At 49.0% G+C, this 141,800-nt stretch overlaps 4 protein-coding genes and 1 long non-coding RNA gene across 9 annotated transcripts; 4 read left to right on the top strand and 1 right to left on the bottom strand.

Annotated features, from left to right (window-relative positions):
• Positions 1-884: 884 nt before the first annotated feature.
• On the top strand, positions 885-29,382 carry HIF3A (hypoxia inducible factor 3 subunit alpha). Of its 2 annotated transcripts, XM_068529111.1 has the most exons (15): positions 885-910; positions 6,204-6,394; positions 7,526-7,671; positions 9,275-9,359; positions 9,698-9,810; positions 10,316-10,524; positions 11,992-12,098; positions 12,269-12,416; positions 17,359-17,477; positions 18,455-18,645; positions 19,972-20,076; positions 23,972-24,243; positions 25,361-25,478; positions 26,862-26,943; positions 29,285-29,382. In XM_068529111.1, the coding sequence occupies exons 1-15, from the start codon at positions 885-887 to the stop codon at positions 29,380-29,382; spliced, it is 2,010 nt and encodes a 669-aa protein (XP_068385212.1). The 2 variants fall into 2 exon arrangements, with proteins under 2 accessions (XP_068385212.1, XP_068385211.1); XM_068529110.1 differs by lacking the exon at positions 885-910 and having other exon boundaries at positions 6,121-6,394.
• Positions 20,635-32,911, bottom strand: LOC137753774 (uncharacterized). 2 transcript variants are annotated; one of them, XR_011071576.1, is made up of 3 exons: positions 31,569-32,911; positions 23,408-23,626; positions 20,635-20,955 (listed from the first exon to the last, which is right to left on the bottom strand). It is a non-coding gene; the product is annotated as an uncharacterized lncRNA (long non-coding RNA). The 2 variants fall into 2 exon arrangements; XR_011071575.1 differs by having other exon boundaries at positions 26,713-32,911.
• Positions 32,912-34,338: 1,427 nt separating this feature from the next.
• PPP5C (protein phosphatase 5 catalytic subunit) lies at positions 34,339-57,872 on the top strand. Its single transcript, XM_068529112.1, has 13 exons — positions 34,339-34,542; positions 40,635-40,876; positions 47,903-48,050; positions 48,745-48,866; positions 51,693-51,758; positions 52,080-52,178; positions 53,095-53,200; positions 54,600-54,742; positions 54,856-54,943; positions 55,835-55,875; positions 55,973-56,151; positions 57,087-57,168; positions 57,351-57,872. The coding sequence occupies exons 1-13, from the start codon at positions 34,422-34,424 to the stop codon at positions 57,411-57,413; spliced, it is 1,500 nt and encodes a 499-aa protein (XP_068385213.1). The 5' UTR covers positions 34,339-34,421; the 3' UTR covers positions 57,414-57,872.
• A 33,332-nt stretch (positions 57,873-91,204) lies between these two features.
• On the top strand, positions 91,205-94,287 carry PNMA8A (PNMA family member 8A). 3 transcript variants are annotated; one of them, XM_068528138.1, is made up of 3 exons: positions 91,205-91,235; positions 91,520-92,895; positions 93,417-94,287. In XM_068528138.1, exons 2-3 carry the CDS (start codon positions 91,608-91,610, stop codon positions 93,431-93,433), a joined length of 1,305 nt encoding a protein of 434 aa, XP_068384239.1. In that variant the 5' UTR covers positions 91,205-91,235; positions 91,520-91,607; the 3' UTR covers positions 93,434-94,287. The 3 variants fall into 3 exon arrangements, with proteins under 3 accessions (XP_068384239.1, XP_068384240.1, XP_068384237.1); XM_068528139.1 differs by having other exon boundaries at positions 91,520-92,693; XM_068528136.1 differs by lacking the exon at positions 93,417-94,287 and having other exon boundaries at positions 91,520-93,104.
• A 39,417-nt stretch (positions 94,288-133,704) lies between these two features.
• PNMA8C (PNMA family member 8C) lies at positions 133,705-134,317 on the top strand. Its single transcript, XM_068527601.1, is given in 2 exon segments — positions 133,705-133,749; positions 133,751-134,317. Coding segments are annotated over 2 exon segments (612 nt in total).
• The last annotated feature ends 7,483 nt before the right edge of the window (positions 134,318-141,800 follow it).

The raw sequence follows: 141,800 nt of genomic DNA on the forward strand, positions 1-141,800 counted from the left end.
AGTGAGAACCTGAAAAGGGAGTTAGAGAGGCAAGGAGGTGGGGCTGGGGTACAGAGGGTGCCAGACCGGAGGAGTGGGGAGCTGAGGGATTGGGCACGGGATGGAGGGGTGAAGGTGGAAGGAAGGGGCTGGGGACTGAGAGGGAACGATGGGGTACAGAGCGGGGAGGGATTGTAGAACTGGGGTGGGGTCGGGAGTTGGGGGCGGAGAGGAAAAGCGGAGGACTCAGTGGATAGGGAAAGAGAGGAGGCGGAGCTGGGCGACTCAGGAGGCAGGGCTGGGCCACTGGAGGGGGTGGGATTGGAGGTCGGAGGGGCCCACCCGGGGGTAGGAAATGGAGGAGTGAGCCGGGGGTGCGAGTTAGAGGGCGGAGGCTGGAGTGAACTAGGTGGGTTCAGAAGAGTACTGGTGTCGGAACTTGGCGGGAGATACTGGGCCAGAAGGCGCGGCCAGCCGACCTTGCTTGCACCGTGCTGGCGACACTGCTGAGAAGTCCGCGGCAAGGAGTATGGCTGGGGGGGGGTGGTGTATTCCACGGCACCCGCCCCCTCTACACACACACACACACACACACACACACACACACACACACACACACACACACACACACACACACACACACACACACACACACACACACACACACACACACACACACACACACCTCTCTCTCTCTGCCCCCCCCCCGCCCCCCCGGCATTCCAAGTCTTCGTCTCTTGTCCCGCCTCTTTCATGGAAGTGACAGACCGGTCAACCAACCAGAGTCGCGGGCCGGGCGCTGCGCAGCCAACCGCTCGGCGGGGGGAGGAGCTGGGGAGGGGGCTCGCAGGGCAGGGGAGGGGGCTAGGGGCCTCGAAGGGCTCCGGAGCGGCGACTGGCGAGTCATGGCGCTGGGGCTACAGCGCGTAAGGTACTGGGCTTTGGGGGCAGGAATGATAAGAATTGGGGGGGCTCCTCTTCCAGCGACCCCTGAGCCGGGTGAGGAAGGCGCGGGTGCAAGCCTAGGGCCCCTCGGACTCGCAGTTGGAGACACATCCCCGCCGCACCCTCCACCCTAGGGGACTGCAGGGGTGGGGGCATTTCCCCAAGTCCAGGCTGCCACGCCCCTCTAGCCAGGAGCGACATCGGGGTCGTGATCCCAGATTTCCTGCTGTTCCGGGTTCGCTTCCCCTCCTGACTGGGGGTGAAACTCGGGGTCCCCACGGAATTGGGGGTGGTTGCGTTTGAGCAGTTCCCAGGCTTCTGCGGGAGGCATTCTCCCTCCACATACTGACCCTTCTGGCCTCCGAGCCCCCAGAATTGAGGTTGTTCTTTGACACCAGACCCCTAGGGTCCTAGGGGATCTGGGGTACCCCCACATTGAGCCTTCCCAGATATAGGGAGTCCCTTGGAATGGGGAGTCAGCTTCTGAGTTCAAGAGAAGAGAGACCCTCTTTAACTGGACCCTCCCTGACAGTCTCCCAAACCTTGAGTTGCCTAGAAATAGGCAGAGATGGTCACCTTTCAGAAACCACCCTGGGACCCTTCCCAGGGGCCTTCTGGAAGGTAGGGTCACCCTCTTTAAGAACAAGAAAACAGCCTGACCCACTTCCCAAAGTCTAGCCTCTTATCTGACTCCTCCACTCCCACCCACTCCCTGTGACAGTGGGAAGGGGCACCCAAGCCTTATTTGGGGAAGACTCCAGAGAGGGTGCTGTGCCTGGTTCAGTGCAAGCTGTGGGAAGCGCCCCCTGCTGCAGTGCCCAGCTGGGGTCATCCTGGACAGGTGGTGGGTTTCTGTGTTCCCTTCCCAGCAGGTGCAGATCTGCTGGGGCAGCACAGGGAACTCGTGCTCTGGGTCCACTGCCAGGGGGTCCTATCTGCCCATGTTTTCATGGGACCCCGGAAAATATCCCACGCCCTTGGTTTCTCCTGTCCAATCTGAGGCGTCCAGGAAGCCTCACCCCCTTCCCTCCTCCCTGGCTTCGCAGGTCTGATTGGATCCTTCCACACCCCCATGTTTTCACCCCCCCCCACTTATACACCCCCCCCCCAATTCTATTCTAGTCTCTGGCTCTGGGCCTGCCAGGGAACTCTATCCCACCCCTTCTAGGCCAGCCCTGGCCTAGCCCCTCCCAGCACCCCTTCCTGGCTAGGTGGGGGCCCCTCTTGGCTGAGCTGGGGCGCTCCCCCCTCCCCATCCAAGGCCAGCCCTCTCCTGTGGTGTCATCCGAGCCCACGCACCACCCACTCATAACTCGCACCCAGATCCCGGCCACGCTCCATCCCCTCCTGCACCCCTAGGATGGCGCTAGGGCCAAAGAGGGTCAGGGTGATGGTGAGTGGGCCCCCCATACTCCCTTACCCCCTTCCCTTCTTCCATCCTTGCCATCCCACCCCAGGCAAGGATGATTCTTGGGAAGTCCCTGATGGGCACTCGGCCCAGGGTGCCCCTCCAGTCAGAGGGTTCCCAGAGAACATAGGGCTTTGGGTACAGGCACCCCACTGGATTATCATGTCCTTAGGAATGAGCAGAGTCAGGGGTAGAGAGACTCCCACCGACCCCCACCCCAAGTCCCTTCTCAAACCCAAACCCTCTTAGGCCACCTTGGGGCAATGCCAAGAGGAGTCCCTGCATGGATTCAACCTAAGCCCCTGCCCAAATCCTCCACACTTTTTGCAAGACCCCCAGTACCCAGCTGAATATCAGGAGAGAGAGGCCCAGGAGCAGCCTGAATGTGGGGAAGGGTGTCCCCACTTCTCCATGCCTTTGCTCTCGGGTGGCAAGTTCTTCAGGGCAGGGAAGAGGTGGGCTTCTCCCTCTCCTGGTTGGGGGGGTGCACCAAGCCCTAGTCCCCATTCCCAGGCCTTACCCTGGGGCCTCCCAGCCTGGCTCCACCCCCGTTCTCTACTGGAACACAGAGGAAGGGTGGCAGGGTTCCAGCTGCACGTCCCAACCTGGGCACAGTGCCAAGGGGACGGACCAGGGCTGGGCCTGGGGCCAGCTGGGGAGACTGGCCAGCTGGGGAAATCCGGAGGCAGCAGTGGTGGGACAAGGGGAAGGGACTGGGGCCAATGGACAGAAGAGGGGCAGGACAGGGGTCCGTTGGGTGGCACGCCCACCAAGGCATGGCATTTAAGAGCACAGGCCCCCAAATCAGGGTTCAAATTGCAGCTCACCCGCTTCCTGGCTGTGTGGCTTTGTGCCAGCAACTGCTCTCTGAGCCTTAGTTTTGTAGCCTGGAAAATGAGGGTTATCCCTCCCCTCCCCTGCACCCGCTCAAGATGAGAAGCGGTGAGGGGACAGATCTTCGGGGCAGGATACCCGATAGGTGAGCAATAAACTGTGTTCAAGTCAGACAGGGTTCTGGGTAGAAGCAGATACGTGGTCAGACTAACAGAAGCATTGAGCATGGTTGTGCATTGGTGGAGGGCCCTGGGATTACCAGCTCGGTTCCTTGGGTGGGTGATGCAATTGCTCAGAGCCTTGGTTTCTGACTCTGTAAAAGGGAGATCACTTTTCCAGGTTCTTAGGGTTTGTTGAAAGGATTTAATGGGGTCTCTAAGCTCATGAGTGTTTGACCCACCAAAGCTATCATCATTATTAGTATCACTATGATTTAGTCTTCTTCCCAAGGTGTTGTGTAAGTCACGTGTGTACTTGCACACATACACACACCGCACCATGGCGTTACCACTGAAGCCCGAGGGTTTCTCCAGTGCCTACGACGCTCCTAAGCCTTCCATCCCTGATGTGGACAAAGGGGGAATAATAAAAGTTGAACCTTTATATAGTGCCGACCAATTGCCAGGCCCGGTTCTAAGCCCTTGACATATATTAACTCATTTAATCTTCACAACAGCCCCATGAGTTTGTGTTGTTCTTAGGCTCAGGGAGGCTGTGCAACTTGTCCAGAGTCACACAGCTAATAAGTAATGGAGTTGAGATTGGAACCCTGCACCAGAGGAACTAGCCCTGACTCTGTTTAAAGGGAAAGGCCAGAGACCAGGCATCTGTGGAGCAAGTGAGAGGCCATACTTCCTGTCAGAACATCCGGAGAACAGGCTGGGAGCTAGAAGGAGGGTCCCGCTGTAGCCACCAGCTAGCTTCTTCTATGGAGGGAGGAGTCATTTGGCCACAGAGAGGATTATAGAGCCCAGCTGCCCGGGAGGTGGGGGGCCAACCCCACCCTCCAGCCCCGTTCCTGTCCCTGCTCCCTGTTCCCTCTGTCTGGGCCCCCAGCTCAGTGAGGCCCGCCCACCCTCACCCTCTGGGCAGGAAGACAAACAGGGCTGGAACAGAACGGGACAGGAGGACGGAATGTCCCCTGGGCAGAGCAGGACTGGAGGCCCCTGCCCCCCATCAGCCAGGAGGGAGGGGATGAGGGCAACTGCTGGCTCCCTCCACCCAGCTGCCCCCTTCTGTGCCTCCCACCCACTTGCACTGAGGAGTTCTTTCCCATCTGGAGAGTCAGGAGAGTCCGCTCCCCTCCCTCCATCATGCCTGTGGGTGGGGCTGCAGGTCTCCTGCTTGGGGGTGAGGTTGGTGCCCCAGAAGTGGCCTCTGGCTTTTAGGAAAGGGCAGCTTCCCCTCCTAGAGTTTTGCATCCATGGAGGTTGGCGGGGACGTCACAAGAAAGGAATCAGAAGAATAAAGGCTTTGGAACTTCACTGCCTGACTTCAAATCCCAGCTCCACCACTGAATGGCTTTGTGACTTTTGGGGCAAAGGACTTCACTTTTCAGAGCCTCAGTTTCCTCTTTGTGAAATGGAGGTTTAAAGTGCTCTCTGCCTAGGGCTTTCTTAGGATTGAATGAGTACACATAGGCTGAGTCCTTACTTAGTGCAATGCCAGACCCATAAATGCTTAGCAACTTAGAGCTGCTTATTAATGGTTTTATCGATAGTATCAATATAGATAAGATTACATATACTATACTATATGTAACATACTCTATAATTTTTTTCCCCAAAACTATAATTTGGATTCAGACAGACCTGGAGTTTGACTTTTTTAATTTTTTTTTTTTTTTTAGTTTATTTTTATTTATTTATTTTTGGCTGCATCGGGTCTTTGTGGCTGTGCGCGGGCTTTCCCTAGTTGTGGCAAGCGGGGGCTGCTCAGCAGTTGTGGCGCAGGGGCTCAGCCGCTCCACAGCATGTGGGATCCTCCCAGGCCAGGGCTCGAACCCGTGTCCCCGGCACTGGCAGGCAGATTCCTAACCACTGCGCCACCAGGGAAGTCCCTGGAGTCTGACTTTTAAGACAGTGGCAGAAACAGGGAGAAGTACTAAAATCTGGAGATAAACCCAGGGCCATACAACAGAGGAAACTGAAGAGTTCAGGAAGACCAGCGTTCAAACCCTGGCTTCACTCCTTGTGGGCAAGCACTGCACCTCTCTGTGCCTGGGCTTCATCTGTTCAATGGGGAAAATGTTACTACCTTCCTTCTAGGGATGTCTGAGCTAAACGGGTTAATGTAAGTTACACACTTGGCACAGGGTCTGACCTAATAGTAAAAGCTGGATAAGTGGCAGATATTTCTGAAAAAAAATGACACTCATCCTTCTCCTCCCAACCCCACATGCAGAATTCAGGCATTTGAAGTGGATTAAAGGGCAGGGATGAGTGGTTAGCCATTGGCCCTGGGGTTGGTTTGCTGTGTCACCCTGGCAGGGCCCCTGTTGGTGGGTCGTTGGACTTTGAGATCTGTACTCCAAGATTCTGAGGACTCAGCTCAGCTGAGGAGGGGAAAGGGCAGAAGAGGGGGTTCTGGGAGGCTGTAGGGCAGGGGGCCTGGGGGGCTGCAGGCATCTTCTTGCGCCCTCCCTTCCCTGGCTCCTGGCCAGCTCTGCCAGCCCCCTCCCAGCCAGAGGCCTCCCTGTTCCCCAGGCTTCCCAAGCCCCGAGAATAAACAGCAGATAAGTCAGGGAGGGGACAGAGCGGCCCTGGGCACGCCTCGGAGAGGAGTGAAGCACCGGAGGGCGGCATGGGCTGACGCGGGGACAGATAAAACCTGAGGCAAGGAGCGACTCCGCAGCATAATCCACCCAGGCCCAGAGAGCTCCGGCAACTCGCCCGGGCCACACTGCGAGGCCAGCACAGTCGCGGCTCTGCCCTCCCTTTCTGAACCCGAGCCCCATGTGGCAGCAACCCACGTGCTTGTCCCATCCAACTCTTTCCCTTCCCGGGGCGCCGCCAGTGAACGCTGCCCATGCCCGCAGGTCGAGCACGGAGCTGCGCAAGGAGAAGTCCCGGGATGCGGCCCGCAGCCGGCGCAGCCAGGAGACCGAGGTGCTGTACCAGCTGGCGCACACGCTGCCCTTCGCGCGCGGGGTGAGCGCCCACCTGGACAAGGCCTCCATCATGCGCCTCACCATCAGCTACCTGCGCATGCACCAACTCTGCGCCGCAGGTGAGGCCCGCCCCCGGGAATTCCCACCTCAGCAAGACCCCGCTCTCGGAAAGGTACATCCCAGGGAGGCCCCTCCTCCGGGAAGCCTCATCTCCACAAGGCCCCGCCCCCCGATGTCTTCCCGGCGAAGCCCCACCCCTCTGGAATCCACTTAGTGGGAGAGGCCCCGCCCCCTTCAAGTTCTGGGCCAATCGGAACCCAGTTTCTTAGGAATCCCCGCCCCCTTAAAAGTCTATCATTTGTGAGGCCCCGCCCGTTGGAATGCGCCCTTGGGAAGCTCCCTCTCCTTAGAGTTAGAACCCTAGGGAATAGGAGGCCGGCTAACTCCCTAAGGCGTCTGGACCCTTAGGATTTGATCTCCTGGGAGATCTTCTGGGCTAGGCTTCCTTCCCTTATAATCAATATACCCAGGAGGCTTCACTGCCCAATATTTAATTACTTGAGAGAGTCCCGCTTCACCTCCTCAGGTCCCTAGTTCTATTGCTTGTCCCCTTAGTAGCCATCCCCTTGAATTCCCTCCCTGTTAGAATTCTCTGTAGGACGCCTTCACACACACACACACACACACACACACACACACACACACACACACACACACACACACACACCCTTGGAATCCCAGGACCCTGAAAAGCTTTTATTATGGGGAAAGTGGACTCATCCTCTGGCAGGCTCTGCCCATTAGATTAGAATTCTGCCTCCTTAGAATTCTGTTGCTTGGGAGTCCCTGCTTCTTTAGAATCCCGCCGATCTGGAAGGTCCTGCCCCAAGAATTCTGAACCCCTGGGAAGGTTGGCCCCCTTGGAATTCTGACTCCTCCTAGGCCCCGGCTTCTTAGAATTTTGACCCCTGGAAATTTCATCCCCTTAAGATTCTGCCCTCCTTAGAGTTCTATTCCCTTAGGAAACCCCTATCTCCTTAGAATTCTGTACCCCTGGGAGGCTCTGCTCCCTTAGAATTCCAGTCCTTGGTGGTCCTGCCCTCTTCCTTGGACTCCAAGCCACTGGGATGTGCCCCACTCACCTGGAGGTACCTATAAGTTCCTCTGAGTGAAGGAAAGCAGAGGGAGGCTAGCCAGGGTGGGCTTACCGCTGACTAGAGACGCCCCATCCATCCTGGTCCGGACACCAGGGGAGTGGAACCAGGTGGGAGCAGGGGGCGAGCCACTGGATGCCTGCTACCTGAAGGCCCTGGAGGGCTTCGTTATGGTGCTCACCGCCGAGGGAGACATGGCTTACTTGTCAGAGAATGTCAGCAAACACCTGGGCCTCAGTCAGGTAAGAGGAGCTGCCTGCTTTGGGCAGGTGATGCTGGGATACAGAGGTGACCAGAACCACCTTAGCCCTATTTTTACAAGGCCACAGTGCAGAGGGGAGACAAATATGTCACCAGACAGGAAGATTCAGAATGGTCAGGGCTGGGGTGCGGCAGCCTAGGGGGCTGTACAAGCCGGGGGTGGAGGGTGGTACCTGACCCAGCCTGGGTGGGAATTGAGGGCTTCCTGGAGAAGACATCTGAGCTAAAACCTGAAGGGCTTAGCCAGTCAAAGGGTATGGCGAATGGTTGGGACCAGAGAAGACTGGCAATGTACATGGCCAAGGGAACAGAATATGCAAAGACACAGATGTGAGATAAAACAGAGCATTTGGGGGAAATAAAGACGTTGATCCAAGCTAGGTGCAGAGTGCAATGGGAGAAAGTGAGAGAGAAAAGGCTAGAGAGGACATAATTTAGGACCAAAAGAGAAGGTTTATCTCTAGGGCACTGGGGAGCCATGGAAAGATTTTAAGCAGGGGAGCGGTTGTGTCAGAAAGGTGGAATCAGAATTTTATTTTATTTAGAAAGATCCCTCTAGGTACTTCACAGAGATAGAATTAGAGGGAGCAAGACTAGCGACTGGAAAATCCATAAGGAAGTGGATGCAGGGCCCCAAGTGGGAGAAAAGAAGTAGAATTAGGGACCTGGGGATGGGAAGACAAACAAGAGACACTTAGAGAGTAGAACTAATTTCAGCTGATCCTTACAGCAATACCATTCTTCTTCTTAGCTCACATAAATGGGCTCCACAGTTGGCATCCATTCCTTTCCCCTGCCTTGTTATCCCACTCTTGGTACCAATTTCTCCGTTAGTTTGAGCTCTTGGGCTCAGACAGGTGAATGTCTCAAGATCCCAAAGCTAGGAAGTGGCAGAGTTCAGATTCAAATCCAACTACAAGGTCTCACTCCTCCCCGATTCAGCATTAGCTCTGGACTGTGAGCTCTGTGGGTCCCCTTTCATCTGTGTCACCTCCTCCCAGCACCAGGCTCATTTCCTGAATTGAAATAAGGAGTTGGGTCTTCGGCTTGCACAACAAATGGAATTGGAATAGGGTCTCACCTCAGGGCCTTTGCACTTGCTGTTCCCTCTTTCCAGAACACTCTACTCCAGAGAGCCACCTCACTGGCTTTGTTCAGCAATTTGTGTAAATGTCACTTCTTCAAGAAAGTGTCCCTGACTACTGCCTCTAAGATAGCATCCCATCATTTCATCATCTTACCTTGCTTTAGTTTTCTTCATATCACTTAGTATATTGTTTTATGCATGTGTGTTGTTTTGTTTGTTCATTGGCTGTCTCCCGCCACTAGCCAGTAAGCTCTGAGAGGCAGGGATTTTGTCTTCATAGCCACTGCTGTGCCCGTACCATGTAGAAGGGTGCCCAGCAAATTATATGCCGAAGAAAGGAATGAATGAATGAATGAATGAATGAATAAGGAGACCGGGGAAATAATCCAGACTCATGAATTAAGACAGGATGATGAGGATGGGAGGGAGGAGATGGGTCAGAGGCCCTGGTAAAAATGCTTTTCCTCTAAGACACCCCCTGCTTCCCTCCCTCCCAGCTTGAGCTGATCGGACACAGTATCTTTGATTTTATCCATCCCTGTGACCAAGAGGAGCTTCAGGACGCCCTGACCCCCCGGCAGAGTGAGTCCTTGGAGATCTCTGCCCCCAAATTAACAGAAACTGAGGCTCCATCCTTCCTTCAACATATCTCCTCCCCCTCTGAAATACTGGACTGAAAAAAATGGGATGAAGAGGACGTGGCCCTGCCCCAGGGGAATACAGGGACATGGCTCCACCCTGGGGGTCTAAAGGAGCATAGCATACCCCGTGGAGACCCTCTGTGGGTCGGAAGTCTCAATTTGGGGGATGAGGCTGGGGAGAGTTTAGTAACCAGGGTGCTGGAGGGACTGGGCCCTGTCCCAAGCTGCCCGGTGACCTGCTTCTCCCCTCCCCCTCCCCGCTCCCATGGCCCTCCTCAGGCCTGTCCAAAAAGAAGCCGGAGGCCCCCACCGAGCGGTGCTTCTCCTTGCGCATGAAGAGCACCCTCACCAGCCGCGGGCGCACCCTCAACCTCAAGGCGGCCACCTGGAAGGTGGGCAGGGCCTGGCCTGGAGGAGGGCGAGGGAACTTCCGGGGCTGGACCTGAGCGCTAAAGTTCTCACAGTGGCTTGGAGTCCGGGAGTCTCCTGGGCCAGGGATCCAGTGGGGCATTCTCAGGCTGGGTCTAGTGCATCCTTTGGGTACCTAGGAGGTTGGGGATCTGGGGGTCCTTGTATCCTTTCTTAGTCTGGGTCTCTGTGGGTCTGGGGCTGGGGGTCCTCAGCGTCCTGGGCCTGGAGTCTCCATGGGGTTGGAATCTGGGGTCCTCAGAGCTCCCTGAGTCTTAAGAATCTAGAGATTGTCAGAAGCTTCTTAGGTTGGGTCTCTGTGGGGTTGGGGTCTGGGGGTCCTCAGAGCTCCCTGAGCTGGGTCTCTAGAATCCTCAGGGGTTTCTACTTCTCAGCTCCCTGAGGGGAGGGGCCCGCAGGGATATACCTCCCAGCCCCTTGGGTAGCCCTAGGCCCAGGTGTATCATTGCCTCGCTCCCTGCCCACCAGGTACTGCACTGTTCTGGACACATGAGGGCCTACAAACCCCCTGCACAGTCTTCCCCGGCCGGGAGCCCCAACTTGGAGCCCCCCCTGCAATGCCTGGTGCTAATCTGTGAAGCCATCCCCCACCCTGGCAGCTTGGAGCCCCCGTTGGGCCGGGGGGCCTTCCTCAGCCGCCACAGCCTGGACATGAAGTTCACCTACTGTGACGAGAGGTGGGCAGGAGCCAGGGGCCCACCCACCACCTGCCAGCCTGGCTCCTCCTCTTCCTTTCTGCCCAAGTTCATTTACGTCTCCTCTCCTACCCCCCAGCTTCTCTCTCTCCTCTGTTTCTATCTCTCTGACTCCATCTATCTCTGTCTTTGTGTATCTCTCTGTCTCTGAATTGTCTGTGGGTCTTCGTATCTGGGTTCAGACTGCTTGGGTTCAAATGCTGGCTGTGCACCCTTGGCCAAATGACTTCACCTCTCTGTGCCACACTTTCCTCATCCGTCTTATGGGGTGATAGCAGAACCTACTTTGAACAGTTGTTCTGAGCATTCAGTGAGTTGCCTGGTACAAAGCACTCTAGAAGTGCCTATTTTTTTAAATCATTATCATCGTGATTACTTTTTATTTCTATTCATTCTTTTTTATCTTTCTTTTTGTGACTTTCTTTCTTTCTCTTCCCGCCTCCTATTTCTTTCACGTTCTCTTTTGTCTTTCTTTTTTTTTTTTTTTTTTGTAATATTTATTTATTTATCTTTGGGCTGCCTCAGGTCCTAGTTGTGGCACGCGGGATCTTTCATTGCGGTGCGTGGGCTTCTCTCTAGTTGTGGCACGCGGGCTCCAGAGTGCGTGGGCTCTGTAGTTGCGGCATGCAGGCTCTTTAGCTGTGGCACACAGGCTTAGTTGTTCCACGCATGTGGGATCCTAGTTCCCCGACCAGGGATCGAACCTGCGTCCCCTGCATTGGAAGGAGGATTCTTAACCACTGGACCACCAGGGAAGTCCCCTTTTTGGTCTTTCTTTTCATCACTCTTCCCATTTTTACCTTCTCTCTCCTCCCCTATTAGCTTCCTATGGCTGCTGTATCATGTTACCACAAACGTAGTGGCTCAAAACAATACAAATTCTCTATCTCAGTGTTCTGGAGGTGAGAAGTCTGAAATGAGTCTTATGAGGCTGAAATCAAGGGCTATGTTCCTTCTGGAGGCTCCAGGGAAGAATCTGTTTCCTTGCCACGAGAACTTCTGGAGACCTCCTACATTCCTTGGCTCGTGGCCCCTCTCTCTACCTTCACAGCGCATCACTTCAGCCTCTGCCTCCATCATCACATCTAGTCTCACTCTGATCACCTACTCCCCTCCTATAAGGACTCCTGTGATTACACTGGGCCCAACCAGATAATCCAGGATCATCTCGACATCTCAAGATGCTTAACTTCATCACACCTGCAAAGTCCCTTTTGCCATGTAAGGTAGCATATTCACAGGTTCCGGGAAGTAGGACGGAGACATCTTCAGGGGCCATTATTCAACCGGCCACACCCCTTTTTCTATTTCTTACTCTCCCTTTCTCTCTGTTACAACCCTGTCTCTCTCTGTCTTGCTGGCTTCATCCCCGTGTCCCCCTCTCCTTCCTTTCACCCACCCTCCACTTTCGCCAGTTGAACTGACCGGGGTCCACTGCACCCACTTCAGGATTGCGGAGGTTGCTGGCTACAGCCCCGATGACCTGATTGGCTGTTCTGCCTATGAGTACATCCATGCGCTGGACTCAGATGCAGTCGGCCAGAGCATCCATACCTGTACGTGTTCAGGTTCCGTTTCCAGTGCTGCATGGCCCCAGCCAACACCAGCTGCCTGCTTCCCCAAGTCCCAAGGAACCTTCTCTTCCCTGGCCCCTTCATACCCAGCACCCTGCTCCCACGGCCTTCTCTCCCCAGTTGCCCTAACCCCTCACCATGCCCCTCCCCAGTGCTGAGCAAGGGCCAGGCAGTAACGGGGCAGTACCGCTTCCTGGCCCGGAGTGGTGGCTACCTGTGGACCCAGACCCAGGCCACAGTGGTGTCGGGGGGCCGGGGCCCCCAGTCTGAGAGTATCGTCTGCGTCCATTTCCTGATCAGGTAAGCGGGAAGGAGGTGGGGTGACTATGTGTGTGGTTCTCGTCTGGTCTGCATATGTGTGAACAGGGGTGTGTGTGTGTATATGCACAGGTGTGCATGTGTATGGTGCACACGTGTGTGAGAGGGAATGTGCACAGGTACACGTATGTCGAACACGTGTGACTGGCCACACACGTATCTGCATGTAGACACAAATGTGTGTGAGCGTGTAATTTAAACTAAAAGGATTCTATATTCAAGTTAAAGTAAGAAATCTAGCTGAATCTTGGGGGCTTTTTTTGCTTTTTAAAAATTGATGTGTAATTTACATAGAGAAGTTTCATTCTTTTTGGTATACGCTTCTCTGAGTTTCGACAAATGCATGGAATCGTGTAACCCCGACCATAATCAAGCTATAGAGTAGGGAATTCCCTGGCGATCCAGTGGTTATGACTCCGTACCCTCACTGCCAGGGGCCTGGGTTCAATCCCTGGTCAGGGAACTAAGATCCTACAAGCCACGCAGTGTGGCCCCCCAAAAAAGCTATAGAGTAGTTTCATCACCCAAAAAAATTCTTTCACAGTGAACCCCACTCCACACCCCCAGTCATCTCTGTCAACCACTGATCTGTTCTCTGACTCTAGAATTTTGCCTTTTCCAGAATGTCATGTACACGAAATTCTATAGTATGTAGCCTTTGAGCCTGGCTTCTTTCACTTAGCCTAATATATTTTAAATTTATCTATGTTGAGGTGTGTGTCAATACGTTCCTTTCTGATGCTAGGTAATCTTCTATGGTATGAATATGTATGGACCACAGTTTATCCATTCGCCAGTTGGAGGATATTTGGACTGTTGCCTATTTTGGGCAATTATGAAAAAAGCTACTGTAAACATTCTCATCCAGGATTTTGTGAGATCATATGTTTTTGTTTCTCTTGGGCAAACACCTAAGAATGAAACGGATGGGTCATATGGTCAGTGTATGTTTAACTTCCTAAGAAACTGCCAAACTGCTTTCCAGAGTGGCTGTGCCCTCTTGCATTCCCATCAGCAATGCGTGAGGGTTCCAGTTCCTCCACATCTTTGCCAGCATTTGTACTGTCTGTTTTTGTCTTGTTTTGTCTTCATTGGGTGACATTCTAATGGGTGTGTAGTGGTGAATCATAGTCTTTCCCCCGCTTCCATCATGCATCTTAGAAGTTTTTCACCATGACAACATTGTGACGAGGGCAGCAAATTATCACCTAAGACCGAGACTTACAGCTATTCTTTGAAGATTATCTTCCAGGACATGGCATTCATTTCTAAAGCCATAGGCGTTCCCCTGGGTGTTTTTGATCAAGAACAGATTCTATTAGAAAAGAGAGGTTGGGAACAGGAATATTCGTATAAGTTTTCATACACAAGAAAACAAGGCTGATCATCTTTGGAATGTTCTCTCCTTAACACCCTTTCAAATCAGAATCTTTGAATAACTTGTTGCCTTGGGAAGAAGTCTCCTCACTGTCAGAGCTAAGGAGAGGGGACCCACCCCCATCTCTTCCGGCAAGCTCCTTTTACTCATTATGAAGATTTGCCTTTTGATGGCCAGGCCCTGGAATTTCAATCTGGCGAGTTCAGTTTTACTGGCAGAAAATGGGTGAAGAAAGAATAGGTGTTTACTTAGTAACAGTGAGATAAGAAGCATACGGTATGAATCATGCTTAGTGCTGTGTACATACTGTGTGGCGTGCAGCTGCGTGGCTCTTTGTGCGTGCCCAGGTGCTGACACTTTGTAGAATCCACCCCTCCTCTTCCACACCTAAGCCTCCTTCCGTTGCAGTGAGCACCTGCTCCATCAAAATACAACTCACTTGCACGGGGCACGTACAATATTCCAGGCCCTGGGCTTTGTGCTCACAACCACCCCATGAGGTACAGCAATTATTTCGATCCCCATTTCTGAGGAGAGAAAACTGAGGACCAGAGAGGGGAAGTCATTCGCCTGATGTCACACAGCTAGTAAATGTCAGAGCTGGGTTTTGACCCAAGGTTGGTCAGGAGGCTACGCTGATAACTACCAAACCACACAACCTTATTTGCTCAAGCCAGAAACCTAGAAGTCTCTCCTGCATCCTTTTTCTCATCCCCTCCTATCCCCATCCACTCTATCCGCCTCTGGGATAGATCTTGAGTTTGTTTCCCTTCTCTCTGTCTCCATGGCCACCACCATCTCACACCTTATTTATAGCATTAACCTCCTAACTGAGATCTAAAGCTGGTTTGGATTCCACTGATCACACGACTGCCGAGGTCAGGGGGCAGGTTCTGAAATACAAATTGGTTCATGTCTCTCCCCTGCTCAAAGCCCTTCTGTGGTTCTCCAGTATCCAGGAGAGAAAGCCCAAGAACCTTAACATGGCTCATCTGGCCCCGTGTGACCTGACTCCTGCATGCCTCCCCTTATCACTCCAAACTTCAGGACCTTTGCACATGCGGTTTCCTCTGCCAGGATGCTCCTCCCCCTTCCCTCCTCCTCTTTCTCCTGAATGACGCCCCCTCATCCTTCTGGTTTCAGCTCAGACATTACTTACTGAGAGACCCTTTCCTGAACCCCTACAGGAGGTCATATCTCCCCATTTTCCCTCCTGGTCCTGTCCTTTTGCTTCAGAGCAGTTAAAACCATTTGTAATTATTTATTTGTGTGTTTAACCAGGCCTTCTTCCTTGATTGCCCTTTTCAAAATTGCATATCTCCTTCTCCGCCTTTTTTTCCCCTAATACTTACTGTCCTATAAAAGGGTGACATGGGAATTCCCTGGTGGTCCAGTGGTTAGGACTCCAGTGGTTAGGACTCCGCACTTTCACTGCTGAGGGCCTGGGTTTGATCCCAGATCAGGAAAGTAAAATCCCTCAAGCCAGCCCCACAGAAAAAAAAAAAAAAAAAAAGTGTGACATGAGCCACATATGTTATTTTGAATTTTCTAATAGCCATTAAAAAAGTAAAAAGGGGGAAAGTGGGGGGTGAGGGGTGGGGGATGGGATGAATTGGGAGATTGGGATTGACATCTATACACTAATATGTATAAAATAGATAACTAATAAGAACCTGCTGTATAGCACAGGGAACTCTACGTCACTTCGCTGTGCAGTAGAAACTAACACAACATTGTAAAACAACTATACCCGCCCCCCCAAAAAAAGTAAAAAGAAACAGGTGAAATTAGTTTCAATAATACTTTATTAAATACAATAATATATCACATCAATAATACATTGTTAAATCAGTAATACATTATTAATTAATGTAATTAATAATACACTATTCAGTATATTATACATTGTAATATAGGTATATGTGCGTGTATTCTAATACATCCAAAAATGTCATTTCAACATGTAATCAATATTAAAAATTATTAATGAGATATTTTAGATTCTTTTTCATACTCAATTTTTTCAGTCTGGGGTGTATTTTATACTGACAGTACATCTCAATTCCAACCAGCCATGTTTCAAGTGCTTCATTAGTGGAAATATATATTTTGTAACTAGATAGATACATTTACCAACAAATAATATCTTTTATTGAAGGTCTGTCTTTTCCCAATAGCATTTAAGCCCCATGAGAGCAGGAAGTTTTGTCTGTCTTGTGCGCTGCTGAATCTCCAGCGCCTAGAACAGTGTCTGGCACACAGTAGTTGCTCAATAAACAATAATGGCAAATACTTACATAGAGCTCACCCCGTGCCAGGCACGGTTCTATGCATTTGACATACACTAACTCATTTAGGCCTCACAACAACCTGGGGAGGAGGTACTATTATTATTTCCTCTTTACAGAAGAGGAAAATGAGGCCCAGAGAGGTTCAGCCATATGCTCAAGGTCACACAGCTCATAAGTGGCAGAGCTGGAATTTGAACCCAGGCTGCTGGCTGCAGAGCCCTTGCTCTTAACCACTAAGTATTACTGGTTGTGTAGGAAATGTCTGTGGAATGAATGAACGCGTGCATTTCATATGGCATGTATGCATATATGCGAGCCCAAGTGTATAGAGCATGTGTGCATATCTGATGTATATACTTGGGCGTATATGGGAGTTCCTGTTTGTGCCTGTAAGTGCCGAGGGTGCATACACGTGTGACTGTGCGACCTTATGTTTTTCAAGAGGGGTGGGGTGGCTTTGGATCCAGCCTAAATTGGAATGTTTCCAGCTCAGAAGGGGTGGGTGAGGATGGGGAAGGGTCTCAGCTTCTCAAAGAGCTGGTAGAAGGACCACCCACATTCTGACCTGGATATTGTTCTGCAAATGAGATGCAAATGAAGGTCTGGTCCTCCACCCCAGACCCATTCTCCAGAAGCCAATTTGCAGAGAGAACATTTGAGTTGCTTCTGCAGCTACAGACTGCGGAGGGAGGGGGCGGCAGGAAGGCGCGAGGGACATAAGGATGTATTTATAAATTCGTTCCCTTGAATGTGACAAATGCCTATGAATAGAACCTTCATAAATAAAATCTCTTATTCATAAAAATATATCCCCATAAATTCTTCATATTTGGCAACATAAGAATATAGTAAGTACATATTCCTCATCAATACATTTATAAGAATGTATTTATAAGTAAATATCTATAAAGAGAATATTTAGTTCTCATGCCTTTCACTCTCCCTGCTCTCTGCCCCTCATGGCCCCTCAGTCTCTCCTCTCTCTCTCTCTCCCCAGGCTGTGCTAAATGCCAACTCTTTTTTTCTGCCTTTCCTTCCACAGAGGGAGCTTGGGAAGACACACTTCATTTTCTTTTCAATGCTATTATAATAAAAAGCATTCAACAAAATTTAAATCTTTAAAACAAGTCAATGTGGCAAAGTATTTTCTGCACAATGCCCACCAGCCCCCGGATGAGACTGCCCTCCTCTAACGGGACATCATATGTGGGGGCTGCTCCCTGACTCCCACTCCCCTTTCTGCCCTGTACCCCAGCCGGGTGGAAGAGACCGAAGTGGTGCTGTCCCTGGAGCAAACGGAGCGACACTCTCGCAGACACGTTCAGCGGGACACCCCCTCTCAGAAGGATGCCCCTAGTCCTGGTGACAGCCTTGGTATGGGGCAGGGCTGGGGCTGGGAGGGGTTGTGTCCCCAGGATGCTTGGAAGAAAGCCCAAGTGCCTTAATGCCACTTGCTTGGCCCTGTGTGACCTGCTTCCCTCCCCTTCTTACTCTCTGAGCCACACCAGCTTCCTTAGTGCTCTGGGAACAAACCAAACTCTTTCATGCCTCAGGGCCTTTGCACATGTAGTTTCCTCCGCCCAGAACGCCCTTCTCTCTTCCCCCCTCCCTCTTCTCCTCTGTCCCCAGGATGATTGCTTCAGTCTTGTTGCTCTCTGCTCTGAATCCTGCTGTGGCTTCCAATCACCCCCACTTTCCATTTGTTCCGTGCTCCCACTTCACTGTTCTTTGGCTTCCGGTAATCTTGACCCTTCCACGTCTGGCTCCTTGCTACCTCTTCCTTCTCCTCTGCTTAACACCCCACCCCCTCCAATCCTGGATGGATGAGTTTCCCTCCCTGTTTGTTCTTCAGGGCCTCGCCGTCTCCAAACTGGTGCTGGCAACCCGTGCTCCTGGGTGTGGTAATGAGGTCCCCCGTATCCTTTCCTTTTCTGGCTTCGAACTGGCTCGGGGCCACATCTTGACCTCCAGGGACCTTAGAATCTCCTTGAGGATCATGGGCCAGTCTTTTCTCCTAACATGACAGCCCCCCAGGCTGAATGTTACTCTGTGCCACCGGAGAACCGGGTCAGTCACGTGCCATGGTCCAGCCATGTCAATTTTAAATATTAGAACATTTCCCCACCATTGGGCAACTGCTACAGTCTCCAGCCTACTGTGTGCCCTCACCCCATGTCAGCCCCTCCAGGGCAACTGAAGGGACAGCAGGAGTTCTCCAGGACTCAGCAGCACTGTGAACGGGGTCTACGCTGATGACCTAGTCAGCTATGCTCCCGGGGGTTGACAGAGGGCTCTGCCTCTCAGCCCTGGGTGACCATCCTGTGTCCTCCCCATCTTGATGTGTCCAGCAGACACCTCTGGTCCCCGGATCCTAGCCTTCCTGCACCCCCCTGCCCTGAGTGAGGCCGCCCTGGCCGCTGACCCCCGTCGTTTCTGTAGCCCTGACCTCCGTCGCCTCCTGGCACCGATCCTGGATGGGACTTCAGTAGCCGCTACCCCCAGCGCACCCCCAGCCCCACGACGCCCCCGAAGTCCTCTTCCGGTAAGCAGTCCCCTCCACTTCAGCCCTCAGGATCTAGGCTGTTTTGGCCTTTGGCTTGAACCTTGCTATTCTCTGGGCCTCAGTTTCTCCATCTATGTAGTGGAAAGGCTGGGATGAGATGAGTCTGGGGTTCCTTCAAGACCTAGACTCCAGATTCTTCAGCTGTTATCTGGACCAAAACCTAGGATGTTTGGGACTGGCATGGGTGACCCCCTCATTGCTTGTGACCAAGCATCCAGGTTTTCTGAAGTTTGAATTCAGAGAGTCCAGAATGTCTAATGTCTTAAACTGCACAAACCTGGATTCAAATCCTGACTCTGCCATTTATAGCTGTGTTACCCTGGACACGTGGGGCCTCGGTTTCTTAACCTGCAAAATTCAGATAACAGCAAGTAGCCACCTCATTGGTTATTGTGAGGGTTCAACGAAATCATTCATGAGAAGCACTTAGTAAAGGCTTCAAGAGACCATAACGGTTACTGTTTTTACTTAAGGGTCCAGATAGCCTGACCTTTGACTCAGGGGTCCATATTATCTGGTCTTGACTTTCCTTATTCCCACCTTTGTGACCCCCCCCCAAAATATCTTCTCTCCACCGGAGAAATAGACTGTGACATTTGACCTCACCCTTTACCCTTGGGAAGCTGGACTGGGCATTGTTTTCCTCCAGACTCCAAGACATTTAACCCCAGAGGGCCAGAATATCTTGGCCTCAGGCTTTGGTCTTTCGAACCTTTGATGTTTGCTCTGTCAATCTACACCCAGAGGGACTTCCCTGGTAGCGCAGTGGTTAAGAATCCACCTGCCAATGCAGGGGACACTGGTTCAAGCCCTGGTCCAGGAAGATCCCACATGCCACAGAGCAGCTAAGCCTGTGTGCCACAACTACTGAGCCTGTGCTCTAGAGCCCCTGCACCACAACTACTGAGCCCGCGTGCCGCAACTACTGAAGCCCCTGCGCCTAGAGCCCGTGCTCCACAACAAGAGAAGCCACCACAATGAGAAGCCCGCGCACCGCAATGAAGTGTAGCCCCCGCTCGCCGCAACTAGAGAAAGCCCGCATGCAGCAACGAAGACCCAACATAGCCAAAAATAAATAAAATAAGATAAATAAATTTATATATAAAAAAAATTTATGCCCAGGCACTCAGACTTTTGAACACCCAGGTGCAGAAACTCACATTTGCTATTTGACCCCTTTGGTGTCCCAGCTGTCTGACATTTGACCCTCACTTCTACTCCTGAGCTCAAATGTTTAAACTGCCTTACTGCTTAACATCTCCCAGGCTCAAGATTTCCTTAAGTCTCTATTCTCTCTCCCCACAGGCTGATCTCCCTGATGAACTACTTGTGGATGTGGAGAATGCACACAAACTCTTTGCCTCTGGGAAAGACCTTGAGGCAGTGGAGACAGATCTAGATATAGCTCAGGTAAGGGCTGGCATGGAAGGAACAGTCTTTACCTCTGGGTTCTGGGTGACATATCTAAGTTTTAGAGAAGGATGGTGGAATGGTTAAGGGGATGAGTGGATGGATGGATAGATGGGTCATTGAATTCACTAGGTGGATGATGGTAGAGAGATGGATGGATAATGCTTAGGTATTTGGATGGATGGATGGATGGATGATGTATGTTTGGATGGGTAGCTGGATAGATAGACCGTTGTATGGATGATAGATGGATAATGTTTGGATGATTGATGGTCTGGAGAGATAAATGACAGTGGCATGGATGCATTAGCTATATATCACTGTGTAACAAATTACCCCAAAACTCAGTACCTTCAAACAAACATTTATGGGACTTCCCTGGCAGTCCAGTAGTTGAGACTTCGCCTTCCAATGCAGGGGGTGCAGGTTCAATCCCTGGTCAGGGAGCTAAGATCCCACATGCCTCAGGGCCAAAAAACCAAAACATAAAACAGATGCAATATTGCTACATATTCAATAAAGACTTTAAAAATGGTCCACATCAAAAAAAAAAAAAACTTAAAAAAGAAACCCAAACATTTATTGTGTCACACAATTTCTGAGAATCAGGAATCTGGGAGCAGCTTAGCTGGATGGTTTTTTCTGAGTCTCTCATGAGGTTGAAGTCAAGCTCTCAGGCAGGGCCATAGTCATCTGGGGCTAGAGGATTCAATTCCAAACTCACACACATGGTTGTTGGCAGGCCTCAGTCCCGCACTGGCTTTGGCTGGAGGCCTCAGTTCCTCACCATGCAGGCCTGCATAGAGGCTGCCTAAGCATTCTCACAACATGGCAGCTGGCTTCCCCCAAGGCAAGTAATCCAAGAGACAGAGAGTGAACCTAAGACAGAAGATGCAGTCTTTTATAACCTAATCTCAGAAGTGACATACCATCACTTTTGCTGTATTGTATTGGTCCTACAGACCAACCCTGGTACAATGTGGAAGGCAGCCACAAACAAGTGGGAACACCAAAAGGCAAGGACCATTGGGATTTATGTCTCTCCTTCACACAAAACTCACTCACCCCCTCCCAAGTCCCCCAAAGTCTCTTCCCACTACACCATCAACTTTAAGTCCAGAATCTCGTCACCTCAATCAGGTCTAGGTGTGGCAAAGCACCTCAAATACAGTTCCTCTCAATCTGTTGGTCTGTGAACTAAAGAGACAAGTTGTCTGCCACCCACATACCCAACATCCGGTGATGGAACAGGCAGAGAATAACTGTCAAAAACACTCCTATTCAAAAAAAAGGGGGAAAGGAGAGCACACAGGTATCACTGGTCCACAGCAGTTTTGAAATCCAGTTGGGCAAATATCAAAAGTTCCTTGGTCAGAACCCATTCTGACTCAAAAACATCCCAGGAGTTTTTCTCCATGGTTCTTAGCTCCACCCTCTGGGCTCTTGGCAATTCACTCTGAGTCATCCTTCCTTTTTCATAAAAAGGTAACATGTATTTGCAGCTGAGTGGTTTTCATAACCTGCTTCCTGCTTTTAGAACTTTGATGGCCCAAAGGTCTCTTTTCATTTTGTACCATCTTTGTCGCTTTCAGGCCAAGCTGGCAATGCTTCTGTGCATATAAGTCTCTTAAAAAAACAAAAAACAAAAAACTTTGTATGTCTTAAATGAATCTCTTTGGAGTTCACTCCATTAGACAAAAGCCATACCCACAAATCTCTGAGATAAACCCTTCCCTACCTCGGGCTTCTGTTGAGATGGCTGAGTGACAGTGCCCTGAGGTTTAATAGAAGCCCTATTGTTTGATTGAGAAGACCTATGAGGCACATCCTTAAACCCTAGAGTACCTTTTGTCTGACTGAGGATATTCTAGGCACCACCTTTTGTCTTTCTGAGGTCTTAACAAGGAATTTTATAAACGCACCCTGGGCTTAATCTTTAGACCATGCTTTCCCGAGAGTGCCCTTCTTTGCTCAGAAACTATTTCTTAATTTTAGCATCACTTGCCATCTGGGGAATTCCCAGAGTCAGCCAAACCCAAGGGGAGGGGCACAGTCCTCCAGACTGTCAAGTCTGCCCAAGACTTCTGACGTCAGCCACAAGTTTGGGGGTCCCCAGGGCTACCCTCACTTCAGAGCAGCTGCCTACAAATTCAGAGATTCTCATGGGCTCCCTCAGGTTTTATAATTTACTAGAACTAGTCATAAAACTAAGGAAAGCACTGTATTTATGATTACAGTCTTATTATAGCAAAAGAATATTATAGCCAAAGGAAGAAATTCATAGGGTGGAATCTGGGACTGGGAAAGTCCCAAGTTCAAAGCTTTCATGTCCCCAGGGATGGTATTACCCTCCTGGCATTGATGTGTGGAAACATGTCTATGGAATACTGCCAGTCCTAGAAGCTCACCCCAGCTTTGGTCTCCAGAGTTTTTATTGAGGTTTCATTGTGTAGGCATGATCAACTGAGTTATTGCCAATGTAGTTGAATTCCACCTCCATCTCCACTTTCCCCAGCACACTCACACATTTTCCTTGGAGGTCAGGCTGATTTCACGTGGCCCAAAGCCCCAGACCTCAAATCCCATGGTTGGCCTTTCTGGCATGGATAGTCCCCGTCCTGAGTTGTCTTGTCAGAATAAACTATCAGGTGTGGTCCAAGGGGTCCATCACGAGTAGCCAAGACACACCCACCTATCACTTGGGAAATTCCAAGGGTTTAGATGTCACCTCCCAGGAGCCAGGACAAAGGCCGAACCTCTTTTTGGGTAAAATTCTTCAGTACACAGGGAGGTTGAGAATTTTCAAGCCCTTCAAGCCCCAGCTCCTTCCTGTTTAACATTTCTTCCTTTATCTTTTCTCTCCCTTTGCCTTTTACTCCAAGTAAGCAAGAAGAAATCAGGCAGCCCCTTCAACACTTTGGCTGGAAATCTCCTTAGCTGGATCACCCAGCTTACTAGTTACATTTTCTACTTTCCACGAAAGTGCAGGTGACAGTGTTGCTAAACTTTCAGCCACTTCCCAGCAAAAACCTTTCCGCCAGCTTCGGTTAACGTGTTCCTCACTTGCCTTCAAGCCCTCCGTGGCAGGCTCCTCATGGTTCAAATTTTGACCAATGCCTTGTTCAAGGCAATCTAGGCCTCCTCTAACAGGCCCTTCAAAGTCCTTCCAGCCCTTGCTCACTGCCCAGTGCAAAAGCCACTCTCCCATTTTAGGTTTTTGTTACAGCCACACCCCAAACTCCTTATCAAAATCTTATTTGCTATCTATTTCTGGATAACAAATTACTGTAAAACTTCGAAGGTTAATACAAGCGTGTATTACTTCATATACCTTCTGAGGGTCAGGGGTTTGGGAGCCACTTAGCTGGGTGGCTTTTGCTCAGGGTCTCTCATGAGGTTGCAGTCAAGATGTCACGCAGGGTTGCAGTCATCTGAAGGCTTGACTGGGACTAGAAGATCCACTTCCGAGATCCCTCTCTTGGCTGTTGGCAAGAGGTCTGTTTCTTGCCTTGTGGGCCTCTCCAGAGGGCTCCCCTCAAGAGCCAGTGACCTGAGAAAGAGAGAGCACAGCAACAACGGAAGCCACAGTATCGTTACAACCTAATGTTGGAAGTCACACACCATCATCTCCTCAATAACCTATTGTTACCAGGTCAGCCCTAGTCACCATAGTAGGGGACTAAACTAGGGTGTGAAAACCAAGAGGTGAGGATCCTTGGGGGCCATCTTGGCAACTGGCTACCACAGAGTCCTTCTACCCATTTTACAGATGAGGAAACTGAGGCTCAGACTCTTGACCTCAGGCACACAACTCAGAAGTGGTGGAGCTGGGACTCTAGCCCGGGCCCACCCAAGGCCAAGGCTCATGCTCTTAACTCCCTCCTGCCCTCCGCAGGACGTCGATGCTCTGGACTTGGAGATGCTGGCCCCCTACATCTCCATGGATGATGACTTCCAGCTCAACTCCAGTGAGCAGCTACCCAGGGCCTACCACAGACCTCCAGGGGCTGTTCCCCGGCCCCGTGCACGGAGCTTCCACGGCATGTCGCCCCCAACCCCTGAGCCCTCCCTGCTGCCCCGCTGGGGGAGTGACCCCCGGCTGAGCTGTTCCAGCCCCTCCAGAGGGGACCCCTCAGCATCCTCCCCCATGGCTGGGGCTCGGAAGAGGTGAGCCACAGTAGAGGTGGGATGTAAAGAAGCGTAGAGGGAATTCCCTGGCGGTCCAGTGGTTAGGACTCCGTGCTTTGACTGCTGAGGGTGTGGGTTCAATCCCTGGTCGGGGCACTAAGATCCTGTGAGCAGTGGCGTGGCAAAAAAAAAAAAAAAAAGTGTAGAGAAGGTCCCTGAACCCATCTCTCTCCTGCCTCCTACTTCAGCCTCATCCCTTATTATTCCTTCTACTCTGACGTCTGCTCCAGCCAGGCCCTCAGTGTCCCCAGCACATGTCATGTTTGTTTCAAACTTTATGTCTTTGCCTAGGCTGTGCCTTCCTTCTGGAGTGCCCTCCACTGTTCTCATTGTTTATCCAAATCCCACCAGTCAACCACGGCCCTCTCCTTTAGAATATATTTCTATCTGGCCTAGTAACAATTTTTGTCATAGTGAAGAGGACATCGCCACGGTGTCAGAGAAACTGCCTAGAACTAAGTTCCCTAACACCTTTGAATATCTGTTGAAAGCCATGGACCCTTCCCCAGAAGATTTACACACACATATAGACACATGATTTCGCATATAATTTCAGAGGATGCATGTCCCCCTTCCAAAGATGTTACACTACTAATACTCAAGTTTTTGCTCTCCAAATTGTAGGCATGTGCCCATTTAGTCTCCAGGGTGGTCTCGTTACTATCCTTATAAGACTTTCATGGATACATCTCATTATTTTCCAAGGCTTTCAGTATGGAGCTGGATATACAGTGGGTGCCTAATAAAGATTTGTGAAGTGAGAGAGGGAGGAAATTAGTGAATATAGTAGTTGGATGGATGGATGGATGGATGGATGGGGGAGTGGGTGGCTGAGTGGATGGATAGATAGGTGGACGAATGGAAGGATAGACGGATGGTGGTTGTATAGGTGGGTGGGTTGCTGGGTGATGGATCACTGGGTAGATGAATGGGAAGATGGATTTGCAGATGGATGAATGGATGGATTCGTGGCTGTATGAGTAAAGGAATAAATAGGTGCTTGGGGGAGTGAATGAACGCTCATCACCTGCTCACACTGGTGCCCACACCTGCCCAGGTTTGCTGGGTTCTGAGATTCTTGCCTGTCTTCCTCCAGGGCCCTGGCCCAGAGCTCAGAGGACGAGGCAGAGGGGGTGGAGCTGCTGGGAGTGAGACCCCCCAAACGGTCCCCCAGCCCAGAACCCGGAAACTTCCTGCTGCCTCCCCTCAGCCTGGTATGTGTGGGGATTCGTGGGATTCTCTGGCCCTCAGAACCCAGCAGGCTTAAACCTAGTTTTTATAGATGGAAAAACAAGAGAGGCAGGGCCTGGCTGAAGGTCAAATGGACGGTCAGCCATCCAGCTAGGGCTAGGACCTTGATCTGCTGGTTCAGGCAACAGGTATCGAAGGGCTTTGCAAATAGACGTAAGTTGGTGGTAAGTGCTAAGAAGAAAAAATAAGCAGGGTAAGGGGAGAAATGACAAGGGTGAATATCTCTGGGAATCTTCTCTGCTCCCATGGAACACTCCCTCCCAAACCTAGCACAGGTCTTGGCCTTGGATTATTAGTGTAGCTTTAAGAGTACAGACACTAGAGTCAGACTGACTTGGGTTCGAGTCCCAGGTCCGTCACTCAGTAACTGTGAGACCTTGGGTTGGTGACGTCACCACTCTCAGCCTCAGTCTCCTCATCTGGGAAGTAGCAGATAGTTACATTTCATAGGACTGGCCTGAGACGTAATGAAATCAGGCCCTTAGCTGCTCCTTAGTGGGCTATTGATAAATGGGCGTATAAAAGCCAACCAAACAAGAGAGCACCTCGGGCTCCTCACTCTGAACAGGGCTGTTTGAACATGAGAGTATGGTTGTTAATATCAACAGCTCTTATTTATTGAGTGCCTACCACGTGCCAGACGCTGACTGCACAAAGTGCCTTGCATGATTATTCAATCCCTACAGCCACTCTTGAAATATTATCATTATTATTATTATTCACATTTACACACAAGAGGTTAAGCAACTGTATCAGTCAGAGACTGGACAGGAAACAGAGAACATGTTCAATGGGGTGTTGAGGAGAATTTAGTAACAGGACTGTTGGCAAAGGTGTAGGCATCACCCTGGGGCTAGCAACACCATCCCTAGCCTGAAGGCACAGGGCAGGGGGCTGCTCACTGGATCCTGGAGAGAGTAGGGTCCACCTTGTAAGAGCTGAAACCTTCCATGGAGGGACACAGCCAACCCAAGATGACCCAGCAGGGAAGCAGCTAGAAGATCAAATACCCCTTGTCTTCCTCCTCCCACCTGCTGGTATCTCCCATCATGTGAACCTCAAAGGAACACACAGAGCAAGGTTGCATGTTGATGGAGTCAACATGTGACACGCACAGGTCAGCCCGCTGGGGCACCGAAGAAGGGGAGAACAAGGCTCTGGAGGGACCCACGGAGGACGTCTGCGACAGTGACTCACCCAAATTCACAGCCAATAAGCGGCCACTGAACACCACAGTGCCCGTAACCACTGTCCCATCCTGCCTCCTTGGATATGGTGGTGATGATGATGATGGTGATGATGGTGATGATTATGATGATGATGGCGGCTTTGTCTGTGTCCCCTAGAGTTTCCTTCTGACAGGAGGACCAGCCCCAGGGAGCCAGCAGGATCCCAGCACCCACCTCCTAGAACTGAATGAGCCCCTGGGTGAGTAGCAACCTGGGTAGACAGAGAGGCTCTGGGTCCCCATCTCCTGTGGGAGGTGCCTTAGATGGCTGAGAGAGGGTGGGGTGATTCTGAGGCTGGTGGGGGGCTGTCCGTGCCTGGACATGACCTTAGTGGAAACAGGCAGCCCCTCCCTCTTCTCAGGGACACCGTGGGAGGAAAGAGAGGCCCTGAGGGAGGCAGGGGCTGGCCAAAGCTGTCCCTTGAGGTGGAAGCCGAGCCCGGGCCCGAGTCTAGGTCTCCCCAAGCCTGTGTCTGATTGTCCCTTGGTCACTCCCAGCTGTGTGGCTTTGGGAGATAGTTTCTGCTTCTGGAGTCTCGGTTTCCCCCTTCTTGTCAGTGGGGCGCCTATTTTCTGTAAGGAAAAACCCCAGTGAACTTTTTGGCCCACCCAATATAAGAGTTCATACTTTAAGGAGATGTTTTGAGGACTTGTGGAGATGCCACCCAGGAAGAGCTTAGCACGAGACCTGCTTCACAATAAACGCTCAAGAAGTGTCGCCCTTGAGGTGATGCTGGTCCCAGAATACCGCCCCCCGCCCCGCAACCCTGCAGAGTATGAGACAAGCTGCTTTGTCTCTGCTGCTGTCATCACCTTCCAGCACAACTATGAACAGCCATAGCTCCACCTGAAACCTGCAGGCATTGGCCATGAGGGAGCTTTCCAAAGCACGAATCTGACCCTGGCCTCCCTCTGCTCAGAGCTCTTCTATGCCTCCCTAGCGCCCTTCAGAGAAAGATCAAGCCCCTCATCTTGGACTCCAGTCTCTGCGGGGTCTGACTGTTGCCTCGTCTCACACTGCACTCCGCTTCACATCCTCCGTTTCAGCCACAGTCACTAGCCTTTAATTCATTCTTTCCTTCATGTGTGTAGCAAATATTCACTAAACACACAGTAAGTGCCAGGCACTGTCCTAAGAGCTGAAGACAAAACTGGGAACAAAACACACGGATACCCCTGCCCTCACAGAGCTGACATGCTAGTGAGGGAGACAGTCCAGAACAAAGAAACAAATGCAATAACGAGTACACGTGATGAAAAATAGTGCTACTTGGGAAAATAATGTGTGCAGAGGAAAAAGGAGTTCTGCGGTGGGGGGATTTCCATTTTAAACAGTATGATTAGGGGTGGTCTCATGGAGAAGGTGCCATTTGAACAAAGACCTGAAGGAGGTGAGGGAGTGAGTTGTGACAATTTCTGGGGGAAGAGCATCCCAGGCAGAGGGAACAGCGAATGCAAAGGTCCTGAGGTGGGAGTGTATCTGTCTTCTATGGGGAAAAATCGGGCCAGTGTGGCTAAAGCACAGAGAAGAGAGGAGAGAAGCAGATTCCACAGGGCCACTGTGGGGCATTGTGAGGACTTTGAAGTCATCTTGCTTGAGGAGGCTGCCTCAGGGCCTTTGCATATGCTGATCCCTCTGCCTGGAATGCTTTTCCCTCCATTCTTTGTCTAATTACCACATCCTTTAGATCTCAGATCAAATATGACTCCCTCCACAGAGCCGTCCCTCATTTCCCAAGCTATGGTTTGAAACACTCATCACAATCCACATTCACACAGGAGTTTGTAACATTATTTGATTACTGTCTGTCTACTCCTCACAGGGCAGGGGCCTGGCCTGTCTTGGTCATTGTGCTTCACCGTGTGTGCAAGGCTGGGCAGTGGCTGGGCACAGAGCAGGGCCTCAGTACATATTTGTAAATGAAGAGCTAACATTTATCTAGAGCTCATTCCGTGCCAAGCTTTGTGCTAAATCTGTTATGTACATGATCCAACTGACGCCCCTCACTGGAATGTCAGCCCCACGAGGGCAGGAAGTTTCATTTGCCCTGTTCACTACTGTGTCCCCAGTGCCTGGCACCCAGTAGGTGCTCAACAAATATTTTTTGAATGAGTGAATTCTCATGAATGAAGTAGGTCTAAGTATCCCTGTTTCCCAGATGACCACAGCTCACTGGGCGCTGTTCAAAGCACTTTACGTGGATTCACTCATTTACTCCTCACTGACAGCCCTGTGGGTGGCAGGGGAGGTATTGTTGTTAGCCCATTTTACAGGTGAGGTTACTGAGGCACAGAGAGGTAAAGTCACCTGTCCCAGTTCATACAGCAAGTAAATAGCAGAGCCTGGATTCAAACTCAGGTGGCATCTGGCTCCAGGCTTCTTAACATCTGGACACCCGAGATTCAGAGAGCAGCACTTGCCCAAGATTTCATTCCTATTTGAATCCGGGCACGCCTGCCTCACCAGCCATGCTTTTAACTGTCTGAAGACGGGTTGGGGTGATAACTCCCCACTGGTTTACCTTCCATCTTCCCCCACAGGCCTGGGCCCCTCCCTGCTCTCTCTCTACCCGGACGAGGACACCACCCAGCCCAGGAGCCACTTTCAGCCAGCGGCAGGCTTGGCCCAGGCCAACTGAGCCAGGTCCTCTTCCCATCTCCCTTCTACCCCCCCGGCCAAGAAAGGACGTCAATCATACTCCAAGCCGGCAGCCAATGCACAGGATGGAGGTGCCGGGAGAGGGGTTCCCTCTCTCCTCTCGGTGACCCCTGCCCGCCTCAGGCCTACCTCAGTCCCCACCCCTCTGCCCCACCCCCACTGTCTGGGGGTGCTCCGGGGTGGTCTCAGCTCAGTGACCTCTGGGAGGGGGTCCCTGGCCCTCTCCTGCTTCTCTCAGGACTTCCCTTGGGGTTCTCAGTACCGGTTACCTCATCCTTTTCTCCAATTCTCTTGGCTTTATTTTCGGTAATTAGGGGTGGGGGAGTTTGGGGCTCAGATCTGCATTTCTGGGCTTGGGGGAGTATTGATAACCATAAGCACCTTGCTTTCTATCCATCTTTCTTTCATTCTTAATTTTATTTTTGTTGCTTTCATGATAACGTTTTTCATCGCTACAAACTGCCTGGGGTCCATAAGAATGTGGGACTCTGATCTCCCCACCAACTCAGGTGTCAATGGGGACGGGAGGCCTCTGGGCCAGTCCTCACCCCCGGCGACTCCTGATTGCTCAATCCCGACTCCTGATTGCTTAGCCTCCCAACCGGCCACCCAGCTCTGCCCACCCCTCCGCTCTGGACTTCTGCTCGCTCCTGCCTGACCTGGACCCCGACTCCATAGGTGGTCTTCCTATCCCAGGTGTAGCTTCCAGACCATACCACCTCCAACCCTTTCTGGTTCTAGACCACACAGCTTTCGACCTACTCTGGTTCTAGACTGTGCCACTCCCGGCCTTCTCTGGTTCTAGGCTGCAAAACCCCCAACGTGGTCTGGTTTAGACCTTGCATCCTCCAAACCGCTGTGATTCCAGATCTCACCGTCTTCAGCTTTTTCTCGTTCTGGACCTCACAATCTCCAACTCTATCTTTCTACTTCACGCTCTCCAAAGTTGTCTGGTTCTAGGCCTCACAACCTCCAACTCCCTCAGGCCTAGGACCACCAGAATCCTCTGGCTCTAGAACTCACTCTCTGCCTTCCTCTGGTTCTAGAGCTCTCCCCACAGATCTCCCTTGTTCTCAATGGCGCACACTCCCACTCCTGCTGTTTCCAGCTCTTACAACCAGATTTCTTCTGATGTTGGAACCCCACATCCCCAAGCTTGGAATTGGTTCTAGTCTTCCTGATCTGTAATGCATTTTGTTCCAAATCTAGACTTCGTAATGTCTCAATCATTTTGATTCATGATGCCCAGCTCATCCCTTTTCAACTCTACACTTGAGACTTGCTTCTCCCATCAAAAAGAAGTAAAATGGGTTTCATGTCTTGACCTTATAACCAGTACTTTCAGAACCAGACACAATGTTCCAGTTCTCTTTTGCTCTCGACCTCATCATCGCTACCACTGACTGGTCCTGGACTATACAACCTTTACACTTTGCAATTTCCGGGACCCTCTGATTCCAGATCTGATGATCTCCCTTTCTTCTGGTTCTAGTAATGGGCTTCAAATGTCTTCTGATTCCAGACCTCGTCCTATAAACTTCCTTGGTTCTAGACCTCACAATCTCCAATTCCCCCTTATTCCACATCTTATGACTCCAAACTACCGTGCATCTAGAACTCAGCCTTCAAACATCTTCTGATTACAGACTTTGCCTTATAAATTTTTCTGGTTCTAGACCTTACAGCTTTAAATTCCTGATTCTAGACCTTACAACTCCCAAATCCCTCTGGTGCTAGAACTTGGTCTTCAGACTTTTTCAAATTCTAGTCCTTACTCTGTATCTCTGGTTCTATACCTCACAGCGTCCAAGTACCTCTGATTTCAGATCCAAATTCTTCTGGCTCTAGAACTCAGCCTCCAAAGGCTTCTGATTTTAGAATCTGGACCTTGCCTTGTAGATTCCTCTAGGTCTGAATCTTAAGACCTCTGACTCCCTCACTCCAGACCCCGCCCTCCTAACTCTATTCTGGGCTTCCCGCCCAACTCAACTTGCTCTAATTACTACTCTCTGCCTTAAGTCTTCCCAGTCCAGATCCCTACCCTCCAGGTCCTTGAGCTAATGGACTTCATGCTCAAGCCTCTCCATTCTCAGTCTCATATCCCTAAAAGTTCTCTGTCCTAGAACCCCCTCCCTCCCCACCTCAGCCCTCCAGATATGTACTTACTTTTACTTAACCCCAGGTATCTGGGGAACCTGGGGCTCCCTCACAATCCAGGTGACTTCCCCAGCCGCACAGGCACACGCACAGCCCTATCTGCATATCATGGGGTGGGGAGAGAGGCCAGGACTCCTCAGTACTCCACCACCACCTATGTGTCCCCGTCCCCTTCCCCCAACCTTCTTTCGACGATGGTGCTATTCTTGGTCTCCCACAGGAAAAGGCCTCCCTCTCTCAACCCAATTCACCCCCTTTATGGAAGGCACTTCTCACTGTTTTGTAAAGGGATGGCCTGTCCAGATCGGTGCTATGAGGGGAAGGGTCTGACCCCTCCCTCCCTCAGGGGGTGACCTAGGCCCTCTATGGAGGGAACTGTGTGGGCTGGGGGAGGGGAGGGGACTGGACCAGCCATGCTGGCTCTGAAACCCACTGATCTCTAAACCCCCATAAAGATCTCACCTTGGTAGGCACCAGAGCTCTGTGTGTTGACTCATCTGTGGGGTCGCTTCATGGGGTGTGGGTGCACCGGATGACTGGGTGTCCACGTCACTTTGTGATACAGGTCTATGTAACGTTGTGTGTCTGGTGATGTTTTCGTTCTGTGTGGGTCATTGTGACATAATTCTGTGAACCTGTGTATGGGGAGGGTTGTAATTCCTCCTACATGTGTTCGTGTCTGGGTGAAATGATTCAGCCTTATGTGTGTTTCTCATTACTTTGGATTTCTGTGTTCCTGAGTGTAGGAGGCATTGCGATTTTTCTTTTTTTTTTTGGTACCTGTGTGTTGTCTGTGTGGTGGTGTGATTCTGGATGCACGTATGGGGCTGTTTGACAGTATAATTCTGTGTACTGATGTCTGTCTGTGTGACATGATTCTCTGTACTTGAGTGTGTGTGTGTGCGCACGCGCACGTGCAAAAGAGAGATTTTGTGTCTACAGATTCATGTGTGGATGGGTGTGCTGTTCTGTCATGTCACCCTCATAACCCCTCTCCTATGTTCCACAAAGTAATCTTTTCAGAGGAAGAAAACCACTTTTAGGAACTCCCTGGTGGTCCAGTGGTTAGGACTTGGCACTTTCACTGCCATTGCCCGGGTCCAATCCCTGCTTGGGGTGAACTAGGATCCCGCAAGCCACACGGTGTGGCAAAAAATAAATAAATAAATAAAAATTTAAAAAAAGAAAAGAAAGCCACTCTTAAGCCTTCGCACTTGCTGTTCCTTCTGCCTTAAATGCCTTTTTCTCTTCTCCCCTCTCTTCACCTGATTATCTCCTACTCATACGTTAGATCTTGGTTCAGACATCCCCTCCTCCAAGAAGTCTTCCCTGCCTACCTCAGCTGGGTGAGGTCCTCCCACAACCTCCTGAGAGCTGCCCGCCCCCCCGCCCCCACCCCATCAGCTCTAGGTACTCTGTCCCACTTTGAGTACTTATAACGGAGTGGATATAAAAAGTACTTACACTGTGTCAGGTCCTCTGTCACTTTACTTACGTGATCTTATCAAACTCTCCTCTCATCCTATACAATAGACAGTTATTATCCCCATTTTGCAGAGAATGAAACTGAAGTTCAAAGAGGACGATCACTTGCCCGAGGTCACACAGCAGGGAAGGGCTGTGCTGGACTGGAATCCAGGATTCAAATCCATTATGGCATTCTTCCCATACACACCAAAAAAAAAAAAAAAAATCTCAAAAATCTAACCCACAGCGTAGGCTCTGGAGCATACAGGAACAGTAGAGTAGGAATTAAGAGCACAGGAATTAGGTGGGACAGGTTCAAGTTCTGGCTCTGCCACTATCTTATTGTATGACCTTGGGCAAATACGTTGACCTCTGCAAATCTCAGTGTCCTTATCTGAAAAATGGAGATGATACTCGTATTTACCTTCTCGGGTGATTGTTGGATGTGGTAGGGTCAGATTGCCAGGACAAGAAGTTTTGGGGGTGGGATAGCTCGTGCTATCCCCAGGAGGGGAGCCAGAGCGGAGCCTTAAAGGATTTAGTGCTACAGTTCGGTATTGAGTAGCGGCTGTGGGTTTAGGAAGGATAGTCTGGAACGGTGTACAGTGAATGAAGATTGGGGATAGGAGTGGCATCTGGAGATGTTGCCTGAAGCTAAACTATTCAGGGTCTCTTAGGTCATCAGAAAAAGTCTGGGTTTTCTCCTAAGGGCACTGAGGAGCCATGGAAGGCTGGTGACTGGGGGGTGAGGAAGGAGAAAGGAAATGGTGCAACAAACTTCTAACCCTAGCTCAGGGCTAGGGGATCCAGGGCACCTTTAATTAATAACTTAGAAACACTGGCTCTTTCTGGTGTTGGTTTGAGAAACCGCCCATTTTTCAGAGAGGGGTAAGTGAGGCCCTAGAGAGGAAGGGAAGATTTCTTTGTTTAAGGTCACGCAGGTAAAGTGACAGAAGGGCTGGACCCCCGGCTCCGGTTCCGCGTTGGGCATGGTGCTGCCTAGCAGAAAAGCCACACCCACCAGCAGCATTCGCAACCCACCTACCAACGGGAGAAGACGGCAGGGAAATCCCACTTTAAGACCCCGAGAAACTTCTGCAGCTCGGAACACGGAACTTTGGGAGCCGGGGCCACGCCGGGCCTTTTTTGCCCGCGCGCCCCTTTTCGCCTTCCCCATTGGCTCATGGAGGAAGGGCGCCGTCAGGGGGCCCTCTGGTCACCTTCTCCGCGCGCTCTACGGCTAAAGCGCCCTGCGCAGGCGCGCGAAGGGAGCCTTCAGGGCCCGCGCTTTACGACACTTGTGCAGCAGCGGCAGCGGCAACTCGGCACTCCTTCGCGACGATTCGGCCGGGTGCCGCTGGCCGCGGTTGCCAGGGTGGGGGGTCGCTTTGCGGCATGGCGATGGCGGAGGGCGAGCGGACTGAGTGTGCTGAGCCCCCCCGGGATGAGCCCCCGGCTGATGGCGCTCTGAAGCGGGCAGAGGAGCTCAAGACACAGGCCAACGACTACTTCAAAGGTGCGCCCGCCCTGGAGGGAGCGAAGGAGGGTGGAGAGCGGCCCAGGTCATGGGGTGCCGGGCCCGCGCGGAACCATGGCAACGAGGAGCGGCAGCCAGGGCGCGGGGCAGGCGCTACCAAGTGACTGGGCGTGGGGAGGCCGAGGATGGCGCTACCAAGGGGCGACAGAGGGGCCTTCTGAGAGAAGGGATGACACCTAGAAGTGGCGTACGGAGCGGGTGCTAAGTGGGGAGACTGAGGAAGGCGCTTCCAAGTGTGAAACGGGAGGGGGACGGGAATGAGGGCACTACCAAATGTGAGAGACCCCAGAGGTGCCAGCTTATGGTGAGACCTGAAGAGGGCGCTACCAAGTAGTGACATGGGGCGGAGCAGTGATGGCGCTACCAAGTGGAGAGACACCAAGTGGGGGGGAGGGGGGAACTGTCCCAATAGAGCAGGAAATCATGGGAGTGAAGAATAGATCATTAGATGGGAAGACAAGGAAGTAGGAGATTTGGGGTTACACCAGGAGAAGGGAGGTTCTGGGAGTAGAGGTGAGGCAATCCCAAGAATAGTATGACTTGGGATCTTGGGAAAGAAAGATGTGGGGGCACCCATTCATTCATTAATTCATTACGTTTATTGAGCATCTGCTATGTGCTAAGGACCATGCTCGACTTTAGGGATGTAGCAGCAGATGAGACAGATGTAGCCCTGCCCTTATATAGCTTGTAATTTAGCAGAAGAATCAGACATTGAGTAAACACACATAAATAATAAAATATTTAGAAGCTGTGATGAGTCCTTTGGAAAAACCCCAACGGAGTGTGAAGTAGAGAATAAGGATTAGAGGCTAGTACTTTAGAGAGGGCGGTTAAGGAAGATCGTACTGAGGAGAAGGCATTTAAGTTGAGAAGGAGAATTGGGAAGGAGTGGCCCAGGTGGGTGGAGCTGCCTGTGCAAAGGCCCTGAGGTCGGGAATGAAAAGAGACTGGCTGGCTTGGCTGGAACTTTAACGAGTTAATAGGGAAACAGGTACAAGGTAGGCTTAGGACAGGGGCCAGATCACGTAGGGTGTCACAAGTCACTGCATAGACTAGTGTGGATTTGACTCTGCTATCCAAGAGGAGACATTGAGTAGGTAGACGGGCCAGTCTGGAACTCTTTGGAAAGGAATTCGGGCATGATCAGACTATGTGCGGACTGGAACACCCTGGAAATGGGTGAGGTCTCCTCAGAAGAGAAGGGGCCTAGTACGGAACCTCAAGGGATTCTAAGGTTTAGAACAGAAGAGGCTGAGTAGGAGTGGTCAGTGAGGTGGAAGGAAAATCAGGAAAACTGAGAGAAGAGAGTGCTTCTAGAAGGAGGGGCTGTACCTGAGGTCGGATGCTGCCAAAGCGAGCACCGAGCATTGACCGTTGGATTTGCCTCCATACCATGTTGGTGGGAGCCTTGACCAGAGCGGTTTCTAGGGGATGATGGCGATGGTAGCCAGAGGGAAGGGTGCTGAAGAGTGAATGGGAAAGGAGGAAGTGGAGACAGCAAGTGTTGACAAGGGTTTTGAGACTTTTGGTTCTGAGAGGGAGTGGAGAAATGGGGGGGGAGGGTGCCTTTTTTTAAGAATAGAAGAGACTAAGAGTATGGTCCTATAGAGAGAGAGTTGATCCTGCAGGAGAGAGAGGAGAGCTACAGCAGCAGAGCCCTGGAGGAGGGGTGGGGCATGGGAGGAATCCAGAGCATTAGTGGAGAGCTGTCCTCTGGTGGGAGCACGAACAGATTTTAAGAGTGGGAAAGTCAGGTCAGGCCGGAGCAGCGAGAAGGAGGTGGGACTGGTGAGAGGTGAGGCTGGAAGGTAGAGCCCTGGAGGCAGGTCAGGGACATGATCCCGAGGGTGGTAGGAAGCCAAGGAAGGTTTGAAGAGAGGAGCGACACAGTCTGATTAGCGCGTTTGAAGGCGATCCCTCAGCGGCCTTGCAGAGACTGGATCCGAGGGCAAGGCTGGAGACCAGGAAGGAGACTAGAATAGAATGGTGGACAGGTGAGTGGGGAGGGGGGTGCTGCCCACTAGGCTGGAGAGACGGAAATCGACTCAAGAAATGTTTCAGAGGGAGAATGACAGCGGCCGCCTGGAGAGAGGGAGGAGGGAGCCCCAGGCAGGAAGAGCTGGATGACAAAGGCCCAGAGGTGAGCCTGGCACCAAGGAAGTGAGTGGGGCTGGAGTGTAAGAGGCCAGAGGAGTTTACTGTGAGGCTGCAGGCAGGAGCCTGAGCTTTCCACTTGAGGACTCGAGGAGCCGTGGATGGTTCTGAGTGGGGAAGGACTGGATTGGGTTTGTGCTTCAGGAAGACCCCTCTGGAGGGGCAGGAGGGGGCATACGCTGGGAGAGCTGGGAGGAGGCTGGGCAGGAGAGGATGAAGGCCAGACCAGGGCAGAGAGGGGTTCTCGGCTTGGAAGTGAGAGAATAGATTTGAGAGATGTTCTGGAGGCTGACTTGACAGGACAGGGTGACTGCCTGGCTTTGGGGCTTGAGGGATCAGGTGTTCAGGACAGGGTCCAGTCTCCAGCTGGGGGAGGTGTGGAAGGTGGGGCTGTTCCTGCAATGGGGATCAAGAGGGGCAGCAAGTATGGGGGTGATGCTGTGGCGAGGGAAGAATTCTGGGAGACAGTGGGCCATCGGGAAGGGCTCCTTGCCCTCCAGGACTTGGGATCTGAGCTCTTAGGAGGCCTGAGACTGGGCAGGTAGCCAGCGGTCCTGGCATTGAGCTGGAACGGAGGGGAATGCCCCTTCTGGTCCAGGTCCCTTGCTGTTTGGCAGGCAGCTGCAGGCACAGAGCGCCAGTCTCCAGGGCTGGGGGAATAACAATAAAAAGAATAATTACAGCTCGCCTTAACTGAGCCCCCGTGGTGGCCAGGTACACCACCTTGTTTAATCCTCCCCCGAGCACTAGGTGGGAGCGGGCCTGTTTGTTTTATAGAGGAAGCTGAGGCTCTGAGAAGTGAAACCGCTTGCCCAAGGTCAGAGTGTGTGAGCAGCACAGCCCGGATATCCCCCTTCCTCACCACGTGCTTGGCGCCCACGTTCAGAGTCCTTACCCACAGCCTCACCTGGAGCCGTCCTGGCCCCAGTGGGAGAAGAGGGGCCCCAGGGGCTCAACGTGGTGGGAGAAGAGGGGCCCCAGGCCCCCCGCCCCCGCCAGCATGGCTGGATCACTTCTGTGAACTCAGGCCCATTCCAGAGGCCCTGGTGGGGCAGAGCCTGATCCCCAATGTCGTTCAGCTCTCTTCCCCTCTTTCTGGGCCTCATTGACCCCCACCCCCTTCTGTAAAAAGAGAGGGGTTCTATTTGACCCCCCAGGAGGCCTCTGAGTCTAAGAGTTTGTAGACAGGCTTAAGAGCTCCGGCTGCCTGGGTTCAAATCTTGTTTCTTCCTCTTACCTGCTGTGTGACCCCTGGGCAAACCTTAACTTCTCTGTGCCTCAGTTTCCTCCTCTAAAATGGGGCCTCTCTTGAGGATTAAATGCGCTCACATTTGTCGAGCACATAGAGCAGGGCTGGGATCTGGTGCCACTGGGTAGCTGTGTGAAGCACAGGCCCCTCCTGTTTCCTCTGCTCTAGTCTCTTCCTTTCATTTAGTCATTTATTCACTTCTTTTACAAGCCTCTGCTGACCTCTTTCTCTGCTGTGGCCACATTTCATCCAGGAGTTCCTTTAACCCTCACAAGCAACCCATGAGGCAGGGCCGACTGTGGTTCCCGCAGTTCAGATGAGCAAGCTGAGGCTGAGAGAGGGGAGGCTGTCTGCCCAAGGTCTCGTGGTCGGGATCCTCAGAGCCAGATGTCAGGCTCCGAGACACCAGGCTCCCCACCCCATGCCGAACGGCCCGGCAAGAGCGCTGGCTAGTCGGCCTCTGGAGCCCAGCCGGGAGGCTGGAAGGAGCCCTCGAAGGTGTTGGTGTTCCAGGGGGGGTCAGTCAGACTCGGGCTGCCTGGTTTTGCCCTTGCGTGTTTCTGGGAAGTCCTGGGCCTGCCCTCCAGCGCTCACCATCCTGGGGGACACACCCATCGCCTAACGGTGACTACCCAGAGGGGGCAGGGCTGGGATAGGGGAGCCCAGGGGCCGAGGCAGCCGGAGAGGTGCCTGACCCAGCCTGGGTGTCAAGGAAGGCTTCCCAAAGGAGGTGACATCCAGGCCATTTGAAAGATTGCCAGACATTAGCCTGCAGAAGGAATCGCTGTTATATTGTTCCTGGCATCTCCCAGCACCTGGCTTCTTTCTCTAGTGTAGGTGTGTCCTGTCTTTCTCTTTCTTTCATTCCTTCCTTCCTTCATTCAGGAACCATTCATGGAGCCTGGAATCCTCTTCTTCCATTCTTTTCACCTGACTCACTCTTCCTCCTCCTCCAGGTCTCAGCTCCAGCATCCCCTCTGGGTTGCCCCAGCTGTAAACACTCTGGGGGTGGATCTGTGTGTGCTGTGTCATTCCCACCCCCCAGTTGGACTGTGCGCCCCAGGAGGGCAGGGCTGGGGGCTGCTGTGTCCTCAGACAGGGCGAGGGTTCAAAGAAGTAAGACAAACAGGGCCCCTGCCCTTATGGGGCTTAGGTTCAAACTGCGACGATGGATTATAAGCAAACAAAACAAAGGAAAGCCATGGTTTATCAGATGGCTCTGGAGAAAAGAATAGTGGGAGTTAGGGCAGGAATTTTCATTTTAGGCTCAGTGTCTGGAGGACTCTCTGAAACTTTAGACCAGAGTGGGCACGTAAGTTGCCCAAGGACACACAGCTAGTAAGGAGTGGAGCCAGGGATTGGGCCCAGGCTACCTGCCCCTGTGTCTGTGCCTGTCTCTATGCCAGGCTCCCACTGAGAGGCCACCTGGTACGGAGGATGAGAGTGGGAGCATTTGGGTCTTGGCCTGGCTCAGAATTCCTGCCTGCCACTTTGTGTGATGGGGTTTCCCTCTTAGAGCCTCGTCTGGAGAATGGGGCTAATGCAGCTGTCCTCAGGGTTGCCGTGAGGGTTCATTGAGGCGACTCAGGTACCAAGAGCCCCACGTGGCACCTGGCACATCGTGGCCCCCGCAGTTCGGGCACACCTCCTAGCTTTGGTCTCCTGCCTGGTGAATGGCCACACGGGCGGGGCCCAAGACAGCTCTGCAGATACAAACTGAGTGTTTGACCTTGAACAAGACCTCTGTGGCTTGCTGTAAAGTGAGCACCAGGCGGTGCTTATGCCGTGGGGATGTGAGGATTCCACGGGCCGAGATGTAACGTGCAAGGCATGGCCGTAGCTCATTTCAAATAAAATTGACCTTTCCCCTTGGCCAGATGTCACCTCCTGTCACTCCACACTTAGAACATTGATGTCCACACCCAGCTCTGGCTGTGGTCTTTGGGATCTGTCCTGCCAGCCTCCCTGCCCTCATCTCCTGCCCTCCCCCAGCTCACTCCACCCCAGCCACACCACCCCCTTGCTGGTCCTGGAAATAATACTCTGTCACCCCTTCCCCCCCCGCCTCCAGGGCCTTTGCACCTGCTGTTCCTTCTGTTGGGAAAGCTCTTCCTCTGGTCTGGTTTGTCACTTCCTTTGGGTCTCTGCTGAAATGTCCCCTTCCTGAGACCTAAGTAGGTTCCTTTTCCTTTCCCACTTCCTATTCTCCTACTAGAACCCCTCTTCGGGCTTGTTTACTTGCTTTGGGGGGCTGGACAACCAAGGGCCTCAGGGCAGACTCACATTTGCTGGTTCACAGCTCAGGTCTGGCACTCAGTAACATATCCTCTCCAGGCCATGGGGAACGTTCAGTAAGACCCTCCTGAAGTCCTGGAAGAAGTATTGTCCACCTGGGGCCTTGTGGGGGGTGATGGTTGGGTGGATGGGTGTGTGGAAGTGATTTGGGGTCTTAGGGATTTGGGCTTGAGGAGACGAGGCCTGTGCTAGGGTGGGACAAGTCAGGACAGGGAAGGGGGGTGGGCTGAAGAGACGTTTCTGAGCTCAGCTGTGGACCTCAGTTTCCCCATCTGTAAATTGGGGGACTGGGCGAGTACCCAGCCTAGGGGCCTCTTCTGGCTGGGCGGTGGCAGCCTTGCCTCATGCGTCTCCTCCTCCATCTTCACAGCCAAGGACTACGAGAACGCGATCAAGTTCTACAGCCAGGCCATCGAGCTGAGCCCCAGCAATGCCATCTACTATGGCAACCGCAGCCTGGCCTACCTGCGCACTGAGTGCTATGGCTACGCGCTGGCCGACGCCACGCGGGCCATCGAGATGGACAAGAGGTACATCAAGGGCTACTACCGCCGAGCCGCCAGCAACATGGCACTGGGCAAGTTCCGGGCCGCCCTGCGCGACTACGAGACGGTGAGCCGGGCCTTGGGGGGCGAGCCAGCTTGCAGCTTCTGAGCCGGGCGGGGCGGGCTGGGGGAGGACGGCCTCTGGGTGTGCGGCTGGACTAGATGGGGAAGGTCTGCGGAGGCCATTCACACGTTTACTCACCGCTTGCTCATCCAACAGATGCCAGCCGGGCTTGTAGCCCAGCTCTGCCATCGTTGCCTGGTGACCTGGGACAAGTTGCCTGGCCTCTCTGTGCCTTCTCTCCCACATCTGTGAAATGGGAGGACAGTAAGACCTACCTCTCAGGGTTGCTGTGAAGAATAAATGAGCCTCTGCTTTCCAAGTGTTTAGAACAGCCCCTAGCATGTAGTCATGCTAAGGGCTGTTCTGTAATAATTAAGTATTATGATAATTGTTGCTGTTATTGTTGGTGAACAAGAGGCGCACAGCTCTTCTGGTGGAGCTTATAATTCGGAGGAGGGCAAAAAACAAACCCGTCGTTGTGAGGGTACACAGAATCGTTGCAGGTGAGGATATGGGCCTGGGAGAAAATAGACTAGGGTGATATGCTGTAGAGGGACAGCAAACGGGGGGTGTGTTTTAACGAGGTGACAAGGGAGGGGACCCAGAGGACGGCAAGAATTCACCAGTTCACTCGCTCATCTGCCACCCCATCACTGTAAGTGCTCTGATGATAGCGCTAGTGGTAAGGACCCCCAGAGCACACGCCTTCGTGCCAGGCATGCTCTATACGCTTCTCGTCAGCTGGCCGAGTGACTTGCGCGGCAGCCCTGCGAGGTGGGAACTGTGATTACTCCCATCGTACAGATGGGGTGACTGAGGCCCAGATGGCTCAAGTCCCCTGCCACCAGCACGCAGCAGGCGAGCGGCAGAGCTGGGGTCTGAACGCAGGCAGCCCAGCCCTCCGGCCTGCGTCTTTCCCACTCGAGAGAGTCGCTCCTCGAGAGTAGGGGTTTTGTTTATTCTGGTCATTGGCTTGGTGCTTGGCATCCAACAGGGGCTTAGTGTTCGTTGAATGAATGATCATTCTGCCCCCCTCCCCGCAACGCACCCGGCACTCCCTCCTTTCATGTCATTCGTCACGCACTGAGTGGCTTCTGTTGTGTCGGGAGAGGCGACAGGGGAGGCTGAGAGCCACAGGCTGCAGTTGGAGGGAGCCAGGTCAGACGGTTGGGGCTGGCTGCTGGCCCCGAGAGGAGGGCGGCTGTCAGGCCAAGTGCAGGCTCGAGCCAGGCGCTGGGCCGGGGGCACCTGTGTCAGGGTGGGGCAGAGGCCTGGAGGAGGAGACAATTCAGAGACTGAGGGGCGGAATGGAGGAGGGGGCTGGGGTGACCCCCCGGGAGGAGGAGGGAGGAAGGAGCAGCGGAACAGAGCCCTTACAAGCGTGGGCTCCCAGGCCGTTCCCCAGCCAAGCCTCTCCCTTGTCCCTTGGCGTCCTCATTTGGAGAATGGTGACAAGAGGAGTGGCCACCTCCTGGGCGGCTGTTGGGCTCTGGTGAAGTGGTGTGCGTAAAGATCATAGGGCTGGAGGGCTCAGTAATGAGTAACTCGGAAGACAGGTGGGGTTGGATGGGGGCAGGGCTTTCCTGCAGGTCCCCAAATGGGGGGAGGGGCCTGGAGGAGATGGGAGGGGGCAGGAGATGAGAGGAACCCCAAGCACGGGTCTGCGGCACAGCTCTGGCCCAGACTGGGGCCTCGCCCCGCATATTCCATGAGGCTGAGAGGTCACTTGCAGCCGTCTTGTGGACATACTGCTTCTGAGTTTTCTCCCGGGCCTTGAGGATGCCCTGGGGGCTGGGTCACGGCCCATTTCCCTGTGAGGGCTCTGCCAGCAGCCCTGGGGAGCCCCTGCACGAGCCTGAGATCCTTGCCCGCCTGGGCCAGCTGCCTGCCTGCAGGCCGTCCTTTCTGACATGTTTCATCAGACTCTGGGTGCAGGGCAGAGGGGCTGGGCCCTGGGGTGACTCCCCATCCAGAGTCTCTACCTCCAGGGCTATCTTGTGACATGCTGGAGTTTCATGGAGGATGTGCCCAGGCCCCCTCTTAAATCATGGCATTCTTGGAGGCGGAACCAAGATGTGACCTTGGTTAAACAAAGAGCCTGAGGCTCTGTCTCACAGCAGCCTGGGCCCTCAGGTGAAGGACCTTTCTTTTCTCAGCCTCAGTTTCCTCACCTGCCTACTCACTGTGGGCCTAGCTCTGCTGTGAGCTCTTGACGTGCTTTTTACAAGAAGGAAAATGCATTCAATCCACTTTACAAGAAGGAAAAAGAGGTCTAGAGAGAGGAAGTCCCTCCTCCAAGGTCACCCAGCAGCGAAGTGGCAGGGCTGAGACTTGAACCCATAGTCCATGCTTGTAATGGTTAGTGGGCCGCGAAGTCAGTGTAACAGTTGGAGACCAGCACTTTTGTCTTCATCAAGTAGAATAGAGAAGAAGACAGCAGTTCATTGTTTGGAGGAAGTACGTATATATTTGTGAAAGAGTATTTTTCATTGATGTGAATACGGATGTGTATTAGATTTGATAAAATATCTATTTCTTACTGTGAGTCATAGTCTCAAGTTCTGAAGGTCACTCATGCAGGGGCTGGAGGCACCGGCTCCACGGTCAGGACGCCCGGCTATGAGCTGTGTATCTCTGAGAGCTTTGGATCTTCGGCCTCAGTGTCCTCATCTGTAAACGGAAGAGAACAGCAGAGCCTGCCTCAGTGGCCTTGTGAGGATTCGGCAAGAGTAGTACGTTCAGAGTAGGGCCTGCCCCTGCTCAGTACTGGGTGCGCTTTCTCCTGGGGTTGTCTGGGGAAAAGCCTGCGGCCCCCAGGAAGGGCTGTGTGCAGGCACAGGGCCTTGTTAGGGGGCGGGGGGGTGGGGGCATCTCTCTTCTGCTCTCCCTCCAGGGCAGGACCTGATCTCCCCTTTCCATGGGTCCATGTTGAATCCCCCCCACCAACGCCCCTCATCTCCAAGCTCATCCTTTCCGGGGGACTCTGGCTCCAGGATTCCCTGCCCCCTTATTGGGTCCTCTTCTCAGAAGACTCCACCTGTGTTCTTTCCCGTCTGTGGCTGGAACTCAGGTGGTGAGTCACACGGGCCCGGGCCGGATCTGGGGGACTCCTTCTGCACTCCTCACCCTCTCCTGGGATTTTTGGGGTTTGGTTTGTGATATGGTTTGCGTTTGGGTTTCTTCTTACAGCATAGCCCAACACAGTCAGTTAGCAATGCGTTTTGCCTCGCTAGCCTGTACGAACGCCCGTCCCGCTAAGGTATGGACGTATGATAGTAACAGGAACGGTCACAGCTGACACCTGACACGGCACTCTCAGGGGCCGGGTGCACTGGTGACCTTCGTGCTGTGGTAACTCATGTGATCTTCATGACAACCCTACGCAGTGGGGACTCTTACTATCCCTGATTTACAGGTGAGAAGACCGAGGCCCAGAGAGTAGTCACTGCCCCAAGGTCCCGCAGCCAGGAAGGGACAGCCTGGTCCCAGACTTGTTGACATAATCATCGCCCTTAGCTCAGGCAGCGTACTCCGATGGTCTCACTCTGATTTGTTATGGAAGGAATGTTGGTGTGACCTCCTAGATGAGTTCACTGGAGGGTCTCGACCCGTGGGGTGAAAACGCTAGTGTCCTGCTTCCCACTGCCTCCCCCAGACCCCTGGCTTCTTTGGTTGCCCGTGTGCCACGGGCAGGCACGGCCTCTCTCTGGGCTGCATCCCATCACCTCTGCATTGGAAATAATCATAATGGCCCGCCACACATTGTCATTTGTCATGTGGGTCCCCTGAAGTCAGCTTTTGCTCCCAGACTACAGTCCTTCACCTCAGTTCTAAACCCGAGCCGTTGTGAAAAATAGTCTGGTAAGTTTGGGCAACTCATTTGGTGGCAAAATCTGACCTGAACTAATAGGCCGTTGATGGTCTTGTTTGCCCCCATGTAGTGCGACTAGAAGTTTCACTGCAGAAACGGGAGTGTGTGTGGTTACCAGGTGCCACCCGGACTTGCTGGAGGTGTCCTGTAACATACAGCACGCGGGTGCACTGTGTCACCTTTCTCAAATCCGAAGAGTTCCCAATTCCCAAACACGCGCAGCCCCCAGGGCTTCACGTGGGGATCACAAGCCTATGTTATCATTTCATTGATTCGAGTCATTGTTACTGCCTGTGAATACCCCCAGCTGAAAATACCACTTTTTAAAAGCAGCTTTTTATTTTGAGAGCGTTGTAGCTTCACACGCAGCCGTAAGAGGTAATACAGAGATCCCACTCTCCCAGTTTTCCCAGTGACATATCTGGCATCACTATCAGAATCTGGATACTGACACGGATACAACCCAGATCCCACTTGTTAAAGAAAAGTCCAGCATTCAGTTCTGACCCAACAGGCCTTGGGACCCACTAGGCCCCTCCAACCTGGAGCAAACGACCTTCCCCAGGAGCGGGAGCCTGGCAGGGTCACTTCCCTTTCCCAGCCAGGCAGCCAGTTATAGGAGCAGTCGCAGCAGCCCCAGGCCCTGGAACAGGCACTCGCTCGCTGCTGGGCCCTGCGATGGGCCTGATGTTAAATTCTCACAGCCACCCTCCACCTCTCCAACCTCCCTCGCTTTCTAGAAGCTGAGGGAGGCTGGAGAGGTAGGGCTGCCTGCCCTGGAAGGCCTGGATGCAGACCCTGGAGGCCTGGCCCCAGAGCCTGCACTCGTGACCACGACGGTGTGTCCCTGGAGCGCGTGCGGGGCACTGTGGGGACGGTGGCAGCGGTGGGGGGGGAGCACATCCCAGCGTGCCTGGGGGAGCAGGACCTTAAGCAGGGAGAGAACCGAATCCTGTCTTCTCGGGTCAGTGCCCTCACCTCTCTGGGCCTCAGTTTCCTAATCTGTCAAATGGAGATGTGATAACATCACATAGAGCTGCTCTAAGGATACAGTGAGCAAGGTAATCGCTTACAGCGTCAGGCACATGGTGAGTGTTGGAACACTTAGCTGTGTGCTGTCACTGCTGCCGCCCCTTTATTCCCGGGGTCGTCGGTGTCTGCCTGCATCCCGCACCCCAGCCTGTGAGCTCTCTGAGAGCAGGGTGGTGGCTCAGAGGGGATGCTTAGTGGGGCATCCGTCCACTCCGGGCATTCGTTCACAGCTGGGACACGGCCTCAGCCCTGCCCTCATGGCCATGGCAGCCTTCCAGTGGGGAGGCAGACCCGTCTCCAGCAGTGCTCAGGGCTGGGGCGGGCGGGGGGAGCCCAGGGCCCTGTGTGAGCCCAGAGGGGGTGCCTGACCCAGCCTGGGGGAGAGGGGAAAGGGGAGCTGAGACCTGGAGGAGGAGGAGGGGCTAGAAAGTCGCTGGAGGTAGAAATGAGGTGTTCTGGGCCGGGGGCAGCCTGTACAAGGCCTGGAGGTGAGAAGGAGCTGGCGCACTTGGGGACTTGGGAGTTTGGTCTGGCTGGTAGTGCTGGGCAAACAGGGAACGTGGAGGGGTGGGCGGGCCTCTGTGGGCCAGGCCCAGTGGTGGTTTGGACTTCATCCTGGGGTGTGGACTCGTAAGGTCTCCTTGGTGGGGAGGACTCCAGGGAAGGTCTGGTGCTGCCTTTCTCCCAAGCCTGGCACCGCACCCCTACCCCGGGTGGAGCTGCCTGGCAGGGTGCCTTAGCCTGAGCCTGCCCCGAACCAGCTTCCTGCCCCACCGCCTGGCCTGCACACCCATTCTCAGGGGCGTGAGCCACACCGACCCTCAGGGGTTATTAGCAGATGCCTTTTCCCAGGCTTCTGACTCACTCTGCCAGGCTTTCCACCGGGAGGCATCCCTGCCCTTGAGGGCCAGCCCTGGCACCCCCCTTTCTGCCCCCTGGCACAGGAGCTGTGGGAGTCCGCTCCTGGGGAGGCCAACAGAGTGCGCAGGTCAGGCAGGGTCCACTAATAATTACAGGAACAGTTACAGATAACTAAACTGAGGCTCAGAGGGGTGAATTCACTTGCCCAGGGTCACCCAGCAAGTAAGTAGCAGAGCTGGGATCTGAATGCAGCCCTGCCTGCCTCTCAGCTTGGAGGATCAGAGTTTGTAGGAAGCGGGATAGAAGGTAGGGAGAGCGGAGAGGACAGGCTCCTTTTCCTGAGAACTAAGTGTGTCCCAAAGCCGTGTGCCTGCTGCTTCCTCCATACGATCTCGTTTAATGAATGCAGCAGCCCACGAAAGGGGGCCGTGAAGAGCAGCCTGCGCTAATGTGGACTTGACTCCCGCCTGGCACCGCTGCACACACTTCACAAGTGTTCACTTGTTTAGTCCTCCCAGCCCCCTAGGGTAGATGCACTGTCACCTCTACCTTACACAGGAGGAAACTGAGGGAACTCACTTGTCCTGGGTCTCCCCAGCGCCCAAGGTTGAACAAGGGCCACGTCACCACTAGGTGCCCGCTGCTGCCCGCAGAGCCCAGGCTGCATGCCAGGCCCTGTGTATCACCCCCAATAGCCCTGGCAGGTGGAGCCTGTCATCTCCCCCATCTTGCAGATGAGAAAACTTAGGCTCAGCGAGGCCGGGTTATCCAGCAAGTCATTGCCTCTTCAGATGAGTCTGGGCTGTAAATTAGGACTTTGGATCCGGCCCACCCTTTCCTGTCAGTCCCACCCCCCTTGGCATTGACTGTAACGGTATCAGTAAAGTGCACCTCAGCCCGCTCTGATTCCAATGAGGAAGCTGAAGCGGGGCCAGTTTTATTTTGATGATGGTCAGAGCTAAGATTTATTAAGAGCATCTGCGTGGGTTAGCACGTTTACCCACCCGGCAGCCCTGTGTGGGGGGCAGCTCTGTCAGGCCCAGTTTGGGGATGCAGAGGCCGAGGCCTAGAAGTGAGGCGAGCCCAGGCTTGCACCCCTAGTGCACCCGGCGCGGCTGCTCTGCTCAGCAGTCGTGAAGCCCCGGGCCAGGCAGGCCGAGGGCAGCCGCGGCGTCCCCGTCTCCCTATGGCTCCTCTGCCCCGACCCCGGCCTGGCTGTTGATGCCTCTTTCCTTCCCTCCCCTCTCACCCACCCACGCACCCAGGTGGTGAAGGTGAAGCCCCACGACAAGGATGCCAAGATGAAATACCAGGAGTGCAACAAGATCGTGAAGCAGAAGGCCTTCGAGCGGGCCATCGCAGGCGACGAGCACAGGCGCTCCGTCGTGGACTCGCTCGACATCGAGAGCATGAGTGAGTCAGGCCGGGGTGCCCCGCTGTGCCCGGCCCAGAGCGTTCCTCGTCTTTGCCTGAGCCCTCCATTCCCAGTGCATGCTGGGGCGCCGGGGGGATGGGGCTCTGGTGCCTCTGGTGCCTGTCCGCACACGCTGCCTGTTGCTCCTTCGCCTGCGCTTCTGGGGACTCCACAGTCCAGAGCTGGGGCTGGAGGTCCCGGGTTCGGGCGAGCTTCCCTGCTGTACCACCCACCCTGCCCTCCGCAGTTGCACTCACCCATCACGGGCCTCCTGTGTCTGGTTTGTCCGTAGGTCCTCTGGGCGCTCAGCTGAGTCTGTCATTCATTCCACAGATGGTTATTGGGCACCTAGTAGGTGCCACTGTTCTAGGCACTGGGGATACAGCTGAGAACAAAACAGTCCCTGCCCTCCTGGAGCTGGTGTCCTAGTGGGGAGAGAGGATTGACTAGTCAGTTAACAGTGTTAAGTGCCGTCAAGTCAAGTCGGGGCTCTAGAGGGCCTTTGAGCTGACCTGAACGGAAGGAGCGGGCCATGAGAGGACCCGGCCGGGGAGTGGCATCTTCTCTCACTCCATCCCCCTCTCAACCTGTGTGTCCAGTGCCGTGTCTGCCCCGTGCCTGGGAGCCAGGCCCCACTTCCCACCCTCACAGTGGCCATGGCCTCTGACTCTCATCCCCCCATTCACACACCAGCCATCGAGGATGAGTACAGCGGACCCAAGCTTGAGGACGGCAAAGTGACAATCACTTTCATGAAAGAGCTCATGCAGTGGTACAAGGACCAGAAGAAACTGCACCGGAAATGCGCCTACCAGGTAACGCCCCTGTCGAGGGCTGAACGCGCTTGTGACCCCAGGATAGCATCACAGCCGGGCCTGAACCCCATCACAGGGCGCGAGAGGAGAAGGGTGGTACCGGCAGCGAACACTTGCTGAGCCCGTGGTGTGCCGGGCACCCTGCAAATGAATTCTTTATTTCTAGCGTTTCCATTGGGTTATTTTTTTCAATAGCTTTCATCTCTCTTCCCCATATGTTCATGCATGTCATTTACCTTTTCTGCTAGATCCTGTAACACATTTTTTTCATAGTTATTTTAAAGTCTCTGTCTGGATAGTCCACCATCTCTGGGTCTGCTTCTGTTGTGTGCTCTCTGCGTCTTATAATTTTTTTCGTATGCCAGACATTTTGTGTAAAAGAGTAGTAGCGACCGAGACAAAACTTTCCTTCAGGTAACGGCAGGACCTGATTTCTGTCGGGCTGCTATTGTGAGGGTCTGTGTCCACCTCATCTGCAGTTTAGGGGCAGGTCTTATTGGACTTAGTTCACCGCCGGTTTCAGATGTTTTCGGAGTGGAATCAGGACTCTCCCATCAGCAGGGCTTGGGATCTTAGTCCTGGCAAAATCCCAGGGATGTCTTTATGCTGTAAAGTCTCCAGCTTTTGGAACTGGAGGAAAGCGCTCTGATTTTCAGCCCCGCTGCCAAGATGGGGTGGCTGGGGAGTTCTCCGCCCTTAGTCTCACCCCCGCTTTTGTGCCTCAGATGGCCTCTCTCTACCACGCCGCCTTGCGCCTCGCCTTCTGGGTGGCCGTGGGAGAGAATCCGAGGGTGAGGGCGGAGGCCTTCTGCGGCGGGGCCCCTCGGGGCTCTGTAATGCCAGCCCATGCAGGCACAAGGGTTCTGCCGGCTTCCCCTCTTCTCAGCCTTGAAGGGTCTTGCCCTCCTGGCGCGCTGCCAGGAGGAATGCACTCACGGTCCCTTTCTCCCAGGGAAGGGTTGATTAATTTAGGTTTCTTTGTGTCCTTGCTCTCAGATGTTTCAGGGTTTTTTTTGTTTGTTTGTTTTTGTTTTTGTTTTTTGGCTTGTTCTCGTCATTAGGGCAAGAATGACAGTCTTTTACAAACTCTTTACATTCTGACCTGAAGTGGACATCTCCTACTTTTTTTTTTTTTTTTTCAGGCCCTGTGCAGCTTGTGGGATTCTTAATTCCCCGACCAGGGATTGAACCCAGGCCCTGGCAGTGAAAGTGCCAAGTCCTAACCACTGGACCACCAAGGAATTCCCTCCTCTTTTCTTTAACACTCTGTTTTCCCAGCTTTGTATTTAGAACATTGTCAAGCCTACAGAAAAGTCAAAAGAACAGTGCGGTTAACATCATACCCCTTTCACCTAGGTTCACCGTTAACATTTTGACACGTTCACGTCATCTTTCTATGTATATGGGTGTGTATATACACATACACTTTTTTCTTTTTCCTGAACCATTTGAGAGTGAGTTGCATCATAATCTGTATCCCCTAAAAACAGCACGTTCTCCTACGTGACTATGATTTAGTCATCCCACCTTAGTAATTTAGTACCAATACAATAATACTGACTAATGCAAACAGTCCACAGGCTGTCCATAAGATCTGCAGACATTGTCAGATGTACATGACATTGTCAAGGTCATCTTCAATCTGAAAGAACTAATACTCTGTGTTTCTAGACAAATATTTTAATTTTCCCCAGTTTTTACCCCCAGACATTCTTTTTAGCTGTTTTTAAAAAAAAAAAAAAAAAAAAAAAATCCAAAATCTGGGAAATTCCCTGGCAGTCCAGTGGTTAGGACTCTGTGCTTTCACTGCCGAGGACCTGTGTTCAATCCCTGGTTGGGGAGCTAAGAATCCCACAAGCTGTGCGGCGTGGCCAAAAATAATAATAATAAAAAAATGAAATCCAGAATCCATTGAAGGATCAATTACTGCATATGACCTGCCTTTTTAACCTTTTTTTCATCTAGAGCAGTCTCAAGCCTTTTTGGGAGATTTTCGTGACATTGACATTTAGACATTTCCAAGCCAGTTGTTTTATAAAGTGTTCCACATCTGGCTTCATCCTGTGTGTTTCTTCATGATGCTGATTGTTTTTGTTTTTTTTTTAACATCTTTATTGGAGTATAATTGCTTTACAGTGGTGTGTTAGTGTCTGCTTTATAACAAAATGAATCAGCTATACATATATCCCTATATCTCCTCCCTCTTGCATCTCCCTCCCACCCTCCCCATCCCACCCCTCTAAGGTGGTCACAAAGCACGGAGCTGATCTCCCTGTGCTATGCAGCTGCTTCCTACTAGCTATCTATTTTACATTTGGTAGTATATATAAGTCCATGCCACTCTCTCACTTCGTCCCAGCTTACCCTTCCCCCTCCCTGTGTCCTCAGGTCCATTGTCTATGTCTGCATCTTTATTCCTGTCCTGCCCATTGGTTCTTCAGAACCAATTTTTTTTTTTTTAGATTCCATATATATGTGTTAACATACAGTATTTATTTTTCTCTTTCTGACTTACTTGACTCTGTATGACAGTCTCTAGGTCCATCCATGCTGACTGTTTTAAGAGAAACCAAGAATCTAGGTTTTCCCATGAAATAATCCTGATGTTTAAATGCCGCATAGGACACTCGGGTCACAGCTTGGGGGCCGCCTCTGTTCCCGGCCAGCACCCGCGCAGCCAGACCTCCCCTGCCCCTTCCTCTCCTCTCCCTGCCTCTCCCTCACCCTCAGCCCAGCAGCGTCTCCTGGCCAGTACAGTCTCTCTGGGGCTGGGGTGGGCGGCAGGCCCTCCAGCTGGCCCCACTCACAGCCTGCCCTGCCTTCCAGATTCTGGTACAGGTCAAAGAGGTCCTCTCCAAGCTGAGCACACTCGTGGAGACCACGCTCAAAGAGGTGCGCGCTGGGGGCAGTGTGCGGGCGGGCGGGCCGGGGCGGGCGGCTCCCTGGCTGGGGAGGGGCCACGGAGCTCAGAAACTCACAGACCCACCGGGCTTGGTCTGCCTTCTCTCTCCCTGATGTCTGCCCTCCTCCCCTACCCTGTCTCTCTCCTCCTGGCTGTCTCTCTCCTCCCCTCTTCACTTCTGTGCCTTCTGCCTGTGTGTTTTGCATGGTTCTTCTCGGTCTGCTGTGACCTCTCACCCCTTCCCTCCCCCCTGCCCCCTCCCCACATCTCTCTCTGGGCCCCTCCCTCTCCGGTGGCCTCTTTTCTTCCAGACAGAGAAGATTACAGTGTGCGGGGACACCCACGGCCAGTTCTATGACCTCCTCAACATATTTGAGCTCAACGGTTTACCCTCGGACACCAACCCCTATGTATCCTTCCTCGGAAGGGCGGGCCCCTCCCCTGCCCCGCCTCCCGGGTGTGGGGTGCAGGAGGGAGAGGAACCCCTTTCTGGGAGGCAGGCGTGAGCCTGAGAAGGGAGAGGCCTGAGTGCTTGCTCTGGTACTGAGCTGGGGTGGAGCGGCTGGCGGCCTTGCGCTCCGGGCTCTGGGGCAAGGCAGGCCAGGGCCAGTCCCCGCCTGCTGTGTGACCTGGGCAGGTGGCCAGGGTGTCCGAGCCCCAGCTTCTCCCCGGCTTGAAACAGGGCTGGATGTGTGTGGTACAGGAGCATATACGTGGGGCGCCTGGCCCTGCCCACACCTGGCTTCCCTCTTGGCTGTGCCGTTTTCCAGCTATGGCTGTGGCAGGTCACTTCACCTCGCAGTTCCTCGGGTTCCTTGTTTGTAAAATGGGGAGAAGAGATAGTGGTAAAGTGGGCTTCCCTCATCGGGCTACTGAGAGGAATAGTGTGTTAATACCTGTGACGTGCTCAGTGGCCCGCGGTCCATGCTGAATAAGTATTTGCTGATGTTATAATTGCCTGATGAATGGCCACTGGGTGGGGCTACCAGGCCTGTGCAGTGTTGGGTGGGAGGGCCTGTGTCCCATTTGCCCTGTGGCTTTGGGCCTGTATTGGGAGGAGAGCTGAAGCCGGCTGACCACCTGGGGTCTCCCCCTCTGCCATCAGTTTCCCTGAGGAGCAGACGAGATTGGAGACCTTACTACCACCCCGAGGCTCAGAGAGGCCAAGCTGCTGGGCCAGACCCACACAGTGAGGAGAGACTAAAGCCCAGATGCCCCAAGCCCTGCTGGCATTCTCGACCCCAGGGCAGTGCCGAGAGGAGCCGGGGTGTGGAGGGGCTAAGGAGGGAGCACTCCCCCCCACCCTTGTTTTCCTTAGCAGGGCAGATATTTAATGGCGACTTCGTGGACCGTGGCTCCTTCTCTGTAGAAGTGATCCTCACCCTTTTCGGCTTTAAGCTCCTGTACCCTGATCACTTTCACCTACTTCGAGGTGAGCTGGAAGGCAGCAGGGTCTGGGGTCAGTGTGGGGACCTGGGCAGAGCCCTCGCTTTTTCCTCTGTGAGCCTCCCATTTCTTATCTAAGAAGTGGGGATACCAGTTGCAGTTGTGTTTGTTTTGTGTCTTCACTGAGATCATGCTCGGGCCTGCCCTGTAAGGTCGGGCAGGTTGTGCACTGTGCAGCGGCATCACGTTAATGGAGCTCTGTGGGCCCCGGTGAGGACTTGGTCATGGGAAGGCTCTGATCAGAGGAGGGTCAGGAGCTCTCTCTGGTGTTAAGAGGATCCCTTGGGCCTCCGTGTGGGGAACAAGCCAAGGGCTGAGAGTGGGAGCAGGGAGACTGGTGGTGGCTGGACCCGGGTGGGAACAGTGGTTGGATTGGGGCTCACTTTTCAAAGAACCCAGAGTGTTTGCCAGTGGGCTGGATGAGGGTGTGAGAGAAAGAAGGGGTCAAAGGAGGAACTCCAAGGTTTTGACTGGAGCATCTGGAGGCCTGTGGCTGCCACTGACGGACGGGGGGATAGGAAGAGCAGGGTGTGGGCTGGAAGATGGGCAGCTTGGCTCTGGACGTGGCTGTGAGGCTGAGAGGAGATGTCTGGGGGCACCCGGGGGGCTGTAAAGTGTGGGTTCCTCAGCGTACATGTGGTATTGGGCAGAATGAGCTCACCAGGGAGTGAGGGCCGCCGGCGGAGGACCTGCCTGCTGAGAGGTGGGGCGCTGAGCGGGAGATGCAGCCAGGAGAGGACGAGAACCAGGAGGAAGTGAGGGCAGCGGGCTGGGTTGGGGGCTCCTGGGGGCATGAGTGCTGACACCGGGCAGGTTCACAGCCAGGTTCGGGGAGTTCTTGCAGCAGGACCTGGCATGTGGCAGATGCTCAGTGGGGGCCTCGCAGCTTCCTTGTCTCCCCCAAGCCCCAGGAGGGAGGAATGAGGTTGCGGGTGGGAAGATAAGAGAGCACGGCGTGGGGCTGGCCCACAGCAGGCATTCTGCAGGGGGCCTCTTTTTTGTCAATACCTCCCCCTCCTTGGTACTTCCAGCCGGAAACGTACGGCAAGTCCTTCAAGAAGGAGCCCAAGGCTCACCGGGGCAAGGGACACGCTTCTGGTCACTTGGGGTCAGGGCCAGGGCTGAACCCAGGCCTCACCCACTCCGTGATGATCAGTGCAGGCCTGGGCCTTGTGGCCATGTGCCTTCTCGGCCCGTTTGCCCTTCTAGAAAGGGGACTGAAAACTGTGTCTCCACCCTGCCGGGTTTCTGGGAGGGACCAGTGAGCTGCTGTCTGGGTGCCATTGGCTTGCGGCCACCGGCCTGTCCTCCTCGGCCTTGGCCGGGGTCTGAGCCAGAGGGCGCCCAGCGGTGCTGAGGTTTCTCTTTGTCCTGCTGTCGGCCAGGCAACCATGAGACGGACAACATGAACCAGATCTACGGCTTTGAGGGTGAGGTGAAGGCCAAGTACACAGCCCAGATGTACGAGCTCTTCAGCGAGGTGTTCGAGTGGCTCCCGCTGGCCCAGTGTATCAACGGCAAAGTGCTGGTGAGGCAGGCCCGCCCCCGCCGCCGCCGCCGCCGCCATGCGATGCAGCGAGCCAGAGGGTTGGGGTGTGGCTGGCCGCTGCCCTCACGCTGCTGTTCCCTCCTGAACCCCAGATCATGCACGGGGGCTTGTTCAGTGAAGACGGCGTCACCCTGGACGACATCAGGAAGATCGAGCGGAGTCGGCAGCCCCCAGATTCAGGTGCCTGGGGAAGGCTGGGGACAGCGCCTCCCTCCTGGGGCTCGGGGGCTCCAGCCCTGCCCCGGATGGGCTTTGCGCCCTCGGCAAGAGACAGCAAGGCTGAGCCTCAGTTTCCTGACCTGTAACTTGGGTCAGTGCACCTCCCTCGTGAGGCAGTGCTGGCCGGGGAGCATGAGTGCTTGCAGCACACAGCGGTCATTTATTTATTTATTTGTGAGTTCACCGGCTGCCCCTGGAGTGACGTGATGGGGACAGACAGCGGAGTGTTAACCGCACACAGCTGTGGGGAGAGGGTGTGGGTGGAGTGGGGAGGTAGCGGGCCATGGGGGGGCCTCCTGGGGGCACCACGCGAACGCCGACGGGGTGGGAGGAGGAGGTGCCTTCTCGCAGGAGTGCGGCCGGGCAAGCGCGGGGCAAGCGCGGGGCGCGGAGGGGCTGGTGAGGCCAGAGCCTGTCCGGCCTCAGGGCCGGGTGGAGAGCTTGGTCTTTGTTCCTAGGGCAGTGGGAGCCACAGAGGCTTGAGCAGCAGAGGGACCTGGTCAGAACTGCAGTGTTTAAAGCTCCCTCCAGGGACTTCCCTGGCCCCAGGGCGCTCCAGTGGTTGGGACTCCGCCGCTCCTCTGTAGGGGGCTCGGGTTCCATCCCTGGTTGGGGAGCTATGATCCTGCATGCTGTGTGGTGCGGCTAAAAAAACCAAACAAACAAAAAAAACGCTCCCTCCAGCATTGGGGCCCTAACGGGTTGAATGGGGTCTGTTCCCGGGGGGAGGTCAGCGGGGAGGCGGGCAGCGGCTCAGGGTCCTGTCCCACGTGCCCCACGCCCGCTTCCGCGGTGGATGGCCCCTCCCCTGCCCTCCGTCAGGCCCCGACGCTCCCCTCTGCTCCCTTCCAGGTCCCATGTGCGACCTGCTCTGGTCGGACCCGCAGCCGCAGGTCAGTCTGCCCGGGGCCGTGGCCAGCAGGTGCGGGCTGTGGGCAGAGCGGGCGGGCTGGAGGGGCAGCGGGCACCCTGAGCTCCCTGTCTCCCCAGAACGGGCGCTCGGTCAGCAAGCGGGGTGTGAGTTGCCAGTTCGGGCCCGACGTCACCAAGGCCTTCCTGGAGGAGAACAACCTGGACTACATCATCCGTAGCCACGAGGTCAAGGCCGAGGGCTATGAGGTGGCGCACGGCGGCCGCTGCGTCACCGTCTTCTCTGCCCCCAACTACTGGTACGTCCCCGCCTGCCCCACCCATCTGGGCCTGTCTTCTCCGCCCACTGGTGGTTTTCTTTTTTTAACTTTGTGTGATAGAAAATTCCAAGGATACATACGAGTAGATAAAATAGTGTGATGAACGCCCACGTACCTGTCACCCAGGTTCAGCAGTTACCAGCTCTCACCACCCCTACCCCTGCCGTGGGCTATTGTAAAGCAAACCCCAGGCATTCTCTCTTCTACCCGTTGTTGCCCTAGTGTATTTCTGAAAGAAGGAACTCTTCTTTTCTGTATGTAACTGTGATACCACTGTCACACCTTCAAAAGAGGTCACCTGAACCCAGCCAGCGTTCCATTTCCCCACGTCTCTCATCAATGTCTCATTTTAGTCGATTTCTTCCAAGCAGGACCCAAACAAGGGCCACGTTTTCAGTCTCCTGATCTTCGAGTTGCCTGTTCTTCTTGTCCTCCCCCTTGCTGGTTTTTGGTTGAAGAAACCAGAGTCTCTTGTGCTCTGGCCGTTCCATCCCCAGGCGGCCAGACACCACGTTCCTCTGTCCCCTGTGTTTCCTGTTGACTAGAGCCAGGGCATGGTCAGCCTGGAGACCAGGTTTTGGCAAGAGTCCTGCCTCTGTGGGGCTGCCTGTGCCCTCTGCCCACCTGTCAGGAAGGCCCTCTGCCGGCCCTGCTCCCTGGGCCCTCTTCTCCCCGCCCCCGGCTCCCACGTGGCCCTCTCTCCCCCTCATCCCCACTCCTTCTGCCTGGGCCCCCTGGGCCCCTCTTCACCTGGATTCCTCTCTCTTGCCTGGTCAGCCTCTCTGTCCGTCTGTGTCCTTGACTCTGTCCAGGGCTCTTCTCCCTCCCTCTCCCTGCTCCTCCTCCTCCTTGATGCCCCAGGCCCACCCAGCCTCTGATGGACCACACCGGCCCCTCTGCCCTTGTCCCCGCAGCGACCAGATGGGGAACAAAGCTGCCTACATCCACCTCCGGGGCTCTGACCTGCGGCCCCAGTTCCACCAGTTCACAGCAGTGGTGAGTCACCCCCTTGGGTCCCCTGCTCTCCCTGGCCTGGGCCCCGGAGGGAAGAGGCTCTTATGAGTGCATAACGGCTCTCAGGGGTAGGGCTGGTTTCTGCATCTGGTGCTCAGAAGACCCTCCTCCACGCGCCGGCCCATTTCTGTCCGTGTCTAACCTGTGTGCCTCTGGTTTCTCAGCCTCATCCCGACGTCAAGCCCATGGCCTACGCAAGCACGCTGCTGCAGTTAGGGATGATGTGAGGCCCACGTGGCAGGGCCCCTGCTCCCCATCCGACCCCAGGCCCGGCCCAGGGCAACGTTGGACCCCCCTTTTACTTTGTAAAGTTTGTATTTATTCCCCTTTAGGTTTGCAGAGGGGGTGGGAGGCTGGCCAGATGGTCTGCTCCCTGGACAAAGAAGAAGGAGGTGGAGAGGCGGAGGGTGGGGCACCGAGCGGGCATTCTGGAGGGAGGCCAGCACTGCTGGGGGGGCGGGGCCCAGAGGCTTCCCCGCCCCCTTGCTTGCGTGGCCCCTCCCCTGCTAAAGCAATAGGTCCCCGCCATAGGAAGACCCCTGGAAGGAGGGTCATCAGGGAGGCCTCACCTGCACCTCACCCGCTCCTGGAAGCCGCAGGGCGGGGCTAGGCTGGGGCTCACCCCCTTCCTGGCTCTTTTATGTCTGTAATTAAATATGTTAAAATAAAGTCATTATTGTAAGTCAGCTTGTCTCCGATGGTGGAGCCTTGGGAGCTGCTGGGATGGGGGTGACCGCCTCATAAAGTCCCATCCCCTCATCTCGCATCTCCCTGGGGCACCCTGGAGCTGGACAGGCCGGTCTTGGGGCCAGCCAGCCCAGCAGCCCCTTTGCCCATCATAGAGGGCTCCTGAGGGAGAGCTGCCGCCTGGGACAGAGAGCGCCCATCGACGGCTCACGTGCAGCGGGGGAGACCAGGGCAGAGCAAAAGCTGCTCCTTGCCTCTGCCGATCCCCGTCGGCAAGTGTTCACTGAGGCTGCTCACGGCCCAGCGGGGCAGACCCCTCTTGGGCAGGCCGGCCTCGGTCCTTGCATCACACAGCGAAGCAGACGTCTCCACCCGCCATGGAAGCCTGGAGGTATCTTCTACCACTTCCCCTTTTATTCTCCGTCAGAGGTTACTGTTGCATCCCCTTCAGGCTGCTCTCCCTGGCTTGGGCCACTGGAGAGATGTCTGTTTTTAAGTGTGAGCTCTTTTGGATCCACCTTTTCCAGATGACAGCAGATGGAGGGTGGAGTCCGGTGAGTACCTTGACCCCTCAGGTTCCCCCCCCGCCCCCCACCGCCCACCCACCGCCGGGGACAGAAATGAGGCTATCTCAGTCCTGATTCTGTTTGGGCATTCAGAGAGGCCCTGCGGGTAGGTCCTCTTCTCCACGGCAAGTCGGCATTGCAGTGGGTGTGAATGAACCGCCTTCCAGGGGGTCTGCACTGGGCTGTCCTGAGGAAAACAGGCACGAATCCCAATGTGCCAATTGCATTTACTTCCCATGGGAAACAAGTGTTCTGAGGAGTCCTTCAGACCTACAGGGGGAATTCTGGCAGGTGAGACGCCCGGCATCCTGGGTGTTGTGGTTCCTCCTGCTGGTAACCCAGGAGTTCAGGAGTCCCCAGGCCCACCCTCATGTTCAGTCATTTGCTAGAAGAACTCACGGAAGCCAGAAAAGCTGTTATACGCACGGTTACAGTTTATCACAGCAAGGAAAAAAAAAAATCAGCAAAGAGAAGAGGCACACAGGGCGGAGCCCAGGAGAGACCAGCCACGGGCTCCAGTTGTCTCTGCCAGTGAAGTCACACGGATGGCGCTGGTTTCTCCCAGCAACCATGTGACAACATGCACAGGGAAGGTCACCTGGGCCTTGGTTTTCAGGGTCTTTACTGGGCTTGGTCACGTTGGCCACCCATCCCACATGGCTGACCTTAGTCTCCAGAGAGACTAGCTGATGCCATGTGGCCCAGGGTCCCCAGCATAAATCTCGGGTACGTACAGGCTACCCAGAGTAAAGAAAGACCCTTATCTGGGAGGATGTTCCCAGGGCTTAGAGCCCCCCCTTGGCCAGACCTTTCTTTGGGCGAGGTGAATCCTTTACTGCACAGCAAACCCTAAGACTCACTTTAAAAACACACACACACACACACACACACACACACCCTCCCCCCACCCCCATCTTTCTCTGTTTCATGGGTTGACAGGGTGGCCGTGCAGTTCTCACTTGAAGTCTCAGGCATTTGTGGTCAGGTGGCCTCTGGGCCTGGACTCACCTGAAGACTGGCCTGGCTGGACGTCCAGGATGGCTCACTCCCACGCCTGGCGGCCGGGGCGGGCTGCTGGCTGGGAACTGTGGCTGGAGTGCCCACACTGGCCTTCCCTATGGCCCGGGCTTCTCACAGCGTGGCAGCCGGGACCCACCAGGGAGCATCCTGGATGCCCAGACAGAAGCCGCAGGACCTCACGACCTGGTCTCGGAAGTCCCGATGCATCCCCTCCCCCACATGGTGTCCATCGACCAAGTCATGTAGACCGACCCAGATTCAAGGGGCTGGGGAAATAGATGGGAGACACTATACCAGTCCCCTCCGCAGAATACTGCCTGCCACGCGAGGCCTCACCAAGACCCATGTTGACTGCACTTTCAGAGGAAGTTTTTTAATAATTTACTTAAATTTCTGTTTAAAAGTAAATTTATTGGTTGGTCTCAAGTTGCTTAGAATTCACTTTAAGCCCAGAGATGCAATTATTCCTATAGAAAGAGGCGCGTAGCTAGCATTTAATTTGTCAGCTGTTCGGTTTGGCTTTTTATTTTAAGGATGACTCGATTCCAGACTGCATACTGCTGGCAGTCCTCTTAAAATAGCGACGGTTTCTTTTTTTCTTTTTTAACTCTGTATTTGGAAACAACTTTAAACGTAAAAAGTGGCAAGAAAGGTCCGAAGAACACCCCTGTGTACCATTTGCCTGGATTCACCTATTACAAAACATTTTGTTCCATTTGCTTGCACTGGTGTGTGTGTGTGTCTCTGTATATATCACACACACACTTTTTTCCTGAGTCATTTGAGAGTAAATTGCATGGCATACCTCATGATCCTTTATCCTTATGCACCTCAGTGTGTTTTTCCTAAGATTAAGGATGCTTTCACATAATCACACTACAGTTATCCGCTAGTAAATTTAACATTGCTGTGCTATTTGTATTTATCCTACTGACTGTATTCCAGTTGCATCTGTTGACCCGATCAATAATGCCCTGGGTTACATTTAGTTCTCCTGTCTCTTTGGTCTCTAATCGGAAACATTTCCTCAGCCTCTTTATCTTTTATGGTATTGACATTTGTGAAGAAGACAACTCTCCCCATCCTCTTTGTTTAAAGAACGTTTATTTGGGGTCTGTCTGATGTTTGTCTGATGTTTCTTCCTGATCAGACTCTGGTAGTGGATCTCCAGCCAGAACAGTACATAGTGAGGTACTAAAAGGCCCTGTATTTGTCATGTATGTTGCAAATAATTTTCTCCCATTTTTTTTTTTTAATACTAGTATTGTGGTAAAAAAAAAAAAAAAAAAAAACACATCACATAAAATTTACTGTATCCCAACCTGTCTTTTATCTTTAGGCTTTGCTTGTGGTGTTTTTGCCATGTAAGAGTTTACTTATTTATTTTTTTATTTTTCACCGCGCAGCTTGTGGGATCTTAGTTCCCCAACCAGGGATTGAACCCTGGCCCCCGGCAGTAAAAGTGACAAGCCCTATCCACTGGACCACCAGGGAATTCCCTATTTTTAAGAAATCAAATGTATTGGTTTTTCTTTTATTGCTTCTGGCTTGTGAGTCAGAGTTAGAACGCCTTTCCCTCCACCCAGATTTCAGGGAAATTCCCTCAGGTTTCCTTCTGGTGTTTGCACGATGAGGGTGAGGAAACTGAGGCCACTTGCCCGGAGCACACAGAATAAGCAAGGAGTCAGGATTTGGACCCCCAGGTCTGCCTACATCCAGAGTTAATATGACCACAGGGCTAGAGGCCCAAAGAATGAGGGAGCCAGCTTGAGGAATTGGAGAATGAACATGGGCAGAAGCAGCTGAAGCCTGAGAGTGTCGGGAAGGCTGGCGTGAGCGTCCGTCTCGGGATGACTAAAGGGGCAGCCTCAGGGGGCCTCATGCTTTGCAGCTTGTACTTTAGAATCCAGCAGTCACGGGGACATTGGAACCCTCCCATGTTCATGGTGGGAATGGAAACTTCCACTGCTGCTGTGGCACACCGTTTAGTAGTTCCTCAAGAGATTAAACAGAAATACCATTCCTAGGTACAGTCCTGACGCACAGCAATTCCACCCCTAGGTATATGCCTAAAGGAAGTGAAAACAGGTGTTCAAACAAAAACTAGTACACGAATGTTCATAGCAGCATTATTCACTATAGCCAAAAGGCAGAAATTACCCAAATGCCCACCAACAGATGAATGGATTAAAAAATGTGGTCTATTCATACAATGGAATATCAACTCAGCCTTAAAAAGGAAGTTCTGATCCATGTTACAACAGAACCCTTGAAAACATGATGCTAACTGAAGAAGCGGGACGCAAAAGGCCACACACTGTACGATTCCATTGATCTGAAATGTCCAGAAGAGGCAAATCCATAGAGACAGAAAGAAGATTAGTGGTTGCCAGGGGCTGGAGGGCAGGGAGAAAGGGGAGTGACTGCATAACAGATACGAGGGTTTTTTAAGGGTGGAAATATTTTGGAACTAGATAGACGTGGAAGTTGCACAACACAGTGAATGTACTAAATGCACTTGAATTGTGCACTTTAAAATGGTTTAAATGGTAAATTGTATGCTATGTATTTTTTCCACAATAAAAAATAAACGCATTCACTTTAAAAACAGGGATGTGGGATGCAAATGTGGGGGGAAAGAAGTCAGGCAGGGCAGGGGTGGGGGGGACACCACCCACCCTGGCCTCGCAGAGACCCTGGGCAGGATAGCAATCTGCCCAGACCTGTGGGCTCTCTCCCACCAACATTGAGTTAGGTCTCGAGAGAAGACCTTCAAGGAAACCCTTGCATCTGTGCAAGCTTCAGTTTCCTCACCTATAAAATGGACACCTTTTCAGGCAACTCATAAAGTAATTGCTACATGGCCGGCTCTAAGGACTTTACATGCATGAACATTTAATTCTTATGCCAACGCTATGAATAGACGCACTTTTTTAAAAAATTTATTGAAGTGTAGTTGATTTACAATGTTAATTTCTGCTGTACAGCAAAGTAATTCAGTTATACATAAACATTCTTTTTCATATTCTTTTCCATCATGATTTATCACAGGGTATTGAATATAGTTCCCTGTGCTATGCAGAAGGACCTTGTTTATCCATCCTATATATACTAGTTTGCATCTGCTAATCCCAATCCCAAATCCTTCCCTCTCCCCACCCTTGGCAACCACAAGTCTGTTCTCTATGTTTATGAGTCTGTTTCTGTTTCATAGATAAGTTCATTTGTGTGAATAGGCACGCTTTCTGATGCCCATTTTACAGATAAGCAAAGTGAAGGACAGAGAGGTTAAGTTATGTGTCCCAGGTCACACAGCCAGCAAGCAGCAGAGCTGGAATTTGAACACAGAGCTGGGCTCAAGTCTGTGCCTTTAACCAGTCTGCAGTAATATTGAGCACTCCCTGTGTCAGGCGCATTGCAGGCATGAACACATTGGCTCCTCATAACAAGAATCACCATTTTACAGATGAGGAGACTGAGGCACAGAGTCAGGCAGCAGTTTACCTGAGGACACAACTAGGAAGGGGCAGAGCTTCTTGAATGGGAGATAATGAGACCTTTGACGCTAATGCTAAAAGCAGAACATTTGGGGGAAAGCTTTTGACCCCTTTCAGCAAACAAAACAGACAAACTAAATTTTCACGATGATGAGACACAGAATACGTAAAGATTTAAGTTAAATAAGAATTCATCCCACCTGGATGATCTCTTTCTTTCCTTTTAGGACAGATGGTTTGCAGTCTTACCGCGGATAATAAAGGCTTATAAATCCCTCAGAGCTTTGCAATTCTCAAAGCATTTTTGTTAACCATCTGTCCTTTCAAGATTTCTCATTAGGTACTTTTGTGACTGTCTATTCTACAGCTCTAGGGGGCGCTGTTAACGTCGTGGTGTTCTATATTCATTACAACACCGTTCCAGCAGATGGCAGTAAAGTACCGGGGTAAAGGGAGTACCTTTTCTCTATTCTGCATTTTTTTTCCCTAATCACTTGTATGACACACATATTTCTAATTTGCATCACTTGGTTTCAACTACCAATTTTAACTGATCCCGAATCGAAGTATTTGGCATTTACCCTTTTCTATGTCCCCTCCTATCTGGGCCTGTTTTCCTGTCCCTAAGACAGGGATGTTTAAAGGAGTTTTCTTGGGACCTCTTTCCCAGAGCTGCCCCATGACTCATTCGGAGCTGGGTTAAAGGCCCTGGCTGCTGGATCCCCAAGCGGCTTGGTGGGCACTCCCCTCCTGACTTTCCCTAGTGGCCCAGCGCCCCCTCTCTCAGCCCTTTCTAGCTCCCGCCTCTTTCCTGGGCTCCAAACCCCCGTGTCTAACTTGAAGACAGTTATCAGCATGGGAAGGGGAGGCAGACGGCCTTGGACTGCTGTCAGTGCGTGAAGGCAAAACAGGATTTATACAAGAAAGATAAGAGAAAGCTTCAGACGGTTTGGGGACGAGTTTTGTTTTTCCACTTTGGTGGTGGGGGGCAAAATGATTATCTAGCAACTAGAAAAGAGCAGGCTTTCTGAGGCCATTAAAGAAAGCCATTTCAGATACTTGGGATTCTCCAGAAAACCTTGAGAGTTTGGCTGTGGAGCATTTGTGGGAGGCTGTGTCTGTGACATCTGCGGCGGCCTCCCTCTGGCAGTGCCCCATGGTTAGCCCAGGTTGGCTCCATTCCTGTATCAGGGTTTCCTCAAGATCTGTGTTATCTCTGTCTGTAGGTTTCCGTCTAAGTACATCTGCATCCATATCTACACTGACAGCTGTATCCTTATCTAGAGCTACAGCCGTATCTACAGCTGCGTCCTTATCTGTATGTATATCTACAATGATATCCAGATCCAATCTATGTCCAGATTTGTGTTAAGTTTCCTAAGGCTGCCGTAACAAATCCCCACTAACTGGGTGGCTTAAAACAACAGAAATGTATTCTCTCACAATTCTGGAGGCCGGAAGTTTGAAATCAAGATGTCAGCAGGGCTCTAGGGGAGACTTCATCCTCGCCTCTTCCAGCTTCTCTCTCGTGGCATTTCTTGGCTCCAATCTCTGCCTCCATCTTTACATGGGCTTCTCTTCTTTCTCTCATAATAACACTTGTCATTGGATTTAGGGCCCACTTGGATAATTCAGGATGATCTCATCTCTTTTTTTTTAATATGGAATATGGTTTTATTTTTTTATTGAAGTATAGTTGATTTACAATGTGTTAGTTTCAGGTGTACAGCAAAGTGATTCAGTTATACATATATTCTTTTTCAGATTCTTTTCCATTATAGGTTATTACAAGTTATTGAATATAGTTCCCTGTGCTATGCAGTAGATCCTTGTTGTTTATCTCAGGATGATCTCATCTTGAGATCTTTAATTACATTTGCAAAGACCTTTTTTCCAAATGAAGTCACAATCGCAGATTACAGGGGTTGGGTTAGGATGTGGACATATATTTTTTGGGGGGGTTACCATTCAACTCACTATAATATATATCTGTCTATGTCTGTATCTAAGTCTATATCCATACCTATAACCATATCCTTATCTATATCCGTATCTATAGCTGCATCCTTATCTACATCTATATCCATATGTATATCCTCATTTACATTTATATCTATATCATTATCTATATCTATGTAACAGAGGTTATAAGTATACAACCAAATAACAATAGGAATTATTTTTTGGTTGAAGAATCCTAGCTCATTGTGTGTGTGTGTGTGTGTGTGTGTGTGTGATTTTATATTTATCCAAATTCTTTCCATTAGCCTATATTACTTTTGTAATAAAAAACAAATCTGTTACCATATTGAGGAAGACAGGTAAACCTTCACTATGTCTAAAACTGACCCAATTATCCTCTCATCCCAAGCCTCCTCCTCCTCCTCCTCTTCTGCCCCATCTCAGGGGTGGCTGCCCCACCCTCTCTGTCATCCAGGGCATGATCCTGGCCTTGTCCTGGCCCCTCCCCTCCCCTCAGCCCCTCCCACACAGCTCTAGGCAGTGACCCTCCCATCTTCCCCACGTTTGCCCCATTTGGGGCTCAGCACCTGTCACCCTGGCCGAGGTTTCTTGCCAAGACGGAGCGTTGATGATGCCCTTCCCCGTTCTAAGCAATTCCATAGCCCCCAGTGTTCCCAGGATAAAACCCCTAGCAGAGCCCACAAGGACCAGGACAGTCTGGCCTCACTTTGCCACAAAGCCCTCACCCCGATTAAACCTAAATTGAAGAATTTGAGTCTTATATATCTAAATAGCTTATTTCATTTTTAGACTTAAAAACACCCTCTGTACCGCATGCTCTGTCTGTATGCATGCATTTGGATATAAATATTAAATATGAGGGAGAGGGGATGCATGGAATTCATCAAATTAAAAATGAAACCAACCCGAGCATTAAAAAATAGTACATGGTAACTGGAGAAATGAATAAGGACAAAAAGATAAACCTGAGGTAGCAAGAGTGGCCCAACATCATTGATCTGAAATACCTGTAAAAACTCAAATAAGTGTTTGGAGATTCAAGCAAGAAAATCATCTGCTCTGACTTGGTCAGACTTCCCAGAGTTCCTGCTGAGTCTCAGCCCAGGAGCCAGCACTCACACAGCAACTTGTAAATCCTCTTCCACACTCAAGCATGTCTTCTGGTGAACACTGGAAAGGCTGCCCTCTGGAGAGGCACTTGCAGTGCATTTTTCTGTGTGTGGAGCAAAAGATTCCACAGTCATTGCCATTTTTCTGTTGTGGAATACACTTTGTAACATCAGTCTGCCAACCCTGAAAAAATTCAGATCTTTTTGCTCTGGCTTCAGACAGCAAGTACTTTCTTATGTTCTCTACACAAAACTTAAAATGAATGCCTTGGGAGTCATCAAATGAAACAATTTGATTAGAGAGTGTCACAGGAATGACAGATCATGGACTTCTAGGTGAATGGAATCAACAGAGGACTCCTTTTAAACAAATCCACCTTTTACGGTCCATCTTTTTGCTCCATGATATCCTTTGGTTACCAGCTGTCTATGAAAAAAAAGTTGTTGAAGTGACCATGGTTCCCAGAAGATTCTGTTCCAAATTTTCCTTACAGGGACTTCCCTGGCGGTCCAGTGGTCAAGACTCCGCGCTTCCACTGCAGCGAGCGCGGGTTCCATCCCTGGTCAGGGAACTAAGATCCCGTATGCCACGCAGTGCGACAAAAAAAAAAAAAAAAAAAAAATGACCTTACGGCTGTGGCCTGTAGTCAGAACTCTTCTCTCTACAGATTCTTATTCAAGCCAACATCTTCCCACAATTTATTACCTGCCCCTGACAGATGCTCACACTGGGGTCAGGAAGGTGGAGTTAGTCGTGTCCACTCTGGAGCGGGGCAAACAGACTCCGGCTTCTTCTCTGCCAGCCGCCGCCAGAGGGCGCACTGCGGAGAATTGTCTCCAAAATGGCCAGTGTCAATTCTTTGCCTCCCTGTCTATGCCTGGTATTTCTCCCATCGAGAGGTGGAGTCTGTTTCCCCTCCGCTTGAATCTGGCCTTATGTCCTGGTTTGACTAACAAGTCAAGTCCAGTCAATCACTCCCTTCCCCAAACCCTTTAATGGCTTCCAATGTCAATTAAGGTCAAAGCCACAGACCTTATGGTGCTCTAGACCTGCTCTGTCCAATAGTGTAACCAATGGCCACAAGGTGCAATTTAAATGTAATTAAAATTAAAGAAGATTGAACGTCCATTTCCTCAGCCATACCAGCCACATTACACGTGCTCAAGAGCCACACTCGTGGCCATGGCTACCATACCAGGCAAGTATAGAAAGTTCTCTTGGACAGCACTGGTCTACTCACTCTGTCCCTATGTACCCTCTCTGCTTCATTGTCCACCACTCGCACGTGACTTCAGCCACCCAGGTATCCATGCTGTTCAGGGGACACGCCAGGCATATTCCTGCCTCAGAGCCTTTGCACTTGCTCTCCCCGCTGCCTGGAGTGCCCTTCCCCAGGATATTTGCAGGGCTCTGTCCTTCACTTTGTGTGGGTCTTTCTTCGAATGTCACATTTCTAGGAGGGCTTCCCTGACCACCCTGTTAAAAATGTAACCCTCCCCGCACATCCCCACTTTATTTCAGACCTCTGATTGCCACTTGGCACACTTATTTGTTTCTAAACAGTGCACTGACTGTGTTTGTCTGGTGGGTTAATAGAGGGCATTGGGGACACGGGTATTGGAGGCAAAGAGCAAAAAGGGGAAGGTCAGGTTGCCCAAAGAAGCGCAGCCGCTGCTCCCGGAGGCCCTGTCCCACGTCACTGCTGCTGCTACCACAGCCTGAGTCCCCCTCCTCCCGCTCCCAAGTGCCACCAGTGTTCATGGGCCAGCAGCGGCGGCGCAGCGGGCAGAGGACTCGGGACGGTGGCTGAGGCCGAGGGGCCTCTGCGAGGGGGGAAGGGCAGCAGAGCCGCTCAGGCTCCGCGCGGCGGGCAGGGCGGCTCTGAGGTCCGTCGGGTCCCCCCCCTCGGCCCCTGCCGCGTCTCCAGCGCCGTCACAGTGCCCGCCCACGTGGCCGCGCAGATTCTAGTTGTTGAGTGACCGACGGACGGAGTGAACCGCGCGGACTTGGCAACCCGAGCCCAGATGCGCCGGGCGAGGAGGGTGGTAGAACGCTACGCGGGGGTGGGAGCCAGCCGAGGGGGCGCGGGGAGGAGCGTCTCCCGCCGTCTCCGCGCGTCAAAGTCCTACGATCCCGCCTGGACAGCGCGGCGCGCGGAGCCCGCAGAGGCCCTGCAGCAGCGGGTTGGGCCACGAGAGGGAAGCCCCGGAGCTGCCGCGGGCCCCGAGGGGGACGGAGGAGACGCGGCGGCCTCCGGCGGGAAAAGAGGGCGGCGTCCCGGGAAAGGCCCGAGGGAGCCGCGGATCCAGGCCCCGCGGGGGCTGCGGCAGGAAGCGGGACGGACAAGCGCAGACCCTCGGGAAGCATCATCGGGGGACAGATCATAAGCTTCCTAGACAAGTACAAGCTTCTCCCCTGTGCTGTGGTGACTGCAGAGCAGAAAATTCAGGAGGGCAGGGGCCTGAGGAGGCCGGGGCGGGAGAGGGTTCGCGGTCATCACCTGGTTAAGGATGCTCAGAGAAGCCCTCACTGAAAATGTAGGTGGCTTCTGAGCAAAGACCCGAAGGAGGGGAGGGGTGAGGCCGGAGGATGCAGGAGGGAATCGCACTCAGGAGGCAGGAACAGCTGGTGCAAAAGGCCCGAGCCGGGGCTGTGGTGATCGGGGTTTGTTCGCATGTAACCCCTGACCCCTCTGGTGCCCGGATTCCTTGCTTGCAGAGGTCCCTGGGGTAGGGGGCAGTTCGCGGCGTGCAGATAGGCCGGGAGCGTGCCCCAGGCTCGGACCTCGAGGAGGCACTGTCCCGACCCTTGACCGGATCAAACAGACGGGGGCGCCCTGAGACTCCCAGGGATGTGACTTGGTCCTAGAAGAGCCGGAGTGAGAAGCCAGGACTCCAGGAACAGAAAAGAACCCCCCTTTCCCGCCATCAGGTTCCCCAAAGCCTTATGCCCACAAGGCCCCGCCTTCCTCATTGCTGGCCCCGCCCCTCACACAGGACGCCCCGCCCCTCCTTCGTCTAAGCCTGCAGAGATGGTGTCAACTCAGGCAAGTTGCCGTGGCCCATTTATCCACCAGGTGGCGCTCCAAGACCGATGGTTAAAATCGCGCCCGCGGTGGCTCTCAGGGTGCGCCCACGGTCCCCACCAGGAGGCGCTCTAGGACTGACGGTTAAAATCATGAGGTTGATGGCGTTTCCTGAGCGCTCAAGGTGTGCAGAGCACTGGCCCGCCGTCTTAAGCTCCAAAGCTCCGCCTGTGTTTTGTTTTGTTAATAAATTTATTTATTTATTTATTTGTTGGCTGTGTTGGGTCTTCGTTGCTGTGCGCGGGCGGGGGCTACTCCTTGTTGCGGACCACAGGCTCTAGGCACGGGGGGGATGCAGTAGTTGTGGCATGCAGCTCAGTAGTTGTGGCTTGCAGGCTCTAGAGCGCAGGCTCAGTAGTTGTGGCACATGGGCTTAGTTGCTCTGGGGCATGTGGGATCTTCCCGGCTCAAACCCGTGTCCCCTTCGTTGGCAGGCAGATTCTTAACCACTGCACCCCATGGAAGTCCCTCCGCCTGTGTTTTGAACGCCAAGCTGCAGAAAGTGGACTTTCCTCTAGGGCAGTGGTTCTCAAAGTAAGATCCTGAGATCAGCTACATCAACTTAGAAATGCATATTCTTGGGCCCACTCCAACGTACAGAATCAGAAACTCTGAAGGAGGTGCCGGACAGTCTGTGTTTTAAAAGGCTCTCCAGGTGATTCTGATGCACGACCTGTTTGAGAATGCCTGCTGTGGGGTCTGAATCTCCCCTGGAGTCCTAGGGTAGCGGTTCTCAGCCCCTGGTACACTGACACATTATCTTCTTCAATCCTTACATCCGAACTGAAAGGAAAGCTCTATTATGATCCCCCTTTCAGATGAGAAAGTGGAGGCCCAGAGAGGTTAAGTAAGCAGCCCAGGGTCACGCAGCTTATAAGTGGCAGTGCCAGGGGTGAGCCAGGCTTCAAATCCCTCTTCAGAAGTCCCTCTTCATCTTATCCCCCCAACGATTTCCTCTTTTTCTGTCACACCACCATGGGCCCTGGGGTGGGGGACTCAGGAGGTCTTCACCTGTCACAGGGTGGTATCTATCCCCTCCACGTCTGTGACTCGCTGCTCTTCTCCGTGGTGATGGTTGAATGGTGGCTAGGCCAGTCCAGATAAGCGCTGGTTTGGAGTCAAAACTCCAGTTCTGGGACTTCTGCCCTGAAAATCTTGGCACATTTGAAACCACAGCCTGGAAGGCACCAACAGGCTGCATGTGGGGACTGGGCCCTGCTGGTGCCATTTGAAGCCCCCTTGGATTAAAAGTAATAGTGAAAGCCCTGTCTCAGGTTACTCAAGGGACCTCCCACCTTGGGGGCCTCACTGGATCCTCATGCTGGGGACCCTGAGGATGGCAAGACAGAGAAGCCCGTGTCCACTCAAAAGAGGGACAGAGATTCAGTAAGGGACAAATTTGTCCAGAGTCTCAGGGCCACTCAGAGGGGGTGTGAAGATGAGAACCTTGTGTGTGAGTTGACAAGTGTGTCTCTGAGTGTGTGTGTGTGTTTGCACATGTCAGTGGTGGGTGAAACTGCATGCGCATACATCAGTGCCCCAGTGTGGATGCCAGCGTGTGTTTGTGTCTCAACCATTAGGTGTATGTGGGTGCATGTGTCCATGTGAATGTGTGTTTGTGAGTGTGTGTATGAGTGGGCGTGTATCTCTACCCACAGAATTGTGTGGGTGTATGTATAGATCTGTGTTGATTGTAGGCTCGTGTGTGTGTGTGTGTGTGTGTGTGTGTATCTGGGCTGACGGGTGTTGGTGCATGGTATATTATTTCATTTCATTTCATTTCATTTTTTATTTTATTTTATTTTATTCTATTCCATTTTATTATTCTTCAACCTGATAAAGGGCATCTGATTAAAAAATACTACATCATAAACTTCATCATACTTGATTGAAGTGTTTCCTCCTAGGATTGTGAACAAGGCGAGGATGCCCAATCTTCCCATATCTATTTAACATTGTATTGAAAGTCCTAGCAGGTGCATGGTGTTTTGTTTTATTTTAAATTAATTGATTTATTTATTTTTGGCTGTGTTGGGTCTTCGTTTCTGTGCGAGGGCTTTCTCTAGTTGCGGCAAGCGGGGGCCACTCTTCATCGCAGTGCGCGGGCCTCTCACTATCGCGGCCTCTCTTGTTGCGGAGCACAGGTTCCAGATGTGCAGGCTCAGTAGTTGTGGCTCACGGGCCCAGTTGCTCTGCGGCATGTGGGATCTTCCCGGATCAGGGCCCGAACCCGTGTCCCCTGCATTGGCAGGCAGATTCTCAACCACTGCGCCACCAGGGAAGCCCCTGCATGGTGTTTTAAAAGGTGGGTAATGGTTTGTGTGTTTGTAAATGAGTCTTGGTGCCTCGGTGTGTGTCCGCATGTCTGTGGCTGTGTGAATGCCTGTGTGTGTGTGTGTGATTGTGGGTATGTGTGTGTGATTGTGGGTGTGTGGGTGTGAGGGAGGGAGTGCACAGTCTCCTCAGGGAGAACAGTTTCAAGATTAACAAGGGTGGTTCTGTTCATGTGACCAAGGCACAGAAGGACACTCAGCTGGCTTTGAGCAGGGCTTACCAGGAAACTGCCATAGCATGAGTTCCTCTCTGAGCTCCCTGGGGCGGCGGTCCCCCCTCCCAGCTCTCTGAATTCCTCCCAGGGTCTCTCCCCATCTCTACTTCTCCCACACCCTCCTACCTTGCAGATTCCCAAATAGGTGAGGCCTCCTGAGTCTGTGGCCAGCACCTCCCCTCCCTCCAATCCTAGCACTCAAGCCTCCTCTCTGTGGGCTCCAGAGATGGTCCCTGTGCCGTAAGGGGTTAACTCAGTGGGCTTGGCCCCTGCACATTCAAAAAAAAGAACTGGCCTCCTGGGAGGGAACCTCTAAGCCCTTGGAATGTACTGCCTGATAAGAATGTCTTTGTTTCCCCGGGGCCTTGGGGCAGAGAGTCTATGCTAACAATTCGATTTATGCTGAATGCCTGTTTTTGTTCATGGGGGGGTCTTGGGCCAGACTGGTGAGTTTGATCTCTGGAGGGGCTGGAGACTGAGTAACCAGGCTTACGTGACCAACCCCTAATAAAAACCATAGACACCAAGGCTCAGGCAAACTCTTCAGGATACCTCTAACCCCCTAGAAAAGTCAGAATCACGTCCCAGTTTTTAAAAAGTCCCCTAGTTCATTAAAAAATGAAGATGTGTCGGGGAGTTCCCTGGTGGCCTAGTGGTTAGGATTCGGCACTTTCACTGCCATGGCCAAGGTTCAGTCCCTGGTGGGGGAACTGAGATCCCACAAATTGTGCGGCCAAAAAAAAAAAAAGAAGAAGATGTGTGAAAACATTCTGAGCACACCACTAAACAGTGGTCTAATTTGACCAGTTGCATTTAAGGAAGGAAGACTTGAGTACACACTACAAATAAAGACAACCACTGCTGTGCACAAGACAATTAGCGGGCTCAGAAAAAAGTGAGGATTTCTAGTGCAATGCAGGCTGGCCTGGGGCTTGGGTTTCAAGCCTCAGGGTGGCTTACCTGCGTGGGCAGAACATCAGAAACACCGGAAATGCCATTGCTGGGAGAGTGGCTGAAAATGATGGTGCAACACCACGCTGGGTGTCTTATGCACCCGGAATGTATGGACTGGGGTCCTTTGGAGTAAGCGCAGAAAGAGGCAAGAAAAGTTGTATGTCATAGGATCTCCTTTTTTTTTTTTTTTTTTTGTCAAAAATAAAATACTCCAAATAACCTCTGTATCTCTATGAGTCCATGAACAATGAGGAAATGTGAACGACTGTGTCAGGCTATAGAGGTGAGGGTTACAGCGTAGCCAAATCTCGGCTCTGTGACTTGTGTGACCTCAGATGACCTCTCTGGGCCTCAGTTTCCTCATCTGTAAAATGGAGATAATAGTATCTGCCTTGCAGGGCGACTGGGAGACATGTAAAGGGCTTCTAGTAGCTCCTGGCCCACAGTAAGTGCTCAATAAGTACAGAAGTTACTAGTTAACCTGCTTATGCAGGGAAAAGGGGGCATTTATAGGGGAATGGGGTGGGGTGGGGGGTGGATCTAAACCACAAAGGGCACAAAGGATCACCACCTATGCGATCACGTTTATCCAGTCATGTAAAGTGATGTGTGTGCAGAAGGAAATTAAGCAGAACTACTTTTTAAAAGAAAAATTGTAAGATGATCCTCTTCTTTTCAAGCTGTCAGAGTCTCTCTGAGCCCACTTCTGAAACTTCCAAAAAAGCCTTTTCTGCTTAAGGCGGTGTATTGGATTGAAGAGTGTCTTTTAAAAATTCAGGTCCAGGGAGTTCCCTGGCGGTCCAGTGGTTAGGGCTCTGAGGTTTCACTGCTGAGGGTTCGATCCCTGGTCGGGAAACTAAGATCCTGCAAGCCACGCAGCGCGGCCAAGGAAAAAAAAATTCAGGGTCACCCAGTACCTTGGAGCGCAATGTTATTTGGAAATAGGGTGTTTGTGGATGTAATTCTTTTTTTTTCATTTATTTATTTATGGCTGCGTTGGGTCTTCGTTGCTGCGTGCGGGCTTTCTCTAGCTGCAGCGAGCGGGGGCTACTCTTTGTTGCGGTGCGCGGGCTTCTTATTGCGGTGGCTTCTCTTGTTGTGGAGCATGCGCTCTAGGTGCACGGGCTTCAGTAGTTGTGGCACATAGGCTCAGTAGTTGTGGCTCGTGGGCTCTAGAGCACAGGATCAGTAGTCGTGGCACACTGGCCTAGTTGCTCCGCGGCAAGTGGGATCTTCCCGGACCAGGGCTTGAACCTGTGAACCCTGCATTGGCAGGCGGATTCTTAACCACTGTGCCACTAGGGAAGCCCTGAGGATGTAATTCTTTAAGGATCTCTAGATGGGCTCCAAATCCAATGTGACTGCTGTCTTTATAAAGGGAGGAGACGGGAATTTGGGCACAGTGAGACACAGAGGAGACAGCCACGTGAAGACAGAGGCAGAGATGGGGTGATGCCGCCACAAGCCCAGGACCACCTGGGGCCACCAGAAGCAGGTGTGCCGATCACAGCCAATCAGAGAAACAACGGGCTCTGGCCACCTGCCATAAACTGGGGGGCTTAAGACAACAGAAATGTATTCTCTTACAGTTCTGGAGGCTGGAAGTCTGAAATCAAGATGTTGTCAGGGCCACGCTCCATCCAAAGGTTCTAGGGAGGGGTCCTTCCTCGCCTCTTCCAACTGCCGGTGTTTGCAGGTAATCCTGGGCTTTACTTAGTTTATATTATAGCTGAGTCACTCCCATCTCCGCCTCTGTCATCACGTGGCCTTCTTCCTTGTGTATCTGTGTGTCTCTCCTCTTATCAGGACACCACTCTGAATTTATTTATTAATTATTATTATTATGTGATTGTTATTATTTTGGCTGCGTGGTGTGCGGGGTCCTAGTTCTCTGACCAGGGATCGAACCCATGCCCCCTGCAGTAGAAGCACAGAGTCTTAACCACTGGATCACCAGGGAAGTCCCTCATCATGGTTTTAATATTCATGTCCCTGACATGGAATGGTGTTGAGGATCTTTTCATGTGCTTTGGATGAATAGCTATATTTTACATCTCGTCTTAGTTTGTAATTATAAAAAAATAAAGAAAAAGATATGAGACTCTTACATCCCCAAATCAAAACCTTTTCCTTAACAATGAAAATAGCTAAATTTTACAGAGAGCCAATGAAGTGTCCCGAGTTATAGGAGACTTTTATACGAATCTGTTTATATGAATTAACTCATTGCATTGCTAACAACAGCCTTACATTGTTAATTATAGCACATGCTTATTGAGCATTTATGATGGGCCATTCTCAGAGTTTTACTTGAATTAACTCCTCTAATTCTCATTTCCTTGTTGGGTACTAGTCTTATAATTCTTATTTTATAGATGAGGAAACTGAGGCACAGAGAAGTTAGTTGCTCATCCAAAATCACCCATCCAGGAAGTATTGACACTCAGAGAATCTAACTTCAGAGATGGTACTCCTAATTACTATGTTCTACTGCCTTAAAAAATTGGGATGGATACATGGATAGATGATAGAACAAAAGTATTGTTTACTGAAAATAGCAAGTGTAGAACAGTGCTTGCCATCTCCCTTGGCATCATCTGGGAGCCGGTTAAACAGCAGACACCCAGGCGCCAGCCTAGAACTACTGCCTCAGGATCTGCGTTTTAACCAGGCACCGAGGCGATCTGGATGCACGTTACCATTTGTGCATTACCATCTGAATTACCAAAAAAAGAGAAAATATGTGTATGGATGAACAAAGGATTTTGTTTTCATTGTGTTCCTGTAAAAAAAAAGAGAACAGCACATGGGACTTCCCCAGTGGCACAGTGGTTAAGAACCTGCCTTCCAATGCAGGGGACACGGGTTCGAGCCCTGGTCTGGGAAGATCCCACATGCCGCGGAGCAACTAAGCCCGTGAGCCACAACTACTGAGCCCGCGTGCCACAACTACTGAAGCCCACGCACCTAGAGCCCATGCTCCGCAACAAGAGAAGCCACCGCACTGAGAAGCCCTCACACCGCAACGAAGAGTAGCCCCTGCTCACCGCAACTAGAGAAAGCCCGGGCACAGCAATGAAGACCCAACACAGCCAAAAATAAATTAATTAATTTTAAATAAAAAAGAGAGAGAGAACAGCACGAGTGGCCAAGAGTGTAATCTCTGGAGGCCTGATCTGGGTTCAAGTGCTAAGCTCCCCACTCCTAGGCTGTGTGAACTTTGACAAGTCATTCAGCTCCGTGGGCCTCAGCTTCCACATCTGAAAATGGGGCGATGCTGGATGCAGCCCCTTCCCCGCTGGTCGCTGTGAAGTTTTAGTCCTCAGCACAGAGGACTCAGAATAGTAGCCAGCCCAGAGCAAGGTCTGCCCATTCCTTGTGCCACTTACATTTTGTAATCATGTATAAATGTACTCACAATGTAACACCTCTGTAATAAAGGGGCCAACTCCCCACCACCCACTTGGCCAGGCCACGCCCTTGTGAGGGATCTTAGCTCCCCAACCAGGGGTCCACCCGGGCCCTCCGCAGTGAAAGTGTGGAGTCCTAACCACTGGACCGCCAGGGAAGTCCCCCGACTTTCTTTTTGAGGTTTGACCATCCACAGCGTTTAGATCGCCCGCCCCATGTCTGGGAAAGCTCATAGAAAAGCCCACTCCCTCCTGTCCTTGGCAATGGTGTGAGGGTCAAGGCTTACAACCCCCAGCCCCACCTACCGTAAAGACCCAACCCACTCACTCCAATTCTGTTCAAGCCACCAGACTGCCTTGTGCCTGCCCTGGACTCTCCAGAAAGATCCAGCACGAGAGTAAGAAACCTTTTCATACCCTCTTGGTGCTTGTGGTATCGTAAGCCTCGACATCCCAACTGATTCGGGGTGAGCGTTTGATCCACCCAACCACAAAACCACCTTTCATGGGGCAACCACAAAAGGACTTCACTATTAAAAACGTGTTGTCATCCAGGAATCATTTTTTTTTAATTGACATATATTTGATTTACAATGTCATGTTCATTTCTGCTGTACAGCAAAGTGACTCAGTTATACATATATATGTATTCTATTTCATATTCTTTTCCATTATGTTTTATCACAAGATACTGAATATAGTTCCCTGTGCTATACAGCAGGACCTTGTTGTTTGTCCATCCTATATAAACTAGTTTGTATCTGCTAATCCCAGACTCCCAATCCTTCTCGGTTTTGTTTATAATGACCAGAGACTCATAAACTCGTAGGATGTCACAGCAGGGAGAGAGTTAACTAACATCTATGGCAGTGATTCTCAAGGTGTGTTCCTTGGAGCAGCTGCAGCAGCCTGGGTCCTCTCTTCCCTGGAAACTACAGACTCAGAACCCCAGATAAAGGATGATTTAAAGATGTTGATGGTGATTCTTTTTATTTATTTATTTATTTTTGGCTGCACCGTGTGGCTTGTGGGAATCTCATCTCCCCAACCAGGGACTGAACCCGGGCCACAGCAGTGAAAGCCCGGAATCCTAACCACTAGGCCACCAGAGAACTCCCAGGATGGTGATTCTTAACCTTGGCTACTCATTGGAATTCCCTGGGGAGCATTTTAACAATTGGAATGCCCTGGCCACACCCCCAGAGAGTTTGAACCTGTTGGTCTGGGATGGGGCGTAGGCGTCACAATTGGAAAAGCTCTCCAGGTGACTCTAACGTGGGACCAGGGCTTCGAACCGTTTCTACTGCAATCCTCCAATTTCAGAGGCAAAAAGCTGAAGCCAGATAAGGGAAGGATCTTGCTAAGGTCACAGGGCAAGTTGGTGACAGAGCAGAGGCAGAACGCAGGAGTCCTGATTGCCGCTCAAAGCTTCCTTTCATTCTATATGGCGGCCCTGGGCCCTGTCGGTGGTGGTGTTGTTTTAAAAGTGATAATAATTATTATTACGTGCCACGGGAAGACTGATATGGCTTACTTTGAAGGCTTCTACATTCTTTTTTTTTTTTTTTTTAAGATTTTATTTTTGATGTGGACAATTTTTAAAGTCTTTATTGAATCTGTTACAATGTTGCTTCTGTTTTATGTTTTGGTTTTTCAGCCCTGAGGCATGTGGGATCTTAGCTCCCCTACCAGGGCTCGAACCCACACCCCCTGCATTGGAAGGCAAAGTCTTAACCACTGGACTGCCAGGGAAGTCCCCAAAAGGCTTCTACATTCTTTGAATTAAAACCAATAATCTAACTTTAATAAGCAAAATGTTCTACAGCAAAATGTTTAAATGGTGTGTATGTGGCAAAACGATGGCTAATTTTTCCATGTTTATCGAGGTTTTTCTGTAGTAATCATATATTACTTACGTCGTTAGATAAAGAATGTCTATATAAATGACACTGGGGGTAAGAAAACAAAAACAAGTAACTAGGGTGAGGCGGCCACGGAGCATTTTAATGGAAACGCCAGCTCTAGCCAGGAAAAAAAAAAAAAGAAGGATGTACAAATGATTCATTTTTCCCTTCAACCTCTAAGCTCAAAACCTTCTTGGTGTGTGAGTGGGTGGCCCTGGAGGGTGGCCTCATTCCTGCATAAACCTTATTTCAGTTGGAATAAAATCTCTCTAGTCGTCGGTCAGATGTATGTTCCTCATTACCACGACCCCTCTCCTAATGTCCTCCTCCGTAGCCCAATTCCTTGCATTTAGGGCTTAAATATATGTCATTTTTAAAAACCATTTTTAATTAAAGTATAGCTAATTTACAATGTTGTGTTAGCTTCAGGTGTACAGCAAAGTGATTCAGAGAGAGAGAGAGAGATATATATATATATATATATATTTTTTTTTTTTTTTCCATTGTAGGTTATTGCAAGACATTGGATATAGTTCCCTGTGCTGTACAGTAGGTCTTTGTCGTTTATCTCTTTTATACATAGTAGTGTGTATATGTTAATCCCAAACTCTTAATTTATCTCCTCCTCCCACCTCCCGCTATCCCCCCTGGTAACCCTAAGTTTGTTTTCTATGTCTGTAAGTCTATTTCTATTTTGTAAATAAGTTTATTTATATCATTTTTTTTTAGATTCCACATATAAATGATATCTTATGATATTTGTCTTTCTCTGTCTCACATACTTCACTTGATATGATAATCTCTAGGTCCATCCATTTTGCTGCAAATAGCATTCTTTTTATGGCTGAGTAATATTACATTGTATATATATATCTTCTTTATCCATTCATCTGTTGATGGACATTTAGGTTGCTTCCACATCTTGGCTATTGTAAATAGTGCTGCTATGAACACTGGGGTGCATGTATTTTTTCGAATTAGAGTTTTCTCCAGATATATGCCCAAGGGTGGGATTGCTGGATCATATGGCAACTCTATTTTTTTGTTTTTTAAGGAACTTCCATACTGTTATCTATAGTGGCTGCACCAATTTACATTCCCAGCAACAGTGTAGGAGGACACACCCAAAGATGTGTGATTTTTCCCTCCACGTGATATCTTTCAAGCCCACAAGGGAATATGATCTACCTCTCTTCATGTTGTTTATTAAATTTGGTTTACCAGTTGTCTTTCTGCTGTGTTGCCATCTTCAAGTAGATATTTATGTTTGGCAAACGTAAACATAATTTAGTATTCAAAGAATTTGAAGACAACAATACACATCTTCTTTCAGAAAAATAAGTAAGATAGTTTATTCTCTTCTGTCCTTTAGTTAAGGACTTCAGACAAGAAAGCAGGATTAGTCACCAGCCAAGACTATTCTCACCACGTGACACTTTCCAGACACCAGTAAGAAATATGAGCAGCCTCCACAACATAAACGAGAGAAGCTTCACCTGACTGTTTTGTGCATTTGCTCTTTTTAAAATGCGCACTTGTACCGCTGGGTTCAGATTTTCATCCGTGGAACGTTCTAGAAAATAGACATAACGTTCATTCCATTGCTGTACCCGAATGAGTAGCTGCTTGTAAAAAACATTTTTAAAAGTCATGGAATATGTATCATGCATACAGACATGTGCCCCAAACACAGTTTAACAAAAAACATGGCAAATTCCATGATACTCTGACCCATCAAGAAACGGTCAATTCAGAAGCCCCACGTGTCCTACTCATCACAAACTCCTCCCTCCCCCCAGGGTAAATCATACCCCGCTTTGTGATAAACACTTCCTTGCTTTTCTATAGATATGTATGTTTAGTACCAAGCTACGCATCTCTCAACACTATAGATTTGACTATTTTTGAATGTTATATTCATGCAATCTTACTGTATAGATTATTTTGCCATGTGGCTGTTTTTCAGGAAAAATAAATTAAGCAAAGAAAAAGAACATGGGGCCTCCCAGTTTCCTGGCCATGTTTCCTCCCTTGGAACCTTGTTCCTTCCCTTTAGAGAATGGAGACAGCTGCTGGGTATTTTTTTGTCAGGAGAAAGTTCAGGGCCTGCAGCTGGTGGCTGTAACCTGAGCCCCAGCTCAGATGAGAACACCTCTCTCCCCTCAACACATAATCCTAAGGTTTTGTCGATTATTTCCAGAGAGGAAGAGAGAGAGAACTCAGAATGGCCCTGGGAGGGGATAGAGTTGCCAGTTCCGTGGTACTGAAGCATGAGGCTGTATTTTATTTTATTTTTAAAGTTTGGTTTTTTTTTTTTTTGATGTGGACCATTTTTAAAGCCTTTATTGAATTTGTTACAATATTGCTTCTGTTTTATGTTTTGGTTTTTTGGCCCCGAGGCGTGTGGGATCTTAGCTCCCCAACCAGGGATCGAACCCTCATCCCCTGCATTGGAAGGCGAAGTCTTAACCACTGGACCACCAGGGAAGTCCTAAGGCTGTATTTTAGATTCCTGTTCCATGCAATGAAAATGTACAAACCAGACGCAGTGTCTTTGGAAAAGCATCATCGTTTCAAACAAGTTGAAAAGTCACATCTGATTTCAAGCAGCGTAGAAACAAAACCTACCCAATGACTCTGCTCAGCCCTCCATTTGAAATAGCAAAAAAATCAGCAAAAAAAACACCCTACATATCCATCCATAGGGGAGTAGCTAATTAACCTATGTCAGTGGCTGTCACACGTCACTGACCAAGATCCATGGTAAGAAATGCATTTTACTGTGACCCAGAAAACACACACACACACACACACACACACACACACACACACACACACACACACATATGCCCCATAGAAAACAAAGCTTCCTAAAACATATTGCTACACAAGATGAATTCAGATATTTTGTATTCTGTTGTTTCTGTTGGGAAAAATTGTGCAAGACCTTGAAATGTATTAAAAAGCTGACTGGTGCCTTTGCCGGAAAATTCAGGGTTGTCTGGCACCCCTTTTCGGGTTTTTAGATTCCATGGGGTCTCCGAATCTTTGAGCGCTTTACTCCTCTGTAAATTGCAGGTAACAAAGCAATGCAAATGATTGTTGCCCAAAGACAGTAAGTGAATTTTGTCTTGGAGAACAAATTATTTCCCTCTCCTGCTGGGGCAAAAGCCAGTTTTCTATATACAAAGGAAGTTCATTTTAGCTTTCCTAATGGCTTACCTGTGTGTCTGCCCTGTGGCTTTTTCCATTTGAGCCGGTTACTATCTGGTACTGGGACTGTCTTACCGAGTTATTTGATGAGTTAAATAAAACATTTGGCGTGTGTCCATTTTATGGTTGTATGAGAGTTGAGATTTTACCTTTAAAAAGATGGTCACGAGGTCTTCCCTGCAGCATGAATTTGTGGGAGATTTTTATTGTCCTCTTTTCAGTATGTTCTTTCATAATAGCTATATATTGCTCTTTTTTGGTGTTCTATAATCAGATTAAGACACTTGCTCATACTTGCCCCCCTCACACAAATTCGGAAAAGATAAAATAAGTGCTTGTCCAGAAAATCATTCATTTCCCCATCTTGGATAATAATAGTGATGAAAGCTATGTGCTGAGTGAGTTCTATGTGCCAGGCCCCGAGATCCATATGTATCAGCCCCAGAATCCTCCCAACACCCCATTTTGCAAACAGAGAAGCTGAGGCTCAGAAAGATGGAGTGATGTGCTCAAGGTTTCCCAGCTCTGAGGTCATGAGCCTGACCCAAGATGACCGTCACTTTAAACGTCCTCCCCTCTTGCATTAGTGTCTTTGGGGAATTTATGGCAAATCCATCCAATAAAAATATTCCCCAAGCCCTTCCTCTGTGTCCGGCCTGTGCTGGGGACACAGAGGTGACCAATGACAGCCCCAGCTCTGACCCCCCAGGATTCGCAGTCCAGTGGGGGAGACAGACCCATCTCCAGGCAGTGATGACCCAGAGTGTGCAGAGTTGGGACGAAGGAGCCTCAAGGGGGCGCTGGACCCAGCTTGGGCAGTCAGGGAGGGCTTCCTGGAGGAAGCTGAGCCCTGAAGGACAAGGAGGTGTGATCCAGGTCAAGTGTGACCAAGGCTTTGCAGAGAGAAGCCCAGGGCACTGTGAGAGTCCAGAAAAACTTACAGTGAGTGGAGGAATCCAACCTGAACAAGGAAGGTAAATTCCAGATCCTCCCCAGAACTGGTCTTGGATAATCACATATCTTAGGACTGGCCATGAGGTTTGGTCTCTGGTTGGCAGGTGATGGAACAGAGGAGGAGGGCCTCTGATGAGAGCAGCTGGCAGTCTCTGTCAGGCCCAGCCCTACTCAGGGAGCTCTGTGGATCTTTGCTTTCCCAAATCTACTCTGCTCAGTTCCAGAGCCAGGGTCACCAGGCTGCCCTTATCCTCTTTGCTTGGGGTCCAAGTCCCCGGTCAGGGACACAGCAAGCCAGACAGATGTAAGTTCAAATCCTGGCTCCCGGGACTTCTCTGGTGGTCCAGCGGTTAAGACTCTGTGCTTCCACTGCAGGGATCTCGGGTTCGATCTCTGATCTGGGAACTAAGATCCCACATGCCACATGGTGCGGCCAAAAAGTTAAAAAAAAAACCTCACCAAATCCTGGCTCCCCTACAAGCTGGATGTGTGGTTTCTGAGCCTGAGTGTCCTCATCTATATAATGGGTTGATAATCTCTAGTCCATGTGCCTGTTGTGAGGGTTAAATTCATATCAGATCACACCTCTGCTCAGAACCCCATGGTGTCTCCCATGTTCCTCTGAGAAAAAGCCAAGTCCTCCCAAGACCCCAGTCCTTCTCTGATCACAACTCCCACCTTCTCCCCCTCCCTCCCTCTGCACCAGTCACACTAGCCTCCTTGCTGCTCCTCAAACATCTCACGATCTCCATCCCCTGGGCTTTTGCACTGGCTGTTTCCTTGTCTGGAAAGACTCTACTCCATCTATGTGCAAGGCTCATGGATTTTATCTGTTTTGTTCACTGCTGTATAAGCAGTACTAGAACCATGCTGAATAATAATAATAGTAATTTTATATTATATTATATTAATATAACAATGATAATAGTGATGATCATCATTATTACAAGAGCCCCTAGGCATATTCACGTGCTCAGCTCCATCCCTGAGGTTACCCTGTTACCAAGTCTAGGCTTGTACTGCTTACTGCATGACAGGTCAATAAGTCGAGAGATGAATTGTTGAAGCAAGGAATAGCAACTTTATTTGGAAAGCCAGCAGACCGAGAAGATGGTGGACTAGTGTCCCAAAGAACCATCTTGCCTGGGGTGGATGTTAGTTTCTTCTATAAAACAAAGAGGGGGAGGTAAGGAGATAAAGTAAAAAAGGTGATAAGTTATTGTATTTCCTGGTTCCAGCCAGATTCCAGAGGGGATGTGTTAATTTCTTCCTTCCTGCAGCCATTCACAGGTAAGTCTGGTCAGGATGTTTCCTGTGAGCTAAACAAAGGTACTTTAGCTTAACACTCAGGCATGGGAGACAGAGTTCCTGGAGATGGGCTATTAATGTATACTTTAAGCTTATAGGCAACATCTCTTTAGTGAATAACTTATAGCAAAAGCAATAAAATACAAAGGTTAAAATAAAAGAAACAGATCCAGTATGGAGTCAGATTTGTTCTTCCTGATTACAACCCCCCTACCTCTGGCCCTCACTTTCTCTGGGTTTCAGCATGCACTACAACCAGGCCAACAAAGGTTGTCCTAGAAGATGGCTCTCATTGGCTCTGACCATCTGATGATTCTTTTAGCGGGACCAACAAGGAGAGGGAATTCAAGAAATCCACTGGGAAAGCTTGCCAGGATAAAAAGTAAATTTTTGTGGTAAGGCCTGTTAGCAAGCAGTGGAGGTTTTTGAAAATGTACATGTGAAGAGTAATGGAGGGTGGTGGTGAGAAGGGGACTTGAGCTGTGACTACTCCAAACTTGATTTGACTAGGGGGACCTGAGCTTAGAGAGAAGAGGCAGAGAGAGTACAGGTTCAAAAGTTTCCCTGGAATGGCCACCCACAGGATTTATGGCCACCTGGAGTGACTGGCCTCATTGACTGTCATCAAGAAAAAAAATCACCCTCTAAGGCAGGGGAGGGCGGGCGTCTCTCATGTGGAGTTTACTATTTACCTGTCTACACTGATGAATAAGCACTCCTTTGTTCTGGCTCCCTTCCCAGCACTGCAGACAGAGGCAACCCTCTTTGTTTTGTCTTATTTATTTATTTTTAAAGAGAGTGTCTCACTCTCTGGCTTCAGAGTTCCAGTGGTTGTCCAAATGGCCGGCTCCATTTCCAACCCAGGACAGTCAATGGATGCAGTCATTTATTCATTCAACAAAGAATGATCAAATGTCCCTCTATGGCGAACACTGTCTAGATTCTGGGAATCTGATGGTGAAAAAGACAGGGGAGGTGCCTACCCTTGGGGGCTTCTGTTGTCATGGGGAGTACAACTTTAGATACTGTATGTACTATCTTTAAACCACTTTGGGAATTGTTTGTTACGCAATGATGCTGATACACTAATAAGCCAACGTGATGTGATAGTGATTTTTGTGAGTGTGTGTGAGGGAGAAACTCCTGCAGTTAGGTAGAGTCTGGTAAGGCTTCTTAGAGGAGGTGACATTTGGACCAAGGCTTGAATGACAAGGAGGGAACCACACAGGGAACAGCAAGTACAAACATCCTAAGGTGAGAATAGTGGAAGATCATGGCTGAAAAAGACGTAAATGAACATGGAAATGCTTCAGTTCTTAAGCTGGGGGTGGGGTGGTGGGTAAACTGGCATGCAGGCACTCATTCTATTATTGTGTATACCTTTTTTCATATATTTTTTCATATATATTATTGTGTATACCTTTTTTCATATATAAATATTTAATAATGACAGTTTTCTAAAATTATGAGAATAATTGTTTAAATAGAGAACAGGTTATATGTTTATTTGGTTAAATATTTCAACAAAACAAGGACAGATAGGATGACTCTTTCTAACCAGTTAACAATATGAATTTTACCTTTTAAAAGTTGTAGTACCAGATATTATGAGAACAGTTAGGATTAAAACCATAAAATCCTGTGGGGATGCATTTTACTCTCTCTGTAAACCATGTTAGCAAGAAAAACGAAAAATAAAATACCAAAGACAGAAGACATTTTCTTTCTTTCCTTAAAAAAAAAAATTCATGGAAATTAAAAAATGTAAACGACAGTAGTGAGAATAGTATAATGACCTCCACCTATAACAATTTTTTTTCAGGGTCAACTCACAGCCAATCTTGTTCCTTCTATCCCCCTACCCTCTTGTTTTTCCTGGAGTATTTTAACAATATTTTTTTTCAAAATATAAATAAATTATGGGTATTTGGAAATAGCCTGTGTATTTTTTTTTTTTTTTTTTTTTGCCGCACTGCACAGCTTGTGGGATCTTAATTCCCTCTGCAGTGGAAGCGTGGAGACCTAACCAGTGGACCACCAGGGAATTCCCTATAGTCTGTGTATTTTTAATGATTATATGAGATGGAGAAATGTATATGCAGACTCACATCAGATGCTGAGGTTAGCAGTCTGGGGGTTAGCGGTGACGGGGAAAGCCATGTCACGGGACCTTTAGAAAGTACAAACTGAAGAAACTCTGGAGCAAGAAGGAGCTCTCATAGCACAAACCGGTTAGAACAAGCCAGATGAGTCACAGAACCACCACGGTGGGTTATTACAACTTACTCAGGAGGGGAAGTCTGGGTGGGAGCCCAGAGCCCCTGGACCTTAGTATTCATGGAAATTCTGTGTGTTCTCATTTAAAATACACAAGAAGACAAAATAAAAACCTAAAGGTGAAACAGAGAGGAAGAGGATGCAAAGGTTACCCTAAAGTGCCGAGACGGGTGAAAGTGTTGGGGCTGCATCGACGCGTTGTCATGGAAACTGCAGTTGGAAGTGTTGTCATGGAAACCACAGCCAGGACTCCTACCAAAGTTGCTTCAAAACTATTTTTAGATCCACTGGTAATCATCGGTGGTTCACTGATGGGAGAAGGGGCAGGCAGCTGATTCCACTTACACACACACATACACACTCACACACATACATATACACATGCATATATACATATGTACAGATATATATTTATAATTACCTATACATATAATTGTATATTGTATATGTAATTATAAATATATATTTGTATGTTCATATATAAATAACAAATTTAAAGTTTTTCTCTCTCACGCATTAATTTATCTCTTTAATATTTTGGAATGCTTAATTAACTCAGAATCTGCTTCTCTGATTGAACCCTGACTGAAACACTCTTAGGCATCCGTGTAGTGAAGAGTTAACTCAACAGGTCTGGGTTGTCCAAACCCCGAACCTTTTAAAGAATCAACTAGCCCTTCTCTGACTCCTGGGTAACCTCTAAGCCTTAGAGGATCCTGTACTAATAATGCAATTTATGATGGTGGCCTTGTGCCCTGCAGCATCACTTTGACTTCTGGAGATGCTGAAGGCTGAGTAAAGTCAATCACATGTGTGCTCCATGCCTACGTGATTGACCCAGAAAAAAAAAATCCTGGACACTAAGGCTCAGGTGAGCTTCCCTGGTTGGCAATACTCTGTATGTGTTGTCACACATTGTTGCTGGGAAAAGTAAGTGCTGTCCATGTAACTCCACTGGGAGAGGGTAACTGGAAGCTCGCACCTGGTCTCTCCCAGACTCTGCCCTACGCACCTTTTCCCTTTGCTGATTTCAAACTGTATCCTTTTCTTGTAATAAAGTATAATTGTGAGTACAATAATTTTTCTGAGTCCCAGGAAGACTCCCAGCAAATCATTGAAACTGAGGTTGGTCTTGTGACCCTCAACACAGTATCTCAAATTCATCACGGCCCAAACTAAACTTCTGATTCACCCTCTCCCTTCTTTCCCAAGTCTGTTCTCCATCAAACCTTCCCCATATAAAACTAAGTGCCATCATGCTCTTTCTAGTTACTCATTCCAAAACCCTGGGGTCACATTTGCTTAGTTTACCTTGCACCTCACATCTAATCAATCAGCAAAACAGCAAAGACTAGTATGAAATATTTACAGAAAAGTGCACATATCATAGGCATACAACACGTTGAATTTTCACAATTGGAACACACCTATAACCGACAACCAGAACAAGAAACAGATCTTGACTAGCTCTCCCTCCGCTCGGAGGGAGACACATTTCAAGTCATTAGACATTCCACAGGAAACAACTCTCCCGACTTCTAAAAACATAGGTTAATTTTGCCTGTTTTTGTACTGCATATAAATGGTATGATACAGTATGTGCTCTTGTGTATCTGGTTTCTTTTGCTCAAGATTTTGCAGGATTCATTTATATTGTTGCGTGTCATTGTAGATCATTCATTCTAATTGTTCAGTATTTTATCGTGTGAACATTCTACAGTTTATCCGCTCTTCTGTTGATTGGTGTTTGCGTAGCTTCTAGATTTTGGCTACTAGGAACTGTGCTGCAATGAATATCCTTGTTTATAGTTTTAGGGAACACATTTCTGTTGGGTACATACATAGCTAGGCGTGGAGTTCCTAAGTTGTAGGGCTAGCGTCTGCTTTCCTTTAGTGGATACAGCCAAAGCGTTTCCAAAATACACATGCACGAGACGTGTACACGTATTACATGCATGAGAGTTCCAGACAGCTACCACTAGATTTTAGTACAACTTGCTACACTCTTCTAACAAGAACATCCCATTTGGTAGACATTATGCTACCAATCTTACTTTCCTGGACCCAATGGTTTAACCATCCCAGAACAAACTTCAGGTCAATGGAAAGATGGTATAAGAAGAATGCCACTCAACAGTGGGAGGGCTCCTGGAACTCTTGCCTTTACGATAATAACAGTTTACTATGTGTCAGGACCAAATACACATGTTTTACTTATTTATTTATTTTATTTATTTATTTTTGGCTGCGTTGGGTCTTCGTTGCTGTGTGTGGGCTTTCTCTAGTTGTGGCGGGCAGGGGCTACTCTTCGTTGCGGTGCGCAGGCTTCTCATTGCAGTGGCTTCTCTTGCTGTGGAGTACGGTCTGTAGGTGCACGGGCTTCAGTAGTTGTGGTGCATGGGCTTAGTTGCTCCGTGGCACGTGGGAGCTTCCTGGGTCAGGGATGGAACCCATGTCTCCCACATTGGCAGGAGGATTCTTAACCACTGAGCGCCCAGGGAAGCCCCCAAATACACATTTTTTATTTTATTTTATTTTTTGGCTGCGTTGGGTCTTCGTTGCTGCTCACGGGCTTTCTCTAGTTGCGGCCAGCGGGGGCTACTCTTCATTGCAGTGTGCGGGCTTCTCATTGAACGGGCTTCTCTTGTTGCAGAGCACGGACTCTAGGCGCTCAGGCTTCAGTAGTTGTGGCTTGCGGGCTCTAGAGCACAGGCTCAGTAGTTGTGGCGCACGGGCTTAGTTGCTCTGCAGCACGTGGGATCTTCCCGGATCAGGGATGAAACCCGCCTCCCCTCATTGGCAGGTGGATTCTTAACCACTGTGCCACCAGGGAAACCCCCAAATACACATTTTTTAAAATAAAACATTGAATGCTGAGTATTTGGTCACAGGCAAAAATCACCATCATAGAATGAACTTTAGGGAATATAAGAACAAATCTGAAATCCTATCAAATTCAAAACTTTTTATTACAATTTAATTTTTTAAATTTAGTACCCAATTTTTTTTAAGTTTGGCAGTATAATCTTGTAGCAAAGTCAGCTACAACTTGCTCTTCTGGCTACTCTGCTCTATGATACTAAATGGCTGAAGAAGAAACAAGACATATTTGACCAGCTCAGCTGATGGTGACACTCACCAAACTATCAACCTTTCCTTCCTTGCTAAAAGTAACTGACTAAAGTAGAAGATATATTGTCTCATCATCTGAGGAACCAGAGGATCTTGTTGATAGTAACGATGGTATATCATTGAAACAAACCCATGAGGTGAAACTTGGTGCACTGCCAGAAAAAGCTACTTTGGGGAATCTTTTCAGGGACCAAAGATCGTTGCTCTCTGCGTCTTTGGAAGTAATGTCAATCATCACCAATCCTAGACGCATTCTACTTTTGCAATATCTTCCTGTTATCACTTGCTGCATAATAAGCCATCACCAAACTTAGCGGCATAGAACTGTTTGTTATACGCACTGATTCTATGGGTCAGGAATTTACACAGGGTAAAGCAGTGACGGTTTGTTTTTGCTATGCCATGTCTAGCCCTCAGCTGGGATGATGTAAGTGGTTAGGGAGTGACTCAAGTGGTTGGGGGGTAGAATCATCTACAAGTTTCTTTACTCCCATGTCTGGTGGGCTCACTTGAAGGCTGGGCTCAGCTGGGAATCGTTGACTGGAGCACACACATGTGACTTCTCCGTGTGGCTTGGGCTTCCTCACAGCATGGCAGTCAGAGGATAGTTGAACTTTTTACTTGGATGCTCAAAGATACAAGAATGAGATTGTCCCAATGAACAAGGAAGAAGTTGCATGGCCTCCTCCTAGCCTGAGGAGTCACGTAGCTTCCCTTCCATGATACTATTGGTTCAATCATTTCCTTTCTACCACACTTTCTATTGGTTAATGCAGTTACAAGTATGCTCAGATTCGAGAAGAGGGGACATAGATCTCCACCTCTCCATAGAAGGAGTGTCAAAGAATTTATGGCAACATTTTAAAACCACTGCATAGTGATATACATTCATTCTTCAGCTGATTCATAGAATTTCAACATGTTAAACACTTGAGATTTTAAAACCCTAGTTATGGGCTTCCCTGGTGGCGCAGTGGTTAAGAATCCGCCTGCCAATGCAGGAGACACGGGTTCGAGCCCTGGTCCGGGAAGATCCCACATGCCGTGAAGCAACTAAGCCCGTGTGCCACAACTACTGAGCCTGCACTCTAGAGCCCTCGAGCCATAACTACTGAGTCTGCATGCCACAACTACTGAAGCCCACGCACCTAGAGCCCATGCTCCGCAACAAGAGAAGCCACCGCAATGAGAAGCCTGCGCACCGCAACAAAGACCCAACACAGCCAAAAATAAAATAAATAAATTAAAAAAAAAAACTTTAGTTATAGCTAGAGTGTTTGTCTTTATTGGAATGTGAATATTCAGATTTAGCAATTTGAATGATGTCTAAAATATGATGGCAACTCGGGCAATCAATCACACAAATATTGATCATGCCCAAGTTCAGGGATATCAGAGAGGAAAGTGAAATGGATATCTGGCTATTAGGTCTTGCAAAGGCCAATTCCAAAATGGAATCCAAACAACAGATTTTGGTTGAATACCCAGGCCCACTGCATTTTTCATATGTGATCTCCCCTAATCTTCAAAATTTCCAGATCAGGAAAGTTTTTATTGGTATTCCTATTGTGAAGAAGAGGAAGGAGCTCAGAGAGCTCAAATTTCTTGTTTAAGATAGCACAGTTAGGAAGCCACATTGATAGATGTATCAGTGAGGGCCTGACAGGAAACATGGCAACTCAAACTGAGTCACTGAGGACTGTTTCATTAACTATTAACAAAGGTGTTACCTGTAGGCAGTGAGTTGAGGAAACCAGCAAGGAAAGGTGAGGCACTATCCCCAGGCTTGAAGGGGGTGGAAAATCGAGAAGTTTCTAGAAACTTCTGGAAATTTCTGGAACAAGGCACTGTAGCTAACCTAGAAAGCTCTCAACAAGAGCTGTGGCTTTTATTAGGGGAACCCATGGGGATTGAAGCCGCTGTTTCCTCTCGCCCTCTGCTTTCTGGTGTCTCCTAGGAGTCTTGTTGGCTCAACCCAACAGGAAGGCTGAGGGTAAGAGGGGTAGTTGGTGCAGCCATAGAAGTCAGCACCCCCTACCCCCGTCCCGGAGGCCCATGTTGAGTAGAGAAAGGTGGAAAGACCGGGTCCGGGAGGGCAATCGGAGAACATGCAGACCTCGGGCTCGGTGAATAGGTGAACAGTCGCACTCCCACGCGATTGCCCAGGCCCAACTGCACAGCCCACGCGCTAGCTTGCAACCATCGGTTGCCATGGAGACCGCAGGCACTACGCGAGAGCAAGCGCGCAAGCGCACTCTGGGACGCCGGCCTCGGCTCAGCGCAGCTGCCAGGACCCAGGCGAGACGCCACCTGACGCGCCCTGGCCGAGCGGGGGCGGACGCTGGCGTCTCGGGCACTTGGCCCAGAGCATCCGTGCCGGCGTGGCCCGAGCTGGCACCTGGTAAGCGGCTGCATCCCGGCGGCCTCTCCTTGGCCCGTCTGGGCGGTCAGAGGCGGGGCTGCCGCATCCCTGACGGGCTGGCCGAGAGCCAGGCCCCGGGGAGGGGCCGCTCGCGGTTTTCGGCGATTCCAGGACACCGCGTGAGCACCCGGGGCCCGGTTTGGGGAGGAAGGCCTCGGGAAAGCGCGAGGCCTCCTGCAGGCCAGCCTTGGAGGGGGCAGCTGAGAACTCTGAGCCTGGCCGTGTTCCCGGGAATTTGACCTCCCTCTCCTGTCACCTTCCAGGATTGCTGTTTAGGGACCGCTGCAGTCCCGGTCCACGTCGTAGACTCTTCAGTACACGTGGGAATCGAGCTGCCAGGTGTCCACGACCATGACGGTGAACCTTTTGGAGGACTGGTGCCGGGGGATGGAGGTGGACATCCACAGGTGCCTGTTGGTCACAGGCATCCCGGAGGACTGTGGCCAAGTGGAAATTGAGGAGACCTTGAATGGGGTCCTCTCCCCGCTGGGCCCGTACTCTGTGCTCAACAAGATATTTTTGAGGGAAGAGAATGCCAAAGCTGCCCTCATTGAGGTGGGCGAGGGTGTGAATCTGAGGGCCATACCCCGGGAATTCCCAGGAAGGGGGGGCATCTGGAGAGTGGTCTGTAGGGACCCCACCCAGGATGCTGAGTTTTTAAAAAACCTGAGTGAATTCCTGGATGCAGAGGGGCGCACCTGGGAGGATTTGGTCCGCCTGCTTCAGCTCAACCAGTGCCCACCACCCCAGAACCAGAATCAGCCCCCAGAGAACTGGGCAGAAGCTTTGGGGGTGCTTCTGGGGGCGGTGGTGCAAATCATCTTCTACATGGATGGCGAGATCCGCAGCCGGGAGGAAACTAGGGCTCAAGGGGTTGCTGAGGCCCAAGCAGTGGCATCCTTGGCTTTGGCAACAGCGAGGAAGGTCAAGAAGGAGCCAGGGTGGGCTGCAGAGGTGGGCTCTGCCTTGAAGATGGAGAACCTGGACGGCTGGAATGACGTGGAAGATGAGGGTGACCCTCTTGAACCTCTGGTTCAAAAGTCTGGAGCTAAGACTCGCCCCAGGAGAAAGAAGCAGAAGAAAACTCCCAAGCAGGAACCAGTGCCCTGGAAGAAATCCAGAGGCAACCATTCCCACAGCTCGGCCTTCTTGGAGGATCCTGAAGCTGATGATGCTGAAAATACGGAGATACCAGAATATATCAGGAGCAACAAAAAGCCCTGTGTGAAGCAGGAAGGGTCAGCTTTGAAGAAGGCCCTAGCGAAATGTGCCTGGAAGTCTCCCTGCAACCCGCCCCACGATGCCCAGGCAGAAGCTGCGAGCCCTGGAGTCGCCTCTGAGTCAGACCAAGATGGTGGTCCAGAGGGCCCACCAAAGAAGAAGGCCATGGGCTGGGCCTCGGCAAAGAGCCCTGCTCCCATGAGGAAGAAAAAGAAGGTGAGCTTGGGCCCTGTCTCTTATGTCCTTGTGGGTTCGGAAGACACCAGGAAGAAGCCAGAGATTCCAAAGAGAGGGCAAGGCTCGAGAAGGGATGCATTGTATCAGGAGGCCCTTCGGAGCCCACAGCCCGCTGAGTCACCAGCCTCAACCTCCCAGGGTCCAAAGGCCAAGCCACAAGGCTCTCCTCATGCCTCCAGTGGTGAGAATGACAACAGAAGTCATTTGGGTTGTGTCAACAAGTGGATGAAGGGGGAGGAGCAACAGGGGCAGGTGGGGACAGAGGAACCCGAGGGGACAGAAGGTCAAATGGTCGCTGAGGAGGACCCCAGTGCAGTGGAGGGAGTGGGTGACACACCAGTTGAGGTTTTAGAGGCTGAGAGCCCTGACCCCCCTCCTAGGAGCCCCTGAAGGCCAACACTGGGGACACCTGTGGGGACAGGAGTTGGCAGAGCAAACCCATTGACCTGTCTTTTGTTGGTGAGTGTCTCCGTGGTATTCTCCAGTCATCTGACACTCATCTGATCCATCTCCCTCAGTAAGAACTGAATAATTTGGGGTTATATTGTTTGTCAGAGTAGGTGGCTTTGAGGGTGGAGTTTTCTGGAGGCCTGTTTGGGAGCTGGAAATGTTCAAGGGCTTAGAAGTTCCAAGGAAGTGAAAAAACTTTCCAGTGACACCTCTCCCTGCTTCCCCTCTTGAGCTGTTCTAATTTATCCACAGAACCCAGAAAACTTTGATTTCCGTCTGCACCTGAGCAGTCGAAAGAAGACCAAGAAAGAAGTTCCAAGTGGGGAACAAAGTTTCTCTTGTCGTTGACGTTTGACGGTTTTAGGGACCCACCCAGTTCGTAGAGATCCAGCTCTCAGAGGTAAATGGTATGTGAGGTTTAGGTGGGAGGAATTAGGGTAAGGAGGCGTACCCCTATACTTTTTCTCTGCCAGGTCAGCTTTTTCACCTCTTCCTAGACTCACCTTCAGAGGTTGGAGAGTCACTAAGCAGATTGGGAAAACTCTAGAACGTTCACCTTGGCACATGGGAAAGGTCACTGTTATGTTCATCCATGTTCGGCCTTTCTCCCCCATCCCCTGCTTCCTTTTCTGGATGATCAGCCAACCTCTGCAGGGCCTGGCATTGTAAAGGGCGGGGCGGCCGTTCGCTCCCTTCTTCCCTTTCTCTGCTTCGACCACCGGGTAGGTTAAGCCAAGATCTTTGCTGCAGACCTGACTTCCTTGCTGCTACTGGTCTGCAATATCCATCCTCCAGTTCTCTAACTAGAGGATGTTAAGGTCCCAAGCATCGGTTTGGGGGAAAAAGACTGTCCACTTAGGCCCTGACGTGTTTGGTTTTCGGTCCTGTTAATAAAAATGGTACTTGGATTCCCATTTGGGGTGAAACCCTTGCAGGAAGCGGGTAGGCAAGAGGAGCAATGGATAGGAAAGGACTCTGGCATTCCTGGCTCCCTGGCTCTAATTCCATCCAATACCCCCAAACTCTTTTTGAGGCTGAAGACCAAATCTCACATTCTAGGAAGAGAGAGAAAAATATGCTTTAAAAATTGGCTGTTAATTTCTGCCCTCTGAATAGACCAGAATGCCATGTCTCCTGGGTGTGCAGGAGTCGGGGGAGGGGCGGGTTACCTGAGCTCAGTGGTTTCCAGATTGTATCCCGGGGAAGCCCAAGCTGTGCTTAAAGAAGTAATCCGAATCTATTTTTTCATGTATTAAAAAAAAAAAACAACAACTGAAAGATGACTACTTGAATGTGTCATAAGCCAAACAAGTCACATCAGAGACTATCAAAATATTACCTTGTGTTCATCAGTTAGCTTGTTTTGGTACAGGTATCCAATTCGTTGATTCCACCACCTATTTGCATATAGTTGAATTTCTTGTAAATGTGACTGACAGGAAAAGTTCCAAGTGGGAGAAATTGGTCCTCCGCATGGCCTGTCATAGAACACTCTGAAAGAAGTTTCCCTTTGTAATTCACATACTCCTGTCCTGCTGTGATACTCAGTTGTGTGATGGCAGATGTATCAATACGGCACGCAGTAATTCATATTCTATCAGAGAGAGTTTTAGGGTCTCTCTTCTGGCTTCAGTTTTTGTGATAAAGAATGTGAACAGTTGTTAGATGTTGTTGGTGATTCGACTTTGGAAACAGATTTCTTGTTGACGGTTCATTTCAAAAGCCTGGATGAGTCTGAGGAGGCAGGAGGAAAGGAGATGGTTTCCGTTTGTAGCTCTTCACCTGTGTGCATCACGGTTTTCCTCGGGTCTGAGCAAAACAAAACAGAGGAGCGAATTGGCCTTTCAAGGTGACGAAAGCCTCCAGCTCTCCAGCTCCTGATTTCAGAATCAGATCCATTAGGGCTTCATTGTGTTAACAAATTGACATTATGATTAGTAAATGTAAATGTATATGCTATAAAATAAAGTTTAGCAAACTAAGTATCTGTTGAGTCTCTTATAGGTGCCAGTGGTGTGGACTGTTTAATTTGAGAAAAGGGTTCCCCCCGCTGAACAATACACACTGTCCTAGACACACAGCCCAGCTGTTGCAGACCTGGGGTTCAAGCTGCAAGGGTCGTCAATTTCCTGTGAGAGAGGAAGCCATCAAGATGTCTCTCATTGCTACATGGCCTGCCACCAATGTGAAAGCCTTCCCCAGAGAGTCTGCGTTTTTTAGAAGTTTCTAGAACAGGTACCTGGTGTTGTGAATTAACCTGAGAAGGCGAGTTCATTTTTAAAAGCAGCTTCCCCTCAGACAGAAGCTGAGGTTTTTCAACAAAAAATCGAGTTAAGTTTCCTCCTGCCCAAGCCCCTACCCTGCCTGGGACGCCTGAATCAGGGTGGCCACTGCATCAGAGTCACCTGATGCACAAGAGACCAAAGGGGAAGCTGGACTTTGAGGACGGGGGAGCTAATTAGGCACTGGAGTGTGTACACATAAAAACCCAGGTCAGAGGTTAATTGATTGGGTCCTTTTCTCTGCCCCTCTATGGGAAAAGCCATGTTTGGCCAAGATCTTTATGTACCTCCCTCGACCAGCCACTCCCCTCCAGTTGCACCCAGTCTGTCAGGAAAGGCTGGAAGTGGGGGAACATGGCCGGAAGTGGGAGGAGATCCAGGGATGGGGCTCCGTGGGGTACAGGGGAAGTCAGCTGTCCAAGGAGACCCCTCAGACCACCTCTTGGACGGGGCAGCATTCTGTTCAGGGGTGGGCCTCAGAGCAAGGCCTGGCCACGGGGGGCCTCCGGGGCAAGGCGCGCGGTGCTGAGGAGAGGCTTGCACAGCACCAGGAGGGCCTGAAGGTAAAGTTTGCTCATCCATGCATGCTTCTGTTTAGCCAGAATTTATCGAGCATCTACCATGGGACAGCCAGGAACAAGACAGAGCCCTACCCTCCTGGAGCTGACATTCCAGCAGGCAGGTGGACCATGCATAGCTATATGACGGCGGGTAAGGGTCGTTGAGTACTGTGACAGGCTATAAAGTAGGTCGAGGTGAGTGTATGCGAGAGAGAAGAGAGAGTTGTCTGCTTTACACGGTGGTCAGGGAGCGCCTCTCTTAGGAGGTGACGCCTGAACAGACCTGAAGGAGGTGAAGGGTAAGACAGACCACTGGCTGTTGGAACGGCATCCCAAGCAGAGGGAAGTCGGTGTGAAAGGAGGCACGAGGGTGCCTGGTCTGAGAAGAAGTGAGGAGGCCGGCGTGGCTGCAGTGGAGGGAAGCAAGGAAGAAGCGAGGAGACGACTCAGTAAGGATGGACTTCGGCTTTAGTCCGAGTGAGTCAGGAGAGGGGAGGGTCGTGATCCAGCTAAGATGCTCACAGGCTCCCTTCCCCGTTCCAGTTCTCCATCCAGCTGTTACTCTGAGGAGGAGATTTCTCTGCTCGTGGTTGGACACATGGGCTGTAAAGTGTGTAATCCTTGATCTGAAGAAGTGATGCTCTGCCGTCCAAACTGGTCCAGTATCTTCTGGCTCTTTTATAGGACTCTGGGCACTTGCATCTTCCACTGAGTGAGAAAAGCCCAGTCTGGAATCAGCGTCCACTTCCGTCAACCTCCGTTTGGAGCCCCGCCCCCCCCCGGGCTAGCGGCGTCAGCCTCACGGGCCAGCTACGTACGATCAGGCCTTCCCACCACGGGGTTTGCCACATAGCCATGTGCAGTCTCTGTCTCTCGTTGGCAGATCCAGCAGTTCTTGCTGGCATTTTGTGCCTCAGAGGGTGCAAGAGGACTGTGTCTGGCTTCAGACCCTCTCTGTATTGCTGCAGTGCCCCCATAGCCACTCATTCCATGGCCCCAGGTGACCGACTCAGGGGACCACATGGGGATATCTGCTTGTAGATTCCAGTCACCTTCCAAACCTGGGAGTTCTGAAAGGCACCGACATGTCCTACTTTAACGCACCTCCTAAATTCCCCTAGTGATTTCCACAGGGCTGTGCCCCATACAGGCATCCATCCATCCATCCATCCATCCATCCATCCATCTATCCATCCATCCATCCATCCATCCATCCATCCATCCATCCATCTATCTATCTATCTATCTATCTATTTATTTATTTATTTATGGCTGTTTTGGGTCTTCGTTGCTGGGCGCGGGCTTTCTCCAGTTGCGTTGAGTGGGGGCTACTCTTCGTTGCGGTGCGCGGGCTTCTTGTTGTGGTGGCTTCTCTTGTTGCGGAGCACGGGCTCTAGGCGTGCGGGCTTCAGTAGCTGTGGCACATGGGCTCAGTAGTTGTGGCTTGAGGGCTCCAGAGCGCAGGTTCAGCAGTTGTGGCACACGGGCATAGTTGCTCCGCGGCACGTGGGATCTTCCCAGACCAGGGCTCAAACCCGTGTCCCCTGCATTGGCAGGCAGATTCTCAACCACTGAGCCACCAGGGAAGTCCCTGGGCATCCCTTTAATAGGCCAGGTTTCCAATGGCCAGGCCATTGACCATCACTCATGAGTCAGTAAAAACCAAAACGGATTTTACCACTTTAATTCTTCCACCACCGTTGCGAAAACAGCATGCAATTCAGCCCACCGAGCTGATTTGTTTTTACGTCCTTCCACTCTCTTCTGGAGTTCCCTACTAGTAGAATGTAAACTACTAGATGTAAAAGACCAGTAGATGCTGATGGAGGCCATCTTGCCACCATGTATCAGGAAGTGCAAAGGCCCTGAGGCAGGAGTATTTCTTGCGTCGGGGAAGCCAGTGCAGCTGGAGCGGAGTGAGCAGGAGGGGAAATAGGAGGTGAGGTCAGAGGGGGTAGACTTTCTGAACCCAAGGCAATATAGAGGAAAGCAGACGCAGAAGAGAGAAAGAGAGAATATTGTTTGTATTAAGTGAGAGCCTGGCTCCAGCCATGCCTGAAAGCCAGACTCTTGGACTTTTGGATTACATGAATCAATAAATACGTTACTTTTTCTTTTCTTTCTTTTGCCTTTGCCAATCCTCTCCTCCCCCAGCGATCTGAATTAGCTTATTTCACGCCTGACATTTTCCTGATTAATGAAACTACGAAAAGGAGTACAATGAAAACTAAATCACGCATCCACCCTAGATTCCAGAGTTTAGTGGTTTCTTTTGTATCCTTCCAGAGGTGCTCTATGTAGATAAAAGATTTACAGCATTTATATGCAGATATATTTTCATCCTCTTTTTCACTCAAATGTAAGAATACTATGCACATTTTTCTGGACCTTGTTTTTTCACCTAATATATCTTAGAGAATGTTCCATTTTTCATCATCTGGCTGCCTAGTGTCAGGGTCAATGGCTTCAGGTACGTTTGTATCCAGCTGCTCAAAGGGAAGTCTCAGGAATCTGGCTCCCCTGCCACTCTAAGCTCTTTTCTGTGTGTTGGTTTCCTTCTCAGGCCAGCCTCTCCGTGGCGACAAAGGTAGCTGCCAGCAGTGTAAAGCTATTTGATCCTGAAAGCTCCCAGTAAAAATGGGTGTGTTTTCCGATGGTTCCAGTTTCTGTCCCAGGGAAGACTTCTGATAGGCACCCCCCCCACCCCCCACCGGATAACATGTCTAGCTCCAAACCAGAGTGGCTATGGGAACATAGTGCCCTGATGGGCCAGCCTGGGTCACATGTCCCTGTGACAGTGGGTGTAGGCCCTTTGATAGACAGCCAGCCCCTCCAGATATCAGTGGAAGAAGGGAGGGACCGGTTTTCAAGAAGGATGCAGAGAGGACAAAATAGACACTGAGTGACTCCTAGAGAGGTTCAGGACACATCTTTGGTCCTCCAGCTCAGAGTAAAGCCTTGGAGAGACCCTAGAGGGCAGGCCACAGGATGGGCCTGGGGGAGACACAGCCTAGGGGAGTGGGTAAGGGAGACAACCTGCTTGAGTTTGAATCCCAGCTCCACTCTCTGACTGTGTGACCTTGGGCAGGTCCCTTCCCCTTCATTTCTTTATCTGTAAAATGGGGCTTATCATCAACTTCACAGAGTCCTCCCAAGGTGGGAGACTCCACAGTAATGGGTAAGGCTGTTGGGTCTTTAAAGTCCTTTATGATAAGCACCATAACTAAGAAATATTTTAAACGGGGGGTGTCTTTGGGGAGAGGGATGAGAAGGTGAGGGGAAGAGAAGAATTTCTTTTTCACTTTGTTCCTTTTTTGTACCTTTTGCGTTTTTGGCCTTGCCCGTGAATTCTTTGTACTTCTGTGAAATACCAGTAGGGCTGTTTTCTGAGAGGCGGGATGACAGGCCATTTTTTTTCCTCCCCAGTATTTGTGTTCTATAACCTAAAGCGCATTGACTAAGGTTGCCAAGATAACTCGTTTTTCTAGAGGTTTTGGAATAAAGATTCCTTTGAGATATGAACATGTATTTGACATTGTGTTAAATGTGCCATGGGTAGGTGAACTGGTAGCTTTGTGCTGCCTTTTTTAAAAATTGTGGTAAAATACACATAGCATAAAATGTAGCAGTTGAACCGTTTGTTTTAAGTGTACAGTCCGGTGGCATTAAGTACATTCCCATGGTTGTGCAGTCATCACCCCCATCCAGCCATAGAATCTTTTCGTCTTGTAAAACTGAAACTCAAACCAATAACAATAACTCTCCATTGCATCCTCCCTCCAACGTTCAACAACCACCATATAAGTGGAATCACTTTTTATGACTGGCTTGTATCAACTAGAATAATGTCCTCAAAGTTCATCTCTGTCATAGCATGTGTCAGAATTTTCTTCCTTTTAAAAAAGAAGAAGAATGTTCTTCCCGAATAATATCCCATTGTATGTGTGTATCACATTTTGTTTATCCGTTCATCCACTGATGGACACTTGGGTTGCTTCCACCTTTTGGCTGTTGCAAATAGTGCTGCTATCAACATGGGCGTATAAATATCTCTTTCGCTCCCTGCTTTCAATTCTCTCATGTATGTACCCAGAAGTGGAATTGCTGGATCATATAGTAATTCTATTTTTAATTTTTTGAGGAACTGCCATACTGTTTTCCATCATGCTCCCTTGATTTTTTTGTTTTGTTTTGTTTTTTTGTTTTCATTTTTGTTTTGTTTTGTTTTTGGCTGCGTCGGTCTTAGTTGCAGCACAGGGGATCTTCACTGTGGCATGCGGGATCCTCCGCTGCAGCACTCAGGCTCAGTAGTTGCGGAATGCGGGCTCTCTAGTTGTGGCTCACGTGCTGAGTAGTTGTGGCAGGTGGGCTTAGTTGCCCCGTGGCGTGTGGGATCTTAGTTCTCCGGCCAGGGATCGAACCCACATCTCCTGCTTTGGAAGACGGATTCCTAACCACTGAACCACCAGGGAAGTCCCATGCTCCCTTGATTTTGAAATCCCAGCCCTTTCTGCAAAATTGTAGAAGCAGGGAACCACATGGCGGAAACTTCTCCAGCCCATCTGCCGCCAGTATGCTCCACTTTCACTGTGATAATGATGAGTGAACCTGGAACAGATTTTGCCGGCATAATCTGGCATGACAGATGATGGCTGTGCTTATTGTAAATTTGAGGTGTTCTCCTAATACCCTCTGTTTATGGGAAGGAATGTGAGCACTTGTTAAATAGTGTTAAAAATTCAACACTGAAACAAAAATATACCACTCTTCTTCCAGGCCTTAAGATCTGTTAAACTTGAGCATTTCCGGTAATTGCAGGGTGAACAGTCTTAACATTCTCACAGCCGGAGTAGCCAAGAAAATTCTAAAACAGACCAGGAAAGAGGATGAGCCTTGCGGGTTATTAAAGATATTATAAAAATATGTTATGAATCCACAGTAACAGATAGTGCAGTAGAACAGACCAGCAAATCCAGGAATAGACACATAGATTTGGGAAATTTTGTTTGGTGGTTTTGCAAATCAGTGGGAAAAGAGAGATGACTGAACAGCTGGTGTTGTGGCAGCAGTGGGAAGAGAGGCTAGTTATTCTTATAAAATATAAATTCCAGATGTGTCAAAGAATGAAACACAAAAAACTAAAATGATAAAAGTTGTAGAAGAAAACACAGGCGAATTTGTCCATCGTTCTGGCGTGAGAAAGATCTTTCTAAGCAGGATACAAACCCTAAGGGCCAAACCAAGGAAGAAATTAATTCATTTGTCAACATAAAAATTAAAAATCACCCCGTGACAGATGTTACTGTTAAAAAAAAGACAGATGATACACTTGCAAAATGTTTCTAATATATATCATAGTAAAGAGCTAATTTTTTAACTCTAGTAAGAGCTGGTTCAAGTTAATGAGCAAAAGATGAACACCCTAATAGAAAAATGGGCAAAGCGTATCAACAGGCAATTCACTGGGAAGATATTACAAACAACTGATAAATTATGTGAAAAGTAAGCTTACTGCACTCAAGCTGCAATCAGTGCAAATCGAAACAAGAGAGCATTGTTCACCTGATGGGCAAACCTTCTTACACATTGTACGTACTCCCTCCTGGCAACCATATTAGGGAAAGGCAGCCTCATAGAGCGTATTTGTTTAAACTGATGCCAACTTTCTGGAGTTTTTATCGATATTTGGTCATTACAACTAATATTTTCACAGAACACCAGTGAACCTCTGTTACTTTAACAAAATAATTAATTTGGTGGTGCTACTTGAGTGGTGGCATGCTACATACTTTTAAAAATTTACCTTTTTATATTTCCTCACATTAAAAAATACAACACCACAGACATTTAAAAGCACACAAACAGAGACATGATTCAATCCAAACATCAGCCAGTGTGGTCGGATGAACTCATTCCTCCACAGATAATGCAGTGACTCTTTCTACCCATTGTGCTTAGAGATTTGTACTTTTTGCGACAGAATGAGTGACTGAGATCAGAGAGCTGTGCTGGTCTGTGCTAACACCACCTGGTACGTCCAGGCCTGTAAAAGTGGCCCCAGAAGTCCTGGGTCTACACAGCGCATCTGTCCTTCTCAGTTAAGCGTCAGGTGGGACTGTCACAGGTCCTTTGGGTCCTGGCTCTTGTCGAGCCCTGATGGCCATGGAACAGCAAGAGGATGCATGGCAGGTCTCAGCATGACTGCATGGTCCTGGGATCATCTTAGTGCCCGGTGTAAGATTTGGCGTTTCTCCTGTGACTTCTGCAGTTTTGATGAGGAAAGGAAGGACTTATTAGATAGACTTAGTGGGTCCACTATGAGGCCACATTTCCTGTGACTTCACTTTCAAGCTTCTGGCTCCATTTAATTGAAGTGTATCCTGGGTTTGCAAAGCGAGCTATAGAAAAATTATTATCATATGAGAAGATAGGGAAATTTCTGGGGAAAAAAATGTACTGAGTAGGGATTACCACATAATCTCAAAAAATGTATGTAACACATAAAAATGTAAACATGTATATTTTAATTCATTTAGAAGTATAGTGTCTGTGCTTTTAGCCACTGAAAAGGAAGTGAAAGAAAAGAAAGGTGAACTGCAAACTAGGAATAATATTAACAGCACGTATAACACGCATGGGCTAATTTCTTTAATTTACCAAAAGCTGATTCAGAATAATAATATGAAAAAGACAACATGGCAGAAAAGTATACAAAGGCCAGGACCGGCAGTTTGGAGAAAAGAAATCAAGATGACTATTAAGTGTGTGAAAAGAACAACGCTCGACCCCATTCCTATTTTAAGAATTAAAATCAAAAGCAATGAATTATAGTTTTTCACCAATCAGAAATTTGAAAATTGGATAACAACCCACTGATGGTGAGGTTGTGGAGAAATGGGCAATCTCCTCCACTGTTTGTAGGGAGGTGAATTTGTCCAATCTGGAAATGATCTCAATGCCTGTGGTTTCAGGACTGGTTAAATCAATTATCAGCCATTCTTATGTGCTGAGGCAAAAGGATTTCTGAGCTATCTTATTAATTTAAGGAAGCATTCAGAAGAATGCATATTAAGATCATTTTTGTTTAAACACAAAAGATTTGTATATAAATGCTGGTTTATGAATAATTTATTTTTCTGACAGTAACAAGTAAATAAAGAGTAATAAGAAAGCTGTCCTTTTGGGGAGAGAGACTAGGGGAGGAGTAGCAATAAGGTGAGTCTCACTTTTCATATTTTGTCTTTTAAGTACTCTGAATATTCCAACAATGAACAATTCATTCATTCATTCATTCAAAATAAGCAGAGGGGGACTTCCCTGGTGGCGCAGTGGATAAGAATCCATCTGCCAATACAGGGGACACGAGTTCGATCCCTGGTCCGGGAAGATCCCACGTGCCACAGAGCAACTAAGCCCGTGCGCCACAACTACTGAGCCTGCGTGCCACAACTACTGAAGCCCACACACTTAGAGCCCGTGCTCCGCAACAAGGGAAGCCACCGCAATGAGAAGCCCACGCACCGCGACGAAGAGTAGCCCCCGCTTGCCGCAGGCAGCAACCAAGACCCAACGCTGCCAAAAATAAAACAAACAAGAAAACAAAATAACCAGAGATAGTACAACCACTCTGGGGAACTATTTGGAAGCTTCTTAAGGTTAGCCACACCCTTGCCACATGACTCAGGCAATCTACTCCTAAGTATTTTTGCCCAAGAGAAATGAAAACCTATATCTACCAAAAACGTGTACATGAACATTCACAGCAGCATCTTGCTGATTATAGCCCACATCTGGAAACAACCCAAATGTCATACCAATTTTAGTTATCCATGAGTTGATGGACATTTGGGCTGTCTCCACTGTTTGGCTGTTGTGAATAATGCTGCTGTGAACATTCACGTAACAAATTTTGGGGTGGCCATATGTTTTCTTTTCTCTTGGGTTACCTAGGAAGTGGTTCATCCACTCAATGGAATATTACTCAATAACAAAAAGGAATGAAATACTGATACCCACAACAATATGGACAGATTTCAAGGGTTTTTAAAAAAAAAAATTGAAGTATAGTTGATTTACAATGTTTCAGCTGTACAGCAAAGTGATTCAGTTATACATATATATATATAATTTTTTTTCAGATTCTTTTCCATTAGAGGTTATTAAAAGCTAGTTCCCTGTGCTGTACAGTAGGTCCTTGTTTATCTATCAAAGGTTTTATTTTAAGGGGAAGAACCCAGATACAAAATAAATACACATACTAGTCTTAGTTCAGGCTGCTTGAACAGAGCACCATAGACCGGAGACTTATAAACAACAGAAGTTTATTTCTCACAGTTCTGCAGGCTGGAAATTCGAGATCAGGATGCCAGCATGGTTCTGGGGAGGGCCTCCTTCCAGGTTGCAGATGGCAGACTTCTCTTTGAATCCTGACGTGGCTAGGGATCTCTCTGGGGTCTCTTTTATAACGGCACTAATCCCATTCAGGAGGGCTCCACCCTCATGATCTAATCACCCCCAAGGCCCCCCACCTCCTAACACATCACCTCAAGGATTGGGATTTCAGCATATGAATTTTAGGGGGACACAAACATTCAATCCGTAGCATTACTGTATGAGTCCATTTATAAGAAGTTTCAGAACAGGAAAAACTAATCTGTGGTGGAAAAAAATCAGAACCGTGCTTGCTTCAGTTGGGGGAAGGTCTTTGTGAGGGGGTTTGGTAGAATGTTCTGTGCCCGGGGTGGTGGTTGTACAGGTACACATGTCTGTCCAAACTCACCGATTTATACACTTAGAATGTGTGCATTTCACTGTGCGTAAGTGACACCTCAATAAAAACAGTTTTTAAAAAGTAGAGGGGGTAGTGCTTCCCTGGTGGCGCAGTGGTTAAGAATCCGCCTGCCAGTGCAGGGGACACGGGTTCAAGCCCTGGTCTGGGAAGATCCCACATGCCGCGGAGCAATTAAGCCCGTGAGCCACAACTACTGAAGCCCGCGCGCCTACAGCCCGAGCTCCACAACAAGAGAAGCCACCGCAGTGAGAAGACCGCGCACCACAACGAAGAGTAGCCCCCGCTCACCGCAACTAGAGAAAGCCCGCGTGCAGCAACAAAGACCCAACGCAGCCAAAAACAAATAATAAATAAATTAAATAAATAAATTTATTTTTTAAAAAAAGTAAAGAGGGGACTTCCCTGATGGTCCAGTGGGTAAGACTACACACTCCCAGTGGAGGGGGCCTGGGTTCGAGCCCTGGTTGGGGAACTAGATCCTGCATGCCACAACTGAAAGATTCCGCATGCTGCAAGGAAGATCCTGCGTGCCGCAACTAAGACCTGGCGCAGCCAAAATTAAAATAAATAAATAAATATTTAAAAATAAAGAATAAAAAGTAAAGGGGGTGATTTTATTTTCATCCTTATAGTTCTGTGCACTGAATGATTAACAGCCAAAACCGTAACTATGTTGTACACTAAAAGCCACGTCACCGTGACGGGGCTGGTTTAACGCATTTTGTGTGTGGTTATAAATCTCGTGGTAAGCCAGCTCCAGCTCACTTTGTGAGCCTGTTTACGCTACCCATCTACGCGATGTGGATGAAGACTGTTATAGCCCAGCATGGGTCTCTGTTTGAAATTCAGGTCTGACACGTCCGTTCTCATAAAACTATGCATGTGAGTCCCATCTCAAGTGTGCGGAAGTCACATTCAGTTCAAGGTCAGGGGGCTCAGACAGAGGGGTGGAGGCTGCTTGGTCCAGTGTGAGGATGCAACAAATCTCCACCCCGGAGGAGAAGCTGTTGGAATGGATTTTCCTGTTGGATCCTGTGACCTTGACATTTCTGAGGGGAAAGTGCTCAGTTATTAAAGGATGTTAATGATTCAAATGAACCAAATTCCCCATACTTGACTTACAAGCATTTGATTTAACCGAACCACGTCCTGACATAATAAAGGCAAACTATTTAAAATCTGCTACCCTCTGAGAATGGCCAGAACACTCAGGAAAATGAAAATTAAGGTGGGCGAGCGAGTCCTAGTAGATAGTGAAATGGATTATGAAGCTGAGATATCACTTAGTTTGTTTATGCTGAAGAAATAGACCAAGCACTATATTCAATATCTTGTAATAAACTATAATGGAAAAGAATCAAAAAAAAAAAAGAAAACGTGTGTGTGTGTGTGTATATATATTTATCTGAATCACTTTGCTGTATACCTGAAACTAACACAATATTTTAAATCAACATACTTTAATTAAAAAAAAAGAAAAGAAATAAACCAACAAAACAGTGAGACAATAATGAGTACAGAAATAGAAATTCATACATCTGAGAAGTTAGACTCTGACTATGGTGCTATTTATTTTAAGTTAGCAGGGGAGAAAGGGGATTTTCTAGGCATAGCTAGTGCTTAGAAAACTGGGCAGCCACTTGGAAAAAAAGACTAAAGTTGGGTTCTCTGCTTCCTTCTGCCAAAATACCTTCCAGAAGGATCACAGACGTACACGTAAAAAAGAAATCAACAAATATTTAAATAAAAACAGGAGTAACTTTACTTACCATTTTGGAAGCAGGAGGCATTTCCAAGAAGGACTCAAAGCCCAGAGGTCATGAAGGAAAAGATGAAATCAACCTGATTATATTAAACACTTAAATCCTTAGAAAAAAAAATCCACAAAGTCAAAAGACAGCAAACTGGAGAACACATTTACTGTAAGCATGATGGACTCAAGATGAATTTCCTCAATTTACAAAGAGCTTGTACATATCAAAGAAAAGACAAACATAGAACAATCTGTCAAGGATCTCAATAGGAAATTCACAGAAAAAAAAAATAAAAGGCCGGGCTTCCCTGGTGGCGCAGTGGTTGAGAATCTGCCTGCCAATGCAGGGCATACGGGTTCGAGCCCTGGTCTGGGAAGATCCCACATGCCGCGGAGCAACTAGGCCCGTGAGCCACAATTGCTGAGCCTGCGCGTCTGGAGCCTGTGCTCCGCAACGAGAGAGGCCGCGATAGTGAGAGGCCCGCGCACCGCGATGAAGAGTGGCCCCCGCTTGCTGCAACTAGGGAAAGCCCTCGCACAGAAACGAAGACCCAACACAGCCATAAGTAAATAAATTAAAAAAATAAAAAATAAAAAAAAGGCAAACTTGTGAGTGCCCTGTTTGTATTAGGGCTTAAGTTTTAAAAGAAAAAAAAAAAGCCAACAAAGGGTTTACTTTCCTACCAAATGTTTATGTAACATAACACAATGTGCCAAGCACTCATAAGCATTTTCCTAATATCTACTTATTTAAGATAAAAAAAAAAAAAAAAATGGGGAGGGCAGTGCTATTATGGTCCTCCCCATTTTTATAGATGGGGAAACTCATCACCTGAAGAGGTCAATAACCAGTCCAAGGTCACTCGGCTGGCAAATCGTAGAGCCCAGATTTGGACCCTGGGGTTCCAAGACAGGCTCTTAGCCAGGATGCCACACTGCTTCCCCTCCTCTCTCATGAATGATTAAAATAAGTGCAAAGCCAAACAGCCATGAGATCTCATCATTCACATATCAACGTAACAATAATGCAAAAGTTTAGGGGTGCCCAGTCTGGCGAGGGCTTGGGGAGGCAGGCACCCGGCTATTCTTTTTTTTTTTTTTTTTGATATATTCAAAGTGCTGAAAGGGAAAACCCTGCAACTTAGGATATTCTACCCAGGTGTTCTTAATAGGCATGGACATTTGTACTTCCTTCTGAGGGCGATGTGGTTCTAGCCATCAAGATTTAAAATATGCTCATCAAACTGTGCTGAGGTATGCCAGGGATGCTGGTTATAGCATTTTTGTAAAAGGGAGGAGGAAACTGGAAACAATATGGTTAAATGATTTATGGGACACCATAGAAAGGACCACTGTGCAGTTGTCAGAATGAAATGGATCTCTGAGTGCTGATTGCCAGGCCATATTTTTAAAACCTTTTATTGAAAAGTACATGTGTCCTAAGTGTTCAGCTGGATGCGTTTTCACAAATGGAACACACCTGTGCAACCAGCCCCCAGAAAATGCCTAAGGCTCCCCCCACCAAAGTCTATTGAGAGCCCTGCCCATCCTCCACCCTTCCCCCACCCCCCAACCTCACTCGCAGAGGTAAGTTCTGTCCAAGCCACACTTTTCAGTGAACAAACGGTGCTGCAAAAAAGATGCATTATGATCCCTTTTGTTGAATATTTTAAGAAGGAATAATACCACATTGATATTGTTAATACATGCATACAGATATATTTGTTTCAGGAAGGTACAGGTATTTTTTTAATAGTGATTGCTCTTAGAGTGAGGGACGGGGTAGAGGGCAGGTGGAAGGGGTGCAAGGTGGGGACCTTCAGGGTTTATTTTGGTTTCCTGTGCTTTGTCAATTTCTAACCATACAATCATATTGAGTGTCTTTTTTTTTTTCTTTCTTTCTTTTTTGGCTGCTCCGTGGCATGCGGGATCTTAGTTCCCTGACCAGGGATCAAACCTGTGCCCCCTGCAGTGGAAACGCAGGGGTCTTTAACCACTGGATCACCAGGGAAGTCGCGTATTAGGTGTTTTTTTTCAGTAGTCAATATTCAGCCATAAAATGGCATGAAGTGCTGATACATGCTACATGTGGCTGAACCTCGAAAACATTAAGCTGAGTGAAAGAAGCCAGGCACAAAAGGCCACATACTGTACGATTCTCTATATATGAAATGTCCAGAATAGGGAAATCTGTAGAGACAGAAAGTGGATTAGTGGTTGTCAGGGGCTGGGGGAGGGCGAATGGGGTTTGACTGCTTAATGAGTACAGGTTTCTTTTTGGGGTGATGAAAAGGTCTTGGGTCTAGATAGAGGTGGTGGTTCCACTACATTGTGATCTAGTAAATGCCACTGAATTGTGCACTTTAAAATGGCTAATTTTATGTCATGTGAATTTCAATGCAATGTTTTTAAGTAGCAAAAAAAATCTGGCATCTGGATCATGGACCTTTCTTGAGGGGGGTACGGTAGAGGTTCTTCTTTATACTTTACCTTGAATTAAAAAAGCCACATGGACTTCCTGGTGGCGCAGTGGTTAAGAATCCGCCTGTCAATGCAGGGGACACGGGTTCGATCCCTGGTCTGGGAAGATCCCACATGCCACGGAGCAACTAAGCCCGTGCGCCACAACTACTGAGCCTGCGCTCTAGAGCCCGCGAGCCACAACTACTGAGCCCACGTGCCACAACTACTGAAGCCTGCGCACCTGGAGCCCATGCTTCACAACAAGAGAAGCCACCGCAATGAGAAGCCCGCGCACCGCAACAAAGAGTAGCCCCCGCTCGCCGCAACTAGAGGAAGCCCACGCGCAGCAACAAAGATCAACGCAGCCAAAAATAAATAAATTAAAAAAAAAAAAAAAAAAAAGCCACAAAGCCAAACGCCCGTGTTACCTCTGGCTGCTGGGGAAAGTAGCTCTGCTGCAGATCTCGGAAGAAAGCTTTGGCTGTCCTCTTTAGATGTGTATTTGAGTTTTTTTAATCAACATGTTTTCGGTTGGAAAGTTCTTAGCTTTCCAAGGGTCAGTTTTTAAAATTCCAGCCTGGGCTCTTCCATTCTTGCAAAACTGGAAAAGCAAGAGGGCTTGCAGAGAGTACAAGTCTGGTCATGCTCAAGTAAAGCAAAGCCGTGGGGCCCCCGCCTCAGTGGGAACGTTCTGGAACAAGCGTGAATGTGTAGCTAATGTCAACGATTACAGCCCACTTTCATGCTCCAGGCGTGTTCTGGGTGTTTCCCCTATGACCTTCACACTTCGATAAGAAATGCGAGCATTTACAGAATGTTCAAGGGCAAAACGCTGAAGTGAAAACTCCCTCCCACTGCTTTTCCGTGATCCTGTACGCACTTAACTGAATGAAGCCTTTCCTATGAGGGCAGGCTGAGCTGTTTTTAAAGCTGTCAACATGTAGGAACAGGGAGGGAAACATCCGAAATAAACAATCAGAAAACAGAGAGATAGGTCAGTCACGCAAGGGGATTGGCTTGGATAAACATGAAACTGTACGATGAGCCTGCAGTAATTAAAACAGTCCAGTACAGACCGAAGAAAGGGAGAAGCAAAGCAACCTAAATCTACGAGGAGTGTTTACAAATATAGGTGGGGTTTCAAATCGGCACGGGAAAGGTGAATTGTTCAAAAAGTGGTCTTGGGACAACAAGCTAACTGTTTGGGGAAAACCAGCCCACTCCTTACATCAAAATTAATTCCAGACGGATCCAAATGTATAAAATGAAACTGTAAGAGTGGCAGAGGGAAAGATGGGTGGATCGTTGATCATCTTGGAGGGGAGGAAGCTTGTCTCTTTTTTATTTTTTTATTTTTAATTCTTTTAAATTGAAGTATAGTTGATTTACAAAGTTGTGTTAATTTCTGCTGTACAGCAAAGTGATTGAGTTTTATATATATATGTATACGCACATATATATAAATATATACATTCTTTTCTAAATATTCTTTTCCATTATGGATAATCATAGGATACTGAATATAGTTCTCTGTGCTATACAGTAGGACCTTGTTGTTTATCCATTCCGTGTATAATAGTTTGCATCTGCTAACCCCAAACTCCCACTCCATCCCTCCCCCAGCCTCCTCCCCCTTGGCAACCACAAATCTATTCTCTAGGTCCCTGATTTTGTTTCTGTTTCATAGATAGGCTCCTTTGTGTCATATTTTAGATTCCACATATAAGTGATATCATATGGTATTCGTCTTTCTCTTTCTGACTTACTTCATTTAGTATGCTAATCTCTAGTCGCATCCATGTTGCTGCAAATGGCATTATTTTGTTCTCTTTTATGCCTGAGTAGTATTTCATTATGTATATGTACCACATCTTTATCCATTCATCTGTCAATGGACACGTAGGTTGTTTCCATGTCTTGGCTATTGTGAATAGTGCTGCTATGAACATAGGGGTGCATGTATCTTTTTGAATTATAGTTCTGTCTGGATATATACCCAGGAGTGGGATTGCTGGATCATACGGTAATTCTATTTTTAGTTTTCTGAGGAACCTCCATGCTGTTCTCCATAGTGGCTTCACCAGTTTACATTCCCACCAACCGTGTAGGAGGGTTCCCTTTTCTCCACATCCTCTGGAGGGGAGGAAGCTTTTCAAAGCTGAGTGGACTCGCAGAGTTCAAAGATCTTATCACAAATGTAGGCACAGCCGGGACCCAGCGAGGGGTTCCAGTCTCATGTAACCATCAAAGAAAACCGGCTTCTTAGCCGCTGTGATTAACAGAAAAGTTAAAATTTTTATACAAGAAAAAAATAACAAAGTCAAAAGGTAGTGACAAACTGGGGAAAAATAGAGGTTTCGTGCCTCCCTTTACAAAAAACTCACGTAAATGATCAAGAGAAAGAGGAACAGCTGAGAAAAATGGGCAAGAGACACGGATTGGAAGTTTACCGAAAAACAAGCGTCCACAGCTAGTAAACACATAAAAAGATGCTCAGCGTCACACTTAATTAAAGAAAAGCAGAGCAGGGCTTCCCTGGTGGCGCAGTGGTTGAGAATCTGCCTGCCAACGCAGGGGACACGGGTTTGAGCCCTGGTCTGGGAAGATCCCACATGCCGCGGAGCAACTAGGCCCGTGAGCCACAACTAGAGAAAGCCCTCGCACAGAAACGAAGACCCAACACAGCCAAAAATAAAATTAATTAATTAATTAATTAAAAATACTTATTAAAAAAAATTAAAAAAAAAAAAAAAAAAGAAAAGCAGAGCAGAAACAGTCACAAGATAAGGATGGACTTAGAGATCAGGGGAATAGAGCCGAGAGCCTAGAAAACAACCAGGAGATACCATTGTCCACGTATGTGATTGGCAAAAGTTCTAAAAGTTGTGTAATAGCCAGTGTTGACCAGGATGTGATGAAACAGTGTCACTCATTATTATTGGGAGTGTGAACTGGTCCAAAGGCCATTTGGCAATAGCTGTCAAATTTTCAAAATGACTTTTGTTTGGGGTCCCAGGGAACCTGCTGCTAGCAGTTTTCTCCCGCCACATAGTCTCAAATATATGCCATAGCTCTCAAGGGGAGGGTTTGTAAGAGTGGAAAATGAAAGTGATCCAAGGGTCCATCAGTATGGAACTGATTAAATGAACTGGGGTACAACCCTGGGAGGATGGGACACTTTACAGACATTAAAAAGAAATGCTTAGGACTTCCCTGGCGGCGCAGTGGTTAAGAATCCACCTGCCAATGCAGGGGACACGGGTTCGATCCCTGGTCCCAGAAGATCCCACGTGCCGCGGAGCAACTAAGCCCGTGAGCCACAACTACTGAGCTTGCACTCTAGAGCCCGCGAGCCACAACTACTGAGCCCACGTGCCACAACTACTGAAGCCCGCGCCTAGAGCCTGTGCTCTGCAACAAGAGAAGCCACCGCAATGAGAGGCCCGCGCACCGCAACGAAGAGTAGCCCCCGCTCAGTGCAACTGGAGAAAGCCACGAAGACCCAATGCAGCCATAAATAAATAAATAAAATTAATTAAAAAATATATTTTCCAAGTTGTTCTATAATACATCAGTGATAGACATCTAAGCATTTCTTTTTTTTTTTTTTAATTTATTTATTTTTGGCTGCATTGGGTCTTTGTTGCTGCGCGCCGGCTTTCTCTAGTTGAGGCGAGTGGGGGCTACTCTTCCTTGTGGGGTGCAGGCTTCTCATTGCAGTGGCTTCTCTTGTTGCGGAGCATGGACTCTAGGCGCGCGGGCTCAGTAGTTGTGGCTCGCAGACTCTAGAGCGCAGGCTCAGTAGTTGTGTAGCTCGGGCTTAGTTGCTCCATGGCATGTGGGATCTTCCTGGACCAGGGCTCAAACCCGTGTCCCCTGCATTGGCAGGCGGATTCTTAACCACTGCGCCACGAGGGAAGTTCCGGTAAATATTTTTAAAATACCAAGGTGCAGTAGGGCACATGGGATCACCTTGGTATAAATGAAAAATGTTATGTGGTTACAAATGGTAGTATATGCATCAATTCTTTTTTTTTTTTTTTTTCCCCCTGGAAGGAAAAACAACAAACTTTGAAAACGGATTCTTCTGAGGTAGGGAAATGAGTGGAAGGTGCGTGGGTGTGGGTGTGGGAGGGCTTTACTGCCATCCTTGTCTGTAACTCTCACATTTGAAAGCACATTATCTTTTAGAATGCCAACATGGCGAGATAGTAAGACGTTTTTCATTTTCTCTGTATCTCTTTGCATTAAAAAATGACACTGTACTTTAAAAAAAAAAATGAAATTACCCGCACACCACATTCACAGATATTGCTAAGTTAACCAGATTTTTCTGCTCTTCTTGGCAGCGTTTCATGTCGTTTCTGTACAAATATGTACTTCTTATAAAGTATCTTTGTCTTGGAAGGTGTATCCCTTTGGACGCTGGTTAGTTTTAAACATTTTTGGTCTGGGCAGGTCCGTGCCTGAAAAACTCCACCATTTCTGCAAAGCACATGCCTTGTCACACTCAACGTAATGACAAGTAAACCTTGGGCACTGCTGTAACGGAGAAAGTTCCAATCCCTGAGTAATAGTTCTATAAAAGCCAGTGAATGTGTAACAACTGAGGCGTGATCACGTGCTGTGGGGGACACGGGTTGGGTGCCTCCCCGTGACTTTGACGTTCAGGCTGAGAAGTGCCAACAGCTGAGATTCTTATTAACTTAACTCCAGAATGAAAATTCCCCCGCTACCTCTTTGTCCACCTCCTGGAAATTGACATATGCTTGCAGGATAAGCTGCTGAAAAATTGTTACCGTATGAGAATAATGGAGAAACTTTGAAGGTAGGGGCAAGAGTAAGCCCTATCAGATAGCAAAATGTGTCCTAACCGTTTGGTTCCCCCAGGTACGAGATTTTTGGTTTTGATGAAGGCAGTGCTGCTATTCAGCAGGCAAGGTGAGGACCAAGCAGCCAAACCTTTCTTTGGAGAGTGAGGGGATAAAAGCTGGATTTCTATGTGCCTTTCACTGAAATCCAGATGGGTCCGAAAGTCGAATGCAAACCATGAAGCCATCAAGCACTCCAAAAAAAAAACTGGGGAATTAATATATGCACTTAGAAGTGGGGGAAATATTTTTCTAAGTGGAAAAACAGAACTCAGGAGCTATGAGGAGCAAGCTTGATCCATTTGAATTTGAAAGCTTGTATACGATCAAAGAATTGTAAAGTCTAAGAAACTGACAAACTGAATGCCTATATTTGAAATCATTCCATTGATGTGTTCTTTTTTTTTTTTCTCCATTTCCAAAACCTTTTAATTGATGTATTTTTTTTTTTTTTTTTTAACATTTTAATGGTTGTTAAGTGAGCTGTTCTCAACTTTCTTTTCAGCAATGTCCCAGCTCTGGTAACAGTTTTTAAACAGCTGTCAGTTCTAATCTTGGTTACACAAATCCAAAAGGATTCAAAGTGGTGCAATGAGGAAGTTGTGGGTTTTTTTTTTTTAATTTTTGATCAAATTGTGAAACTCTTGTCATTTCTAATCTTGGTTACGCAGGTCCAGAAGGATTCAAAGTGGTGCAGTGGGGGAATTTTTTTTTTTTTAATATCTGAATGGAATTGTGAAACTCTTGTCATTTCTTACCACAAATGAGAAAGTCACAAGGGAAATACCCTGAATTTGCCAGCATGAAGCCATCTAGAATAGCAAACCCTTGTGTGCAAACTTGTTACACAGTCATTTGTTAAAAAGCTGTTATGTCACAAGGCTGAATAAATCCTTAGCAGATGCTCTTGTCATTTTTTTGGAGCCTGAGGAATGTGAGAGGTGGCAACTGCTGGCTTAAACAATCTCACTGGCGAGGACGTGCCAGGGCCGGACTATTCAGATACGGCTATAAGTGTTTTATTCAGTGACAGATTTACAAGAGCAATCAGAGCTGCAGAAAAAGGAAGGGGAAAAAAAAAGAAAGAAAGAAAAAAGAATCACTGTGGTTGCTGCCAATAATGTGGTCTTGGCTTCCAACAGATTTTATTTTTAGGTTGTGGTGGCTTGGTTTTTATTTAATAAGGATCCATATAAAGAAGAAAACAAGAAGTGACCCATTAACCTACTGCCAAAATAGCCCCTGTGGACATTTAAAAAGAAGGTATGCACAGTGTTAGACACTGAGGCAGTGCAGGATTGAAAATAGAAAGCACCATCCCGTCCCACTTCTCCTCTGCCTCCCCTAAAGCCAATGGCCATAACACGTTCACATTTTTCCTTCTAAAAGAGAAAAAATGTTTATGTATATACTGGCACACATCTCTCTATGTGTGTGCGTATGCATATATTTGTGTGTGTATATGTGTCTGTGTCTATATGTCCTGTGTACGTGTGTGTAAATGTATGTGTATGTATGTGTATATAGACGCATACGTATTTATGTGTATTTATATCTGTATACATGGTTGGATATGTACACATGTATATGTGTGCATGTGTGTGTATAAATGTATGCATATATGTTGGTGTGTATGTATGTATGTGTTTTTGTATATGTGTCTGTAATAACAGCAGAAGTAGTCGCTTATATATCACACAGGATATATTTTTTATTAATTAATTAATTAATTAATTTTTAAAATTTTTTATTTTTGACTGCATTGGGTCTTCGTTACTGCACGCGGGCCTTTCTCTAGTTGCAGCGAGTGGGGGCTACTCTTCTTTGTGGTTCGTAGGCTTATTGCTGTGACTTCTCTTGTTGCAGAGCATGGGCTTTAGGTGCATGGGCTTCAGTACCTGTGGCACGTGGGCTCAGTAGTTGTGGCTTGCGGGCTCTAGAGCACAGGCTCAGTAGTTGTGGCACACGGGCTTAGTTGCTCTGCAGCATGTGGGATCTTCCCGGACCAGGGCTCGAACCCGTGTCTCCTGCATTGGCAGGCGGATTCTTAAACCAATGTGCCACCAGGGAAGCCCCACGCAGGATCTATTAAGACCTATTAAGAAATATCATCATGTCTACTTTTTACCCTGGATTGGTCTCCATCTCCTCCCACCTCCCTGCCTGCTCCCATGATTGCTAGATAAACCCAATGAAATTTAGATTTCAGATAGATGATTTTGTTTGGTATAAGTATGTCCCAAATATTGTATGGGATGTGCTTATAACTAAAATAATATTCATTGTTTATCTGAAATTAAAATTTCACTGGGCAACCTACCTTTTAATTTATTATATCCAGCAACCTCTAGCCCCTCTATAGAAGATTCCCCACATGCGGCCAGAGGGCTCCTGTTAGCCCCTAAGTCAGCTCATGTCCCTCTCTGCTCAGAACCCTGGCTCCTATATCCCTCAGAATCAAAGCCCAAGATCTCATCATGGCCCTACTAACTTGACCTTCTACTTACTTCTTTGCCTTCATCTCCCTCCACTCTCTCCCTTGTTTACTCTGCTCCAGCTGAGAGACAGGCTAGGACCTGGGACCCTTTGCTGCAGTGCTGCCATGCTTGCACCTGGACACACATCTCCTCCAGCAACAGAATACAAAGAAACTGTATGGGACTAAAAATAACTGCCTGCATGTGCACTTGGGGCAAATTCTGGACAAAAGATACAAAGAGACCAAAAAACTCAACTGCCACTTTTGAAGACCCTGGAGCAAAAGAGGGGTGGGTCAGGAGCAAAAAAACACGGTACTGCGCTCGCCCCCTGCACACAACACCACCTAAGGGGTGGGCAAACCACCTAAGCCACCGCTCCAGCCGGGCCCCGGGACACACCCTTACCCTCACCCCATGTAAGGAACAAGCTCGCCCCTCAACCCCCCGGCCCCAGGGAGCGAGCCAGCAAGGGAACCTGTTGTTTGTTCTTGCTCCCCCCTGCTGCCGCAGGGGCCCCAATAAAGCATTGCCTGAATTTCTTGTCTGGCCTCTGATCAATTTCTATTGATTAAGGAGGCCAAGAACCCTGGTTGGTAACACAGCTACCCTGCTATTCCTTGATCACAATACGCATAGTCCTGCCTCGGGGCCTTTGCACTGGCTGTTCCGTCTGCCTGAACTGCTGTTGCTCCAGATAGTTCCATGACTTACTCTCTCATTTCCTTTAAGTCTTTGTTCAAATGGCATCTTTTCAATGACACACGCTCTGACCACTCTGCCAAAAAGTGCCTCCCTCCTCCCCACCTCTCCTATCTTTAGAACTTATCACTTCCTCACTTACTGTTTTGTTTATTTATTTGTTTGTTTATTTATTTATTTATCTATTATTTGTCTCCTCCTACTAGAATATAAGCTCCATGAGGGCAGGAACTTTCTTTTTTTCTTTCTTTCTTTTTGGCTGCGTTGGGTCTTAGTTGCTGTGTGTGGGCTTTCTCTAGTTGCGGCGAGCGGGGGCTACTCTTCTTTGCGGTGCGTGGGCTTCTCATTGCAGTGGCTTCTCTTGTTGCGGAGCACAGGCTCTAGGCGCGCGGGCTCAGTAGTTGTGGCTCGCGGGCTCTAGAGCACAGGCTCAGTAGTTGTGGTACGTGGGCTTAGTTGCTCTGCGTCATGTGGGATCTTCCTGGACCAGGGCTCAAACCCATGTTCCCTGCACTGGCAGGCGGATTCTTAACCACTGCGCCACCAGGGAAGTCACTCTTTTGTTTGTTTGTTTGTTTGGTTTTGTTTACTGCAGTATCCTAAGCACCTAGAACAGTGCCTGGCATGAAGTTCAATAAATATTTTGAGGGTGTGTGTGTGTGTAATTAATAAATGGAGCCAAGACTACTTGGGTTCAGATTCAAGTTCTCTGCTTACTAGCTGTGTGACCAGTTTTTCTTAATCTCTCTGAGCTTCAGTATCCTCTGCTGTAAATTGGGGATAATGGCAAGACCCTCATAGAGTTGTTGTGGAGACTAAATGAATTAATGCAGGTCTAGTAGCTTGTGTATAGTAAGCATTATATAATTTTTTATTATTATAATCAGTAGTAGTATTGGGAATGCCAACAGTGTTATTAATCGGGCATCATTCGGTTGCAAATAATAGAACCACAGTTCGAATTGGCTTACATAAAATAAAATTTTCTTAAAAAGGGATTTTATTGGCTAACATAATTCAGCAATGGTTTGGCTTCAGGCATGGCTGAATCCAGTTGTACTGAGTAATGTCCTCAGAGAATCGCTCTCCCTCTGTCTCTAGACTTTTTTGTGTGTTAACTCTATTCACAGGCAGGCTTCCAGCAACTCTGGGCTCCTGTCCTCCCAGATTCATCCAGTGTAAAGAGGAAAGAGAGCTTCCCCCACCCCCAGTCATTCTAGGAAAAGTCCCAGGTTGAGCTGTGCTTGACTGTGAGTGGGTCGTGTGCTGACCCTGGGACCAGAGATAGAGTTCGTGCCATGGGAATCACATGGAGGAGATGGAGAGAGGCATGATTTCCTGAGGAACGTGAAGGTAGTGTTTCTACAAGAAGGGATGCTAGCTAGACCAACACCACATTTCACCACATCATCATTATTATTATATTTATTATCTGTAATTGTGTTTTATGTTACTATTTCAGGATTGTGCAGCACAACACAGACTGCTAGTAGTTCCACAAAACTGTTTCCTTCTTTTCTTTTTAAGATTTTTAAAAATATTTATTTTATTTATTATCATTTAATTTTGGCTGCATTGGGTTTTTGTTGCTGCACGTGGGCTTTCTCTAGTTGTGGCGAGAGGGGGCTACTCTTTGTTAGGGTGCGCGGGCTTCTCATTGCGGTGGCTTCTCTTGTTGTGGAGCATGGGCTCTAGGCGCGTGGGCTTCAGTAGTTGTGGCACGTGGGCTCAGTAGTTGTGGCTCACAGGCTCTAGAGTGCAGGCTCAGTAGTTGTGGTGCACGGGCTTAGTTGCTCCGCGGCATGGGATCTTCCCGGACCAGGGCTCGAACCCGTGTCCCCTGCATTGGCAGGCAGATTCTTAACCACTGCACCGCCAGGGAAGCCCCTGTTTCCTTCTTTTGCTGTGCACACCTCTGTAAGACACTTCCCAGCCTCCTTTGACCACGTGACTGAGTTCTAAGCAACAGAACCTGAGTGGAAGGGAATTTAAACCTCCTGCCCATGATTCTCTCTACTCATTACTTGTTGAAGCCAACCGGAACAGAGAAGACTCCCGGAACCACCTCAGAAGCCAAAAGTTGAACATGGAGGAGCTATAAGGTGGAAGGAACTCGGGTTCCTGGATCACCTTGAGGAAAAGCATCTGCAATCAAGAACAACCATGACTTTACATGAGCAAGAATAAACTCCTATCATTGTTTGAGCCATTAGACATTTTTGGGGGGTGTGTTTGTTACAGCAGCTAATGTTACCCTGACTAAGACAACAGGAGAAATGAAGTTTATAGTTTCCCCAGGTGAAGTCTAGTTGATAGAGAGATACGTATTCCTTTCCCAGCTCTGGACCTAGTAGTCAAAGGCAGGTTCTGGTGTAAAATTCATGGAGTGTCTTTCCAGGGAGGACTGATAGCAACCATCTTCCCTATGTATTGATCACATCAACTTAAGAGGCTGTATTTATTAGGCTATTTTACTTTTAAGCTACAGAAGCTCAGGCTTCTGTTTTAAAAAAGCTGAATTGGCTCTTGGAAATACAGTGTGGGCAGAGCAGAGTGGGTTGTATTGTTTGTTTGTTTGTTTGGACACCTTTACAACAATTGGGAATATAAATGGCTGTCTCTCTGAGTCTGCCCTCTCTGCATGTCTCTGCCTGTTGGCTTTATCTTTTGAATCTGAGACCACCTTTTTTTTTCAGGAGAAGCTCCTGGCACATCCTAAGCTCACATTCCCCAAATTCTCATTTTTCCAAAGAAGAATTGAGGCTGTCTCTGGTCTTAAGGTCTGAAAGCCCACCTGTCCCCTCCTGCAATCCTGTCCTGGCATCTCCAACAACTGTCTGTGTAATGCTGAGTATCACCCCATGGCTCTCTGGGCCCAGTTTCTCTTCTGTAAGTCAGTCAGTAAAGAATGTGTTTGACTGAAAGTAATAGAAAACGATGATATAAAAATTATGTACTTATTTTTCTCACATAAAAAATCCGGAAGAATGTGGTTTGGTATTGGTTCAATGGTATTGAAGGTATTGGTTCAATGACATCTGATGTCCCAGGTTCTTTGTCTCTCTGCCTCACCATCCTTAGAGTGTTGACTTTCATGTTTGTGCCTGTTGCTTCATGACCACAGGATGGCTGCTACAACTCTGACCATCACATCCACAATCAAGGTAGGAATAAGGGGAAAGCCCTTTCTGACCCTTATTATCAGGGACACAAAGGTTTACCAGAAGCCTCCTAGCTGACTTCTGCTTTCATCTCCTTGGCCATGATGGTGTCACATGACTGTGAGTAGTAGTCAAGGATGCTGGGAAAATGAGTCCCTGGCTTTCAGCCTCGAAAACAGTGGTGGGTAGTGAAGAAGGGGGCTGGGAATGATCTTTGGGTTACCATAGGAACCACTGGAGTTCAGTGTCATGAATGTGATGAATAAGGAAGAGTCTGAGACAAGGAGGAAACGGAAGTTCTTATGGGGGGTGAGGATGATTCCTTTCCATGGGGGGTGTAATTTACAGCTGGGGGACAATCCATGGTCAGTTGTGACTCTGGAATCTTCTGTGACAAGGGAGAAGTAACGGAAACAACAATAATAATACAACAGTAATAATTAGCAACTAACATATGGGCCAGGCACCTGCTCTACAAACACAGACTCATTTATTGCTCCAACAAACCCTGTGATTACTCCTATGATTATATCCTCACTGGGCTCACAGCTTCACTCTTATTCCCCACGGTGTGTTCCCCACTCAGCAGCCAGAGGGAACCTTTAAAACTGAAGTCAGATTATGTCTCTCCTTAGCTCAGAGCCCTCCCATGGCTCCTCCCTCACTCACAGTAAAAGCCAGAGTCCTTGCCGTGGCCCCAAAAGCCTCAGACAATCTGCCCTCCCTCCACCTGTCATCTCTCTGACCTCATTTCCCCCTACTTCTCACCCTGCCAGCCACACTAGCGTCCTTGCTTTTTTCTTGCAAGCTCTAGGCATGCTTCTGCCCCAGGACCTTTGCACTTGCTAAACCCTTCTGCTAAGGTTCTTTCCCGATTTCCACAGGACTTGCTCCCTCGCCTCCTTCAGGTCTCTACTGAGATGTCCCTTTCTCCCCAAGGTCTCCCTGACCCAGTCCCCGAGCTCTGTCAGTTCCTCATTCTTTTTTTTTTTTTTTTAATTATTTATTTATTTATTTTGGGCTGCGTTGGGTCTTCGTTTCTGTGCGAGGGCTTTCTCTAGTTGCGGCAAGCGGGGGCCACTCTTCATCGCGGTGCGCGGGCCTCTCACTATCACGGCCTCCCTTGTTGCGGAGCACAGGCTCCAGACGCGCAGGATCAGTAATTGTGGCTTACGGGCCTAGTTGCTCCGCGGCATGTGGGATCCCCCCAGACCAGGCCTCGAACCCGTGTCCCCTGCATTGACAGGCAGATTCTCAACCACTGCGTCACCAGGGAAGCCCCAGTTCCTCATTCTTGATTTGTTTGCTACCTAGCACTTACCACCATCTGACTGCCCATAGAGTTTATTCATTTCTTTTGTTTTTCTCCTTCTGTAGAGTGGAAGCTCCCCAAGGGCTGGGGGGTTTGCCTGTCTCATTCATGCTGCATCTCCAGCACTTAGAACAGTGCCTGAAACGTAGAAGATGCTCAATAAATATTAGTTGGATAAAGGAATGGTTGATCTCCATTTTGAAGATAAAGAGAGCTACTGTTGATTGTGCACTTACTGTGTGCCAGCGACCACCCTAAGCGCCTCCAATGTATCCATGCACCAAGCCTTCATTACAATGCTGTGAGGATTCAGTTATCCCCAATTTACAGATTGAGAAATTGAGGCCCAGGGAGATGAAGAAAGCTGCTCTACCAAGTTTCTGCTACGGTAATAAATTACCACAAACTCAGTGGCTTAAAACAATACACATTTATTGCCTTAAATTCTGGAGATTAGAAATCTAAACAGGTCAGCAGGGCTGTGTTCCTTCTAGAGGCTCCAGGGACGAATCCCTTTCCCTGCCTTTTCCATTGTATAGAGGCTGCCTGCATTCCCTGGCTCACGGCCCTTCCGTGCCTCTCTCGGAACTCTGCTTCCCTCCTTCTCTGACTCTGACCCTCCTGCTTCCCTCTTTCCTGTATAAAGATCTTTTTGATTCCGTTGGGCCCCCCTGGATGATCTAGGTTACCGTCCCCATCTCAAGGTCCTTAACTTGATCACATCTGTGAAGTCCCTTTTGCCGCAGGAGGCAACACGTTCCCAGGGTCAGCACAGCAACTGTCCTTGGGGGACATTATTCAGCCCATCACAGTTCCTATAGTTACGTTCAGAAAATAATCCACAGCTCTGAGGTTCAAACTCGCATCTGGCTGACCGCAGAGCCCCCGGTCTATCCTACTCGCCATGACTGCGGGAGGAGACCCGTCACAGCCCCCCACCTTTCTCTGGGGTACAAAGAGAAGCTTCCCGTGCTGCCTCGGAGGCCCTCCAAACTCTGGGCGCCGCGTTCCCTCCGTCCCCCCAGCTCCCCACCCCCTGCCACTGGGCTCCTGCTCCTGGAATGCAACTTGTTTCCTTTGGACTTTGGCCTGTGAACAACCTTCCAGGCCCTTCCCTCCCCCTCAGCCTCGGGATGTGCTCAGGCGGGTTGGAAGGACCGAGGGGCCAGCCGGCGCCAGATTCTGGGCCCGGAGCACAGGGAGGATTTGCAGATGGGCTGGGGAAGGGGCCCACTTTTCGTGCAAAAACCATGCCCTGCCATGATGCAGGGAAGACTCAAACATCCAGCCTCCCGGACTTCACAGAAAACCCAGAACCACAAACCTCAAATGCATAACCCTCCTGTTTTTCTAGTAAGTTTTCCTCACGAAGCCTGTGGCTGGCGATTCTCCTCTCTCCTCAAACCTCCAAGTGCCCCCACCCAGCCTGAATCCCCAACTGCTGATCGCGCATCTTCCTTTATTAAGAACAGAGACGAGACAGGCAGAGGTATTATGGGATAGAATTTGAGTCTGGATTCTGCAGCCCAACTGCCCAACTTCAGAAAGACTTGCCTCTTACCAGCTGTGTGACCTTGGGGAAGGCCCTTCCCCTCTGTGGGCCTCAGTGTTCTCATCTGTAAGATGGGGATGAAATCGTAACAGTACCTACCTCTGAGGATTTTTATGCAAATCCCATGAGTTATATTTGCAAAGTGCTCAGAACAGGGTCTGGTAGGTAAGCACTATATAAGTTTTTGTTAAAAAAGAAAATAAAATTAAAATTTGCTTCTTTAGCTTCCCACGGTGAAATCCACCTTTGCCAACATACTCTTGCTTTTCTCTTCCGTCCTTGGAGGAAATGGCCATGCTCCCACCAAAAGCCAGTCCCTTCTCTGCACTGGGGTCCCACCTTCCTTACTGGGGGGAAGGCTCCGTCTCTCTCTAACCTGTTTCACAGTCTCTCTTGCCTCATTTCTTGGTGTTTAGAAACCCTCTTTGACCCCATCTCCAGCTACCACCCCATTCCCCCCTTTCCTCTTTATAGCAAAACACCTTGAAAGAACTGCTACCCCTGGGTTTCGACAGACACACCTTCCACTCACTCTTCCAACCCCCTGTGCTTTGATTTCTGTTCCCACCTCTCAAAAAGTACAGGGGCCTCCGTTTTGTAAAGCCAACGAAACAGCCGCTTCTCTGCCCTCATCGGACCTCTACCCCTTCCCTGAAACCCTCTCCTCTCTGTGCTGTTAAATTCTTATTTTGGAATAATTTCAAACTTAACAGCTGAGTTGCAAACTAGGACCAAGGACTCCTGCATCCCTGTAACATTCTGGCAGGTGTGTGTCATCATTCCATCTCTCTCTCTGTTTCTCCCCAGCCCTCCCCCTTTCCCCCTCTGTTATGAGCTGTGTCCCTCCCCCCAAAATGATATGTTGAAGTCTTAACCCCCAGTAGCTCAGAATGTGACCTTATTTGGAAAGAGGGTGGTTGAAGACGTAATCAGTAAAGATGAGGTCCTACTAGAGTAGAATGGGCTCCGAATCCCACGTGACTGGTGTCCAGTAAGAAGACAGCCACGTGAGTGAAGACAGAGGCACAGAGACGTGACAGAGGCAGAAATGGGAGTTGTGCAGCTGTAAGCCAAGGAAAGCCAAGGCTTGTCAGCAAACCACTGGAAGCTAGGAAGAGGCAAGGAGACAAGGATGGATCCCCCTAGACATTGCAGAGGAAGCATGACCCTATTGATTTCAGACTTCCAGCCTCAGAACAGTGAGTGAATAAATTTCTGTTGTTTGAAGCCACCCTGGTTGTGACATTTTGATATGGCAGCCCTAGGAAACTGATACACACCATCCTCCACTCTTTCTCTCTATGTGCATATTTTTTTTTCTGAACCTTTTGAGAGTAAGTTGCATACATCATGCTTCTTTACGTCTAAATATGTCAGTGTTCACTTCCTAAAAATAAGAAGGATCTTCTCTCACACAACCACGGTAGTTACCAAAATTAGGAAGTTCAACACTAACACCACACATTTATTCACCCCGAAGTCCATATTCAATTTCATCAATCGTCCCAATCATGTCCTTTCCAGCAACTGTATTTTTCAGCCCAGAATTTAATGTGAGATCAGAAGTTGCATTCAGTTTTCTCCTTCTCATCTCCTTCACTCTGGAGCCGTTTCCCATTCTTCCTTGACTTTTGTGACCCTGACACTTTGAAGAGTACAGGCCAGTTATTTTGTGGAATGACCCTTGATGTGGGCTTGTCTGGTGTCTCCTGGAGGTTGGATTCAGGGATGCACTTTTGGCGGGAATTCCCCAGAAAGGATGCTGTGTCCTCCTCGGTATATTATAGCGGGGGCGCCTGATTTCAGTATGTCCCACCACGGGGGATGTTTGCTTTGATCACTTGATTAAAGTGGCGTCTGCCAGGCTGCTCTGGCATGAATCACTACCTTTCCCTTTGTAACTCCTCTCTTTGCTTTAAACACACACACACACACACACACACACACACCTCCCTTCGTTTTGTAAGCAATACCTCTTGAGGATTTCAGTTTCCTAGAAAGGGAATCTTTTGATACTTGCACAGAGAGAACTCCCTCCTGCTTTTCTTTTACATGTGCGTTATATGGTTGCACCATGATTTGCTCAACAGCCCTCTATAAACGGATACTTGGGCCAATTCCAATATTTTGCTATTCTTCTTTGCTCTTCAAGCACACACTCTTGGGGTTCTTCTGCCCCCTCCCCTCCTGCGCAATCCCTTTTCTTTTTTTAAAAAAATTATTTATTTATTTATTTTTGGCTGTGTTGGGTCTTCGTTGCTGTGCGAGGGCTTTCTCCAGTTGTGGAGAGCGGGGCCCACTCTTCATCGCCGTGCGCGGGCCTCTCACTATCACGGCCTCTCTTGTTGCGGAGCACAGGCTCCAGACGCGCAGGCTCAGTAGCTGTGGCTCACGGGCTTAGTTGCTCCGTGGCATGTGGGATCTTCCCAGACCAGGGCTCGAACCCGTGTTCCCTGCATTGGCAGGCAGATTCTCAACCACTGCGCCACCAGGGAAGCCCCGCAATCCCTTATCTTGATTCCTCCTCTTCTGCCTGACATTGATCCACCCCAGGGCCATTTTCTCTCCTTTCTCCACACCCTCTCTCTAGATGATCTCATCCTGCCCCTCAGCTTAAAATACCTCCATGTGCCAATGACTTCTATATTTATATCTCCACCCCCGTCTCTCCCCTGAACTCCAGGCTTGTATGTCTAACTCTGTTTGGATGTCTGATAGACGTATCACATTTAAGACCTCCCCAAAAGGAATTCCTGATCTCCCAGCTCATTTCTCCCTAAAGTTTCCCCATCATGGTGAATAGACCCACCATCATTCTAAACATCTGAGCCAAAAGTAGAGTCATTAAAATGTTTTCATTGAGGTGCAATTCATGTAATATAAAATTAACCATTTTAAAGTGTACACAAGTGGCATTTAGTACCTTCACAATGTTGTGCAACCATCACCTCTATCTAGTCCAAGAATTTTCATCACCCCCAAAGGAAATCCAATACTCATTAAGCAGTCACTCCCCATTCCCCCCTCCCTCAATACCTGGCAACCACTAATCAATTTTATATCCCTACGGCTTTACCTATTTGGGAGAGTTTATATAAGTGAAGTCATACAGTATGTGGTGTTTTGTGTCTGACTTCTTTGACTTAACATAATGTTCTCAAGGCTCATCGATGTTGTAGCATGTATCAGAATTTCATTCCTTTCTGTGGCTGAATATATTCCATTGTATGGCTATACCACACTTCGTTTATCCACTCATCCATCCATCAATGGATGGATCCAGGACTGTATGAAGGTACATGGATCAAGGTAGGAGGCTACAACATATTTTATTTAACAGCTTATCAATTTGATTTATAACATTTAAATAGTTAACTATATACAACTTAACAACAAAAACAACACAAAGCAATTCAAAATGGGGAAAGGGACTTGAATAGACGTTTCTCCAAAGAAGATATACAAATGGCAACAAGCATATAAAAAGATGCTGAACATCATTAGTCATTAGGGAAATGCAAATCAAAACCACAATGAGATACCACTTAATATCCACGAGGATGGTTATTATTTAAAAAAGAAAAACAACATGACACTGTTGGCAAGGATGTGGAGAAACTGGAACCCTTGTGCATTGCTGGCGGGAATGTAAAATGGTGCAGCAGCTATGGAAAACAGTATGGTAGTTTCTCAGAAAAATTAAATGCAGAATTGCCATATGATCCAACAATTCCACTCTTAGGTATATACCCAAGATAATTGAAAGCAGAGACTCAAAGAGTCAATGTACACCAATGTTCATACCAACATTATTAACAGTAGTCAAAACGTTAGAACAACCCAAGTGTCCATCAACAGATGAATGGACAAACAAAATGTGGTATATCCATACCTGGAATATTACTCAGTCATAAAAAGGAATACAGCACTGACACATGTTACAACATGGATGAACCTTGAAAACATTATCCTAAACGAAAAAAGCCAGACACAAAAGCCAGACAAATACCGTGTGACTCCCCTTATATGAGGAGACAAATGCATAGAAACAGAAAGTAGAATAAAGGTTACCAGGAGCTAGGGGAGGGAGAGAATGGGGAGTTTTTGTTCAACAGGTATAGTTTGTTTGGGATGACGAGAAAGTTCTGGAAATAGTTGTGATGGGTACATAATGTTGTGAATGTAGTTAATGTCACTGAATTGTATCTTTTTAAATGGTTAAAGTAGTAAATGTTGTGTTATGTATATTTTACCACAAATTTTTTAAAAGCCAAAAAAGAAGGAACTATAAAAATATACATTTATCTATTTAGTAAATGGGCCAACATGTGTAATCATGGCCCAGCCCCACAAATGCTCAAGACACACCATTTCCTCTATTCCCCTTCCCTAGCTGCCAGCCAGAGAAAAAGTCCCAAGTCCCCATCCTCAAAGTCCTGCCATCACCTCCCCTCTCCTGCCACCTGCTTTTTTCTCCAATTTTCTCCTTAACTCTCCCTTGTTCCCTCTGCCCCAGTCACACCGGTGTCTTTGCTATTTCGCAAACACACCAGGCAGGCTCCAGCCTCAGGGCCTTTGCACTGGCTGCTCTTTCTGCTTGGAACACTATCCTCTCAAATATTCACATGGTCACTCCTTCATCTCCTTCAGGTCTTGGCTCAAACGTCACCTCAGCACACTGTAAAAATTACAACCCCCCCATACATGTGTGTTACACTCGCACACACTTTTTCTCTTTATCCCTCTTTCCTGCTTTATTTTTTCCCAAAACCACTCATTATCACCCTGTAACGTATTCTATATCTTTCTTATTTATTTTGTCTCTGCTCTATCTGCCCAACAGAGTGCCAGCTCTCAAAGGGCAGGGAATTTTGTCTGTCTTGTTCACTGCTCTATCCCCACTGCCTAGAATCCAACTCATACCTGGTGCAGATGATATACTAATTTCCTTTATTTGTAAAGCTTTCCTACTCCTCAGCAAAAAAAAAAAAAAAAAAAAAAAAAAAAAACCTCAAATTTTTAAAAAAAGAGTAAAGATATGAACAGAAAATTTAGAGAAAAAATTAAATTAAAAATTAAAAAATTAACTAGCTGTGTGGCCCTAGGTAAGTGATTTACCCTCTCTGATCTTTCCCCTGACTATAAAATACAGGAGCTGCTCAATAAATACTCGTTGAATAAATGAGCAACTAAATCAGTAAAACAATATATAACTCATAAACTGTGGTAAAAATTAAATGACTTACTGAAAAAGAATATATATATATAGAAAAAGAATACATATGTGTATATATATATGTATATGTATATAATCGAATTGCTTTGCTGTACACCTAACTAACACAACATTGTAAATCAACTATACTTCAATTTTTTAAAAAATGGTTTAAAAAAATTAAATGACTTAGTACAGATGCAGGGCTTAGAATGTTGTCTGGCACACAGCATGCCCTATGTAAGTGATAGTGATGACTCCTTTTAAAAATAGTATTATTGTTGTGGTTATTATATGCATCCTTCAAGATCCCGTCCAGTGTCACCTCCTCCAGGAAGCCCTCCCGGATAAGACCAGACAGGATCAGTTGCTCAGGGTCCCCAAAGCACTTTATGTAGTTTTCTCTTTAAACGTCAGCAAGACATGTCCCAATTAGTATACTCTGTATTCTATGCCCCGCACCAAGGATAAGAACACATTTTCGTGATAATTATAGGGCTTTTCTCCCTGGCTGTAAACAGGCTGGCCTGGCCTGTCATAACCACTGGACTCTAAGCTCCTAAAAGTAGAGCTTATTTCATTCACTCAAGTATGCCTAACATGTCACGCAGAGCCTGGAACAAGGAAACTTCTCAAGCAATCTTGGTGGATCCAATAAATGCACCATTCTGTCGCCTGCCTCTCAATATGGAATGTGCATAAACCCAGGGATATGCAATGGTGCCCCGAGGATTCATAAATCCATGGCAAATTTTTTTTTGCAAGAAGCGTGTTAGAAACATCTCTATTACAAGTCTTCTTTCCCTAGTTTTATTGGAAAATAATTGACATACATCACTGTATAAGTTTAAGGCATATGGCATCATGGTTTGATTTACCTATATTGTGAAATGATTACCACAGTAAGTTCAGCCAATATCCACCTTCTCACAGAGATACAATAAAAAGAAAAGAAAGAAGGAAAGGAAAAATTTTTTCTCCTTGTGTTGAGAACTCTTAGTACTCTTTTTTTTTCTTTTTTACACTCTCATATTTATTTATCAGGTGAACAATACGTTTAAAAATCATCATTGCCAAGAACTCTTGGTATTCTTTTTTTTTTTTTTAATTAATTTATTTATTTAGGCTGCGTTGGGTTTTTATTGCTGGGTGTGGGCTTTCTCTAGTTGAGGTGAGCGGGGGCTACTCTTTGCTGTGGTGCACGGGCTTCTCATTGCGGTGGCTTCTCTTGTTGCGGAGCACAGGCTCTAGGCGCGCGGGCTTCAGTAGTTGTGGCACGCAGGGGCTTAGTTGCTCTGCAGCATGTGGGATCTTCCCGGACCAGGGCTTGAACCCATGTCCCCTGCATTGGCAGGCAGATTCTTAACCACTGCGCCAGCAGGGAAGCCCCTCTTGGTATTCTTTTAACAACTTTCCCATATCTTGTGCAGCAGTGTTAGCTAAATTCCTCATGTTGTACATTACATCCCTATTATTTATTTTATTACTCAAAGTTTGTACCTTTTGACCACCTTCACCCATTTTTTTCCACGCTTGACCCCCTGTCTCTGGCCACCACCAATCTGTTTGCTGTATATATGAGTTTGGGTTTCTGGGTTTTTTTTTTAAAGATTCCACATATATTTGAGATGATATGGTATTTGTCTTTCTGTATCTGACTTATTTCACTTCGCATTATATCCTCAAGGTCCATCCATGTTGTCATAAATAGCAGGGTTTCCTTCTTTTTAGTGGCTGAACGGTATTCCTGTGTGTGTGTGTGACATTTTCTTTATCCATTCATTCATTGATGGGCACTTAGGTTGTTTCCATACCTTGGCTATTATATATAGTGCTGCTGTGAACATGGGTGTGCAGATATCTTTTAGTGTTTTCCTTTCCTTCGTATAAATACCCAGAAGTGGAAATGTTGGATCATACGGTTGATCTGTTTTTCATTTTCTGAGGAACCTCCACACTGTTTTTCGTAGCAGCTGCACCACGTTACATTCCCCATGGCAAATATTTATGATGGCCAATTTCACTTCAACTTTTGAAGGAAAGACTCACCTTTGTATTAAAATGGATAACACTATGTTATGGAGTGGGATATGAATTTTTAATGCCGAAATAAGACTTCAGAGAAGTCTGTATCAAAGAGGTGGTTCCTAAAACCCCTAGATGAGAGGGGACAATTTTCTTCTCTCTGCTGGTAAACTTGAAAAGTAATGTGTTAGTCCTGTCGTTTTATAAAGGAAGAGTCCTGGTTGGTTATGACCAGTTAGTACTCAATAAAGAAGCAGGTCCACAGGACTTCCTTGGTAGTCCAGCAGGTACGACTCCACGCTTTCACTGCTGAGGGCCCGGGTTTGATCTCTGGTCGGGGAACTAAGATCCCACAAGCCATGCGACCAGAAAAAAAAAAAAGAGAGAGAGAGAGAAGCAGGTCCACTATGAGGACACGGGGTAAGGAACTTATTATGGGATAGAATCTTAAGCAATTGTAGACAAAGCTGGGGGAGCTGAAGACCCAGGAAGGGGTGGTGGGAACATCGAAAAATGTTAATAACTAGGGAGCCTGAGGGTTGCTGGAGGAAAAGTATACGTAAGGTCGGTGCCTCTGTAACTAGTACTGGGTTTTAAGTCCCTGTAGGTCAGTTGGCTGCGTGGTTGGGAAACTAGAACCTGGAACCCATGAGAATAAGCTGGAAGCCTCAAGCGTCTCTTACCAACTTCAGTTCCATGTGTGACCTGCTGGAGAAGCTGGTGCCTTTCCCCTGCTGAGTTGCTCAGGCTCCTGGCCCCAAATTCACAGAAGGTGGAAAAGGAAAGCTGGTGGGAGCAGGTGGAGCTGAGGTCCGATGCTGCCCCAAGCCCACGAGGTGAGCCAGCAGATCAGTGACAAGAGGCATGAGCCCCGTTGTGGCCCCTGGGTCCTGTGCAGACCTTCCCACCACAATAGCTATTGCGTCACTTCTGTTATCTAAATCTCATGCAAATTTCCTTTTAGACAACTCTAACCCAGAGGCACCAGGGGAAAGGTGTTCTAGGATACATAGGCCCAACTTAGCTAAGTTAGACAGAACTAAATTGCCACACAGCCCAGAGGGGGAGAGCAGCCTACCCAAGGTCACACAGCAGCTGTATGATGGAACAGGAACCAAGCCAGGTGACACAATAGAGCACTTTCTTCTCAGGGAACAGCATAGTGTCATATGAGGTTAAATGTTTAGGCCCAGGCGTCAGGGTGCCCGAGGAAGGAAGTCTAGCTTTGTCATTCATTAGCTATGTGGCCTTAGGTAACTGAATTAACCTCTCTGATCCCCAGTTCTCTTGCCTATAAAATTGGGGACATTAGTAATACCCCTTCATAGGGTTGTTGTAAAATGAAATGCGTGTGTAGAGTTTAGCATGGTGCCGGGCACATTATGAGAGCTTGTGGCAGGCATGACTGTGTACACTGTTATTTCCAATTCCCCTGCACTTCTAGGTGCATGGGTGACTGTACTTCCCCACCTCCCGGAAGTTAGGTGTGGTCATGTGACTTGCTTTGGCCAATGAAATATGAGCAAAAGTCACATGTAGCTTCCTGGCGGAAGTATTCAAACGCTGGTGCATGAGTCGCTCTGCTCTCTAGTCCCTTGCTGTGGTAGTCACGGGAGCACACGATGACTTGGAAATAAAAAAGCAGCCTGCATCACTGAACCACAGCATGAAGGGGGTCGCCCTGAGAGGTCTCTGTGATTCTCTCTGCTCTGCCTTCCTCTGGATGTAGAATTCATCCTCAAGATGCCTTCTCTTGTGGTTCCCAGATGGCTTCCTGCAGCTCCCATATTTATTCTTTCCCATCTAGGGGGAAAGAGAGGGTATTCTTCCTCACAACTAGTCACAAAACTCCTGAGCGTCTTTCTAATTGGACTGAGTCCATGTATCCAGCCCTTAACCAATCTCCATGACCAGGGAGATAGAATGCACTGATTGGCTTAGGCCTGGGTTACCTGGGTGACCACTTCTGAACCAATCACTGTGGCAAGGGGGTGGGATTATGCTGATTAGTTCAAACCCTTCAGTGCCCATCCCTGGAGCTGGGAGTTTGGAGGGTGTCAGTCTGATTCAAACTTATGGCTTTTATTACTGGGGTGGTAAGAGGAGAAATGGCCATTGTGAAGGTGAACACGTGTGCAGGACATTTCTTTTTCCTTTTAAAAAATATATTTGAAACAGTCACAAACTTATAGGAAAGTTGCATGTATGGTACAAAGAACATCCCCCCCACCAACGGTTTTGAGGGTAAATTGCAAATCTGGTCCCCTATCATCCCTGAATATTGTAGTGGGTGTGTCCTACAAACAAGGACATTCCACAGTAAAGATACTTTTGTTCCCTTTGATTCATACATTTTACATGAGACAACATAATAGCCCACATTCCTCCACCAAACTTTCCATTTGTCTGTTTACTTATATCCTCATAGATTCATGGATTCTTGTTTTATTTAAGGGGTTATGATCTGTTGCGCTCATTTTTAATGTTGATGCTCAAAATGCCCCAGATTTGGCCAGTGGGAGCCCTTCAAGCTGGCTCTATGCCCTTCCACCTGTTCTCATCATTCTTTGAGCATTTCCTTACTTTCTGACCCCAAAAATGTTCCAGGCTCATCTTGTATCTTCCCTGTCCCCCGACCCCTAGAATCAGCCATTTTCTCAAGGGAGAAGAGAGGGTACTTCTGAAGGCGGGTGGCTGACCCCTCACCCCTGAATGACTCCCCTCAGACTCTGATTTAAATGCGGCCGGGCCGGGCCAATGGCACAGGCATCGCTCTAGCGGTTGCCATGGAGACCGCTGAGCTGCAGAGCAGAAGGAGGCGGTGATGTCATTGTGGGAGCAAGTGCAGCGGCCACATCCTTGTCTTAGCCAGGCCACAGGGCAGTGAGGGTAGCCCCTGGGCCAGCGGCAAGGAATGAGCCGCCCTGCCTGCCGGGCACCCTCGCAGGACACCCCGGTGGCAGCAGCCCCGGGCGATCAGCCGTCCCAGATCTGCTGAGACTGACAGGGCCTCTGAGACCTTTGAGGACCACCGCCAGAAAGAGGGACCAGCATCTTCATACTCTCTCTGGTGCGGCCTTGCCTAGGACTCAGGATCCATGAGCTAGCCGGCAGACACCTACCCCTGCTTCACACTCTGTAAGTCCCTAGGAATTCCCAAGAGCCCCCTGGAAGGAAGGTTACAGAAAGCTGGACACTGTGCAGCCCTGTGGGCAGGGCCTGGGGCATCTTTGGCTGAGGTGGACAAACTAGGCCCCGTGAGGCGTCTCTCTTTGCCTTGGGAAGGGGTCGTGGCATCCTGGATAACTTTTTGGATTCCCGAGGCAGCTCAGGTGTGCACCGTCGGGCATACTGCGGCCTCAGAGAGCTGGGCAAGATGCTTTTCGGCGTCAAGGACATTGCATTGTTGGAGCATGGGTGCAAAGGCTCTTGAGGTGGACAGTTACAAGTCTCTGATGATCCTGGGTATCCCGGAAAACTGCAACCATGAGGAATTTGAAGAGATCATACAGGCCTCCCTAAAACCTCTGGGTGAGTTCGAAGTGGCTGGGAAGGCCTTTGTGGAAGAAGAGAGATCCAAGGCCGCCATCATTAGGCTGGCAGAGGACATCAATTATGCCGTGATCCCCAGGGAGATCAAGGGCAAGGGCGGCATGTGGAGAGTGGTCTACATGCCCCAGAAGCAGGATATTGAATTCCTGAACAAGCTGAACCTCTTCCTGCAGAGCCAGGGCAGGACGGCGGAAGATGTGGCCCAGGTCCTAAGGCAGGAACTGTGCCCGACAGTGATGGGCCCCAGAGAGCTTCCTGCCAGAAACTGCTATGAGCCCGGGCCAGGGGAGAAACAGGGGCCTGGGGCCACTGCTGCGGTGGACGGGGTGCCACCTCTGGACTCCACGAAGGAGAGCAAGGAGGGAGATGGCAAGAAAGGCAAGCGGAAGCCCAAGAAAAACCGTCGACGACACCAGGCATCTGACAAGAAGCTGTGAGGTGACTTGGGGTGGGCATGGGCGCGGCTGAATGAGGGTGGGCGTCAGCTGAGTGGGCGTGGGTGGCGACTTGGAAAGGTGGGTGCCCTCTGAGTAAGTTCGGGGGATGAGAGTGAATGTGAATAATGCGAGTGAGGATGAGTTACCCAGTCAAGGGAGTGGGTAACTTTTCAGTAAGAATGGGTAACATCTGACTACTGTGAGCGAAGGTGGGTATTTTTATCTGAGTTAACTTGCGGGTGACATCTGAGTGGGTGTGGTTAAGACTTAGTTGAGTGTGAGTCACTCATCCATTCACTCATTCATTCTATAGATGTGCATTGCACACCTACTATGTCCCAGGCACTGTTCTAGGAGCTGGGGATACAGAACGGAGCAGATCCGACGCAACTTTCTGCCTTCACGGCACTCATAGTGAGTGGGTAGCTTTTGAGTTACTTGGGTACATCTGAGTGCGAGTAGGTACCATTTGAGCAGAGTGGATAATATGTGGTTGAGTATGGATCATTCATTCATTCAACAAATATTTCCTGGGCACCTGCAGTGTACCAGACACTATTCCAGGCACTGGGAATACAGCAGAGAACAAAATGGACCCAAACCTTGCCCTCGCGGCACTCATATTAAATATTTGAGTAGGTGCGGGTAACATCTCAGTTGTTTTTTGAATGCTTCAATACATATGAGTGAGCGTGGGTACCATTTGATATGTGGGTAGCATCACATCACTTGAGTATATAAGCTCAAGTGGGTAATATTTGAGTAGCTGTGCGCAACACTTAAGAGTGTGGGAGTGACACCTGAGTATGCTTGTGGGTATTATTTGAGTGGGTGAGGGTTACTTCTGAATGAGGAAGAGTTTCAAAGATCCGCATACAAAGCCTAACAACCCGGAAACGCCGCGGGACCAGCTGCGCAGTCGCAGTCGGAGCCGAGCAGCGAGTCAGATTGTTGCCATGGAGACCGCGGGCCGCTTGCGGCGACTGCGTAAACACGTGTTTGCGGGACATGGAAGAGGAGAAATAGGGTTCGGAATTTCAAAGTTTTGCAGAAGGTCTCTTACCAGAGTTGAGGAACAGCCAAGCAGGAAGAACATGTCAGGGAGATCTGTTCTGTGCTCGGGAGAAAGGCCACTATCCCCTTCGCCGTGCCCGGAGGCCTGATGTTGGGGACAAACCCTCTTGCTGGGTGTGTATTGCGGGGATGAGGCCCAGACCCCTCCAGCTTTGGGCTCTGCTGGAAATCCTGTCATCGCAAAGTTTAGGCCTGTTTTTGTCTTTTATAAGGATGTACCTCGAATGTGCCTCTGGCATAAACTTGTCCGGCGTGGGCTACTCTTTTGCACGAGGCAAGCAGAAACCATGACTGAGAAAGTGAGCTGTCTCCTTGCCACGTCTGAGGACCTCACTGCTCTGTGTGTGACTCTGAAAAAAAGCTGTCACTGTTCTCTACATGCTGGGTCTCCCTTACAGGAAAGGTCAGACATGGGACATTTCTGCTCTGATTGGTGCCTGGGGTGAGGGTATGAGTCTCCCCAAATTAAATCCCAGAAGCTCTAACTTGTGCTCAACTCTCTAAAGAACAAAAGGCAAGACTTCCAGGGAATGGTCAAAAGGAGGTAATAATTAAGAGGTCACCTTCAACAATGATCAATTTACAACACTTAACATATAGTCCCCAAGTCTATAAGCTGAGTCCCCCAGAATGGTGAGGAAAAACCACAACAAAAAAACAATTAAGTAAAATCCAAGTGTCTGTGGGTAGACAGAACACCTGCTCCGGATGACTGATCTGTGAGCTTGCAAACTTCCATTAGTTCAGGGATTTGCAAAGGTTTGAGCTGAACTTCTTTTTTATTTATTTATTTTAAAAATTTATTTATTTATTTATTTATGGCTGCATTGGGTCTTTGTTGCTGTGCATGGGCTTTGTCTAGTTGCGGCGAGTGGGGGTTTCTCTTTGTTGCGGTGCGCGGGCTTCTCATTGCAGTGGCTTCTCGTTGCAGAGCCTGGGCTCCAGGTGCACGGGCCTCAGATTCATGGCTCGCAGGCTCAGTAGTTGTGGCGCACGGGCTTAGTTGCTCCACGGCACGTGGGATCTTCCGGACCAGGGCTTGAAGCCGTGTCCCCTGCATTGGCAGGCAGATTCTTAACCACTGTGCCACCAGGGAAGCCCTGAGCTTCTTTTTAAAAATGCAATTTACACACAGAGAGACAGGCTCAGATTCTTACCTACCAAACTGTAGTGGTGGAGACTCCCCAGTGTATTACGATGGTGGGCATCAGTCATGTCTGTGAATTCCAGCATCCAAACCCCTTTCTTATTTCTGCAAGGCTGCCCCATTTTGCCCCGCTTGCAGAGCCAAAGGGTGGAAGTTCTTTCCCTACACCCCACCTTGGCAGCCAGGATGCAGGCAGGCCTCCCACCCTCAGGCAGTTAGAGACTCCCGTTAGGTCCTTGCATTCGCAGCAGGTGTCAAGACAGAGGAATTTTTAGAGTTTACTTGCTTTGACATGACCTAAGACCTTGAAGACTCTGATTTCTGTCCATTCCCCAAGCTGGCTTTCTACCATCAGCCTTGACAGCATTTGTCTTGTGCAATGGTAGGGATAAAGCTTTTCCTGCCATCCCCACACATGTATGTGAACTTCTTGCAAATGCATCCATGGTCTAGAAGTTTGTAGCTCTCTACTGATCTTTGTATTCCTTGCAAATTTCCAACCTGGGCATACTCACTGACAGAATATTGTACTATTTTGTTTCTGTTTCCTGAGAGTCTGAGCTTAAATAAAGACTACACAAAACCTCAGGCACATTCACTTATGGCATATGCTTTTCTCCCATCAAGGCACAATCATTGTATAGCAACAAAGGACATTGTGACATTTCTTATCATCGTATTTCAGTATTAAGATGGCATTTATGCTTCTTGTGGGTTTGGGGTGTTTCCCATACAACATTCACGTTTGTATACACAACGTGAGTGGTTGTTCAAGGCTGCCCATAAAACCCAAATCTCCTACCACTTCTCTTTCAAGTTTTTCTGGACCAGTTGAAGAGTTTCCTGAGATTGTAATGCAAACTTGCATAAAATGGTTACCATTTGAAGCTACTTATCTGTGTGGGTCAAGACATGGCTGGCACACAGAAAACTCCAAGTAGATTGGATGTGCTGGCTGACGGAAGGCTGAGGTGGCCTTGGTAAATCCCCATTTTCAAACGTAGGTTCAATTAAAACTCTTCATTGTTCTTTGTGGTTGGTGCTATATCATACAAATATGAACTTATAAAATAAATAGATGCTAATGCCATCATTGCATGCTCTTTGATATGCTGGGGGATCCGTGGTAGATTTAATTTGGAAAAACAATCTGGTTGCTAAAAAAAATGTTCTGAAAATCACTTCCATGGGTTGCCTGAAGTTTTCCAGGGCTGCATTGTTTTTAAAAGGGGTGTTATCAGATCTCATAGCCAAGAGAACACAAAACACACAGCTTTCTTCTATCTCACGGGCTTCCCGTGGCTGATGGGAAAAATGAAACAATTTATCTGGAATAAAAGCAATAACAGCTATCTTGTGTTCCAGGCACTGTGAAGAGTCCTTCATATTCATTAATTCATTGTATCTTCCCATCCCTTGAGGTATGGGACTATAGGTCCGCAACCCCGATTCAAAACCCTCGGGCCAGATGTGGTTCAGAATTCAGAGTGTTGGGTTTTAGAAAAGTGATACAGAGACTATATCTTATATTATGTAATTCACCTCCGGGGGATTTGGGCAGCTCCCATAATCATATCCATTAGTATTCTAAGAGTAGAGAAATATTGACATTAAGTGAAATAAATTAAAACTGTAAATAGCCTCATGTCAGTCCAGATTTTGCTTCCAATTTTTTTTCATTCTTTGGATAAAGTTTTTGGTGCAAAGCTTTCAGAGCCTTTTGGATTTCAGAAGAGGAGCTAAGTGATTATGAACTTTACTTTTATTATGATCGTCTTCTCATTCTATGGCTGAAGAAAGCCATGCTCAAAAAGGTTAAGTGACTTGCCTAAGGCCACACAGGAAAGCTCAAAAGAAATTGAAGCCCAGGTCTTTCTGACTACAGTCTGTGCCCCAACACAGATCCCAAGAAGATGGGACATGTCACACCACGGGGGGGGGCCACACGAGGAAGCTCCAGGATTGGTCAGGAGGCAGAGGGAGAGGGAGAGGGGGAACTGTGTACAAGAATTTTATTGTGGTTTCTTCAGGGAAGGAATGGGTGAGGCAGGGAAGGCAGGGTCAGGATTGGCTAGTCTGAATAATTTCAGCAGGCTCTGGGGTAAAGGGGTTGTCCCTAGGTGTCTGGGACCTGGCCCTGGAGTGAATAGGGCAGGTGGATGGTGGCCCAGAGTGTGAGGGCTTAATAAAGAAGGTAGTTGGGGGCATGGGCTCTGGATTGGTTGGTTGGTTTGCATTTGAAGAACACGTTCAAGGACAAGCATTGTTCCCTTTCTCTAGGAATTGCCTAACCCTGGGAAGGGCAGTCCCTCAAGGGTCAGCAAGCCCCCAGATGTCAAAGCATCAGAGTACAGAAAATAAAAGACATGGTTAATACAGTGATAAACGTACAACATGGATAACTATCTCTGTAAGTTCATAGTGGAACTAAATTCCTCTAATCAGCTTGCTCACAAGGCAACCTGCCAGTTAAGGCAGCAGAAGCGTCTGTCTGGTGTATGGAGGTTGGAGGTGAGGAGTAGTGCTGGACGGATGGCCTGGGTACGAGTCCGGGCTCCTCCACTTCCCAGAGCGTGAGCCTGGGCAAGCCTCTTAAACCCCTGTGCCTTGGGTTGCTTATCTGTAAAATGGGGCTACCTATTTCACCAGGTTTGGGGGAGGAGTAAATCTGTTCAGACATATAAAGGACTTAGCACAGTGGCTGAGAGGGGGAAGCTGTTAAGTGTTGGCCATTGGGATCCTGGATCCAGTGACAGTTGCGTTTTGCGTTGACAAAGAACATATCAGTCTGGTTTTAGAGCTCAGATTCCTGAACTTGATAAAAGTGTACCCAGCTCCCACAGCAGACTATGTGTTCTCTGTGTGCTGACAAAAGGCTGCTTCAGAATGGGATGCCGAAGGGCAGACTGGTGAATCCACCAAGGTCATGACCTTTGGAAGACAGTACCCACTGTTCCCTGGCATCAACAGGGCACACAATGGAAGGAGTGTCAAAGGATTTGGAGCTACACAGGCCTGGGTTCAATTCTTGACTCTGCTACCTGTTTAGCTGTGTGTCTTCAGGGAGCCGACTTCACCTCTCTGGGCCTTAGTTTCTTTATCTGTAAAGTGGGGCTATTGCTACCCATGCTGCAGATTCTTTGCAACAGAGAGAGTATACAGCTTGCAGTGAAAAACATAGGCTCTGAAATATTCATAGGAGCTTTAGTCATAAAGCTGCTAGAACCCAGATTTCCACTGAGAAGTGAATGGATAAATTGTGGAGTATTCACTCAATAAATGATTACATAGCAACTAAAAGGAGTGAACTACAGATACAGCAACACAGATGAATCCCCAAATCATGATGTTGAGTCAAAGAAGCCAAGCAAAAAGGACACATCGTATGATTCTTTTGATATAAAACTCTAAAAAAAGCAACACTTATAGGACAGAAATCAGATCAGTGGTTGGGGGTAGGCAGAGGTGACTGCCATAAAGGGTACAAGGGGAGTTTTGGGGCTGATGGAAGGGTCCTATATCTTTTTTTTTTTTTTTAAAAGGTGTAGGCTTATTTATTTATTTATTTATAGCTGTGTTGGGTCTTCGTTTCTGTGCGAGGGCTTTCTCTAGTTGTGGCAAGTGGGGGCCACTCTTCATCGCGGTGCGCGGGCCTCTCACTATTGTGGCCTCTCCTGTTGCGGAGCACAGGCTCCAGTCGCGCAGGCTCAGTAGTTGTGGCTCACGGGCCTAGTCGCTCCGCGGCACGTGGGATCTTCCCAAACCAGGGCTTGAACCCGCGTCCCCTGCATTGTCAGGCAGACTCTCAACCACTGCGCCACCAGGGAAGCCCAGGGTTCTATATCTTGATGGTGGTGATGGTGACTCTAAAACTTACCACAATGGACATTTTAAAAGGGTACGTTGTATAAGATATAAAGTATACTTTCAATAAAACTGACTTAATGAAATAAAGAGTGGGACGGTCTGGAGGTGGGCTGCCTGGGTAAAGTCCTTCATTTTCATGCCTCAATTTCCTCATCTGTGAAATGGGTTGATAGTAATCGTACCTATTGCTGAGGGTGATCATGAAGACTCAAAAAGATGCTGTCTGAAGATCAAGTGCTCGGTAAGGGGGAGGCGATTTTACAGGAAAGTTCAGTGTGAGATATGTGAATGCCAAAAGTTTCATAGACTCCTGAGAGAAGGGAGGTCTAACCATTGGATCGCCCTGGTGTGAGGCTGGCGACGAGGGGCAGGCAGCAGACAGAAGCTCTGCAGGCTGGGGCGGGGGGCATTTTAAAACATTTCCAAGGATCCCATCACCCAAAACTGACTCCTGGAGATCAGGACACTGCACAAGAATTCTTTCACTTCAGGAATAATTATTCTTGAGAGACAAGGTCAAGGAATAAAACTCGAATGCTTTAATTTGGAGTTTTCTTCAGTCCTGCCAAAGAGAAGTCCAACATCAAGGTGTTGGCAAGGCTGAGCTCCCTCCAGAGGCTCTAGGGACGAAGACTTCCTTGCCTCTTCCAGCTTCCGATGACTCCAGGTGTTCCTGGGCTTGTGGCCCCATCACTCCAGTCTCTGTCGCCATCTTCACATGGCCTCCTCCGATTCTGTACCTCTTTTCTGTGTCTCTGTCATCTGCTTCCTCTGCTTCTCTCTTATTATAGGACATTCCTGATGGCAGTTTTTGGGTCCACCCAGATAATCCATGGCAATCTCATCTCAAATCCTTACTTACATCTGCAAAGACCCTTTTTCCAAATAAAGCACCATTTTCCAATTCCAGGGATGAGGACCTGAAATCTTTGGGTAGATATTATTCAACCTGAGAGCCCCCATGTGCCCTTTAAAGGGCTCCAATATGTTGCTAAAATTGGACAAACCGTAATTTCCGATCTGGCTCTTCGCTGGTATTGTGGTACTTCCAGTTGGTCAAGTTCCGCTGGGGACATTCAGTTCCTCACCTACTTCTGTCCAACCTTACCAGCCATCACCTCTGTCAGAGTCATTCAGGAAGATTTTTAAATGCAGTACCCCACCCCCACCCTAAGACATTCTGATCCAGTAGGTTGGACTCAGGAAACTGGGATTTCTAAAACTCTTCCCAGTGATTCTAATGTGCAACCAGACTTGAGATTCACTACTTTAGAGAAATGTGCCACATGAAGAAATGAATGAATGAATGATTCTTTAAATATATGGCTGCTCTAACTGCCAGCTTTGCTTCCGTACTCACCAAAAGCCTTCAGATTTGGGATTGGGGAGGGTGGG

The sequence above is a fragment of the Eschrichtius robustus genome, chromosome 19 (assembly GCF_028021215.1).
Source record: "Eschrichtius robustus isolate mEscRob2 chromosome 19, mEscRob2.pri, whole genome shotgun sequence".
In the NCBI taxonomy this organism is placed as follows: Eukaryota; Metazoa; Chordata; class Mammalia; order Artiodactyla; family Eschrichtiidae; genus Eschrichtius; species Eschrichtius robustus.

Excerpts from the sequence above, each read along its gene's own strand:
- PPP5C (XM_068529112.1), top strand. The coding sequence starts at position 34,422 with ATGGCGATGGCGGAGGGCGAGCGGACTGAGTGTGCTGAGCCCCCCCGG. Across the intron at positions 34,543-40,634 it reads GGCCAACGACTACTTCAAAG|CCAAGGACTACGAGAACGCG; the intron begins GTGCGCCCGCCC and ends CCATCTTCACAG. Across the intron at positions 54,944-55,834 it reads TCGGCAGCCCCCAGATTCAG|GTCCCATGTGCGACCTGCTC; the intron begins GTGCCTGGGGAA and ends GCTCCCTTCCAG.
- PNMA8A (XM_068528136.1), top strand. The coding sequence starts at position 91,608 with ATGACGGTGAACCTTTTGGAGGACTGGTGCCGGGGGATGGAGGTGGAC.
- HIF3A (XM_068529110.1), top strand. The coding sequence starts at position 6,121 with ATGTGGCAGCAACCCACGTGCTTGTCCCATCCAACTCTTTCCCTTCCC. Across the intron at positions 10,525-11,991 it reads TTCACCTACTGTGACGAGAG|GATTGCGGAGGTTGCTGGCT; the intron begins GTGGGCAGGAGC and ends CACCCACTTCAG. Across the intron at positions 20,077-23,971 it reads CAGATCTAGATATAGCTCAG|GACGTCGATGCTCTGGACTT; the intron begins GTAAGGGCTGGC and ends TGCCCTCCGCAG.